Here is a 110,570-nt window from a genome sequence, read left to right as displayed (position 1 = left end):
GTAGGTCATTCTGATAACTACGATAAAGGTAATCCAGACTCCGCCGACGCCTTTGCGCATGCATTGTATCATTATCGGAGCTATTGGAGCGATCTAAACTCCATAATAAACGAGAAATGTGTGCGATAAATGGAACAGCGACCGTTGAAATGCTGACAGAGACGAACAGAAATCTCACCAGCAACTTGCAGACCCTGTGACATGAAGAGAAAGATTGAGATGATTAATAATATATCAGGCACTTATCATAGAGCAAAGCTTGGAACGACAGGATGTAACAAGCCCAACAACAAGACATAGTTTAAAGGGAACCGGAAAATCGAACAGTATTCCTTGTCAAAATCGTGTTTTGGAGGTCGCTTTCACTACCTGTTATTTCAAGGTGAAAACTGAGTGCTTTTGAGAACTAAAAACAATAAAAAAATATTAACGATCTGAAAGACGGTTGCTGGCACAAACGCTTCGGACGTACATTCATGGAAAAAAAAACTATAATACACTGTTCTCCCTAAAGGGGCACAAACACTTCTGTAACCTACGTTCTTTCAGAAAGGGAGCAATTTTCTTTTCGTCCTTGAGAGCAGGGGAGCAAAGCTATACACACAATTTATACACACACACAAACAAAATAAGAGAGATCAGGGCTTCCATTGTTACAAAAACGCTAGCTTCTCTGACCTTTTAGCATGTTCGAGATAAAGGAGATTGAGGACATATTGATCACTATCAACGACCCCAGTGTTGGGGAGTATTTTAAGTACCTTGGACTTAAAGCAGAACTTCAAGTATTGGTTGAGAAAACTTGTACTTTACTTGAAGTACATTCTCCGAGTATGTACTTGCGCTTTACTTGAAGTAAACTCTCCGAGTATGTACTTGTACTTTACTTAAACTGTTTTTTTTTTGTTTTTTTCTGGTACTTTCCGAGAAAAGTACAACTCCCAGTTTCAAAGTACATTCGCCAAATTCGGTCTTGACGGTTTTCATCTCTCTCAAGGAGCACGCGCTTGGGTCTTAATTGGCTTTCTCGGTAGTATACACAAATTCTGAGGTTGAGTATAAAAACTCACCAACCTCTAACAACAAAGGAAAAAAAAAAAAAGTACCGTGTGAAAAACGCGTCGTTGTCTTTCGGGACGTCATCCGGTCATTTCTCTGAATGAAATAATGGCGGCTATAAACCCGATACAAATAAGTGCCTCATAAACAGGGTTCCGTGCTTTCGGAGTTTACTTTATTTAAAATTCTCAGCTTTTTTTAGTTAAATTTTTTTTTTTGAAATTTGGGGTTGATCATAAATTATGTTTGTTAGATTTCGATTTTTTTTAACTCGGTGTTTAATTTTAAGGCGTTCCAGTTTTTCAAAATTCATTATAAAAATAAATGTTCGAACAAACACGTGCCTTAAATTTGTAAAAAAAAAAAAAACTCACGGGTATTAAAGTTATTTCTGCAGCTGCATTTGGCATTGGTGCTCTGGGGCAGTACTCACTGCCCCACGACAAATCTCGCAAACAAATGTTGCTTCAATAAATATCCATACGTACTGCTGGACGTAGTCCTTGGGAAGCATATACGCTTCAGCTTTCCCCGCACCCCCCTCCCCCCTTCCCATGAAACCTACAGGTTAATAACTTTTACTGTTATAAGTACACAATCCCTCCTCTATCTAAGAAGCACGACACTATGGTCTAAACTGGAAACAGGAACGGTGCTTTTGTCATCACTCAGAAGTGCATTGACCAATTCTTAGGATTTGGAGTTTTAGGTTTAAACCGATAAAAACCGATAAAAGTGCGCCGAATTCATTTTCGGAAATTCGGTTTTAACTGAAAAAAAAACCAGTTTGCAGAAGAATCTGGAGTTGGGCAAGTTGGTACATCTTATATTCGAAAATCGCCAGAAAACAAGGACAAGAGAAAGATTAAACGATCATAGATTCGGAAAGCGCCAGAAAACAAGGACAAGAGAAGGAATAGACGATCTCAGATTCTAAAAGCGTCAGAAAACAAGGACAAGAGAAGGAATAGACGATCTTAGATTCGAAAAGCGCCAGAAAACAAGGACAAGCGAAGGAATAGACGATTTCTTAGATTCGAAAAGCACCAGAAAACAAGGACAAGAGAAGGAATAGACGATTCCTTCTCTTGTCCGTCTATTCATCTATTCCTTCTCTTGTCCTTGTTTTCTGGCGCTTTTCGAATCTAAGAAAATCGTCTGTTCCTTCTCTTATCCTTGCTTTCTGGCGCTTTTCGAATCTAAGAAACCGCGTTTAGAAGTTCATGTGGAACAAGTGTTGATTATTTCTGTGAACTGCTTGCCTTGTACCTTGAGTTTACGGTGGTTTCATTTAGCAACGAGTTGTATGTACAAAAACGAGGGATATTTATTGGGTCCCGGGTTGCCCCGGTCTTGTTTGACATATTTGTTGGCGTAGTGTGACAGGGGGATCAGCAGAGAGTTAGTGGAAACAGGGGGCTTTAGAATCTTCAGGTATGTGGACGATTTCTTGGTTTTAGTGAATCGGCCCATGAGTGCAAATGAAGAGTCCATAAAACGCGTGTTAGAAGTGCTCTCAAAAAATGCCAATGGGTTGACTTTCACGCATGAAGAAATGAAAAATGGGCACCTCCAGTTTTTGGATTTAAATTTGAAGTTTGAGGAAAATCATGTCTGCTGGAAATATGAGCCAAGATCAAAAAGAGGTGTGCTTCCCTTCGATTCTGCACACTCGAAGTTCGTAAAGAGAGGAGTGGCAACTTCATTGATGCTCGCAGCGCTAGAAAAATCATGTGAACACGTTGTTGGTTCAAGGTTCCCCACCCAAGTCTGCCGCCTACAAAACTCGGGGTATTCAGAGGGACATCTTGTGGAAATCGCCGAAAGCCTCGTATTAAAGTTGAAAAAAAGAGAAAGTGAATCGGAAGGCATCACGCAGAATAAACATAAAGTGGCGGTTCTGCCGTACATTCACAGATTGTCCCACAATCTTAAAAAGATAGCCGGACGTTTCCGCGTTCCTGTAGTGTTTACAGCCCCGTCGAAGTTATACAGATTATGTCCAAGGGTGAATAACAAGTCACGCAAGGCGGAAGCATACACAAAAAAGCATGCCAACAAATATGTAGAATGCGAAACAGCGGTGGTTTAGGAGATACCAACGTCATGCGGGAGAACGTATACAGGGCAGACGGGGACGTGCGTCAACGAGAGGGCCAGGGAACATGACCTTTCTGTTAGGCGTTCACCCTCGGGAAACTTGGCCGTTCATTGTGATCGTTGCCCATGTTGTCCTGCACTCGATGAAACGCAGATTTTGGGACGATATAAAACAAGAACAGAAAGAGAAATCTTCGAGGCTTTTAAAATCATTGTGAAGGGCGATGCATGTATCAGCACTTCCTCGGTCCTTTTATCAGATAAGGAATTTGAATTCATCTCACGAGAAGTTTGATTACAAGCAATGGGTGCTTGAGTGTGTGTATATATATGCTTGTTTTTCCGAAAAAAAAATTCAGTTGAAAGTAGTGCATCGTTTCGTCTATTCCTTCTCTTGTCCTTGTTTTCCGGCGCTTTTCGAATCTAACCAGTTTGTAGGTTCGGCGTTTTCGGTTTAAACCGATAAAAACCAATAAAGTATGTCTAGTTCGTTTTATGAAATTTGGTTTTAACCGAAAAAGGACAGTTTTTAGGGCCGCGTCAACCTGGGTGGGGGAGGGGGTGGGAGAGAGAGAGAGAGGGCTTTGCAAGGTTCGACATTGCGTGACGTCTTGGCGCTTGCCCCCTTCCAAGTTTTCAACATGCAACAAAAGAGGTCTTGGGTTGGCCTTCGCGGGACACCTGTGTCCTTTCTGTGACCGGGCTGAGTGTGTCAAGTTCTCGGTCCTAACAAAAAAGTTCGGATGTGGGCTAGTATAAGGTTTTTCGCTTCATGCACTGGAGAGGACACCGGGGAGAGCCGTTAATACCTTTTTTAAGAGCCTCACTCAAACTTCCCTGTGGTTAAAAACATAAATACAACTTTTTTTTTGCCATTCCGCTGGTTCTTGTACGGTGATGACCTCAGACGGTCACGTCGTCAGAATGGGAAGGAAAAAGAAGCGCGCTGAAGATTATGCCCGCGAATTCTGCTATTTTGAGGTGTCTCCTGACGGAAGTTGTAGTGAAGACCACGTACGAGTATGTATATGTGCGGTTATTCTTTGAGTAATCACAAATATCACAGCTACAAGGATCATCTGATGCGGTGTCCAATAGTGTTTCTTTCATATTAACCGAAAAAAACCGCTAAACTTTTTTGGGAAGAAATATACACCGAAAAAAAAAAAGAAAATTAAATTTTTAAATAAACACCCAAAAAAAGTACGCCGAATTAAAAAAAAAAAAAACCGAAAACGCGGAACCCTATTCATACTCTAGAGAACGTTGTACTGGCCCCTTGTACTGAACCAACCCTGACGAGACTCCCTTTTGTCAAAAATCTTTGACTAAAAAAAATATATATACTGATGTGGTGTGTTTTCAGGACTATACTAACCATATGCACTGAGAAACTTCGTTCGTAAAATGTCGTGTTTTTTTTTTTTCGTTTTTTTTTTCTTTTTATTTCGCCAATGTGACCTCGAAATTCAGTTTTTCTAATAATTCGAATTGACGATATAAGTTGGATGTGTTAAATAGTTCATCAGATAGATTAAAACAATTACAATGTGAGCACTTGACTTCATCCCATATTTGCTGCTCTTTTCGAAAATAACTGATGCATTACCCCTAAGGCAATGCATACCAGTTCTAAAAAAAAAACTATATAAAGAAATAAAAGAATATATTGAAAAATTATGCTAAAAAGTACTTGCACTTTACTTTGAAGGTACACTGCATTTATAATATCTTACTTCAAGCACGTTGCACCCGGTGTTTACGTCCTACTTTACTTGAAGTACATACGCTCTCATTTCCTTTGTACTTCAAGTGCTTTTAGGTGTACTTTACCCAACGCCGGCTCCTGTCCCCGACGTCACGGCCAAGATTGCTTAAAGCGAGCGACAAGTTCAAAGGTGCTTCATAAGCGCGCCGGAAACCTGCTAATTACGTTCCTAAATCAACACCGTCAGAATTGCGAGTCTGATTTTGATCTTATTTCCGTCGCTGAGAGCAGAACTCGTCCTACTAAAGACGTCACAGGAAGCGTTTCACCATTCGCGGAAAGCCGATGACAGCGACGTTTTGGGTCGCGCACGTCCACAATCGAGTACGGCAAAGGGAAATTTTTATTCACTACGGTTCATGAGGCGAAAACAAGCATAGAGTATCATCGAAAGGTAAAAAATAACTTATGAAATTCTCACGAAATACTACATGTAAAATAATAATAATAATAATAATAATAATAATAATAATAATAATAATAATAATAATAATGATAGACTTGCCAATGTTAATAGAACGGCTGCTCCAATGAGATGCGAAGACTTGGCCATGACTGACGCCTTATGACGAGCGCACTTTTTTCCGCACTGTACCGAAAGGTTCATCGCGATACCCTAAATATGGGACTCTTCTTTTTTTACTCTAATCAGTTATCAAAGGACGTATCGACGAATGAGTCCGTGATCATGTCCGGTGCACTGTCAGCATGTGCTCCGCGGTCGCTGCAGCTATCTGTGCTTTTATCACAGAAATGCTCGCGACTTAACTAAGGATTGTGCTAAGCGACGTTAGTATTTTGCCCAATCTCACGCGCACTGATAACACTGCGGGAAATTACGAATATACGGAGGTAAAGTAAGCGGCTTATTTCGTAGGCGCTATAAATTCGGACGTCTGCATGGCATATAAGGCAGGTAAAACTGTTTTATCTTTCCACTTATCTTCATGAGTAGGCACTCCACTCGCGATGGTAAAAGCAAGGTTGAAAGCTTAGAATTGTAGATATCCTTGTGCGGGAATCAGCACGATGATATAATAATAATGCATTGTTGCGAGTATCTTTCACGGACATCGCACACTCCCGACCTCTACAAAATTATATTTAATTATCAATTGATCTTGTTATATGTTAATATTGAGTCAAGTGAAAGTTGAAACTCAATATAAACTCAACGTCTACTGAGTTTAATCATAAAGAAACTCAATATCTATTCTAATAAATTTACTCGCTAGGAATGCAATTAAGCTTGTTTATTAAGAACTCAATATCCTCTGGAATTCACTCATAAGGAATGCAAAAAAGTTTGGCCATTAAGAGCTTAATGTCCATTTTTTTTAATTTACTCACTAGGTTCGAAAATTACTTGTATCATTAAGATCTCAATATGACTTTTTTAATTTACTCATTGACGATAAATGAGATTTATCGTCAAGAGCTCAATATTCTTAATTTGAGCTCACTCACTAAACACACACTTGAGTTATCTCACTTAAGACAAACATGAACTGTAGACATCAGCTTAATTTCACCCTTTGTAATTGAGGAATTACAGCAAGGGCATAGATGAAAACAAACCACGAGTGCACTTGTGTCACTCACGATAAAACTTTTTTTCCCAGATTCATATGTGAAAAAACTGGTATTATGCCATTTTAATGGCAATATTACAATATAACACGCTATGCCATTTTAATGGCAGTGTGCCATTAAAATTACCCACATTTACGACCAGTTAAAACGAGCAAAACAGTAAAAAGTACGAGCACAACCTGTTTCTCCTTCCATAATTGTGCTGATTTTATCTGACGGTAAAAGTTTTCTGGCTTTCTTTCCTCCACTTTAAAAGTTTACGAGCATGCAGATAAGAGTTTTGAAATCTAGAACAAACATACACTTGCGCCCATACAGGGTAGTTGAATGAATAAGACGAATGATATTTACTGCAAACCGCACTCATTATTGGCTTTACTTTATTTTGATTGTCTACATGTGCTTGCAGGTTGTACTGATCCAGTGTTAGTGCGTAGTTCTTGTCTCTCTTGATTTTCGAGATGCTCTTCACTGTTTTAACACGTTTTATTGCCGGTCTAGACAAAATGAAAAAGCACACAGTAATTGACACTGGTACAATTTGTCTAAGAGCGACTCAGCGTCTTAGCGGCGGGTGCCAGCGCATTAAAATGTTTTAAACACACAAGCTCATCTAGTATTGGCAACCGATCAGGGGGTTTAGAGAAAGGCACGGTATACCTCGCGAATATATGCCACACTTTCAATTAAATTTTCTCTTATTTTTTAGGTATTCACATCAGCATTATTAACACTCATTCTTATCCTCCACAAACTGTGGAGGCCGAGAAGCATGAACATATCGTAGGGGACTCCCTCCTTGTTTTCCAGGGGCAAAAAGCGAATGCCGTGCACAGTTCGAGGTAGATCTTTCTTGAGCGTGCGCTGAAGAATGTCCCAGTGGAACACGGCTTCCCCACAATCAAGAAATACGTGCTCTAGCGTCTCGGATTTCTTGCAGAGGATACAATTCACTGACCACGGTACGAAAATATCTTTCTCTTCTAGTAACGTTTTTACATTGAGTACGTTGCAGTGCAATTTAAAGAAAAAAAAATTCACCAAAGATTTTATTGACAGTTTTTTCCCCATTTTAAACACATCTAGCACTGGACGTTCACAGTACAATGACCTATGGAGAGTTATCGGCGACAGTACATCTATTAAGTCTTTATATACAATCGTCTTCGGATAACTGAACTGAGTTACTCTAAGGAAAAGCGCCCCTTGAGCATTCTGAAAGAAAGCACAACTTCACGCAAATAACCTTGTACACTGGAACGTATTTGATTACTAGCTGCCACCACAAACTCGGGGTGTGCATACTGCAGTCGCACCTGCATAACAGCGCGCAAAAATAAATATTTCTCTTAACGTAAAAACGCAAACCTAGTCGCAATCTGTCGTAGAAATAAATGGGACAATCCTAGATCGCCATTACCAACAGATCGGAACAAGATGGTACGAGGGAGGGGCTCCGGAAGTCTATCTGATGTGTGGGGACGACGTCTGAGGGCTCATGTCGCATCGAGCGGTTCAGCTCTGTCTCTCTCGTTCTCTCTCTCTCTCTATATATATATATATATGTGTGTGTGTGTGGTTTGTCTTTCGCGTCGGATTAGCCTGTGGTGACTCGTCAAAATGCAGTGCAGCTTCAATATGCAACAGCCTCACGGGTGGTGGCCCTGGTGGGAGGGGAGAAGGGGGGGGGTGGAAGGGGGAGGGGGGAGGGGGCGGCGGTCGAAACAGCTTTGAGTGTGGAAGCAAGCCCCCCTGGCTCAGTACATGGGGGTGACTGCCCCCACTGCACCCCCCCCCCCCCCTCCCTGGTTCCAGAGCCCCTGGTACGAGAAGAACGCTCCCAGCTCGAATTTCGGATGAAAACAACAAAAGCTTTGTGTAGTTTCTGCACGCTGAGGCGCGGCAGACACAGCATTTCCAAAATGTACCAAATTTTCGCAGTTAATAAGCTACAAACGGTAGCGCGTGCAAACATGGAAAGGTTCCTACTCCTCCAGCTTTCCGCTATGGTCTTAGCTTTCTCCGTCTTTTCACTCCATAGTTGCTTGCTGTCCAGGTTGTGCTCGACTGGCACCCCGAGGTACTTCGCCCGAAAATCTGTCCACAGAACATTCCCAAAAATATCGGGTGCGGTGGCCCAAATACCGTGCCAGAGACCTACGCTTTTGCCCCAGTTGATAGCCCTACCCGTTTTCCAGAGGTGGCAGTAATGAAATTACTGTAATTGAATTACAGTAATTACTTTTGAAAGTATGTATCTCATTACTTTTAGATACTGGTAATTTAGTAATGTAATGAATTACCCTAGTGGGGGTAATTGTAGTTAAAGTCGTAATTACTTTTGAGATATTTCAGGGATTATTTAATTTGCCCAGAAATGAACAAAAAAGAAGGCAGTTCTTGCATTTGCAAAAACATAAGACTCCTTTACAAAAAAAAAAAAAGAAAACGAAACGACAAATGCGGTTTTCGTTTGTGTCCGCTGGCTCGTGTGACGGTCGGACCGGGTGCCTTTATGTGCACGTTGCTTGAAAATACTCTAGGTCGGACTAGAAGGTCCTGTCTACTAAATCCTGCTGGGTTTGTGTTGCTATGACCAAGAATAGGCTTCCCCAAACATGGTTTTTGTCCCTCTTGAGTATTAACTTGCCCCGAAGTTCGCACAAAGAAAGCACACCCCTCGTAAATAATCAATAGCAAGGCAATCCGAACCAAGACGCATCAGGGGATCGACAGCGTGCGCAGTAGGTATTTCGGCAAAAACGTGAACCCACAACACAGACAGACCCAAGGTCAGTCGCTTCGGTTTGGGAGGGCATGTTGGCTCGCGTTTTCTGTCTTTGCCCACTGGCTTGGTGTGGGGTTGACGGTTGTTAATTTTCAAATGCAGAGCAGAACGCGTTCTTTCTTTTTGCTTAGCTCCACCTTAAAACTATATGAAACTGTAATTTAAAAGTAATTTCATTACTTTTATGCGGTAGTTTGAAATTGTAATTCATTAGTTTCGTGTAGTGATAATTTGTAATGTAATTTCATTACATTTCAATCGACTTTAGAAAAGTAATTAGTAATGTAATTTAATTACAATAAATGAGTAATTTGGCCACCTCTGCCGTTTTCTTACAGGAGGAGGAAGCACAGCTGGGTTACTTCACAAACGATGTCTTGTTCGACACACAAAAACGTTCAGCCTTTCCACTCTCGTGAAGAAGGAAGACCAACGGAGCTGTACTCGATACACTGTGTGCTTCTTCTTCGACGTCGTCTGTTTCTCGCGCCCTGTTTCCTGCGATAAATTCCCACCAACGCGCCCAACTATCCACTCTTCTATTATAGCTGGAAAGGTTGGCGCCATCTACGAGCGACGGCGGAAACCATACTGGTTGTGTGCTTGCCGCCGTCGCTTATAGATGGCGTAGCTGTCCAGGTAGGTTTGTGTCGACATACCGGACACAATCCTGGGGAACCTAGCCCGTAACAACTCTGCTGTAAAAAAAAAAAAAAAAAATTTAAGAACATTTCTGTTAGCAGCGTTGAAGAGTGAGATCACGACCTGCGAGAGGCAGAATTTGTAGCCCTCCGCGAAGAACGCAAAGACATAGGGGGGAGGGGGGTAATGCAAAATGAAGAGTCACTAGCGAGAGCGAGTAAGTGAGGCCGAACGAAAGCTCATTCAGCTATGAGAAGCGGCGACGGCGTCGGGAACGTCGTGAGAGTCCTAACTTTAGGTTGTGCCGGGCTTCTGCTAAATGGCGACACCGAAACTTCCCGTCGCTAATAGCGCGCGTGAGCGGACAATTACAGGTGCTTATATACACCTTTTCCACAAGAGCGCAGCCATCTTAATTGTCGTCACTTCTAGTATGCGGTAGAACATCGTTTTGATCTCTCCACGCCGCTGGAAGGTGTTGACAAAAAATGCGTCATTGTCACACATTCTTGTTTCGCCTGACCCATATTTTCTCGCGTGTACCAGGTTGAGATGTTTTACTATCTTCAAGTTCCGCAAACCAGGTACGGAACCCACGTGACTGAGCACGACAAGAATCAGGAAATATCTATACACCGTTTTAATGTTTATTCAATCAAAACCAGCATATGAGTTTTTAGGGTGCGCTTGTAAGCAGTGTTGTCCCGGTTACCGAAAATAAGCAACGAAATAGCGTTGCTCGTTAGCTTGGAAAAAAGCTAACGCATTACAGAGCTCCGTTACCAATTGGCAAATGTAACAGAACACCGATGCCGTTACTTGCCATGACTAACGGACGTTACTTTTACGTTAGCTTGTCGTTACTTTCTGTGTCACTGATAGTAAATGCAATTTGTTTATAATAAAACACCACCATAAACTTCGGCAAAAATACACTTGTTCAGAGTTATTATTTATTTATTCGCTTGTACTCTGCAGCGCCGGAGCATTACAGCAGAGGAGTGGGGTACAGATCACGTTTATACGTTCAAAACTCACACAAGCAGCACAAGCAGGCATGGATTCTAAAAGATGGTGACGTCTTTTTGGTGACGGTCATCGTTCAATGCTGCGATAACCTTTCGTTAGGTGGGCCAGCTTGTTTGTCTGGCCTCGGCAGGATGTGTAATGTATATCCTCGAACACGTGACGCTTCGAGAGCGCGATTCGCACAACTGTAATGTATATCCTCAAACACGTGACGCTTCGAGAGCGCGATTCGCACAACTGTAATGTATATCCTCAACACGTTTACCTAGGCCCGCTTGTTTCTCTGGCCTCGGCAGAATGTGCAATGTACATACATCCTCGGACACGTGACGCTTCTCGAGCACAATTCGGAGAATTGAGCCTTGCCCATAGCACCTGCCTGGGAAAGAAGAAAACGCTCTGAAAAGAACGACCGGATGCATGCCACGTAACGAGTGCAAAGTAGACCTCTTCGTGCAATCAAAGTTAATCCGGTAAAATAAACGTTATTTTATTCCTTCACAAACCAACGTCGATATTTCCGATTAACGACACGCCAGCACCCGGCCACCGCTCCCACGCTTGTTTTGGTTCAAAGCGTGGAAACGTCTACGCTTCCAAACTTAGAGTTCGCCCTTTCTGTTGTTGACAGAATGATCATTTATTTGTTTTGAAGAGAAGGATGTGACCAGCTGGAGTAGATAGGGACGCTGAGGCAAAATCCTTCGCGCGGCAGCAGACTGTAGCCTTCTGAACGGATGTCGTTTTCAAGCGAGATGGCAGCTCAGGGTACGGCGACGGTGATCTTAGCAGCTTCCATTGGGGAGGACATCGAAAGATGGCGCTGGCTAGCGGCCGTAGTCGGAGCTATTCCATGTCGATAACAATCCCGCCACTAGGATTCGCGCAGCCATGGAGGACGAGGACGCGAGGCCCGCGATAGGTATGTGGATAATATCTCTCTACTCGAAAAGCTTCTGTGTAGAAGTAGCATAGCCCCTGCTTGCCTCACCTTGTGTTAAATGTCGCCGAATTCTCGTTGAAGGCAAAAAGAAACAAAAAAAAACCCATCCTATGTGTAGCCGCTCGCGATCAGCCGCTTCGCTCCGGCTGCGCGCAACAGGTCGTTCATGACTGACGCGATGTGGCGATGTTTGTGCGCTTCCTAGGTCGGAGCAGCCGTGTTCACAAAACACGCGCATCGCTTTTCAGTGTCCCTGTCGCTGGCAACAATCATGACCCACATTGGCGAGAACTGGAGGCGCCTTGTTGACGGCAAGAGCGTACTCCACTGTGATCACGTAATCGAGTGCAGCGTTGCCCCGGAGCCGACGGCTGACAGCGTCCGCATCGTCAGATACGTGCTGCAATCTTCCGCGCTGCACAGCGATCCGCACAGGGTGAATCTGCCTCTCAGCAAAATAAAGATTGTTTCTCTTTGCTGCACGTGCCCTGCAGGGTAAGAATGCATGTTCCAACTGCATGTTGACTCGTCTAAGCAAATAACGACTTTTGCGTTTGCCTGATTTCTCAGAGCTTTTATCTCCTTTTTTATGCGGGAGGAATCAGCTGATAAACTACATGTTTTATTAGACAACATCAGTCCCTTCATAGTTATCTATTAATCTGCAAGGTACCTTTGTCATTAAATGTCGCACTGCCTAGCCATTCCGTAGCAAAGATGAACTGATTTAAGTTAGGAAATCTACCAGGGAGTTGTAGAGGTGATGTGGAATGCAAGAAATATAACAGATGTGTGTTTGTGTCGCCCCCAGAAAGTCTAGCAAATGCAAGCACTGCATTGCAGTCTTACTGAAAACTATCAGAACGCAAGAGCTTCCACAGTTGTCAAGCACAGACTTGCCGCAGGCTTGGGGCCAGCATGCGAAAGATGTTGTCGAGATTGATTATGCACCGAGGTCTCTCGTGGAGACCCCCTTCTGTCCGAAGGTGAGTCCTGCGCACAGCGAATATGCGCATATTTTTTTTTATGTCAGATTATCTTGAAATGTCAGTGAAGATGTATAACATCTGTACTTTCCACGTAGGTAGATAGGTACTTGTTTCAAATCTATAGTAGCCTTCAATAGTGTGTGTCTGCTTGTATAAAACGTGCATTGCTAGTCAGATTGACGGCGCATGAGCGCCGTGCAGAGTCTAGTTACATTTATCCTGGGGCCAGAATGAGCCCAGCCAGCTAGCGGCAGCCCGGACTGGCACTTGGAAAGTACGCCTGAAAGTGGGACTTGGCTGCCATGTTGAGGACTATGCAAACAGCTAGTCGCTGACCTTCCGGGAAAATCGTGAGTTGCAAGAAACAAGTCGCTCACAAGAAAACGGGCCTTCATTCCTACTAAAGGCAAAGAAATTGCCCTGCAGATTGCTTCCCAATGTATTATTGTCCACCTTTATTGCAAAGTTGTGTCGCACGTCAGGGCTAGGCAAAGGAAACATTGCCAGTCAGATTCCGCCTGCAACACCCTGTTATTTCAGCCAGGCCGGTTTTGTCCCAGTCGCATTCAAGTTGAAAGTAGAATGTTGGGTACGGTTACTCGGAGACGCCTCTAGCTACCCTAACAACACAGAGACCTTTTTGGACACCACCGACTTGTCTTCGGAAATGTTGGTGAGGAACTTCCGTTGTCTTGGCAGCCGGCGGCGCCCAGTTCTAGTACGCGCCTCTCTCCAGAGCCTTGTCTTGGCTGCTGGTCTCTCAGTGTTCCATACAAACAAATCACAGATAGCCAGGCACATTGGCACCCAGTGGATAGTCCGTTTTTAATATTTTTTTACAAGTCTTTTAGGGGCGAAGCTCCTTAGGGGCTAGCCATGTCCGTATGTGCGTCCGATGTCCGGCGTCGGGTGCTCGTGCTCACGAGCACGTGAGCACGTGCTCCCGTGCTCGTGTAGGGCAAAAACAAGACAAAAAAAAACGCATCTCTACGTGGTGAATGATGTTGATTGTGGCGATTGGAGCCTACTGGTGCTTGTCTGCGTAGACGGTGAGCCGCAGCATGCCGAGCCTTTCGTTCGTTTTCATCCATGTCAGAAAGAGAATGTGTGGTATGGAACGTTGTTATATACGCATTTGAGCATTTGACCGCAGGTGACATGGATGAAAACGAACGAAAGGTTCGGCATGCTGCGGCTCAGCGTCTACGCAGACAAGCACCACCAGAGCTTCGCCCCAATCAACATCATTCACCACGTGGAGATGCGGTTGTTTTTTTTTTAGACTGGTTCAAATTTTGTGCTGAGTCACGACCGCAGTAAACGAAGCGACACATAGCAAAAATAATTTCCTATAATCCGCATTGCCTGGAGAAGTCTTTTACGGAGTCATCAATTTTACAAAACCAAGCAAACAGGCTCCCTTCCTGACGAAAGATGTCAGCTTGGCGTGGCCTATCGGCAGTACAAAAGTGGCTGGCCAATCGGCTGGCTACATGTGTACCCGTCAACTGTGGCCGTAGGTGGTTGTCGCCTGCTAGCCACTGCGCCGTGCGCCTGCACAGCGTATTACACCATTGAGTGGCAGTCATGTCGATAAAGCGTTCCGATTGTTTTTCCCCCACAAGTTCAGAAAATTATGTATATTTTCCAACCCTCATAGCTAATTTAAAAGAAAAAAGAAAGGTCATAGAATCTAACATTTCCTCTTGTTGTTTTAAAGAAAAGATTCTTTTCACCTACCCATCGCAATCTCTGATACCATCAGCCATACGAGTTTAACATTAACCTGGGTGAGGACGTTTCCGGCTCGACGAATAAAAACATGTGCTTATATTTGGTGGATTACTCCTTGTTCTCTGGATCTCAAAAATCACGAAAGGGAACAACAAAAATTTAAATAAATGTGGCTGAAAACTACTACAGTTCAAGCAACTTGCCCTGCCTGCCATCGAGCCTAGCGTCCTGGACATACTTATGGAAGGCCTTCCGCACATCTTTCCTGTCGATATTCACGACAGAAAGAGAGCGAAAAGGTAAATATCAGCTCTTTTGCAAGGGTTTTTACACTAATATCTTTTGTTGGAACACGCCTAAGCTCATTACAAGGTGTAGCCATGCCTTTTTCCTTGGCGAAACTAGTAAATGTTGTCCCGGTTGTGATCTTATGACTTCAGGCTTTTTCCACAATGGTGCCATGGTAGGCTAATGCCCACCAGTATACTATTAAAACTCCTGTGTCATACATATCTTATGTGTCCTATTTCAGAGACAACTGGATCCGGCACTTCAGCAGTTGTGCCTCGACCCCGAAGCCTACTTCAAGCGCTTGAGGACCTGCCTGAGGAGGAGACCGAAAACCTGCTGGAGCAACTCAAGCGTATTAAGACGCGAGAGGCTAATGTGTAAATTGAGCGCCTGACAAGGGCACAGGCATCATCATCTATTTGGATGCTGTGCAGGAAAAGCATGGCCGCTGCATCCATATGCAGCGGTTTGTCTACCCGTGCTAGGTCACTGAAGACACAACCACGTCAGCACAACCTGAAAGGTCTCCTTGACAAGGCGTTGCAAGTCAGCACATTTCAGTCAGCGTCAATGAAGAGGGGACAGGAGAAGGAGGGAACTGCGAAAAAGAGATACAGCTATCAATGCTGGTTAAGGAAGGACATCGTCCTAGGATGAAGAACAGTTGTTTCATCATATGGGAGCAAATGCCCATTATGTGGGGTTCGCCCGAAGGAAAAGTGGTGTTCGAGTGGGAATACTGCCAGGGAAAGCGGGTGCTTCTAGAAGTCAAATTCCCGGACATCGTCCACAATTCTTTTTGTAAAAAAACTGGAGAACCCCAGTATGTGTACTACACGCAGATGCAGGTTTGCATGGGGATCACTGCAATCACAAGTCGCTACTTTTTTGTTTGCGTTTCAGAAATAAACCACAAGCTGGTGGAGGTAAAGTATAATCATGCTCACTTCGAGGAATGTGTGAATACTGTACAATATACCAGGACTATCTTTTTACTGCGCTAAGGGGTGTATTTAACTGGCTTCCTGTTTTGTTTTTATCCACGGTGTGCTGTGGTACTGTTCACTGTGAGAGTCATGCAAAACGACTGCTGTGTAGCCCTCTCGGTCAAATTAGGCATATAAACTGTGAGACACAATTCAAATGAACTTTTTAGTTTTCTTGTTTTAGCACAGACATTGAATTCGTAGTTTACCTATATGCATTTGTTTTGCATCATAGCAAAAAGGCCGTCATCAAGACTACCCAAGTACCCATCAAGACTACCCACACTGCTGTCCAGTGTAGTTGTCGTGATCTAATTCTTAATAGCTGGAAGCTTCACCAGCTATTTACTCATTTATATAGCATAGGTGCAATCTAGGTGAGGCACTGTCCCATAATTTTCAGCTCTTGATTACAGCGCGCTCCAGAAAGCAGCACCATGATACACCACTGCTTCAAAGCATCCATTTGAATGTTTGACTAAAGTGACACAACAGCACGACACTCAGCGAACAAGCACTTCCTATTTTTTTCTTTCTTCGTATGGAGCGCGTGCCCTCACAAATAGTTGGACACCAGCCGATACCTTCAACTCCAATGCAAGAAAACAGCAATGTCCTGTTTGGGCTAACAATTTCTTACATCCAGAATAAACTCGTTGCAACAGACCTGTTTACTACACATATGAATATACCATACTGAATTGTGCAGTTTGGTTAGTTTTCCTATTTGTACCATTGGTTCAACTTCGTATCCGCGTAGTGCATACACCTTTTACAACAGACCGAAATGGTGGTCAGTATCAAGGCGTGGTATTACGAGTTTAGACTTTCTATTAATGTACCACTATCTCAAAAAAATTCCCAAGCATCCGCGCATAAAACTGGTTTGAAGTTGTATTGATCTCATCCAACATACCGAGTTTTCTGTTATACACTTGATTGGACTAGCAAATTTTCCGCACTAAGCCTTCGGCACATTGCGAGCACTTTTCTCGAGGTTTGAAAATGCATAAACGATAATACAAGCCGCTAATACGCTTATTTACACTATTTACATGTGGTTTCCTTGCAAGAAGAACAAAAACTTATCTTCTGGAAAGATTGGCGGTAAAAGGTTTACAATGCCTGCAAACAGGGGAAGCAGGTGCTTAAGAAAATGATGCTCCAGAATCTTGAACACTTTTAGTCGTTGAATGGCATGTTCCATGTGGACACGTGCACGTGCAATGTCCTGGTTTCTAAGTGCGTCACGTTCAGTCATCTGATGCTTGTTCCTCAAAAATGGAGGCCACACAAGCTTGACAAGAGCCTCGTCACAAAGCCTGTTGATAAGGAAGCCCTTGTCGACCACTACCTGCTCGTAACGTGAGCAGCTCTCCAGAAGTTTAAATTCCTTAATGATAATAAATTCTGAAGTTTTTCCGAGCTCCTTTAGGGTGTAGGTTTTCTTATAATGATTGTACGTCAGTATCCTAGGAGCAAGGTCAAGTGGTCGCTGGATGGGGATCTCAGTGCAGTCCAGAACAAGCTTCGGGTGAGGAAAATTTTTAAAGTAGATTGTGAGGTTATCTTCAATAGACTGGTCGCAGGGAACACACACAGCCGCACCTAGAAGCTTACTGAAAACACTAAAGGGCATATTCACGATCTCGGACGCCTCGTTCTATGTATCCTGAAAAGGAACGCTAGAAAACTGGTGGTTACATCATGATAGAGCTTCATCAATGTCAGGAACACGGTATTACATAAAGAAAGCAGGAAGCTCCTTGAAGTATGCTTTGCTCGCACACTATCGAACTCTGCTATAATGTTTTTCATTAGTTGTAGAATGAGTTAGGTGTAGAGTGTAGCTGTAGAGTGTAGTTAGTGAGGCAAGCTCACTGTCACTCTGAACATTCGCCAAGCGAACATGGGGCCCTAATTTCGCCTGCAACATGCTGTCTACTTCAACGCAGGCATCCAAGAGAGGCAGTTACTTTTGGAAATTCGAAAGGAAGTCGTCGGGCCCTACAAAACAAAATGTAAGAAAAATTTACCACATTTTTAGTATTTCCTCACAGTGTGTGTGCAGTCATGACCCGCATGGACGTGGACATTGGATCACCGACCGCTCCGTACTAGCAGCGCCATGAAGCAGTGGCTATGATGCCCTGCAGCTCAATTCCGCAAGCATCGAAAGGCGAACAAGCTGCCATGGCCAACGCTTCATAATGCATCAGGTACACAGTGACGATCTTGTGTTCACCTTCATATGTATCATAACTGCACAGCGAGCCTACACAAAGTACAGCCGCGTCATATGCTGCCTGCAAGCAGCTTTCTGTGGCCCTTAGTTCAACCAAAGTATTTTCCGCTATCCCGGAAACTATAGAATTTATTTTTTTATAAAGCTCGAACTCTCCCATGCTGCACGTCCTCCTTTACTCCACCTGATCCCTCCTCTCGTCCCCGATCCACTTACTGCTTGGAGTACACTGACAGCCCACACATGCTCAGCAATTTCCCAAGCACCCTCGCATCGCACCATCCTCTTGACGCCTTCAGTCATAATTATCAGCCGCGTTCACTTCAGGAGAGGCTGGCTCTTCCTGACGCCGCTTATGCGGTACCATGTTACTAAGCCCTCATGCCGATATTCACCAGACCTTCCCAGACGCCTAAGCCTTATTTTTTCGCCTGGTCTTCAACATAAGGGCTCTTTATTTTAATCAAGGTTTCCCTTCCTGCCCAAGCGTGAATTTCTCCGCTTGACCAACACTGCTCTGTCATCAAGTTCCGCCAGAATGTTGTGGCGCTAAAGGTGAAACGATTGTAAAGATCAAGGAGGCCTATGGCAACAATTGTTTGACCGTTTCAAAAGTGGCCAACCCTAAAGGTGAGCGTGACCCAGTGGGCCGTCAGCCAGGCCAAAATCCAGATTTAATTCACAATGTGAAATTGGATCTTGAGAGAAGGACGACTTGCTGTCTGAGTGATTGCTCGGAGCATTGGGGTGAGGGATTAATCTTCGAACTAAATTTCGACAGATGATATGGGCATGCGCAGGGTGTCCGTGAAACTTGTGCACAAGTTGCTTTTGTGGGTGCACGAAGAACTGCTCCGACGTCGTGCAGAATGTACACAATATGAATGCAACAACATAGGTGGCAACCATAGCAAAGCACAAATCCTATAAATGTTTAGAGTAATGAAAGCTGGTGGATTGGTGGGTTAAGTGTTCGAATGCACAAGGAGCATACTTAGAAAGAAATTTAAACGTTGGAAACCGAAATATAACCAATTCTTTTTTTCAGGCAGTTGCTGGAAATAAAATTTTTTGTTACGCCGAAATGACAATAAATTGGGGCATCTAATGACCCCAAAACTTACATTGTGTTTCAGTGTCGCTGCAGTGACTGCTGGTCTCTGTGCAGTGCTCGTCACAGGTGACAGTGGCCTCTCTGTCCCCATCACAGGAAACGGTCTTGTCGCTCTAATCTAGGGCTATTTGACAGAAATAGTTACAAAAGTACTACATTACCTCAAACAAATAATCGACCAAATAAACATGCAGGTTGCCATTCTCAGATTCAACCTATTCGAATGGGCGATGTGGCATTTAGTCCGGCTTTCCAACACTTCTGTATTGCACAAGAAAATCCTCTTACATGCGTATCGACAGTAACTCGGTGAGCCGTCATTTAGTGCGAGGTAGTGGCCTAGTAATAAACTCACAGTTGTGTTGCACATTTTCGAAACCGACCAAGAAATGCTGTGTTGACGCTGCAGCACCGACCAAGAAGTGCTGTGTTGACGGGCAGCTCGTGCAGGAAGCTGTCCTGTTACCTGATGAATTTTCACAAAAACATAAGAAAGAGTCATTAGATTACGTTTTCCTTGAAACGCCAAAATACAGAACACACTGGTAAACATTATAATGTAGAATGTGGCTGATTAGACCTCATATTGGCTTTACATGTTATGTTGTCGTTTTCAGGTTAATTTATCGGTTGTGCACTGTTCACGATGAAATAGACCCTTTCCTAAATTCAGTGCCATCTGGTGGCTGAAATGGCGGTTTAACTTTTGCCATACGAATGGCGGCAATGACTTGTAGCCTGCAGTATTTTATCGGGCACCATCACTTTTGCATGTCAACGGCAGACGAGAATAAACTTCGCTATACAGTTTTTCTGGATCATGTCTTCCAGCGTCGATTCCCACAAAGATGCAACCAGTCAGAACGAAGCGCCAACCCAGAGAGACACCTTGATAAAGTTCTATAAGTCAAGGGGTTTTGAAGTCGATTTTGTGCCACTAACAGATTCACTGCAGGCTTGAATTAGGAAAATGAACACTTACGCAGCGCTTGCATTCAACTCCGGTTTCGCAACGTGCTAACGTCTAGAATGTATAGGCCTCGAATCCTTAGCTTAGGAGTATCTTCAACATGTTCCTTCATCAGTAAATAGAAAGCCGCCATTGGTATGGCACATATGCCATTTTTCAGATGATGATGATAGTGATCAAAGTGGCCAGACTGAATTTCGGAAAGGGTCTATATCAATGAGCTCAGCGTTACGAGGCCCTAGTCACATGCACATTTGCATTGCTTGATCAGAATATTAGGAAGCGCAAAATGATTCCCGCAATTGCGTAAATATCAGAATATAATATTGATACTGCTAGATAATATATTCCAGTGCAAAAGCTAGCCTCGAATAAAATAGTGATAAGATGGTAGTAGCACCTCTCGGTGGCTTCCAAAGCCTCACGACCTGGTCGCGTGATTCCTTCGGAAGATTCTCTGACGGAATGGCGTTCCGTTTCAAGAACCACCTCTTGTGCCCTGTTACGAATTAGGGTGGGATATTTTGTTGCCAGCCGGCACAACCCGAAAAAAAAAATGCCGGCAGTTTCAGACGGAAGTGATAATTGTAAAAGAAGAAATAGATGAATATCGCCAAGTGTTTGAAAAAAAAAATAAATAGAATGCCCAATCTTTGGATTGAACCTGGGTTCACTGCATGTGAAGTGGACACCTTTCCACTGAGCTACTCTACGACTTGAAATATTCGTTTTGACAATTCCTGTTATACGAGACCCAGTAGGGGACAACTCCCGGCCATATGTTTCCTTCGGTTGTGCCGGCTGCCGGCAGAATATCTACTACCTATGAAATACGATGAACGGTTTGCATACCTTGTCCATTAGCGTAGTTTTCTTCGAAGGCAGCGCTTGCAAAGTGACCACCTAACACCATGTCGTGCGCAGTCAACTTCTTCCCTACTCTTAACTTACTTATCCACTTTAATATGAGTTTTTTTTTCCGACAGGAAAGCGATTAAAACTGAATACAGGCTCTAAAGCATGGGCTGAACACTGCGGTACGCCAACAAGAGCGTACTATATTAACAAACCTACAGAGAACGCGGAAACAACACGGCATCCAACGGCAGCACACTGGAACGCCGGGGATGTTTTTCACGCGGATGGTATTTGTTTTGGCAAAAGCAGCGCCCCCTATAGTTCGATCTCCTCGTCATACCAAGGACGCTCAGGGGTTCCGCGCAGGGATAATCTGGCGCCTTTTGGGCCCGGTCGTGGGAACGTTAAAAGTGTCTTTCAACTGAGTTTGAAATGACACCACTTATTCATAGCATTGTTGGGGTTTCTTTGCCACTTTAATGTTGTGTACAAAGTAAAAATTAGATTGCTTAAAAAAATCTTGCGGCCCCTTTTAAAGTTTGTTTTAAGACACATCGTGCGGCCCTTTTTAATCAAAAGTCACGAGTAAGCGGTAACGTAATTTGACAGAAGACACCGTAAAATAATAACGACATTACTTCACTCGCTAGTCAATTGGGATTCTAAAGCCTAGTTCACATGCAGCGGTTTTGGCCCTAGAGCGGCGCGATTTCTGCCGTCGCGGCGCTCTGGCCAGCACCAGCAATTCAGTGGCACGAGCGCCGCGACGGCAGAAATCGCGCCGCTTTAGGGCCAAAATCGCTGCATGTGAACTAGGGGCCAAAATCGCTGCATGTGAAACACGCTTTAACGTGTTAAAACGGCAGTTCGCGCGAGTTGGTTGTTCATGACTGACAAGGAAACAGCGCATTCTCAAAACAAGCACTCTAAAGTTTGCATTCACACAAAAGAAAGAGCCACTTACGAGCACGTTAGTACGTTGGTGAAAAAGCTGATGCGTTACCAGTAATAATGCTTGGATATGGGCTAGTTGGTTAGACATTGTAATGGTTTGCTGCGCTGCGTAGATGCAAGAAAAACTCACTTGATAAAATTAAGTTGCCTCAGGACACGGAACGTGCGTAAGCGCGCCATCAATAGCTTTGAAACAAAAAAAAGTAAAGCTACCAATGAAGGTACCGCAGGTTGTCGGAGCTAGGGTGCCTTCATGTGCTCTTTGCTTAGGGTGGTGGCATCTCGCCATTTTGTCCCACGCCTTTATTTTTATTTTTTGTTCAGAAGAGCGTGAAAGAGCGTGTCCCTGCACGCGTTTGTTGCGCTGGCTGTACTATCGCGACATTTTGTTTTCGTCGATTTCTTTGTATTTTCCCCGTGAGCGCGTGCTGTCGGCATCGGGTGCTACAAAGGGTGGCATCACCCTAAACAGAAGGACATTGAGGCACCCTAGTCGGAGCAAACACCATCTCTTAGGTAAACGCCGCGCAGACATGCTCACCATCAAGTTCACCTGTATACAGAAGCTACTGCGAACACCATCGACATTGGAAGCATAAAAATGAGAGGAACCAAATAATGGAGTTTTCTAGCCACAATAATTTTTCAAAATACGGTGTGGGTGGAGAAAGAATAGAAAGAAATTACAGAGTTGTTAGTCAGCGCCATTCCTCTATGTAGTTTTACTTCTATCCTCTCTTTCAGTTTTAATTTCATCAAGTTTTACCGAAAACACGAAACACTAGTTATAACATAAGAAGCCAAGCAAACGAAAGAAAACGTTTATTTGCCTTCACCGGAAGGTTGTGGGGGGAGTCTAAAGTGAAGAACTGTGGGCACCTAGTGAATGGGAACCTCCTTCAAGATGAACGATGAAGATTTCAGGCTTTACGCATCGGCGTCGTACTTGGACACCTTGAGCTTTCCACCTATGGTCTTGACGCCGGTGAAGATACCCTTCACGGTGAACCGTACCGTGATGTCGTTGATCTTTTTAAGATCGGGATCTTGGAGGACAGTGATTTTCGGGAAGTGCACGTATCTGCCGTTGATCTGCTTGTCGAAGCAGACAGCAAACCATCCTTGTATCGTGATGTCCGCACTCCACGGAATCTCCTGTGTGCAAAGAATAAAACACGAACAATGTGCTTCGATCATTCATATCCGCAAGCACTTTTTTTTTCAGATGAACCGGATTACTCTCTGTCAGTTTAGGATTCTCGTAGCATAGGCCGAAAAAACTGAATATACAACTAAAATTGTTTCTCTAACAACTAAAGTTGTTTCTCTAGAGACGTCGGCCTTGCAAGATTTCTTAGTTTTGTATTTAGTAATCCATAAGAAAAGCCTGAGGCAGTTAGCTATTTCTAAGTACTAAATATAAACCGATAAGGCCTACCACTACCACTTGATTGATTGGTACAGGAAATTTCCTTCTGGCAACTCTATTTTGCTGCGGTGAATTCGAATAGGCTAGGTTTCCGAAATGCATACCAGAGTTATTAAAGCCAAAATATGCAATTTCAACTGCACTTTATATTTGTGATCCCTACCAGGTGCAGATAGTCGTATAATTTCATTATTATCATTATGATTATTTTTTTTTCTCTTAATAGACTCGCGAGACGATGCGGAGTAAGTAAACTTGCTTGCCGCCATTATCATGGCCGAACCAACAGGACAAGTCCTAAGAGTGACGTCACACTGGAGGAAAGACGTACCACAGCGGACGCTACGATCCATCCCAGCCAATCCAGAGCTCTGAACGTATCATGTGACCACGTCTCAAGGTCATGTGACACAGACGCGACATTGGGTTGGCTTCGATGGCCCGTAGCGTCCTCTGTGGCTTCGGTAAGTGGCTCTTCAAGAGGCCAGCTATGACCCATGTTCAATATTCGCTGCTTGCGTAAAATATGTATATATATGAATACGTTGGATAGGGTTGGGAATAGTGTTGCAGGTTCACACAGACTGAAAATACTCCGTCCCATAGGGCGTTTGGTGTCGCTCAGCTGTAGATGAGAAATTTAGCCACTGTTAGGCTGGGGCGTAGATAGAGCATTCCGGAAGCACACCGAACGATTACAAAGGAGACAATGGCGGCAGCGTTGCGAGTCGCTTCACTCCCCTGGTGGAGGAAAACTAGCGTGGCGCATGGTCCGTGTCCTTGCCGGGCACGCTGTTCCACGGTCACCCGTTCTTGGTTTTGTCATCGCCCAGAACATTACTGTGGCTCAAGCAGTAGAATTCCTTGCCGATGAATTCACCTCTGTCCCTGTCTCACCCCAATGCTATACACCTTTCCAAAAAACACTCGACCCCAGCGGCAACAAACCGTTTTCGAGCCCAGTCACTGAGTTTGAGGCTAAACTCTTACCGGCGTCCTTCCTAACCCTAACCGAGTGGACTGTGATTTCAATAGGCGCAGCCTGCGTAGGCACAGTTTAAAACGCTGCTGGCGGCTAAATTCTCGTCTTTTCCGGCTATATTTTGTGCTTCATGGTACATATATTTTCTCAAGGACATTGAGAAAGCATTGTGCCACATTTTAAAAAAAACATAAAAGCAACAAAAAACTGTAAAATATTTCTGTTGGGTACGCGTGCGACACAACGAATGCGACTGGAATGTACAGTTCTAATTATTTGTTTTTTTCTTACGATAAGTTTTGACGGCGCCGCGGGATTCGCCGCATGTGAAACAACAAAGCGCTTTGCTGTCAAAAATAAATTACAACAGAAGAGGGCCGAAAGGCATGCATTTTTCACGCTCACAAATAACGTGTTTACCGATCGACAGGACACGGACATACAATTGAGGAAGTGGTAACATTCGAACAATAAATCGTACGTACCACACGATGCAGCGTTATCCGAAAATAATTTATTTGAGAAAGATCTCAAATAACACAATCACAGTCGACGACAGTCACATCTTGACGATCGGACGGAATCCGAGATGACTTCGTTTTGGGGCACGTTTTGGGGAGAGCTTCCTTTTTTCACAACCGCACCAAGGCAAAGGAACGAACGCGACTGACCCGTTTCTCAATTCTCACCCCAACCCGGACAACTATTTTTGGAGATAACTGAGGATTCTACGCGGATTATCTCTGGGACGGGGGAGAACAATGTTCGCAAAATCGCGTCGAGGGTCGTTCGACGTCCTTCACCTCCTTCGTTTTCCGTGAATGTCAAGCAGAAAAGCTTGAATGGCAGGCACTTAATAGCCTTATTTCTCACAATGGAAGATAACACAAGAAGGGTACTCAGCACGCATTAAAAAAATATTAAGTGAAAACTTTCAAGAGGTGTGAGAAAACGTCGAATACAAAACCGCAAAAACGTAGGTAGAGAACCGCGCTGAGCGAGTCTTCACAGTCCCAGAGAGTGGCAGAAAATTTCTAGCTGATAGAGGGCGCGAGAGTCGCACCAGCCGCATCAGCATCAGCAACATGGCGGCGGCCTAGGAGCGGTTTTTGGAAAGGTGCATACCGCGCATAGCACCACACATAGCACTTTACCAACAAAATTTGCCGCGAACGACGTGGACTCTACGCTGAAGGAACTCCAACATGCTCTTCGCCGCTCTGCTCGCAAACGCCCCGCTCCATGGCCAGATGGGATCACCTTTCAGGCCTTGCGTAATTTAGATGCAACGGCCCTTCCGGGCCTTTTGGAATAGCTCGATGACATCTGGCGCTCGGCAGTTCTGCCACGCACATGGCTCACATCTGAAGTAGTTCCCATTCATAAACCAGGGAAGCCATCCGGTGACATCAGCTCCTACAGGCCTATCTCCCTCACCTACTGTCTCGGCAAGGTTCTGGAGCGGATGCTCCTAAGACGCCTTGACTGGCAGCTTGAGACATCTGGCGCTCTACCTCATCAGTTATCAGGCTTCCGGAAACGGCGGTGCACAACAGACGCGATTGGTGACCTTGTGTCAGACATGGAACAGTCAAAGGCAACTCGCCAAGCGACCTCGGCAAGATTCCTTGATATCAAAAAGGCCTTTGACTCTATCCCACACGAAACCACTCTAGCTCAGCTAATCAGGCTTGGTGTTACCGGCCGAGCACTCGCATTCGTTCGTGCATTCCCGACAGGGCGTACAATGTGCGTTCGCTTAGAAGGTGTGCGCAATTCGCAACGGCAAGTAGCCCAGGTGTTCGTCAGGGCAGCGTCATTAGCCCATTTTTGTTCAATGCAGCAATGGCAGCTCTGCCGGAGGCCCTGCAGCCCTTGAACACTCCCTCCCCAGTCATAAATATCGCAATTTACGCCGACGATGTTGCTCTCAGGGCTACTGCCCCAACTAGCTGATACAGTAACATGCAGCAAACACTCCAGCTAGGCCTCGACGCTATAGTTGACGTGATATCTCGGCTTGGTCTTACGTTATCGGCCTCTAAAACAGCTGCTCTTATATACGACCCTACGGCCACGTCTTCGATCAACCCAACTTACACGATCAATGGGACAAATGTTACAAAGGTTCGAACATACTCCTATCTGGGCTTCCTCCTGGATGATCGAGTCTCTTGGCGACCAGCAGTCAAGACAACCATTATCAAATGTCGTCGACACCTCAACGCTATCCGCATGATCATTGGCACCAGATACAGTACAGGCAATGATGATGCATCTCTACAGAGGTCTTATTCTTTCAAGGTTGCTATACGCACTGCCACTGCTGCACCTCGGCAATGCCCAGAGTTCAGCAGTTGAGGCTCTTCAGAGAGTGGCAGTCCGTCTGTGCCTTGGATTACCCAGATATTCACCAAACGTTCCCACACTAGTGGAAGCGAGGGTAAACCTAGTGGAAAATCACGGTAGAGAACTAACACTCCGGCACATAGCGAGGCAAACTGTCTGTCGCTCAACTGCTCCTCTTTTGAATCGCCTTCGCGAACGCCCCCTTTCTTGCCTTGGTTCTCTGGCAACGGAGTTTATGGCCTTTACTGGTGATCCGGACACCGACTACCCGGCACCGCCACCATATGCCCCTCCACTGAACATAAATGAGATTGTTCCAACGCTCAAAAGCAAACGCAAAACAGCACAGGTCGTTGCACGGACAACTACAGAGGATCATATTGAGACACTGTACCAGGGATGAATGCGAATATGCACCGACGGCTCAGTTCTTCATAGCAGCAAGTCATCTACCGCAGCGGTTTACATACCTGAACTGAATGTGTCTCATGCCAGAAAGCTCAGCTTTCACGGCACATCAGCAACCGCTGAGCTGGTGGCCCTTAGACTTGGACTTGACGCCCTGGAGAAACTTCCTTACCGCGGGAAAGCTTTGCTCCTTACCGACTCAAAAATAGCTCTACAACATCTCGGTAATCTTGATGATGCCCCTCAACATGCCCGATACATTGCACACCCTGCAAGAAACCTCCAAGCGAAGGGCAGGGAAATATCATTCCATTGGTTGCCCTCACATGTAGGCATTTTGGGTAATAAGGTGGCCGACCTTCTTGCCGCTGCGGCACACCAGCTTGGTACTCCCATTATCGTGGTGCTGAAGATTCATGAAGCCAAGCTGCTAATTCACCAAGCGATAACCCAGAATCATCCGGACCCACGGGTCGCTGACGGGAGACCACCCCCACGCGTCCCTTCGAAGCTACCACGTGCAAGCGCCTCCGTACTACACCGGCTGCGCACAGGCCGTGCCTATACTGCATCTGCCATCCACCGAATTGACGCAGCGATGAGCCCAAAGTGCTCTGCTTGTGACACTCTTGAGAATGTGGACCATATCTTTTGGGCCTGTCCCAACTACGCAGACGAGACAAAAATCTTCTTCGACAAACTACAGATCGCGGGAGTTGCCCGCTCTACTACGCAAGATATTCTTTCCCCCCCCCCCCCCCCCCCCCCGGCTCCGTTCGTGATGCCGCAAGAACATTCTCTTATCTTGTATTCCTGGAAGATACCTGCCTACTGGACCGCTTGTAAAAGTGCCAACAGTGCTGTGAATAGATATACAGTAGTGGACAAACATAATCAAGTAACTGTGACTTCATCCAAGATGCCTTCTCTCTTCCCTCTTCACCTTTCTAATCTTTTCTTTTGATCCCCTCTTTCCCCATCCCCAACCTGTAACTGGCTTGCCCCCAATCGACGGTGTGGTTAATAAGTTCCAGGCTTCCTTTCTTTTCAACACTTCCCTATCTCTCTCTGCAGCTAAAAAACAAAGTTCGTTAGAAAAACAAAAAAACATTGTCATAAACAAGCGTTTACTTATCGTAAGCCAAATAGGGTTTCAATCAGCGCACTACAGTTGTTACATATGAGTGCTTTGGCACACAGTTTCAGTCACGGTGGTCGGAACAGTGTTAAAGGGTGGTTCCGGCGATACCCGGAGGGGTGGCGCTATCGCGCCCAGAGGCGGGAGAAAAACTCCCACTGCTTCTAAATCGAAAGAGAAGGCCGTAAGGAATGCCGCTGTCTCGCCCGGCCCTGTTCAGGAATAATATTCCAAAGAACAATATCCGTGAGCACGGGTGTACAAAATGATTTCAAGAACCTTGTATAGGAGGCAGAGCAAAGAAAAGGATCTATAATTGTCAACAGAAAGGTCACCCGATTTTTTGCAATGGAACTACAGCAGAACGTTTCCATACGGTAGAAAAAATTCCAGATTCAAGTGACAAGTTAAATATTTGATGCAAGACTTGACAAAGCAAGTAAGCACAACCCATGACCATAAAGCTAGGAATTCCATCCACGCGCGAGGACAACTCTAGACGAAGAATTTGCTTACCCTAACTTCGTCTACGACCATCCACTCTATCATAAAGGATGTGTTAGGCGGCGTTTTGATCTCGTGTTGAATCGACAACGTCTCGGATTCTGTATATTCTCCAGCTACACCGGCTGTCAAGTTCATTTCCGTGTAGTACTTGCTGGAGCCACCCAATCCCATCGGAAGCGTCGCTGACAGAGAGATATCGAAACCAGTGCTGATCGACAGTTGATTGTTCCAAGAGGACTTGCGGTTGTGCTGTTTGCTCTTCCTGAACGTAGTCTTAACGGGTCCATGTGATGCTTCGATCCACTCCGTGTAAAGAACTGTGGACATGTTCCTGGTAGTGGAAACATTGCCGTAGACGACGGGTCCCGTTTTGATGTCTAACCTGAACCTTGAGAAAGTAAAAAAAAAATAAGAAAAAAAAAGCTCGATTAACTGACAGAACTTCTCGTGAAAAACAGCAGCTCTTTACTTCCATCTAAGTGGGACTACTACTGAGTCTAACAAAGCCATATACTTCTAACTATAATTGGACGAAAGCAAACGTAAGGCTTGCCTGGTGTTTTTATTTTGTACGGTTTAAGAATTAAGTTATTGTAGAGTTTAGTTTAGGTTGACCAACATTACAAAAAGTTTACTACAAAACACCAGTTCCGTTAATAAATACCTTTTTTTTTTTTTTTGTATGATGTCCAAACAGTTATCTTCTTTATCGGTACATGTCTTATAGTTCATTGTTCGTTTGTTTGTTTGTTTTTATAAAATATCTTCGAGTTCCGTCGTCGTAGGCCCCATTAAGATAAGCTGGAGCCATAATGATGCGCTCATATTTTAGCGGTGTACACTGGCTGCTTTTCTTGCCTTGTATCTAATTAAGAAATTTGTAGCAGTTGGTTGTGAGCCTCGTAGTAGTGCAGCTACTACAAGTGGCACTGGAAATTAGAAAAGTGCCGAAAATGGCAGAGATCGAGACAAGCCATGCGGTATTGCGCTATGTAAACTTTAGGCGCTTTTCAAGCTTAAACTGAACCAACTGTTTAAATTATAACCACATTACTGCAAGCGAAACTAGCTCTTCTTGTAATTCAATCAAAAAAGAACCTTAATTTGTTGAGGTTACAGTTTTACCAACCTTTCATGTTGCTTGGCTACGATGATACGACCCAAACCTCCACCAAAGCCTGCACCTATACTAAAAGTAAAAAAAAAACAAAAAAAAAACGCTTAATATATAAAGTTATGTCTCGATCATATAGATCAGCCACTTTGGTCAAGGTATTGCTAGCGTTCAATACTCAGTAAAAACCTTAACAGTTCAGCATTACTCGGTGCAAGTGCGTCTTGGTGAACTGGAAGACCGGTCGCGACGCGATAATCTTATTTTTCATGGCATTCCTGACTCACGTGAATCATGGGAACAATCTGAGACAAAAGAAAAGACGCTCTATAGCAGGAGTAATTGACACCTTCCCCGAGAATGCAATCGAGCGAGCTCATCGCTTAGGGCCCTATTTGCCGAATAAGTGTCGCCCTATCATAGTTAAATTGTCTGGCTACAAGATAAGAGACAGGATATTTCCGCGCGTAGAAAACTGAAAGAAAAAAACGTTGCCGTAAGCGAAGATTTCTCGCCCGCCACGCGCAACGCTCGAAAGAAACTTGTCGGCTTCGCTAAAAATCAACCCGGGGCACCTCCCTTTCAGCTAAGATATAACAAACTTGTCTTAAACAAAAAGCAGTACGTCTACGCTGCCGAAATTGATAACGTGGTTAAACTTATGCCCAAATCAACACAAGACAAACCATAGTCCAGATGTTCAACACACACAATGACCTAGCGGGACGCGAGGGGCAGTGGACGTTCCTTATCTCATGCATCGATTCTTTTTTGCAATATTCGGAGTGTTATGAGCAAGCGTGATTCTTTAACTTCGGCCATCGATACATGCAATGCTGATTTCATCGTACTAACCGAGACCTGGCAGCATCCGCAATTTCGTGACCATAACATTTTCCTATCTGCTCGGCATTTCTCAATAGACAGTTTTAGTATAGCGTTGCTGGCTCTTACGTACGCAATACGCAATAGTATAGCGTACGCTAAAAATGACCTGCTCGGACCGAATTTAGTTGTGCGTTACGTTTTCGAGTGAACACCGCGCATGATCCATGGTTATATTTGCTAGAGCTACAGAATTCCGCGTGCTTAAGCGCAACCATGCTCCTGGAGAGAAATATTGAAACTGAAAACGTGTCCAATCATTTTATTTCAAATTAAACCAAGCCGCAGCTGCCTCGTCAAGCGCGCTTTTCTGCGGGGTACAGGGGCTACAAGTGAAGGCCGGTTCAGACACTTGCGTTTGAGTGCGTTTGACTGAGTTGCGTGGAGAACCAAAAGCGAGTCACCGGCACATCTGTGCTTCGTATGAAGCGTGCAATACAATTCAAAGAATCATCTTAGCCCACGATATAAGTAGCAGGGATGTCCTGGTTTCTCGCTGCCGCCACGCAGTCAATTGTCTGAACCAGGCTTAAGAGTGCGTAGCCAAATTCGATCACGGAGCCACCGTCAATCGTCCCGTTGAAACGGCACCTTTTATCAATGCTATCGGGGAATGAAATTCATGACCTACTGATGTCCAGTGCATAGCGAGAACTTCGGCGATTTCTTTTAGAGTCGCTTGTTCGTCGGCGATGAACTGTGCGAATAGGCTTAGCGTTGAGCAGATCGCAGCGTTGACGCACATTCCGAGCGGCGAACATTTTCACTGTGCACTCCTTCAGCTGCACGACGAACTGATTTGACCGCGGTAGGTCCCAGAAAGAATTGCCGAGCTGAACACCACGCAATTTCACGTAACACAGAACTTCGAAAACACCACGTCGCCCTTGCTGCGCCAGTCGAGGTAACCGCCATCTTGAAACTGGCGCTCTCGTTGGGTCCGAGATCTCTTGAGAGCATCCCACAAAGCCCGCTAGCCCGCCTCGCAAAATTCCCAGCGTTGCGTGCGTACGCAATACGCTAGCCCTCCTATTGCGTTCTGCGCAAGCGCACTCACGACCCGCAATTTCCTTGCGTACGCAAAGCTATAGCGTACGGTCCACTAAAACTGTCTAATGTATCGCTGCGACCGCACAACGCGATAAGGTGGTGGTGTTTTGCCGGCCATTTCGAAAAACTTTCAATCCCAGTGTGTTTTCATTCCTTGCGGCCTTGAGATTGTTTGGGCTATCGTTGAAATAAGTAATATGAAAATCATTCTTGGTGTTTCTTATCGACCTTCCAGAGTTTCTTCCAATTTCTTGCAGATGAACTTCATGATGTAATTAACATAGTTTCATCTCGATACCCCACGCTTCCTTTATTTCTGCTTGGTGATTTTAACATTCTGAATATATCATGGAACAGTGAACCGCCCTGTATGCACCCCGTCTCCCCTTTAGCACTGAATTCTTGAACTCGTGCTCTGTATTTTCCTTTACGCAGCTTATTAAGCAACCTACAAGGACAACACAATCTGTCGCGAACACCCTTGATCTTGTTTTGACATCCCAGCCTGGTCTTGTATCCGAGATTGGTCACTTGCCTGGCTTAAGCGATCACTGTTTGATTACTTTCCAGATTTGCCCGATTTTTCTAGATTCCAGAAGAACCTTAAAAAAAATTGAAACTATTCGTAATTATACAAAAGCAAATTTTGAAGCAGTTAATTATGAACTGTCTATTTTTCTTGATAATTTTCTGAATGGTTTTGATAATCGCACCGTACAAACTAATTGGGACATTTTTGAGGCTAAAGTGAATGATTTAACTAATAAATACATTCCCACTTTCACCATCACACCTAATAGTGATGCTCCGTGGTATAGCCGTAGCTTCAAATGTTTATCAAACAAACAAAAGCGCTTCTTTAGATCAGCTAAACTATCTGGTAATGGTGCCCGCTAGGCTGCTTACAAACATGCCTCCGACGAATATGTAGCTGCACTAAAAAATGCCAGGGAATAATTTCATCACAGCACTTTGCCATCAATGTTAATAAACGACATTAAAAAATGTTGGCATGTCATACAGCCAAAAGATGAGGTTACGGACATTTTAGAACTTGACAGCACTGAAAATGCAATTCCTTCTAGCCAGTGTGCATTGGTGCTGAATGAAGTGTTTTCATGCAACTTTTCTGTAACTTCAGGTGTCCCCATACCCGATACTTATGGCTTTGACTCTCTCGTAATGTCTCCCATACTCAATGAAGCTACTGGTGTAGAGAGCCTCATTAGATCACTTAAAGCTTCTTCGTCTCCTGGATGCGATTCAATTAATCCCAAGTTATTGAAAAGTACAAGTGTCTATTCTTCTATTATACTTTCTAAGATTCTTCAGCAGTCGCTCGACAACGGTTATCTTCCTGGTGAATGGAAGGTCGGGATGGTGATTCCACTCCATAAATCAGGTAGCAAGTCTTCTCCTTTTAATCACCGACCTATTTCACTAACCAGCATTCCTTGTGAACTTCTTGAGCACATTCTGTTTTCGCATCTAGTTACACTCCTTTAATCAAACTGCTTTTTCACACCTTTACAGCATGGCTTCCACAAAACTTACTCTTGTGAAACTCAATTGGTATCATTTACGCATAGATACACTAAACCTCATTCTTGACCATTCCCCATTTGCCATATGCATTTTTTTAGACCTCTCTAAGGCATTTGACAAGGTATATGCCACGAACTTTTGCTATATAAACTGCACCAAATTAACCTTGATCACAAACTTCTCGCATGGACTGGATGCTTTCTTCTTAACCGTTCAGTTTGTTTCAGCTAACAACTCTAACTCGCAGCCAACGGGTGTTCACTCCGGTGTACCACAGGGTTCTGTACTTGGTCCTCTCCTTTTTCTTACATAAACGATCTACCTTCTTGTGTTTCTTCTAACATTTTCTTGTTTGCCCGCTGCGTGGTTTTTTCATGAAATAACTTGTGATCGATATAACTAACCTTCAGTCGGACCTTAATGCCATATCTGATTGGTGCAAAGCATGGTATATTGACCTAAACGTTAATAAATGAAAATATATCCGCGAATCTAGAAAAGCAAATAGTTTCCCCACCTACTTTTTAAATCACCGTCCCCTTGATGGAACGCTCACAACTCGTATGTTACTAACAACGCTAACAGAATGCTTGGGTACATCCAAAGTAACTTCTCAAAAGCCCCTTTGTCCTTAAAACTTAAAACAGCGAGATTGTGATACACAAAGTTGTAGTGAACTTCACCAAAACGTGCGAAAAAAAGAAAAATGTGAGTGGCCGAGACCGCACATCTTAGAGTTTTAGAATTGCGTACAGAAGCAAGCGCAAGCGCTGCGAGTTTGCGTTAGCGTTGTGTGGTCCAGGTTGCGCAAGCTCGCCGTCGTCGGGTGCCAATCCAAGCGGTGAACCTCAAAACGTCCCTTTCGCATTTCGCCCTTCCTAGTTTTGCCCCATTCTCGTTTGAACCTACTCGTTTGAACCTTCTTAAAAGATCCAAACCGTTTGTTTTTTTCGCACTAGGCCCTATTCGCATTTGGTCCTGCTCGCACTAGGACCGAATGGCGCGTGGTACGTTTCCAGCCCTGGATTGGCTCCGACGGCTCGTCTATAGCATACGCTGCAGTCCACTTTAAGGAAATGTAGAATAAGGAGAGGGAGGAGGAACCACACCGAGGACACCCCCCCCCCCCCCCCCCCCCCCCCCGCGACCCGGGAAAAGAGACATGTGAAGTCGTGCCTTGACATAAAAGAGCAGTTCGGTGTTTTACTGCCCAACGCCTGCTACCACTTATATACGGACAACCGAGGGAGCTGGTCCTTATCTTCCCTGCATGTTTCAAGAGCAGGGGGGATGTATTCCAGGAACTATTAGCCAAACTGCGGGACTAAGGAACTTGTGCGTGTGTATGTGGGCGCTTCCGTATACACCCTAAGAAATTCCTGCGCGTCTACTTACCCGCAAAACAATCAAAGAGCCAATCTCTGTGATCTATGAAATCAGCTGAACAAATGATCAGGCAGAACATCCGTTTAGACCTAAAAATGATGTCTGCGCTGTGGCATTACGCAATGCAAAGCGTCGTGCTTGCATTGCATAATGCCACAGCGCAAACGGAATTTCGATGTATAAACAGATGTGCCGCCTCATCATTCACTGAGCTGATTTCGTAGATCGCAGAGATTGGCTCTTCAAGTGCTTTGTGTGTAAGTATAGACGCGCAGGCATTTCTTAGAGTATAGGCGAGTTAGGAGGGGGGAGGGGCGGACTTGAAGAAGCTTCTTCAGGGTGTGTGGTGACCCAGCCATAACACTGACACCTTGAAGTCCCCTCCCTCCCCCTTTTTCTTTTTTTTTTCCTTGAAGGATGAAATGCGAAGGATGTGACAAGGACGGATCATATGCGGCGGGCCCAACCGAGAGGGACATATTGAGAATGAATGGGCCCGAATTGTAACATATTGAGAACGAGCCCAAATCGTAACCACCTCAATCCAAGACTCCAGTGCGGGCGCAATAGACCGATCTCACGAGGAGTTGCACGACGCCACCGCTGCCGCGGTGCATTCTGGTACCTGTAGTTCTCCCCAGTTTTCCGGCAGCGTCGGCGCGCAGTGTACGCCCGGCGTTTGGAAATTTTCTAGTTAGCACGAGACTTTTAGCCAGGTGTTGACTCATGGCTTTCAATTGGTGGCTTCACATGTTGTATGCCACGGAGCTATAATAACAGCACCAGGCAAAAAGTCCTCGGATATTATGTCTTCCCGCAAGAAAGGAGCATGGCAAAGAAAGGTCCACAGAGCCAGACAGAGTGGCAGGAAAAATAGCGTTTTACGATTTGTTTCGCGATTTGCTTCGTAATTTATATCCAATTATTGGACGTCAGCTAAAATATGTAAGATTACAGGGCACGAGACATAGAGCGTGCCGAAGTGTTCCATAAGCTGGAATTTCTGTGACCATTTGCTCAGTAGCGGCCCATTCGTTGGTCTATCTCAAATAGGACCTCCGCACTGCTTTGCGGAGGCCGTTTTTAATACACTTCTTACTCGGTGTATTTTGGTGGTTATAACTGGTATTGGGACGACATGTTTCAAGCACAACTGTGCTTCAAAAGATCAGGACAATCACTAAAAAAGAGCAGCGATTCCCGATATGCACCACTTGATATAAAACAACTTTTTCTTCGGAAGCAGCCTTCAGTTTTTTTTTTTTTTTTTTTTTCATACCTACGCGAAAAGATGACATAATGCAATTTTGAAGTGCAACACGTACTTACCACCAAAAATGTAACAAAGGAACGTCATCCATTTTGTGGTGGTCTATTAGGCTAGTGTTACTGATCCATTCTGCATTAGCACCAGTCGAGGCCGTAGAAAAAAGCTTCCCCCGTCGGGCGACTGTTAGCGTTCGGATCTTGCGCAAACTAAATAAAACTGAATAGAAACTGTGCACGAAAAATCATCTCCACCCCAAGCTTTCAGGTCTCTGGCATGGTTGCTTCTTTTTGATAGTAGCCAATTATTACGGCGCGTCAGGCATGGCCTTTCTGTAGATCACTTCTTTGTGTGCAGGCTTCTCCCGCTGATCATCTGTACTCTGTCGCACAGGCTGTCAACCAGAATAAAACAATTTCTAGAAAACTATCACTGACCGAGAAAGTATATTTAGCTCCTCTTACTTAATGGCTGATTAAACGTTATGCCCAAGACTGAGCACCACCAAGCTCAGTTTTTCATCACATTCGATGCTGTTCCGTGGTGCTACACCGAGCCGATTGTCCCTCGAATTTCCTTGTTCTTTGCTATTGCACTAGATGTTCACTTGTTTGCAACGTAATTGAGACGTCCGAGAAGCCGGAATGCTCGAGTAGTGGTGCAGTTGTTCTTTTTTTTTTCTTTTTTTTTCCGCGGCCGCAGTGGGATTACCCCGTGAACGGCAGTGGGCTTACGCGTTCACGAAGACGAAGAAGCAAACGACGATGAAGCAGACGACAAAGCGATTCTAAAGCGATAAGACGACTGAAACTGCTTTTCTGCAATTGCTGAGGAAAGTAAGGCATCACAAACAACACAGTCTTATGAAGTAAAAACATGCAAGAAAATCAAGGTGATACCGCGGCGTGCCAAATGATAATCTATGATGATGTACGTACGCGCAGCCGTATGTAGCCGGGAAGCCGGGAAGGGATGACTACAAGTAGCATGGCGGCGGCACCACTTCCGGAATGCGCGCGCCTGCGCAGTTCGCTTGGTGACATCGGTATGGCGCAGGCTTTTTCTTGTAGGTGATATCCGAGTTGGTTCAAACAGGATGTGGTCGTCGAGGGTGGTCGTTAAGTCTCTCCAGCTATCAAGACGACGTCGCCACATCGATCAGAAAAAAAGATTACTTACAAGGAATACTTCTCTTTGGGATGAAAGAGCTTCTTTCCGTGCGTGTCCCACCATACTAATTTTGTCTTGTAGTATTGGGCCAGCCTCTCGGCGTAGGCCTTGATTTTGTCCTCCAAATTGAAAACCGTTCCTGCAGCTGTCAAGACGCACAGTGGAAAACCGGAAGCCTTAAAAAAAACTATTGTTATCAAATACAAAAACAAAAATCAAAAATTTTAGCGATGCTTATTTCTTTTTGAAAGCATGACATGTTTTCTAGAGGGGCCCTCGAATACTAGAAGTTTTCCTGTCCGTCCATTCGTTCATTTCCCAGCTAAATTTTGCAAAGAAATTGATGTCACGTGATACATCACGTGGCCTATAAATATATTGAGTTTCTCCGCTAAATTTGGCGGGGAAATTAACGCCACGTGACACACGCACCACTTTCGTGTCCCAATGAAATTTAGCGGGAAAATTAACGACACTTGACCAATATGCCAAATGCAAAATTCCTGCCAGCTATCATCATCATGCCATTCGAAGCACATCGTTCATCTGTGGAAGATTTGCACCTGCATTCAAATCGGTTTTCATGATATTGGAATTATATATTTGTACACTCGATGCGTTTCTTCCCTGTTAAAGGGTAACTCCGCTCAATTCCGAAAAATTTAGGTTTATATGTGATTCCATTTCACAAAGCTCTACTAAACAGCTCTACGTCTTCGGATTCGCGAAATGTGGAATATTATTTGTGTAATCCTAATTTAAACATCAGCTGATACTGAAACCGAAACTTCGGTTGCGTCAGGCAACAGTGGTCTTGTGCCGTCAGAGTCATGGCCACGCCACGTCGAACCACGTGGTCTTGTGACGTTCGGGGGGCGAGGGACAGGACACGCGACGGGGCAGGTCGCTTCGCATGGCGTGGACGGTGATGGCGCGGGTGAGAGGGGGAAGGGGAGAAGACGAAAGAGGAGAGGGGGAGCGGAGAAACAGACCGATAAGCGCGCAGGGCAGCGCAAACTAGCGCATCCGCGTTACGGTGATCACGTGGACGCCCGGTCAGCCAACACCGGGAGGAGAAACTCATGACGTCATCGTTCGATTTCGCTCTGAGAAGTAAAAACAAACAAAAAGGTGAGAATGACGTAGTCATGCCTCTGACGTAGTGGCTCAACGTTTGCCGCTCAAACTCCGTCGCATTGAGGCGCTGACGATTGCGCCTCACCTCGCACTCTAGAGTTGGCAGATTTCGGCGACTTGGCTCGCTTGAAGGTTTGCTGGCCAGTTTATTAAATATATAGACGGAATTATATCGTAATATTTGACATGGGGTCTTCCTATATGATACTGAAGAGAGCTACATAGTTTTCTAAATATCAAAAATGAAGCGGAGTTGCCCTTTAAGCGATATGGTGCCGGAGGCGGTGACCGGGGTGACATTGGGCCTCTTCGGGGGCCGGGCATGCCGAATGATGTTGGAACTCCTGCTGCCATGCCCGCCGTTCCAAAGCCCAACGGCCCGTGTCCAGCGGATGAGAACAGAGTGAACCGGAGCAACGAATTGGGCCATCCAGGTAAGTGAACGGTCTTTATTGAAGACGCCGTGTGAAGGGTTCCGACTGGACTGGCGGTACGTGGTCATATTTTTTTTTTTTAAATTTCTGACTCCCACTTTGCCGGGACCATAGTCTCTCGGGCGAAACTATTGGTGGGGATAACCCTCAATACAGCGAAAACTTTTTGACTGATCATAAGCAGACTAAATGGCGCTTTCTTTTGCACATGCTTTATAGACCAATTCAGTACCCCCCCCCCCCCTTCCCACCCAAAACGTAACGGGGAAATTGACATCGCATGACATAAACACCAATTCAGTTTCCCCGCCAAATGTAGCGGTAAAATTTACGTCACGTGGGTTATACCACCAAGCGAATTTATTTCTAAATTTAGTGGGGAAATCGATGTCTCGTGAACTGTACACCAATTCAATTTCCTCCCTATATTTAGCAGGAAAATTGACGCCACTTGATTTGTACCCCAATTCAGTTTTCCTGTAAAGGGATACTGAATCAAAAATTAGGATACACCTCTGACGTTCAGAAATAAACTAAACATGATCAACTCCATCCGCTAACGACAATTGCACACTTGTACTTGGAACGGGTGAGTATATTTTCCATTCCAAGGGACCGACCTTAGCGAGCGCACGAACTTCAGCCATCGGAGAGCGCGATGCATCTTGGGAGACATGACGCCAATTGAACCAGCACGGATACAACTGCTTGGGGGCTGGCGTGGTTACGAGCTCAGCCACTTGGCGTCGGCAACGCGACACAACCAAGCCGTTCGAATAGACGATTTGCAATTTCCCAAGCGCCTCGGCCCGCGCGCGAGGAATGTTGGGGAGACTGTCCCTCGCCTGGCCGCTCTGCATGCCTTCAGGTCGCATTGCCTGGTCGCTTGCCTCCTTTTAATCCTCTGTTTTTCGATTCCATTACCTATTTTATCTATTCCAGTGTATTTTTTATTGCTTATAAGTGTTTCTAGTCTCTTCTGTGCGCGATATTTCTTGTATATATATATACAAGAAATATCGCGCTTCTATATATATAGTATTCGTGTCTTTATTTTGCCGTTTTCGACGGGAATGCCGACGAACAACACGCCGCTTCACCCGCCGTTCCCCGGGTGAATCGTTGCTACCGATTCCTATCGCGCTGTTTGCTGTTCATTCTGGTTCATTTGACCCGCGTGCAGTCGAGAGGAGTCGTTTATAAAAACCCGCGCACATAATGAACAGCTAACAGCGCAATAGGAATCGGTAGCAACGATACTCAACCCGGGGAACGACGCGCGATTAAGCGGTGGGTTGTCCGTCGGCACTCCCGTCGAATAAGGCAAATAAAGACACAAATACTATTAATATACAAGAAATATCGCGCGCAGAAGAAAATAGAAAGACTTAGAAGCAATAAAAATACACTGGAATAGATAAAATAGGTAATGGAATCGAAAAACAGAGGATTAAGAGGAGGCAAGCGACCAGGCAATGGGATCTCAAGGCAAAGCGGCCGGGCGAGGGACAGTCTCTCCCACAATTCCTCGAGCGCGGGCCGGGGCGCTCGGGGGATTTCGCAAAAGGTCTATTGCCCCTCCCCACTCACCGCACGAATTGAATAGGCCGGGAGAGAAGGGAAATCCGGGTCGACAGGGCTCGTGCGCATGTAGCTCCCGCGAACTTCCGCGGAGCGGCGCCACTAACAACATTCCGTTTAAATATTGTTTTGGTGTCTTTGCGAGCAAAATATCGGTGTCTCCGTGGTGTGGCCAGAACGTAGTTGGCATCTCGAGAATAAAATAGGCGCTAAAATTTCGTCGCAATATCCCTGAATTCGAAAAAAAAAAAAAACTCTTAAATTTGCAATTTGCAACAACGTAGAAATCTCAGTTACAAGAGGCAATTGAACTGATATCGCAACGGTCTATCATAAGTATCTCAACGGGGGGCAAATGTTCTCGGATATGCTCTAAGAGAATTGGGAGTTTTAAATACAAAAATGGTCTATGGTCGGCTATAGAAAATCCTTTGTATGGCCGGCTATAGCAAATTGGCCCAATTAGCTATAGCCGTTTCTATGGCTGTCTATAGCTTTCCCTATGGTCTCCCCTATAGTTGTTTATAGCTTTTTCAATGGATATTTCGCTATCGAATTCGGTATGGTTTAGTCTATGGGTCTCTTTAGAAAGGATGCTATAGCCGCCTATGGCTTTTCTTTTGGTTCCTTTAGCCGCCTACAGCATTTTGTATGGTCTGCTATAGAGATCTCTATGGCTTACTCTATGGATCTTTTTAGACACTGTGCTATAGCTGCCTGTGGCTTTTCCTACGGTTTCTTTAGCCGTCTATTGCCCTTTGTATGGTCCGCTATAGCTCATTCTATAGCTCGTCTTATGGTTCTCTATACCCATCGTGCTACAGCTTTCTATAGCATTTCACATGGTCCCTTTAGCCGCCTATAGCATATTGTATGGTTTGCAATAGAGACCTCTATGGCTTACTCTATGGATCTTTTTAGACACCGTGCTATAGCTGCCTATGGCTTTTCCTACGGTTTCTTTATCCGTCTATTGCCTTTTGTATGGTCCGGTATAGCTCATTCTATAGCTCGTCTTATGGTTCTCTATACCCATCGTGCTACAGCTTTCTATAGCATTTCATATGGCCCCTTTAGCCGCCTATAGCATATTGTATGGTTTGCTATGGAGATCTCTATGGCTTACTCTATGGATCTTTTTAGACACCGTGCTATAGCTGCCTAGGGCTTTTCCTATGGTTTCTTTAGCCGCCTATTGCTCTTTGTATGGTTCGCTATAGCTCATTCTAAAGTTCGTCTTATGGTTCTCTATACCCACCGTGCTACAGCTGACTATAGAATTTTCTATGGTTCCTTTAGCCACCTATAGCATCTTGTATGGTGTGCTGTAGAAATCTCTATGCCTTACTCTATGGATCTTTTTAGACACCGTGCAATAGCTGCCTATGGCTTTTTCTATGATTTCTTTAGCTGCCTATTGCTCTCTGTATGGTTTGCTATAGCTTCTTCTATATCTCGTCTTATGAGTCTCTTTACCATCGTGCCATAGCTGCCTGTAGTTTTTCTTTTTACCGCAATCGTATGAAATTTGAAACAAATTATTTGTTGGCACTGAACATCTTTAAAAAAAACCTTGTGAGACGTGCCGAACTTCATAGCCCCATTTAAAACAAAGAGCTAACATTTCAACAAAACAACAAAAAACAAATGCACTCACTCAGGTGTTTGCAAAAGCACAGGTAAACAGACACAAGGTATTGTTTTCAAATCTCCTAGAAGTTTATTACACACAGCCCATTCTGTTGACAAGCACACACGAAGCAATCTCTACTATGTGAAGAGGTACTACTGAGCTGTTATACAACTGAGAATATTGTAAAGCAAACAAGAACCAAAGGCAATTCCTGGGTAGTGTCTAGTCCCCCGGCAGCCGGCCGAATCCCCCCCCCCCCCCCCCCCCTTTCCCACCGAAATTCTAATGCCAGTCGCCACTCATTGGCGCTGCAATCAGTTTATCAAAAGACGTTTCATCGAGATCGTTTCATCAACACGTGACGTTTATAAACAACTCAAAATATGCTTTTTTTTTTGTTTGTTTTTTTGTAATGATTTGCCAAGAAGTGGCGTGAACGGGTGGGCTGAGTCGGTGAGCACGCGCCTCAGGAATACAGGCGCGACGAAATGTCCCTGCAGCGTGCAATTCGCGTAACGAGTGCCGACTAAACGTGTGTCCATGAAGCGTCTATCCACGAAAAGGTGTCCATGAAACGTCTTTTCACAAAACGCACAGAGCATAAGAATGTCAGTATTCTAACTACAATTTTCACATGATTTCAGAGAGCTAATGGCAGGCGACTGCGGTAGAATTACGGGGAAATTATTTTCCCAGCTGTCAGAAGATAGGCACTGCCAGGAGATAGACACTACAGAACGGTCAATTGTCGCCGAGTAGGTTGCAGCGCACTTACGTTCAAAATACCGGACTTGAAAGATGTAATCCGAAATATACGTCGACACGGGCACTGCAGACCAACCACTCAAACACAAAACCGAGAAGGAAGGGATCCGTGAAGATACACCACGGTGTAGCACAAGCTGTCATTTGCCGGACCGAACACTGAACGCATCACAAAAATGTCTTGGGCTTCTTTGAAGAAATCGCTTGTTGCCGACATACGGGTAGGACTTTTCGATCGGGATACCTTTTAACATAGAAGTGAAAACCACAGCAGCCCCGCGGGCCGCACGACACGCGAAACTAGGTCCGCAAGCAGCCTCATTGACGGATGACGTAATAGCCGCTGCCAATTCCGGAATGAGGCCCTCATTCCGGAATTGGCAGCGGCTATTACGTCATCCGTCAAACCACGTGATCACTCTCCTTCCGTTACATGCGCACAGAGAGCGGAGTGACGCGATAGAAAGTATACGGTTGATTGGTCCGCCGAGTCCGCACCTTCTGCAATGCTTTTAGCTTAGGGAGAGAGAGAAAACAGAAAAATTGAAAAGCAGAGCTCCTTCAAGGCCAGAACGGGGGTGCGATCACAAAGACTAATCTTCAGGGGCATACCAACAATGAACACAGCGAGAGAATGTGTCACTTATATCCTGTTGACAGTTCGAGCCAAGGTTGATAGTGCAGTGGATGCTATGTGTGGCCTTGGGCTTAAGGCAGGTGCCGTGTCCAGCGGTATCACCAGCTTCGAGACAGTTGTCACGGGACCCTAACCGGAGACATGATTGGCCTCAAACACGCATAGCGTCTACTCTGCTGTCACTACCGAGTGAACAGGACAGCTCCATGAAGGCCCCCCAGCTTTTGGACTTCTTTCTAAAGCTGCACTTCCCAGAAGTGACCCAAAACGATGCATGTTTGAAGATATCATATGTTACGCCTTTTAGCCCACATTCTAATTCAAAATGAATAATTAATGGCGAATACTTTCTTTTTGCGCAAGATGTCCACAAACAAATAAATAAATAAATATATATATATATGTATATATATATATATATATATATATATATATATATATATATTTTTTTTTTTTTTTTACCAAGCACTTTTGAATTATGTGTACACTGTTAGGTTCGCAGTTTTAAACGTCAATTTTGGGAATCTTTGCATCGTTGTGGCATCTATGATTGTGTGGTTTAAGAAATTTGTGCCGTAGTACGTTTTTCATCCGTGAGTTCAGTCTATATCACTACCATCAATTACAATCTCTGAGCACCATGATGACTCATGGTGGGGATGTGTGCTCCAAGAAGCTCCAATGAGTTTAATGTCTCATAATTTAAAGAAAAAGAAGAAAAATTAGCCACAGCGCTTGCTGATTTGTTGAATTCGCAGAACAGAAAGATAATAGGACGCACCTAGGGTAGCGCGTGCCTAATGATATAAATTTTTTTTTTCGGCTGTTATTTTTGTATATTTGGCCGTTCTCGACATGGGCGTTGACGGACATTGCACCGCTGCTTACGCCCCTGCCGGGGTAAGCTTTTTTGTTGTCACGACACTCTATCGCGCTATAGGCGCGTCGATTTAACGCTCATGAAGTCTCGAGAGAACTGTGAATTGTTTAGTCAGAGCAACGACGCAGCAATCGCGAAATGAGAGACGACTGCGTGGGACTCTCGAGCAGTGTTAACTTGCTGATGATGCAGGGCGCTGCTTTGTCGTTGAGATTCTTTGTCCTGCGAACGCCGGCGAAAACGTTCCAGTGCTCGGCGTACCCTAGGCAGCAGCGCCTGTCAGCGACCGCCCGCGCAGCATCGCAACCTTTCTGGAGCCTACTGGCAGTCTGCGAGCGCCGACGATTTATCGTTGCGACTTGAATGGAAGCATTTTATGAACTCCTGCGGTGAACATGAAACACCGCGAACATGAACTCCCGCGAACATAATCCCCGCGACGGCGAACCGCCGGCGCTCGCAGACGAAGGGTTCCGATGCTGTGCGAACGGTTGTTGGAGGACGCTGCGTAGGGTATACGCCGGGCGCTGGAACGGCTTCGAAGCCATTCGAAGGGCAAAGGATTCGCGACGACCAAGTAGTGTCTTGCATCTTCAGTAAGGTAACGGGGCTCGAGAGTCCCAAGCTTACATTTCCACAGAGCGAGCGCGGCCGGCCAGATCGAGGCGCAGTCAGCACTCGCGTCGCGATTGTTACGTCGTTGCTCTGCCTACACCGATGACATGTGCACCGGCATTCGAAACCGCCCACTCGAGACTTTATACGAGTCCAATAGACGGCTTTATAGCGCGATAAACCGTCGTGACAAGAGTAAAGCTTACCTCTGTAGTGGCGTAAGCAGCGTTCTTGACGCCGCGTCGAGAACGACGAAATATACACAAAAAAAAAAACATTAAATATATTTAACACAGCAGGCAGAAAGAAATACAAACATGGCAGGGACACGGACAACGTAGAAGGCGCGCTACGAAATACATATACTTACAAAATACACTGAAAACGACAGATAATTAGAGCTAAAAAACGGAAGATTGAAATGACGTCAACGCCGAAATAAGGCAATGCGCAGGGAAAGCAGCCGGCAAAACTGCAATAGTCCTATAGGCAGCTAAGGACGCTTTTGTGATCGCGGGCGTATAACCTCGGCGACGTACGCCCCGTTAACCTGGCTGGAGAAAATTCTCGCCCCGATCGAGCGCATGAATGACTCTCTTCCACTTTCGTACATCTGCAGTAAAAAAAAAAAAAAAAAAAAGAGGGTCGCGGGCCTATAGCCTAAGCAAACCAGTGAGCCGACTAAAAAAATTGGATGGTCGCGAGTCTATAGCTCGGGAGATATACATCCCTCTATAGCCGGCTAAAGTACATTGTAAGGTCGGAGGCTATAGCATTGGTGACATAGAACACTTTTGAGTCGGCTAAAGAAAATTCAATGGTCGCGATTCTATAGATTTAGGGACATACACCACTCTATAGTCGGCTAAAGCACATTGAATGGTCGAAGGCCTATAGCTTTGGTGACATAAAACACTATAGAGACGGCTAAAGAAAGTTCGATGGTCGCGAGTCTATAGATTTAAGGACATACACCACTCTATAGCCGGCTAAAGAACATTGAAAGGTCAAAGGCCTATAGCTTTGGTGACATAAAACGCTATAGAGTAGGTTAAAGAAAATTCAATGGTCGCGATTCTATAGATTTAGGGACATACACCGCTCTATAGCCGGCTAAAGCACATTCAATAGTCGCGAATCTATAGCATCAAGGACATACACATTTCTATAGCTCGCTAAAGAATATTGAATAGTCGCGAGTCTATAGCTGCGTAGTCATAAATTATTCTATAGCCAGGTATAGAAATCGGAATGGTCGAGATTCTAAAGCTTTGAAGACATACATATTCCTATAGGTGGCTATAGCGTGTTTTATGGTTTCTAATGGCTGACCATAGAGGGCCATAGAAGGTGATAGCTCTCCATAGGATTTTCTATAGACGTCCATAGATCATTTTTGTATGGGAGAACGCTACGGTTTTCGTCGGCTTTTACGCGGAACGCTGCCGTGAATCAGCCGAAAAGAGCTAGCATAGTTTTTGTAAGGATAAACGCCTCGGTCCACTGTCACCCCCCCCCCCCCCCCCCCCCCCAGACCTGCTAAGCAGCTATCTCAAGAAACGCAGTCAACCGTAGCGAGAGCAGAGTTGTTTAGATGAAAACAAGCAACAAATGAAAGCATAACACGAGCTTAATGAAAACGCGCCGTTGCTTCCTTTTTCTTCCTTTTCTTTTTTTTTTTTTTAAGTCTGGTTCACAGTGACAGACTCTGACGCAAGCTTTTTTTAATGTGTTAACAATAAAACGCTTGTTTTGATGAAAAATCGTCGGTTTCTTTAGTTTGTCAGTTGTCGCGTGCGACGCTCCCATTGGTCCCAAGCGCTCACGTGAGCACGCATCAACCTCTCCCTCTTTCCCCGGCGCTGACAAACTGACAGACACCGCCGGGTTTTCGTCCAAACGAGCCCTTTCGTTTTCGGCAAAGTCCCGCGCACAGCAGGCGCGGAGCCAGAGAGGAGGAGGCGCCGCGCAACACCTCCTGCATAACAAAGCCGTAGCGCTGAATGAGATGGCTTAATCAGAGAAGGCCAACGCTGGACAGAGGTTGGAAACGAGTGCTGCGTCAGAGCTCCGCTTCGAGTCGAGTTTGAGCTGAGCGTTGCTCAAGATCACGCTCAAGTGCGGGAGGCTGATGTCACCACCGAAGCGCCATGTGCAAAAGGTGTACTTCGGACTTCACTTGTGCTCGTTGTGTGCTTCGTGCGATGGGCTGTGAGATGACGGCGTCTACATCTATGGCGGCCTCCACAGGCTAACGTGGCCGCCCACGCAAATACGGTATTTGCGCAAAGTACAAAATTGTTGCGTCGCCCCTTTAAATATAAAATTATTACAAACAAATCGCGCAGCAATTGCTTGCATTGTGTTTAGTTCATTTATCGCTGCGGCTTTATGCAAATACCACACACTATTTGCGTACTCCAGAATAGGCCTGATCAGTGTAGTGTTTGCAGTTCTTTTCATTTCAGTATCAGCAAATTTCAACGTCCGCCTAAGTGTAAAAGGACTTCCCTGGCCCTCTTAACAACGTCATCTATATGCTGGTGCAAGTTAAGTTTTGCTCGTAGTATTCCCACCAAAGTATTTGTAATTGTCGGTATATCTGACGATATTTGAAGCAATAGAATAATTTTATTTTAAAGGATTCTTCCTCCAGGTAATTTTCATTGCAACGGTTTTATCATAGTTAATTTGCTTTTGCCGACCATCGTCAATTACTTAGCTTATTCAAAGCTCAATTAAGTTTTTCCTGATCTTGAAAGTATTTTATTTCGGAGAAAATTGTGCAGTCATCTGCAAACGATTTAACTGCCACTTTAATATATATAGTCATATCATTATTATAAATAAAAAAAAAAAACAGGAGAGTCCCAAGTACTGAGACTTGAGGCACTCCTGAAGTCGCTGAAAGGGGTGTAGAAATATCGTCATTCAAACATACATATTGGCTTCTACTAGACAGGTAAGACTCTATCCAGTTTACCAACTGATCATTTCTAAAAACTGTAGAAAGTTGCAAGAGAAGTTTAGGGTGAGATACGCAATCCAATGCTTTCTGACAGGTCGAGAAAACTTAAATATGACTCCTATTATTGATTGTTCGACAGGTCATGTACCAGCTAAATCAACTGAGTGCTCGTTGATAACTTTCTCCTAAAACCGTGCTGATATTGTGAAACAAATGTTACTGCTTTTAAGGCGAAAGCCTTACTTGCCACATTAGGCAAAAAAAGTGGCGTCTTTGTGCCCGAAAGATGGCCATAAAAATACGTCATCAAGCACGCGCCGCTCACGCTCACGCTGAAGTGCGGGATCGTGACGTCACCGCCGGAGTGCCGTGTGCAAAAGGTACGCGTCAGACTTCATCGCTGCTCATTGTGTGCCTCGTGCGATGGACTGTGAGGCGACCGCGTATACATGTACGGCCTCGACATCGGCAGCAGCGTCTACATCTACGGCGGCGTCCACAGGCTAACGTGGCCGCCCACGCAAATACGCCACAGCCTCCTCATGTGTCCTCCTCTAGGCGTCGTTCTCGATATCGTCCAAGACGTCGTTCTCGACGTCGTTCAAGACGTTGTCCTTAAGGTCTTCCTAGAGATCGTCCCAGAAGTCATCCTAGACGTCGTTCTTGACGTCATCCTCTGGGACGTCATCCTCAACGCCGTTCTTGACGTCGTGTTCGACGTCAAGACGAACTCGACGTCCTTGGGGTCGTCCATGAGGTCGCCCTTAGTGTCATCTTTGACGTCGTCCTCGACGTCATCCTATCCGTCGTCCTAAACTTTAATACGTGTAGAAATATTACTCAAAAACGTTTCACCTGCAGGACTATAATGCTTTCGCCTTCCTACATGTAAGTAGTCTTAGGTGTCCTGTAATTCTTTTTATATTGAATCGTATGCGAAAATATTATATGTTCTATAAGTTTGCAACACACGCTAGTCAGGGACACCGGCCTGTAGTTTGCTGGATTGTTTCTATCTTCATATTTATGAATAAAAACGATTTTTCCAAGTTTCCTTAGTTTTTGTAAAGTTCTGTAACGAAGAGACGCATTGAGAATTATAAGAATATATATAGCTGTCCACTCGGCGATACGTTTCAAAACTCAATATGTAAACATTCATTATCAGGGATATTTATGATGTATATTATTTAACAAATGAAAAAAACTGGAGCTCCAATCCGCGCTGTGAAAGTGGTAGGTCAGCGAAGCTGCGGTATCACCTGCAACGATTGCCTACTGCCCTATACGAAATGCTGCCGCTGGTCGCAGCACGGCGCCGCTGGCCGTATTACCGTTTCTTTTCCCTTTGCCGCTCTAGTATTCGTGCACGCTGCTCCTCGGGAGTCTTAACTCTGCGTGGCCGATTCACCGCGGTGCTGCAGCAACAAGGAAATGAGTTGCTATATTCTGTTTCATCCTACGTTAAAGTGCAGCGGAGGTTACGAGCCATCGGAGCCAATCGGAGGCCGTGCGAGTGTCATGTGACCTTAGAGAGGGGGCACAGCGACGCGCGCAAAGCGTATTACGGGCCACGTCCACAGAACGGGATTGGCTAGGATAGCTCGTAGCATCCGCTGCGTCCGGACGTAAGGTGAAACGGAGTATATGCGGGTTCTTCTGTTATATATAAAGGCTAATGATGTCACTCTCCACGTCGCAAGCTGCCGTCGCCGCGGCAGCTTCGGCGATAGTAACCTTCACCAGGAACGTATGCGGTGAGAGCTACATGTTTCGCATTGTTTTCAGGAGCTCCTTATCATTCATTATATGGTTAGGATACTTCTTTTGTGCTTATTCTTTATTGAAACGAATGCTGTGCTGCATGTTGCACGTCACCGCTCTAGGAATGGAAGTCTTACCGCTCGCTCTCGTTCAGGTGCTCCTCCAAGCATGGCTGCCTGTCTGGTTCTCCTGCCTGCCTGTACCAGCTACAGCTACCGGACTGACTAACGACCCTCAACGGCTTGGCTGGATGATCGACAACAGAACAGCCCTGCCATTTTTTCAACTTGAAACCACCGGAACACCTTTCCCGCCAATCACGGAACTCAGCGCAGACCTTGGCTGGCAACACTGCTCTACTACAACAAGCCCACGACTACTTAAACAACAAGCTCCGGACCGGCACTTAGGGCACGTCACCGCTCTAGGAATGGAAGTCTTACCGCTCGCTCTCGTTCAGGTTGGTGTTATTCACCTTGATTGTTACAAAAACGATGACCTCTTGTTAATAGCGGTGTCGTGCCCGACCCATTGGTATCTGTTCATCCTTGATAGCATTACTTACGCCGGTGGCTGTTGTAACCAATTACTTCTCTTATTATCCGGTGATGTAGAGACTAACCCTGGAATGACTAAGGCTCAAGAAGCCCAATTAGAATCTGTCCTGGCCATTGTACGAAACCTTAAAGAAGGGCAAAATGAAGTTTTAAGCGAACTAAAAAAACTGAGAGAAGATCAGTCTCGTACTGAATCAGCCGTGACTGGCCTGGCTAAAAGAGTAGCGAATGTGGAAGCATGCGTGTCTAGTTTGGACGAGATACGCAAAGATGCAGAAAGCACAAAAATATCTTTAAAAAGCATGACAGAACAAATTCATACTTTGGAATCACGGTGTGAGGACGCGGAGAATAGAATGCGACGTTCAGATCTTGTGTTCTATGGTCACGCTGACAAACAAAATGAAACGTGGGCCCAATCAGAAAAACTGGTTCTTGACATGTGCTCTCGCAACCTGGGTCTTTCGCTACAATCTAATTTCATAGAAAGAGCGCACAGGCTAGGTCGCTTTAACGATAATAAAACACGCCCTATTATTGTAAAGTTTTCTTCTACCAAGCATAAAGATAGTATCTTGAGTGCGTGTTACAAACTAAAAAATACCGGTTTTGCCGTCAGCGAGGATTTTTCATCAGCAGTACGCGAGGCACGGCGAAAACTGATTGAGTTTGCGAAACAACAAGGAAAGCAGTACAAGCTGCGCTCGAACAGATTAGTCATTGATAACAAAACATTTTGCTTCGACTCTGCAAAAAACAGTATATGTGAAGAAAAAAAGCCATAGGAGATGTGTACACGCCGCCGCCCACCCCAGTCTTCCCGAGTACGCAGAAACACCAAGTCATGTTCGGTCGTTTTTACAAATATAAGAAGTGTTTTAACAAATCGCGACGACCTATTATCACTAATTGAATCATGCACTGCCGACCTCGTCATTCTGACAGAAACGTGGCTGAAACCCGAAAGTGCTGACTCAGAAGTGTTCCCCCCCAATATGAATTATACCTTACACAGATGCGACAGACTAACAAAGAGGGGTGGCGGTGTCCTAATCGCTATCCGCAATCATATTAGTGCGTTACAAGTTAATGTTCCAGGTAACCTCGAGATGGTATGGCTTCAACTTCACTCTCAGTGTTCCGATATCTTAATTGGTGTGTGTTACAGAGCACCCGATCATCACGCTAGTTTCATTAGCGAACTTCATGACTCCCTCTCGTCCATCTTTTATACCCTTAAACCAAATGCGTCGGTCATCCTCTTTGGCGACTTTAACTTTCCGAATATCGATTGGAACTCCCTTTCATCAGGTCATCAGTTTGATAATGAGTTCATCGACCTAGCTCTTACGTTTAACCTCTCCCAAATGATAACTAAACCAACAAGAGTTAGCCATCACTCTAGCAACATTCTTGACCTGTGCCTTACTACTGACCCCTCACATGTGAATAACATCACTCATCTTCCCGCTATTAGTGACCACAATGTTATACACTTAAACCTGCAGTTTGACGTCGTCATCAGATCATGCCATTATAAATTTATTAAAGACTACAATAAAGCTGACTATGATACAATTAATAAAAATCTTCAACAGTTTTATGATACTTTTCATATCAACTTTTATCAAAGAACAGTTGAGGAAAATTGGAATCTTTTTAAAAACAAGGTAACAACTCTGACTGACACGTACGTTCCAACCATCAGAATTAAAACAAACAATGCAAAGCCTTGGTACAACAAGAGAATCTCTAAATTAAGTGCTCGAAAGAAACGACATTTCAAGCAAGCTAAAGAAAAGGACAATACTATTGCATGGGATAATTACAACGCGTCTGCTAAAGAATATAAAAGAGAAGTGAAAAATGCAAAGAACAAATTTTTTAACTTCGACCTTCTTAACATTTTAAAGAATAAGCCTAATAAGTTCTGGGAGATCATTCATCCTAAAGAGCATAAATCCATCCACCTGACTAATATGAATGGAACTCCCGCATCTGATTGCGAAAGCGCCTCACTAATAAATACCTACTTTAGCTCAGTATTTACACTAGAAAACAATGACAATATTCCTCTCCTAAATCACCTCCCTCATTCTGCTATGCCTTCTATCGAAATAACATATTTGGGTGTAGTGAAAGCAATAGAAAATCTCAAAAATTCTGCCAGCTCCGGTGATGACCAAATAAATTATAAATTGCTGAAAAACACAAAACATATCTCATCCCAATTTTTAACCCTTATTTTTCAACAGCCACTTGATGTCGGCAAGCTTCCGTTTGATTGGAAAATTGGTAGAGTCATCCCTATTTTTAAAAGTGGGGATCGTAATGTTGTATCGAACTATCGCCCAATATCTCTCACCAGCATCTCATGTAAATTACTAGAGCACGTCATTTTCTCTTCTATCATGAAATATCTGGAAAATTACGATCTGCTTTTTAAAAATCAACATGGTTTTCGTAAGACATATTCGTGTGATACCCAGCTAATACATTTCATTCATGAGCTTCACAGTAACCTTGACAAGAGATTACAGACCGATGTCATTTTCATAGACTTTTCTAAAGCATTCGATAAAGTTCCCCACCAACGTCTGCTACAAAAACTAACCCAACTGCGTATTCATAATTCAGTAATCACTTGGATAAAAAATTTCCTAACCGATCGTACACAATATACTGTTGTAAACGAATCCCGTTCACCTCTTTCTCGTGTAACGTCCGGCGTACCCCAAGGTAGTGTTCTTGGCCCCTTGCTGTTTTTAATATACATTAACGACCTTCCTGCTAACTTAACATCTGAAATTCGCCTCTTTGCTGACGATTGTGCTCTGTGCAGACCGATAAGTAATAGTAATGATCACCTACACTTACAGGCTGACTTACTAATAATAGAAGAATGGTGTCAAACATGGCAAATGACAGTTAATGCAAATAAAACGAAACTAGTGTCTTTCACCAGGTCACAATCCCCATCACTCTTTTCATATCAACTCAACGACACAATAATTAACCCCTGTACATCTTATAAATACCTCGGCGTTCATTTAACCTGTGATCTATTTGGGCAACTCACATTAAGTTTATTTTATCTAAGGCTAATTCATCATTAGGATATCTTCGGCGCAACCTCAAACTGGCCTCACCTGAAATTGAACTATTATCATACATAACATTTGTTAGATCTCGTCTAGAGTATGCGTCTTCTGTGTGGTCCCCATGGCAGCATTACCTAGTTATGAAATTAGAGGCAATTCAAAACCGAGCTTTAAGGTTCATTTTCTCAGACTACTCTCGTTTCACTAGCGTAACAGGCCTAAGAAGCAAAGCTAACCTTCACGCACTCTCATTTAGGCGCATTCTTTCTCGACTAGCCCTGTTTCATAAATTATACTATAACAATGCCTCTATTAGAACATCCCTCTTCCTTCCACCCCACAGCATATCTCTCCGCCATGATAACTCCCGCAAAGTTCGCCCGATTTTTAGTTCAAGTGTATCATTTTATAATTCCTATCTGCCCATGACAATCAAGGACTGGAATAAATTACCCGATAGCGTAGTAACCGAAACTAACTCTGATAGATTTGCCGAAGAACTGATCAATTACCTAGAACTTACAAACATGTCTATCTGCTAATTTTTTTTCTTCCTTTTTATTGTTTACAGTGCATACCGTTAAAATATTAATAATATTGTGTAATGTTGATAACTACTTGTATTTGTTGTTCTTTGATTCATCTGTATTGCTGACTTCCTCTCTGTGAGTGTTAATTTATTTTAATCTATGATTATTAGTGTGTTATTGACCCCCCTTGTATAATGCCCTAACGGGCCCTCAAGGAATAATAAATGAATGAATGAATGAGTATGCGTGGTGTTTGTAATTTTCGCTTCAACCTTCTGAAGACTTTTTTTTCCATGAGAACGCCAACACGAAAATACAAGCGGGGAGAAGGAACGCGTTTCGCATTGTTCGCAGCGCCGTTATCATTCATTATGCGGTGCGCACTTCACACGAGGGCTTCGAATGACGTCAACCCCTTTCGAAGCAGCTGCAAACCTAATCTTTACCGGAACGCGTGGGAGGGTGTTCCTATTGTTCACACGCGCCTTATCATCCATCACCCGGTTTTGATGCTTGTTTTGTGATTTTCTTTATTGAAACGGATACTGAGCTGTATGCTGTATGCCTGATTTCAAAGGAGGTATGCTGTTTTGACTTTAATTGTTCGCCGGGAGTTTTTAGCTTACAACGCCAACGACACGAAAATTTCCTGCGCTGGTAGAGGTATACAGCTTCGCTGTGTTTTGTTGTTTGGACTCAACCAGCATCTGATCTAGTTGGTTACTTAATATGGAAACTCTTTCATCGGAAGCTTCTGATGGACACTTTTGAGTAGATTTTTTCATCCGGGCAATTTTACGCTTTAGGTGAAGTATATCCCTATTTATCCACAATTTTTTAATGTTTCTTTAAGGCACAAATCGCTCAACACAGTTGTTCACAATATCCACAAATGACGCCCACAATTTCTCAACGTTCGCACCACAAGAGTCAGCAAGGAGCATAAACCTATCAAGTGACAATTCCAAATAGTCCAAGACGCTGACATCATCCGCTTGTTTGTCGTTCGGCACACTAATATGTTTAACCTTTTTTGAACTTGACATTCTGGGCGAGAATAACCACCTCCAGCACATTGTGATCCGAAATACCTGATGGATCTTGCAAGTATACATGCCTTGCACGTGACGTTGTATGGCACCGTACCAGCTGCTATTGCTCCGTACTATACTCATTTGCCCGTACCTTCTACAGTATAGGGAGTATTCACTAGACGCCATATTTGTGGGCGCTGTGTAGAGCGCATGCTCAGACCGAGCTCACATCAATAGGCTGCTAAGACCGACACTCTTGATGGTGCGGAATGCATGTTGCAAAAGAACTGTGGAAGCTCGCCATCAGCACGCGCTCAGCATTTGCGCAAACAGCTATGGCCGCCAGTGAATACTTCCTAGGCGGGGATCGGTGGCCGAGTGGTCTAGCGCACACCAGCTCGGAGCACGTGGAGCGAAAGCTCGAGCTGCAGAACCCAGGGATCCTGGGTTCGATCCCCACCCCTCCCCGTTTCGATCTGGATGAGCATCGTACCGGCGTGCGGTCGTGTATCACTACTGCGTGATGCACGTTAAAGACCCCAGGCTAGCGGTTGTACCGCACTGGCTAAATTTCTCATCTACAGCTGGGAGACTCGTCGCCTCTGTGAGGCAGACCAAGTTCTAGGCTATAAAACACACAACCTAATTATTATTATTGAATACTTCCGATACCTTTCATACCATCGAATATGTTTTAGAGCGCAGCTCTTAGGTGCCCGTTTCCGGCTTGAGCGGCGTCGCCGTCGGAGGTCGCCGTCGGCGTAACCGCGAGGTGCATTATGGGTAAATCTTTCTGAAGGAACCCGAGGTCGTCCCAAAGGAAATCGAGGTCCTTCGGGAGGACCTCGGGTCCCTTCGGGAGGACCTCGGGTCCCTTCGGTAGGACCTCGGGAGGACCTCGGGTTCCTTCGGGAGGACCTCGGGTTCCTTCAGGAATTGCATGCAACTGGCATACAACGAGTTGTATGCAACCTGTTGCATGCAATACAGGTTGCATGCAACCTGATGACGTCATCGTCATCCGCATCATCGTCATCATCACTGATGACGTCATCAGTGACGTCACTGATGACGTCATTGGCATCCGCATCGTCATCATCACTGAAGACGTCATCAGTGACGTCACTGATGACGTCATCAAACCGTCATCGTCAAGGTCACGTGACCCCCCGAGGTCAGGTGACCCTCCGAGGTCACGTGACCCCCCTGGAGTCACGTGAACCCCCTGAGGTCACCGTGGCCGCCTGAGGTCATGTGATTCTCCTGAAGTCATGTGACCCTCTGAGGTGGCGTGACCTCCCTCCCCCGAGGTCACGTGACCCCCTTGACGTCACCCGACCTCCCAGGAGGTCACGTGACCTTAAAGAGTCACCTGTCCCTCAGTACGCTTCCATCCTCCTCCTCAAGAGCTGCGCTCCAACCGGAGTTACAGGGAATTGTAAACGGCTTTCATTTTTTTCTCGCCAATCCTTGCCGAGAAGAACAAATTTGATGGTGCCAAAGATGTGCCGCAGAAGGCACGGGCACAAGGCCATTGTACGGAGCAATAGCGACCTATTTGACGTCAATGCAAGCTATGTACACAAAAGGTCACTCAGCTTGAATTTAAAAATACAAGATCAAGTATCAAATTGGAACCAATATTACTTCGCGTAAAACCTTTAACGATTTGGGTGAAATTACGGGCAAACATAAGTGTAAAAGACCTTCCCCCTGCAAGCGATTGACATTACTAGATCAGACCAGTATATGTTTGATAGATAAAGATCTCCATTTAATATGAGGTTCCCATTACAATTTCTGTTCTTGGCAAGACTCTCACAAAAAAGCTATATCAGAATTCGGACGTCTATAACAAACACACGTGACGTCACACGCCCGTAGGTATGTGGTGTCATGAGTACACGCCTATGACGTCGATAGCGTGACAAGCCCTTATTTGTATAGGAGCGCTGGGAGCGCTCAGCTAATTGTTCTGGTTGTTCTTGATACGGCCACGCTTCCCGAATAAACATGTTGCGTTGGTCGCTCTCCCTCCTGCCTCGTCCACGTCGGCTAAAATATAATGGCGACGAGCACGGGTACCTGCCGGGTCGCAAGAAGCCACTATAGCAGGGTGTCCGGAGCCTGCCGCAGCGAAACACCGGGATGGCAACGCTTGGAAGGTACGAGGGCTTCAAGTACTTCGTGGAGAGGTTCGAACCCTTCCTGAAGGCCTTCAAGATGAGCGACGACCTCAAGGTTTCAACGTTTATAATGGCAATAGGAAAGAAGGCCTACAAGACCCTGAAAACTTTGCTCGAACCCAAAAATCCAGAAAGCAAGACCTACGCACAACTGGTGCAAGCATTGCGGGGACATATACTCGCCGAAACCCCTAGTCATAGCGGAGCGGATAAAGCTTTACCGGTGGTTCCAGCAGAGGGGCGAATCTCTGGAAGTTTTGCAGTAGAGCTAAAGCGATTGGCTGCGTCCGTCGGTCGAGTTCGGGGCATTTCTGGACGACGTTCTTCGGGATCGTTTCGTTGCCGGGGTTAGCAACCGAAAAACCCAAGCGCAGTTGCTAAAGAAGAGCACGCTGACGTCTGATAACACGAATAGTACCCAGCTAGCCAGGAGAGAAAGCCAGGAATATCAGCCCAGATGCATCGCCGGGCTCGTGCTGGAGATCGGGAAGAGAAAACCCATGGCAGGCGTTGCGGACGACTTGTCGGGCTCCGCGGAAGGAAAACCAGACAGCTGCTTGTCGTCCCAGGTCGGCTTGCGATCGGGCTCTGAAGCTGGCTTGGCCAGCGGCAGGGAAGCCATGCCAGCGTTGAGTCCGCTCTGGAGACCTTGTAGCGCCTGCAGTTCCGGAAGCCCCTGAAGACCGGGAATGGTTCGAGGCCCCGCTGCTTGGAGTCCAAGGCGCAGTCAGCGCGCTCCGCCATGAGCCAGACCGTGGGAGACGCCCACAGCGACAAGAGAAATCGTCTGCTACGGCTAAATCATCGAGAGCAAGAGCGCCGGAGTCATCGGACTGTTTCCGGTGCTATAAGCGCACGAGGTGTCCACCTGCAAATTTCGCAAGAACCGCTGCCGTTCTTGTAAGCGTTACAGACACTGGGAGAAATGTGCAGGGGCGGGGCCAGACACTGCGAACATTGTAGCGGAGGACGGTGACCGGGACGAAGTTGTGCCGTACAATGTCTATTCTTGTGAAGGGCGTTAAGGACGTTACGTGATTTCTTTGGAGGTAGTCCAGAAGAATGTGCGCATGCAGATAGACGCAGGCGCGTCCGTCTCCGTTATACCGGAAGCATTGTACAAGAAGTACTGGCCCACTCTACCTATAGACCAGTGTCCGAAATCCTAGCCCCCAGCGATAAAAATGGAAAATAATAATCTCGAACACAGGCTCTTGTGAAGAGAGGGGCTGCGCATAAAACATTCTTTTTTTCTTTTTACAACGCTCTTGGCATCGGTGTTGTTCTTGGAGCTTCGTGACTGTGCATTTCTGACGTTTTCGCACTAGAATATCTGCGATGTTTTCTAAAAAAAACGGAGTTTTGCAAAAAGCGCAGCCCCCCTACTTTGTCATGACGTCAGCATAAACAAACATGGCGTCGCCCATGGAGCGGAGCGGACACTGGAGCCATGCCGTCTAAAGTAAAAAACCTACGGCGGAACGCCACTGACAGTGGCGGAGAAGCTGTGTTCCATCGAACATAACGGTCAACAGAAGCAGCTTCTGCTGATTGTCGTGAAGGCACGCGACAATAGGGAGTTTTCGTAAATCGTTCTCGCTATTCCGCAACGCTCTCCACAACCCGCTACGGTAGCAAGGACTCTACAGTCGAGGCCATCGGCGCGCAGGCTCAATAGCGGCTTCTTTCTTCGTTGCGGAAAGCTTAGCCAAGGGGGAAACGCGGTCTACGAAAACTCCCTAATGGCAGCACCGCGTTGCAAGGACGTAACTGACTGGCAGCTAGCTCTAAAGTTGGACTGATCTATGGAGTGTGCCTAGACAAAGCGTCCGTGCTGCTTGAAAAGTACGCTAACGTTCTTGAGCCTAGGCCAAACAAAGAGCAGCCCAGTCAAACGGGTTCTAATAAAGGGTATCACGCCGATATTTTGCAAAGCGCGACAAGTGCCGTTCGCTTAATGGAAGCCGCGTCACTAGAGCTGCAGTCTCTCGTAAAAACAGGAGTTCTTGTTCCTGTACAGCAAAGTGACAGGGTTACACCCCTTGTAGCTGTTCCAAAACCAAACAACCAAGGCCGGGTGTGTTGTGTTTTCAAATTGACGTTAAGTCCGTTCCTACGAACGGATCATCACCCCCTTGCCGCTATGAAATATTTGATCGTAATGATGTCCGGGTGCAAATCCCTTACGGTTATTGACCTCTCTGGTGCCTATGAGGAGCGCGCACTGCACCCAGAGGCCCAGTCAATAGTCGTTGTCAACACGCACCTGGGACTGTTAAAGTGTACTCGCTTACCCTACGGAATCATCAGTGATTTCCATATTTCAGTCAGTGATAGATGGCGTGTTGAATGGGCTGGATCACGTATCATGCTATTTAAATGACGTTCTGATAGCAGGGTCTACTTTTGACGAGTGTTTACATAAAGTGGAAAACTTCCTGTCACGGTTCCAAGAGCGAGGCGTACGAATACGAAGAGAAGGTGCACCGGCTATAAAGCTAGCTGAGCCCGTATACGAGCTAAGCGAAGACGAGCAAATAAACTGACGGAAGCGGCGGCCGGCACATAAGCGTTCTGAAGCGAAGTGTCCTCTTGATTTGTGCCTACTTGGCACGATACACTGGTGGACCGTGGTGCGGGGGGATGTGTTCGGTGCCGGTTGGTCGTGGCTTCGTACGTAGCGGACTCTCCTTTCGTCACTCGCACGTCGATTGAGTCTACTGTTTGTGTGCCATTACGCTAAAATAAGTGCCGTACGGATTACCTATGCATCGTCTGGTGCGTACATTTTATTTCCTGAGTAGGTTACCTTTATCCCCTTTGGTGACAGTAAACATTACAGGTCGACTTAGCGCAGGTACCCTGCCAGCTCCGCGGTAGAGTGTTGGCTACGCAATTGGGCTCCCGACGTCTCTATCGGCTTTCATGGTACGGTGCCAAAAGTTTTCAGCAGTTCACGCGTCTGCCATAGTGGTTACAAAAGTTGCCATCTCGATCTAGCGGGAACGGGTTTCGATCTTCTACGGGCAAAAACTAACAAGGAAGAGAGCGGCGGGCATTGGCACCTCGAATAAATAAACAAACTCTTAACCGAACGAAATAACCGGAGCGAAGCCCGTTTAGGTTACGGGTCAATTCGTTTTGCGGAGAATTCAAGTGACGGACGTGAACATCACATTTCTTCGTTGATTTGTCTGCTTCAACGTTAGGACTACAGCGCCTTCGACGTTTCACCAGCGAAAGAGGACATTTTGTTTCGAAAGCCACCGACGTCACGTCAGCGTTACGTTGTGATTGGTCGCCGCTTCGCGGGGCAAAAACGCGCCACAACCGCTCGATCCCAGCCGCTTTGAGGGTTGAGAACGCGCCGATCTGCTACGCGCAGTTGCGGATCCGCTTCCAGTGTGAACGTGCCGTAAATGCTGTTTCATCTCCTTCGTTTCAAGGTCACGTGTTTCAACCTTTTCTGCACTTCTTAATGCAAAAGCATTAACTGTCCCATGGAACGAACCAACGTCATCGGCTTTTGAGGCCGCACCAAACGGCACCTTCCCCTGTCCCTCAGGGGCGAAGCCTTTCATCTGTAACAAAATTCTGATGGATAGGCTCCACATTGGCCGGCGTGCGTCATAGTTTCGAGAAACGAGGCTTCCATTGGCTCTGGCGTGGCGTATTTTCAAGGAACACCATCAGAGAAGCCCTCTGGTGCTGCGGCCCGGCCGTCGGTAAGAGGAAGCGGCTGGCTGCAGAGTTTGCAGAGCCCGCACGGGCAGACTCTGGAAACGCAGCACGGCCGAGCTCAGCGCGGCGCGGCCACTTCACGAGAGAGCGCGCTCGGCCGTCGGGAGGCCCAAGTAGATCGCGATTCGAAGCGTCTCAGACGGCAAGAGGACGAGGCTCTTCGACAGTGCGAAGCGGAACCAATACGCCGCATGCAGGCGGCATGCTTTCGCATTCACAACTCGTAAGAAGTGCTTAGGTGTCCTCGAACTTTTTTGAAAACCACTCCATCTTTAAATTAAGTGCTTTCAATCTTGCACCTGTTTCGGATATGTGGTTATCTAAGGACTGCTTCATTGAGCTAAGGTCGAGCGACACCTGTTCCTGATTTTCCAAACAACCAGCCAACGGTTCCGTGACCGTGGGACCGCGTGCTAAGTTCCAAGTCACCACTTAGCGGTAATATCAACACACAGAAAGAATCAAAACAACCGGCGACAGAATTGCATGACACTTGAGGGCAAGGCAGCACCACTAAACACACAAAACTGTACTTCTAAGTGACGATGCATTTCTACTTACCTGCACGAGAAAGACGAAACAAATCATTCGCGGCTGCATTGCTTGAGAGCTGCCGTGCCCAAATGTCCGGTTGGCCTGTCCAGAGAGCGCTAGTTATGTGCAGTGTAGGTGAAGGAAATGCCAGACGAAGAGAGAAAGGGCAAACACTTGGAAGGCGGGACGGGAGAGGAACCCCACAGAGAAAAGAAGAGCACTAGGAACGTTAGAGAGGAAAGGACGTTTCTCTTCTCTTCCCCAGCCTTTGTAGTGCTTGCCTTTGTCCCCTCGCCTTGCTCTGCCTTCGCCTGTATTGCAAGCAAGTAGTTACACGGAGCGTAGTGGCGCCACACCCTGGCGCGAAATCGCCCTCCATAGCCAGTATGGGTCCGGTTGCAGTGGTGACGAACACGTTCAAGTTCCACTGCTGCCGCGTTGCAATATTACTGCGGCGTTCTGTCTGGTGAAAAACGGTTATTATTTTTTTAGGGAGGCGGACCTCCGCGAAAAAAGGTTGCCTTTGTGCAAGGTCTCCGAGGTGGAGGAGATAATCTAGGCATAAGAACATTTGTCGAGAGCGAAGTGCGTCTCGCTAGTGCAAGGCGGCGTCGCCTACGACATTCGCCTCAAGATAAATTCTGTTTTTCTTTATGGTTTTGCTCGCTCTTGAAAGTCGGAGCTATTCCGACAAAGATTCGGATGCTATATTGTTTAAGTTGTCTTTTCGCGCACAGCTGCGCTGTCGCACAGATTGTTTGATTTTGGGCAAGTGGTCTTAAGAAGCTGGAGCTACCGATTGCTGGGTCGCTAAACTCGTGGAACACAACGATTATTTGCGTTATGACGTAGCGGGGGGAGTGGCCGAAAGAGCGCCGCAAGGTTTTCTTTTCTCGCAAACCCGGAGATCCGTTTTATCCTCGTGACGTTTTTCACTGAAGGGGCTTTTTTGCCCCTTTAGTGAAAAACGTCACGACTTACCATTCCCGAACAAAAGCGGCAGGAAAAAGAGCACGGAGACGACGATGGTGACATCATGACAAAGATATCAGCTGCGTCCAACATGTTTGATGGCCTCTGAAAAGCACGGAACAGGCTTGGGGTAATCGCATTCTAAAATCAATACCGTCAAATATCGTTCTTATTTTCGGCGATAAAGAAGAATTTACAAAAAAAAAATTACAGGAGGACGATTAAGCTTCGCCTTTAAGGTGCAACTCTACCCTTGGTTACTGTAATTCTGAACCAACAGATGGCGGTTGGATCGCCTTCCAGTCCTGTACATCAGAGCGAGAAATGGTGTGTGGTGGAGCTTCGATACAGTGGGGCCTTTTTCTATATTCTAAAATTGACATCCCTGATCCTGCGTTTTTTTTTTTTTTTTTTTGCGTTGATTTTTTTGGATCCCTGCGCCCGTTCTTGTGCAAGGGGGCCAGTTTCCTAACGCTCCGAGCTCACGTCTCCAGCAAATGTGGTCAGAACAAAACGCGAAAATCGCCTTAAAGGGGCCATGAAACAAATTTTGGGTTGGAATGAATGATTTTAAATTGGGACTTTACTAATCGCATATTGTTTACTTGGCCAAAAGAAAGATGGTAGAAAGTCAAAAGCCAGCTTTCCGGTACGAACATTTGAAAATATAGCGGACAATTTTGTACATTCTTTCCTTCGAAAGCTCTCCGCCTTTTCACTTTTCGCTATGATACATACGCGGTTCCCAAAGCGCATCAGCGGTGCCAACCTGACGTCAGCAGAGCCCAGCTCACGCATTGGACACGAGAACGGCGTCACTCGGACGTATGCGCTCGTTAACAATCAATCCGTCGCCGAATATTCGGATTCGCGTTCGTGGCCAATGAGTGACCTGACGGAACTTATCGTCCCTGGGGAATGCCAAGTTCTATATGGTGTGCATAAAAAGCACGGTGGAAGCTAGGAGTCATCGCACCGGTGCCGAAGAATGTCGCGACGTCGTGATTTCACAATTCGCATTTGAGTTGAGGATTAAAGCTAAGGAGGAAGAAATAGGAAAATCGTTTCATGACCCCTTTAAGTCAAAGGGCCAGACACGTGTGCAATAAAACAACCGACGCGTTGAAAAATATAAAATTGCCTGTGCGCCGTTAGCACCCCGCGGGGATTTCGGAGGCGAATTACACACATTTCAACGTGATCAAATTTATATGATGGCCCGGCCCTTTTGTCGTGCATATGTCTCGCTCTTTGTGGATTTCCAGGAAAACATGACGAAATGATAGACTTGGGTTTCAAAAATTCTTGCTTGAGGAATTAAATGCCTCAGATATCAAAACAAATAAACTATTTCTGGGGAGTCAGGTGTCTCATTCAGGTTGCTTAATGTTTAATTTGGCCCGAACCACGAGACTGGAAAATACAAAAAAAAAAAAAAATGACACTCAGGTTTAGATATTGAGTTTGGTAAACCTAGGTAGGACTTCATGTTGAAAAAACAGCGCGACTAAGACGAGGACACAGAGACGAAGAGAACACAAGACAAAGCGCTAAAAAATGGAAAGACAGTCATGAGAACATACAAAAGAGCCCTTTCCATTTTTCAGCGCTTTGTCTTGTGTTCTCTTCGTCTCTGTGTCCTCGTGTTAGTCGCGCTGTTTTTTCAACATGAACTCTCACCAACTCGCCCAGTTATCTATCCTAGGTAGGACTGGTGCGGGAGTTATAATAAAAGAACAGCAAGGTTAAAAATTAACTCGCAGCAATAAATTATAAGCATTAATTTTAATAGAAGTTCAGTGATAAATGCAGTGACTGGTCATGCAAGGATTCTGAGTCTGTGAATAGCTTTTGGTCAGAGTCGACAACAGCAACCAAGCGTATTCTCGTTGAGTTGAGAGACTGCGTGCGATCGCCAATCAGTGAAAGTGTCCCAAAAGTGGGAAAAGGTAGAACAAAACAAGAAACTAAAACTTTTCCCTGTGTCGGCAATATTAACTCTTGCTGACCTCCCCTGTCTCAAGAAAGGTTAGGTACCGCCAACCAACTAACTAACTAAGTGCGCTCGGCGCGCCGAACATAATGTGGCCGTCGCATCGGACAGAGAGTCATCACCTAAATGTGTTTCTTTTACCGTGGGTACAACAAGAAGCGGTGAGCGAGGGAATGCGGGACCACCTGCATGGGAAAAACAACCGGAGCGGTCGGTTTGGAAGGGACCCGATATTTGGGCGCCGTCTGTCTCTGTGCGAATGAAGTGCTCGGTGCGCCGAACATAATGTGGTCGCCGCGTCGGGCGGACAGTCATCTCCTAAATACAACCAAACCAGCCTTACAGAGAACCAGCCCAGTTCCTCTAGCATACAGTTAGAAAAAATGAGATCAGATGCTAGAACGCTATTTGAGAAAACCAAGAAGGCGGGAAGGTAATTCTTCGAGATTTTATCGCAATAAGTGGTTTACAAAACGACTGTTGGCGTTGCACTTCTAATATTTTTCATGCTGAGTTTCTATGTTTACCAGGAGCATGCCTTTAAATGCCATTGCTACGTTATGATGTGAAACTCAGTTACGACACTTCAAAATCGCATAAGAAATACACTTTTTGAATAAATATTAAAAATTGTGAGTCTATTAATTAAGAAAGAAACGGAAGTTCAGACTCGCACGAGTCTTTCATATATTCGATAAAAAAAATAAGAACGCGAATTGAATGCGTTACAAGTCTAGAAACTTGGAATGCGTAAAGATATGCCATTAAAAATATCAAAACTTGCACCTTTTGTTTTGTTATCGTGCCTTAAGATTTGAAAAATGCGGGTCCCATTCAGTGATGATGAATTGGCCAATTATTTGCAAAAAAAAAAAATACGTTGCGCGCGCACAGACGCGACATTTGCACCACAAACATGAGCACACTGCCATAAGATTATGGTTGTGGCTAGGCGTCGTTCTCGACGTCCTCTAGGTATCATTCGCGACGTCGTCCTAGACGTCGTCCTAGACGTCGTCCCTAAGGTCGTGAGAGAGGTCGTCACGTCGTCCTTGACTGGCCTTCGCTTTTCTACACGTAACCAGTCTTAAGTGTACTCGTGTATTCTCGTTGTCTGCGTTTACAGAGCTCTACATCCCCATCATCATAGCCTCCTATATCATGTACCTTCCTAACTGGCCCTATTTGCCACCTGAGACTTGCCTTTCTTTTTACAAACCCAATAAATACCAGCGATCTCCTCTGAATGAAAGTCTGAAACTGACTCGCAACTGTACTTTGTGAACCCGACAGCAAAGTACCATTATTCGCATGCCTATGCCGGGGTTCCCTTTCGTTTTAGCACACAAAAAATAGATATTGAAAGTATAGGGACTGGACGCACCGACAAGCGAGTCTAGTCTCGGCACTGGAAGAAGAGAAAAAGGCGCGCGCGCTAGCTATACGCTCGCGCGCTCACGCGTTCACGAAGAGCAGTTCCTGACGAGACACCACTGAAATGGAGCGTTGTTTTGGAACGTCCGTCTCCTGCCTGTTTTTTTCACCACATTTGGTGACCTGGACGTGATCGTCAACTAGAACGGGTGAAATGCAGCAAGGAGAGCCTTTGGACCCGCCGCCAGTCACTGTTGCAGCAGTCGCAGTCCGCCTTCCACCATACTGGGTTCGCAATCCGCGAGTTTGGTTCCTGCAAGCGGAATCACAATTCCATCTCGCAGGGGTCACCGCACAAGGTCGGAAGTATCACCATGTCGTTTCGGCTCTTTCACCAGCTGCCGCCGACGAAGTCTACGACGTTCTGGCAAATCCCTTTCCAGCAACACCGTATATGACCAACTGAAGGATGCTCTGCTCCAGCGCACCGAGGTTTCGGAACGCTCCCGCGTGCAGCAGCTTCTCTCGGTGGAAGAGCTCGGTGACCGGCGGCCAAACCAGTTGCTGTGACGCATGACCCAGCTTCTTGGAGAGCGCGCTAACAATCTGGACGGCGTATTCCTCCGCGAGCTGTTCTTGCAAAGGCTACCTTCCAATGTTCAGATGGTTTTGGCAACAGCAACAACGTTGAAACTCACCGGACTTGCCGCGTTGGCCGACGCCGTGATGGAGGTGACCACTCCATCGGTCGCCAGTGTTACAGTGGCTCCATAGCAACCAACAGTCCTGGACACTGAATCGGCCGTTAACAGCCAGCCTCCCCAGGCCTACATCGAGCAGCTCTGCCAACGTTTGGAGAAGATCGTCGTCGCAGCTACACGAGGCCGCGCCCCCCACCCTCGTGAGTCACCTCGCAGGCGTTCGACATCTCGTCGGACACGCGTCGAAAACACGCGATCACCTAGCCCTTCTGGGGTCTGCTACTACCACCGCCGCTTCGGTGCCAACGCCCGGCGTTGCCTCCGCCCCTGTTCATGGCAGGGAAACAAGCCGGCCGACCTCTAGAGGCGACGAGTGGTCAGGGCCTCGACGAAAGTCGCCTTTTCTACGTGTGTGACCGAGCCACCGAGAACCGGTACCTCGTCGACACCGGAGCCGAGATCAGCGCAGTTCCAGCAACGCGTGCCGACCGTTCCTTGACTCCGATCTATTTTCTGCGCGCAGTGAACAACAACGCCATCCCAGTCTACCGAGAACGGTCGATCACCCTTAACCTCGGCCTCCGGCGGGTTTTCCGGTGGATCTTCCTGGTGACCGACGTCAGTCAATGAATTCTCGGCGCGGACTTTCTCAACCACTACAAGCTCCTCGTGGATGTTAGAACCAGGCGACTGATAGACTCCACCACGCGACTTTCCATCCATGGTATCGCAACAGACGACAATGCAGTCTACGCCTCTGCCTGCACGACCCCGGAAGAAGCGTTCAAGACCTCACCGAGTAAGTTTCCGAGCCTTACTCAGTCACCTGATTGGACAAAACCCGTCTCGCACGACGTACAACACCACATCGTGACGACAGGACCACCCGTTTACTGTCGTCCCCGCCGTCCAGCAACAGAGAAGCTCCGCGATGCTCGCCAAGAGTTTGAGCACATGTTAGACCTTAGCATCATCCGACCCTCGTCTAGCAGCTGGGCGTCTCCATTACACATAGTGTCGAAGAAAAATGGAGACTGGCGGCCATGTGGCGATTTTCGTGCCCTGATTAAGAACACTGTACCGGACAGGCACCCTCTACTTAACATCCAGGATTTCACGATGAACCTACAAGGCGCGAAGATCTTCTCGAAGATTGATCTGACGCGGGCCTACCACCAAATTCCCGTGGCCGAAGAAGACATCCCGAAAACTGCGATCATAACGCCGTTTGGACTTCTTGAATTTCTCCGCATGCCCTTCGGCCTCAGAAATGCGGCTCAGTCATTCCAACGGTACATCGACGCTGTCACACGAGGGTTACCTTTTGTCTTTGCGTACGTAGACAATTTGCTCATAGCCAGCGAGTCACCGGAAGAGCACACGACCCGCTTAGACCTCCTCTTCGAACGACTGCGCAGCCACGGCATTGTCATCAACGCCGCGAAACGTGTGTTCGGAGTTCCGGAATTGAAATTTCTTGGTCATCGGCTTGACTCCTCGGGCATCCGTCCATTGCCATCAAAGGTACAAGCCATCAAAGATTTCCCGAGGCCGACTTCGACCACCAAACTTCGCCAGTTTCTCGGTTTGGTAAATCTTTACCGACGTTTCGTTCAGAACTGCGCCAAACTGCTCGAACATCTTGAGGTCCTCCCAACGAAACAAGAGCGAAAAACGTCATCCCTTCATTGGAACGAAGATGCGGAACGCGCTTCCGGCGAGGTAAAGAGCTCACTTGCAGAAGCAACAATTCTAGTACATCCTAAGCATGATGCCCAACCATCGCTGATGGCTGACGCATCTGCCACAGTCGTAGAAGTGGTGCTACAACAAAAAGTCAACGGAGAGTGGCGGCCGATTGGTTTCATTTCTAAGAAGCTCAAGCCAGCCCAAACGCGCTACAGCGTTTTCGGACGTGAGCTATTGGCTGCCTACTTGGCTGTACGACACTTTCGACATTTCGTCGAGGGATGGCCATTTACCATATGGACTGACCACAAGCCCCTAACTTACGCCATCAGCAATTCCGGGTCTCATTACACACCACTTGAGATTCGCCAGCTAGCCTTCTTGGCCGAATTCACAACGGACATTCGGCACGTTAAAGGAGTTGACAACTTCCCCGCTGATGTCCTCAGCCGGATTGACGCCGTGAACACCCCAGCCTGTTCTGCTGTAGACTTGGAGTTGCTGGCCCGTCTATAGACCACCGACGAAGAATGGCATGCCCTGCGCAGTTCATCCACATCATTGCAACTGCGGGATTTAAGCTTTCCAGAAGGCACCACCGTAGTCTGCGACCTGTCAACGGGAACTCCTAGGCCTTTTGTACCACGTGAACTGCGACGACAGCTTTTCGAAGCGATTCACTGCTTGTCGCACCCGGGTGTACGAGCATCCCAGAAGCTCCTGTGCGACTGCTACGTTTGACCCCGGATAATATCCGACGTTCGTGAATTGGTGCGTTCCTGCATCGCATGCCAGTGCGCGAAAGTACAGCGGCATCCGGTACCACCAAGTCGACAATTCCTAAAGCCTGACAGCCGTTTCAACAAGAGACATCTGACCATGGTTGGACCCCTACCGATTTCTCAGGGACAGCACATCCTAACGTGTGTCGACTGATTCACACGATGGCCAGAGGCAACCCCACTGCCCGATATCACCGCCGCCACCGTCGCTGAGGCGCTTATCGTTACGTGGGTATCCCGGCTTGGCTGCCCCTCAGAGATTGTCACCGACAGGGGTCGACAATTTGAATCGGCACTCTTTGCCGAGCTCACTTGATTGCTCGGAACCAACCGCTTGAGAACAGCTGCCTACCACCCACAGTCAAACGGGATGGTAGAACGATTTCATCGACGTTTGAAATCTGCCCTTGCAGCTCAGGGTGGTCCCTCGGATTGGGTTCTCCATCTCCCCCTCGCGCTTCTCTGAATCCGGACGGCTTTGAAGGCGGACATCGAATGCTCCACTGCACTTCACCTGCCATCAGTTTTTTTTTTTTTTTTTAATAGAATTGCTTGAACAACAAAGGCAGTTGGACTATGTAGAAGAGCTGAAGCAAATTTTTATCGATTTGCGACCGGTGCCTACATGGCAAGAAACTTCAAAGTCTCCCTACGTCACCCAGGAGCGATCTAAGACGCCACTCATGTTTTCGTACGACAGTCGCAAAAGAAGCCACTGCGCCCACATCACATCGGACCTTTTCCAGTCGTCGAAAAGAGAAGCGACACGTTTGTCCTGCGTGTCAACGGCAAGAACGACACCGTTGCACTGGAAAGACTAAAGCCGGTACATATTGAGCAAGCGCGTGTGCAGCAAATAGCGCTACGTGACATCGACCACACGACGGAGAAACGCCAACTTCTTTGGCACCCGGATGTTTGTGCTTTGATCGTTCGTCCTACATCCCCTCTAAAGGTGTATCCACACGACGGACCAAATTGCTGTTTTGGTCCGCGGGCCGCGCATCACGTGATCTTACGTCACCGGTTTTCGAGGTCCGCCGGTGGTCCGCGGCCCGCGCTTCTGAGAAATGCCAAGCGACTTTTCTCGCCCGGACCTTGGCGGCGGACCGAGGCGTTTTTAGTATAATTGAAGCGCTAAGTTTGGCAACAAGCTGGCTTTTCTTGTTTGCATTGGAATCCAAATCCAAAGTCGTTTTCCTTTGCCGCCAACTGTTGAAGACGAAGAGACGAACCTTTTGTTGTGCGACAATGCAACTTTTTACTTCATCGCGCTTGTGGAGCAATTCCCCGCTCTGTGGGACAATAGTCGCGACGACTACTCAAATAATCATCTAAAGATGTCCCCATGCCTTTTTCGCTTCACTTAAGTCCTCCTCGTCCTCAATAGTCAACGCCAGGGCCACCGCGGCCAAACGTCTCTTTCGTTCAACCTCCATCTTGGCTGCTTACAAATAGCCTCAAAGCAGCTCGTTGCATGCGTTTGGCGGAGCTGTGAGGTCGAGGGTTAGACCGGCCCGTTCACTCTGTCGTCTGCTCTTTTGGTCCGCCGTGTGGATGCTCATTGCAGCCGGGCGGCCCGCGGGCCGCGCATCACGTGATCAATCGGTCCGCGGCCCGGTCCGTCGTGTGGATACACCTTAACCCCCCATTCACACTGGAAGCGGATCCGCGTTCGCGAAGCGGTTGCGAAAGCGGTTGTATAAAGATCCAGTGCAATTGCACGCGCATTTGATGTCATCGTGTGCGCGTGCAATTGTACTGAATCCTTATACAACCGCGTTCGCAACCGCTTTGCGAACGCGGATCCGCTTCCAGTGTGAATGAGCCCCAAGGGGGAATATCTGTAGGGACTGGACGCACCGACAAGCAAGTCTAGTCTCGGCACTGGAAAAAGAGAAAAAGGCGCGCGCTCTAGCTATACGCTCACGCGCTCACGAAGAGCAGTTCCTGACAAGACACCACAGAAATAGAACGTTGTTTTGGAACGTCCCCGTCTCGCTGCCTGTTCCTTTCAACACAAAAGAAATACCTCCGAGGCCAACCATCCCCGTTCGCTCTTGTGGGAGTGCATTTTTCTGTCGAGTTGCTCCATTGGCAAGTTATCACTATTTGCATACGGTCGATATCACAAGAATAAATTCATTCAAGAACACGCACATAAAATATAGAAAAAGATGGGGCTATAATGAAATCAGTGACGTACAGTAAACAAAACAAAAAAAAAAACAGAATCGAAAAACTTCCAGGCTTTCCCTCCTGCATAAAGTGTATTACTCTCCCTCTTTAAATCAGTCTCTCCTTAGCCCACCCAACTATGTTTCTTCAAGGCTGGACCACACATGCAGGATTGCCCTACCCAAGACAAAATCTACAGCCCACCAGTATTCACTATTGTGGACTGGAATGGCCTTCCCGATAACATCGTCACCATCACAGATAACACCAATTTTCGGCTCGCACTGAACCACAACTCCCCTCTGTAATGCCCCTGAGGGTATTTGTAAATAAATTATTAATTAATTAATTATTAATTAATTTAATTAATTTAGATTCACCTATTTTACCACCCGGCCCCGTGATTTACTGGGGCGAAGCGCAGAAAAAAAAAACTATCAATAATTTGCTCGTGGTAGCTTGTGACATACCCACTGTAGGCTATGCAAGACACATGTCAGAACGTATGAAGGCGGTATTTCAATGCCAGCAAAACGATGCTGTCCAACTATATTTAAAAAGCGGCAATGTAACGCGGACTATGAGACTAATCAGATCGCCCACGAGTCAACGCTGAAATCCCTCGGAGTCTGGCAGAAGTGGAAGCGCGAGCGTCTGAATGCCTCCTCGTCCGTGCCAGCTGCAACCGCGAATGCATTCAGTCATGGGGTTATCAAGAGTCAAAAGAGATCAGACACTCATATTCAAACAGGGTTTCCAAAAACATTCCTGTTGGGATGTAACCTGGTAGGAAACCGCGTGCCGTCTCCAACGCTCGTGGAGACCGGCACCAGCCACAACAGCTGGTTCGGCCCTAAGACTTCGACAATGTTGTCATAGCAGCCAATGTTGAACGAATCGCCGGGATTCTTGAAAATCGGTCCCCGAAGACCTTCCAGCGTGGTTTCGTTCTTACAAACGAGCATCAGATGAAAATAGAGGAACGAGCCAATGAAGATGGGTATCACGACTCCCAGGATCACCAGGATCGTAAGATGAAACGTGACAGCGAACCTGTCCCCAACGTTCAGCCAGGTATGCTTGACGTAACCGATGGTGGTCCCGACCACAAACACCGACGTCACGACGAGGTAGAAGAGCGTCAAGAGGAAGAACTTGTAGGTGCTGAAGCAGACGCAGTTGTTGAACCAGGGGCAGTGGTGGTCCATCTTGGGCACGCACTTGCGGCAGGAGGAGCAGTGGTGGCACCGGTCGGGCTTGACGAGTCGGCAGGCCTCGCAGTAGCGGACGCTCCCGTCCGCAGCTCGGGTCAGGATGCCCCGGTTCTGGCCGAGCACTTCGAGGAAGCCCTTGTGCGCCTCGAAGTCGGCGGTTTGGTTCAGCATGTGGTGTTCCGTGTCGTTCAATTGGAAGTAGCGTGGCACGACCGGGATGGGCGTGATGATTGTCTGCACGTACGCCCACAGGCACATGAAGAGACACATGTGGAAGCCGACGGCGTAGAGGATCCGCTCCAGGTCTGTGCTGACAAGACCGAAGCAGAAGGCAATGACGTAGGCGTAATAAGACCAGGCGAACATGGCGACCCCAAAGAGCACGGGTAGCCAGTTGATGACGTCTGAGCTGAGCTGGAAGCAGTTCCCCATGAAAGGCAGGCGGTGATTGAGAAAACTGGACCGTAGGAGGTGTCGCCGGCCATTCCTGCGCCGGAGCCGGCCACCACTTTATTTCTTTTTTTTTTCTTCTTTTTCTTTTTCGTCTTCTGTTGCTATGTCACTGGACTGACAACTTTAAAAAAAAATTAAATCGACTCATCCCTCTTCATTACATTTCTAAATGATCGATAGCTAGCTCCTGAAGCCAGCCACAGAACTTCCTTTCTGATATAACAGTTAAATGTTTCGTTAAATTTAGTCGGCAGTCTAGTTTGGAAAAAAATATGCTTTGCTATGTGTGTCTCCTCTGCCGTCCTTGTCCTTCTTTGTGCTGTTGCTTCCAGATTCGTATTTTCTTTTTGAAATGCGAACATAGTAAGTGAACTATACTACAGTGAACCAGAACTAAAAGCATAGTGAAAAAAGCAGCGGCAGAGGCAGAGCACCATCGGTCATGTGAAGCCAAGGGTGTTAAAAGCCGCGTGTGACGCTGGTGTCGAAATCCCAATCCCAATGAGCTTTTGCTGCTCGCGCTGTACCCTACCGCCCTTTTCTGCCCGCTAAAGCGAAAAAAAAAATAGAAAGAGCAGTACTGCGTTAACTCACAATACAGTCACTGTAATAGCTGCAGAGACACGTCGCGGCTAAGTCGTTGTGCGTCGGCGGAGTATTCACGCACCGCGGGATACCAAACAAAAGTGTTCGGAACAAAACACACATCTGTTTTGTTCCGAACACTTTTGTTTTGTTCCATTTTGTTCCGATAGCTTTTATTTCTTTTTTTGTCCCGGAGCACATGAGAGCGCCGTCTCTCGTCACGAGCTCTTAGCATTGAAAGTGCTGCAACAGCATTTTGTTATGGGCTATTTTTCTTTTTCCTGGAACCACGTGCAGTGCATTGTTAACGCTGTGGCGTAGCTTAGTGGTAAAGCCTCCGCTTCGCACGCAAGTTCGATTAGCGGGCAGCGGGTGATTTTTACTTGGAATGGAGAGCACGCTGGTAAGGGTAAACTATAAATAATGGACGAACATAAAGGGGTATTCACACGAGGGAGAAATCCCGGGGATTTCTCCCCGGCACGCGCGCATCACGAGATAAAAACGCGAGGCTTTTGCACAACGCAAAGCCTGACGTTTTCGTCGTGGGATGCGCGTGCCGGGGAGAAATCCCCGGGATTTCTCCCTCGTGTGAATACCCCTTAAACGACGAGGACGGACAAGACGTTTCCCAACAGACAGCGAACGTTTATTGACGACTTCGACGGGCCGGGCTCTCCTCTCCTGAGGAAGGGGGAGGATACGAAGGCAACTTAGTCCGTACTATCCGTACCTCAACCTGTGCGTACCTCGACCTGTGCGAAGCTAGTACGGAAGTGGCGTCAAAGTCAGGGGTACACGATGCCCAGGTCGCGACATGTTCGGCTATAGGGTGATGACTCGGGACAGAAGGGTTGAGGGCGGTGCTTTTACTTCAGTGGCATGCTCCCGAACTCTGTCGTTGACACATCGGCCGGACCGGCCAGTGCATTGGGAGCCGCAGCTGAGGGGGATGGATTAAACAGGTTATTTCTTGCACGGTTAGATAGAGTGTGGCGTGCTTTTTGGGGCAGGCTTTCGGGGGGCCGCGAGAATTGACCATTTGGCATATGTAAGATAGCCTGAAGCGGGAAGTAAAGAACACTTTTGTGCCAAACCCAGCAACCAAAGACTTGATGCGGTGTTGTGTTGTGCTGTGGATGTACGGCATGCACGCATCGATGACGCAGGTGAACCCTGCCCTCTTTTGATTCATGTTTGTCGAATTATTATGCGCTTTAGTGTCATTTCCCCGTCATGGGTCATTTCCAGCAGATCCTAGGGGTAACCGGCCTTGATCAAGCGAGAGCTTTGCATAGAGCAACTCTTAGCTACCCAATGGAGGCAGGACTTAGTCCTAGAGGACGTCAAATAGGTCTTTACTATCCTTTTTTTTACGGTTTTGGAGTGGTAGCTAATAAACGGGAGCAGGGGCTTGCACGACCTCTGCTGGAACGACCAGCAAAGACCGGATCCTGTAGGCCGAAGCCGGAAGTCCAGAAATTCGAGTCCCTCGGACGTTGAGTCTTCTTTTGTGAATTTGAGGCCGAACGAGTTGTTCGAGAACGCCTCCTCGATTTTTGTGGAATCCAACGTGTGAAAGATCAGGTAGTCGTTCACATACCGCTAAACTGATGTCCCTGGGACAGGGTCGTGAGCGCCTTTTGAATAGCTTGGTCGACGAAAAATAGGTATATCTCGCTCAGGGCGGGAGCGAGGCAAGAACCTATGCACATGCCTGACTTTTGCTTAAACACTTTTCCATCATGCTCTACAAGCGTGGACCGAAGGTACAGCTCTATTAAGTCAATGAATCCCGACAGGGGAATTCCGGACGAGTTCTGAAATTTTAATACTCCGTGAAGGTGAACTGCCGGCGACCGTCTGCCCACGACCGGCTGGCGTGCTGAATGGAATATGCCCGCGGGACCCTTGTGAACCCTTCCCGTCTTATACTTTGATCGCTGACCTCAATTTTAGATTAAGAGGTCAATCTCTTGCTCTTGTCATCTCCTTGTTTTCCGAGGCAACGGTGACACTCGCCGGGGAAAAAGCGGTGAATCTCCGACAGACGCAGGAAAGGTAAAGCAGCCATCGCTTTGATTAGCAGACGTAAAGCAGACGACGTTAACTGCGCCAACCCGCCGACGCCGTTCAAGAGTGAGGAGTCTCGCCGCACACGAAAGGAGGGAAAAAGTATTTGGGAGGGAACCTGCGGACACTGACACGCTCACTCTCGGTTCTTAGCAAATAAACCTCGGCGCCTCGGGACACCTCGCCAGTGAGTCCTTTGACTTCCTTCCTTAATGCGCGTCTGCTAGTTGTCAGACAAAAACAACGTACCGCTCGAGTTATTTCGTCTGCCCTCTCTGAAAGGCGAAGTCGAGCTCGCTTGACTTCCGAAAGTCGCGGGAAAGGTAAGGCAGACGCAGACGACGTTGCAAGCAGACGACGTTGCAAAGGAGCAGACGACGCTCAGACAGGGGGTCGCGATCAACCAGTCAGGGCTCGGCGTTCCGATGTCACCGCTACTTCCTTTCTCATGCGCAGAAGACGAAAATGACCCACTTGCGAGGCGTATAACTTCCCATTGCGTCGTCTGCTTCCGTAGACCCCATGTCCGCGAGAGGCGCCACTGTCACGTTCGCCGCCGCCCCGTTAGGTTTTCGGAGGAGTTCCGACCATATCGTATTTGGTGCGAAAGAGCAAAAAATTCAGATAAAGGAGCGTGCACGGGGAAGGAGGAGTTCTCCTCCAATCAAGTAACGCCGAAAGTGTAAGGTCACGGTTTCTATCGTCTTTTTTCGAGAATATTCTTCGCGGTTCATCCACTTAAACGCAGAGGGTGTACCGTGACAGTGCTCTTTATAGTCTGTGCATCAGTCGCTATCTTGGAGCAATCCAGGCGGCGCTACCGTCCATGCGCGAATGCGAGAGTACAAAAAAATGAACATAGAAAGTGTGCGCGCGTAAGAGGAGGATGGTGCTGATGTCGCTACCGTCTTTATTCAGGGGCCTTACTGACGACCCGCTGCCGGTGACCTCCGGAGGTAAATTAAATCTTTTTATCTTTTTTTTTTTTTTTTTTTTGCGCGCGCCAGCGTTTTTTAGTTAAGTGTCTTTGTGTCGCATGCCGTGCAAGTCTAGCGCCGTTCACACTTGCAACCGAGGAGGACCGACAGAGACGGGAGCGGTTTTTAAGCCTCTTACGACGGCGTAAGACCTTCTACGCAGCAGCGCATCGCAGGAGGCTTAAAAACCGGTCTTGTCTCTGGGTCTCACTAGGTTGCAAGTCTGTGAACGGCATTTTAGTTTGAACTTTGAAGTTAGGATTCTCGTATGGTGTGCGCACTGTCCTGTTTTCAGCTCCGCAACGTCGGAGTCGCAAGCAGGAACATGTGCGAGGGACGTCCGCTAGCCGAGGTGCTTCGAAGCCAAGTTTTTACTTCGGGAGCGTCTCGGAAATATTAGAAAACATGGCGATAAGGAAAAACGTTAAGTTTATCTTTCGTAATTTTTGTACTTGGGTGAGGTAACGTGACACGCGCTGACTTTGAACATGGTGGCGTTGCGAATGTTCGGGGAGCAGTTTGATGTCGTACAGTCGGGAGCAAAAGTTTGCGGGGCACGGGAGCGCGTGCCGAAATGCATCGCCGCGCCGTGCAACGGCGCTCCACCGCTTTAAAAGCTGCGCTTTGCGCATGCGCGCCCTTCGTGCTGGCAGTCATATCTATTTCGCTCGTTTCTGTCCGACTCACTCCTGATAACCGCAGTCGGCGCCAGGGGCGCAAGTTGACGTTTCGCTGGCTGTCATGCCTCGCGTCCTCTTCAGCTGCCTCAGCAACCGCGCTGGGTGACGGAGCGCCTGGTTACCCCCCCCCCCCCCCCCCCCCTCTTCCCCCTACGCGACCTCCATGACAAAGCGCGGTGGCTGAGGCGGCTGAAGTAGACGCACAGCATGACACCCAGCGAAGCGCTAACTCGCGCCCCTGGCGCCGACTCCTGTTATCAGGAGTGGGTCGAAAAGAAACGAGCGAAAGAGACACGATTGCGAGCACGGAAGCCGCGCATGCGCAAAGCGCGTCTCCTTAATGCAGCGGCGCGCCGTCGGACGGCGCGGCGATGCGTATTGGCACGCGCTCCCGTGCCCCGCAAACTTTTGCTCCCGACTGTACGTAAAACGTAACGCTCGCAAACAGATAGGTCCCCCCCCCCCCCCCTCCCCTATGTTTTTTTATTTATTTTTGCTGCGCGGCGGCGATCCGAGTCGCGCGCGTCGCAACTCCGTGAGTCGGCATTTTCCGCCTGGGGGCTTGAAAGTGTAGAAAAAAAAACAATAAAAAGAAGTTCGCGTTTGAGGTTCATTTTTGCTGATATCGTTAAAGGCAAACGTAATTTATGGCCATTTTTTTTTTTTTTTACTTAGGGTATTCTTTGTTTTGACATCGAGTGATTACGAGCGGTAATAATCTGCTGCCTTTTTTTTTTTTTTTTTTTTTTTTTCATTTGCACGACTCGTTTTATCCAAGCGGTAATAGTGCCAATGCGTTTTTTAAGTTTTATTTTTATTAGGGAGTTTTAGCAGGTCGTTTCCACACGAACGGTTCGCCCTCCAACGCATCCGCGACGCCACTACGCATGCGCGCGCGAGTCGTTCGGGGAGTCGGGAGGCTCTTCTCGTTCGTTTCTCCCATTCCAGCCGCTGGAGTCGTCACCGCAACGCAGCCAGCACCGTTCACGACTCGGGTAATAAAAAAGATGGCGGTCGGTTCGGCGACCGCCTTCGCCGACCCAGCCGAGCGTTAGGCTTAGGACAGCGGGAGGCGATTTGCCGTCCTGTTAGTCTGCTTCATTTGAGAGCTTGAACCAAATCATTTCGAGGACTGCTCACAATGGTAAGCGATCGTGAGTGCTGTAAACTGCGCATGCTAGTAAATTTTTGCGATCTGCGGGCAGACTCTGCAGTGCCGACCGCGAGCAGACGAAATGATTTGGTTCGACGGCACACAATGTGAACGATCGTTCACGTTCACGATGACGAAGACACACCACATACCTTTACGGTCGTTCAGACACTTTTTACTCTATCTAGCTTCGCAGTTCTTGAAATTCCGACCGGCAAATGTTACGTCGGCCGTCTTGTTTACATCAGTCGCACGCCGGAAACACGAGCCGCCACCACGGTGCCCGCCACCGTCAAGGACGGCCACCGTCGCCACAGATTTACAGGTTGCAGAATGTTTCACATGTTTACTAGAAGATGGCGCCACCGTTAAGCCCGATCATCATCATCGTTTACACGGTCGCGCCACTTTCACGATTCGCTAAAGTATGTCAAATTTGACGTACGGTTTCGCGGAACGGACCAGCTGTACCGTTCGTGATTTCGGAACCGTGTGCTTGAAAAACGACTCGCTAAATCTCCCTATTATGTGTGAACGATCTACGGTTAGGCTATTCCCAACGTTTGCTCTTACAGCAACGGGTAGTTCTGGCGTCTACCGAAAGTCTGATGACTGTGGCATTTGGGGTGGCTGCATTCGAAGAGCGTTCCCTTCTCTTTCGCAGCTACAAATCCTTGTTGGTGTGACGGCGAGACCGTCCAATCGTCGGGGTTGTGCGACAAGCCCGCCCATTCCTCGGTGTTGTGCCAGTTACTCGCGGTGTGGTGCCAGCGACTGACTAACTTGCGGTGTTGTGCGAGCCAGTGCCGACTTGCAACGATGACCCTGCAGGAATCTACCTCGGGTGAGCCGAGTGGGCGAGCCAAATCTTGGGCTGAAGTCCCCGACACGACACGGGCGTTGGCCCTATAGTGGAAAACCAAAGAAACTACACAGGACTGGAACTCTAGGGCATGCATAGGCTAAGGTCAGCTCGCGGTCGCGATGTTGGTTCGAGTCCTGCGTACCGGTTCTAAGGTTAGCCGCGAGACTGGGCGCATAGCGGGGCCAACGCTCGCCTTCTCGCAAAAGCAATTGAGGAGTTTCAGCGAATATAGGGGGCGCTCCGATAGATCCAACATGGCGGACAAGAGGGGGATAGAATTGCGACGCCCGTAGACCGGTAGCGTATAAATAGAACAAAGCGTGTCGTTCTCTGTTTGTTGCCGTGTGCGAGACGATCATCATTTCAACCAAGACCTACCGTGATGCTACAGATGAAGTGTTCAAGCCAGTCGAAGGCAAGAAATCTTGCCATAGTCAAGATATGTGTGCAAGTGTTCGACGTGAGCTCTCACGCTGGTGCAGCTGTCATCAAGTTGAACCGAATGTACGCGGGTCCAAAGAAAGGTACATATCAACAATGTTCGCGCGTTCAAACTATGACGCGTACTTTATCTCAAACTAAACTTATCGGTCTGCGGCTACGAACATTTTCGTTGACGTAGCTTAGATGATGTAACCATTCAGGCCTCGCATTAGAAGGTGTTGCGAACTTTTCGGTTGTTCTAGTTAATTGTGCTAAAAAGCGGTTGGATGGAAAGTATGACAACTACAGCATACAAGGGACGATTGAGGTCTTTATCCTGCGTTCTATGTATCGAAACATCGGTATCCTTGGTGTTATATTGCGATCAGCTGGTCGCCGATCGTCCTGTTTTTACGCATAATGTAAACAAGCCCCGGAAGCGCCAATCTCATTTCGATGTGCTTGTGCACAAGCCTCCTTTTGGCTCTTGTGGAAAGCTTTATTGTAATAGCAATAGTCTCATCGGCCGTTCGAGTAGTATGTACTACGGTGATATCTGCTGTGTGCGATCTGCAAAATAAACAAGTCTGTATTAAATTCCAGAAAGAGAACCAAGGTAAAGCTTTTTACTTTTTTTTTCTTTTACAAAAGAGGGCAAAGCTTCTGAAACAAGAGCAACCTTAGCTGATATTTGAGTGTGCTCAAGAATGAATTGCAAAAGGTGCTTATGCCAAGTGGTAGATGTATGCAGTTGATTTTCTGTTTGCTTCTGCATTGTAAATTGGAAGATATGTATCAGCAGAAGACATGTGTCCTTTTCAAAATGTCTTTTATTAGAGCAAATAGGTTTTCATACACAACCGAAGAGTTCGAAACACCATTTAATTTGAGGCCTGAATGGTTACATGATCTAAGCAAAGTCAACGAAAATTTTTGTAGCCACAGACCGATAAATTTAGGTTTAGATAAGTATGCGTCATAGTTTCAGCCTCAAGCACTCAACATTGTTATGTACCTTTCTTGATGACAACTGCACCAACGTGAGAGAGCCCATGTCGTCGAATACTTGCACACATATGTTGACTATGGTATGGCAATATTTCTTGCTTGAAGTGAAGATCATCTTGCTACGACTAGCTACGACCACCCACCGCAGCGATGCAGGCACCGAAGGGGCGCAACGCAGTCAGTCGCCGTCACCGGACGCTGCTCGTTTGGCATTCACGGCTTTCCGCCCAGGTGCTTCGTTTGTACTTGGCACCGAGTGTTATTTTCTGTGCTTGTGTGTGTGCCGAGTGGCTAGATATGGGCCTCAAGAGCAGTTCTTCAGGCTCAATAGCGTTCGCCGAAGAACTTCTGAAGAAAATGCCACCCAGAAAAAAAATCACAAAGACGCAACGCACCAGCTTGGCGGACTATGCACTGGGCGCGGAAATCGGGCCCTGCGGATTATACACCAAATGCAAACTATCTAAACAAAACAAAAACATTTTTAGGCTCAAATTGGCTTCTGCGGACTATACGCCTGGACACTGGTGCCCGTTATTATGCATTGTATATTCACTGCTGTTTGTTGTGGCTTGAGAGTGCCTTCCTGTAATGATGCAGAGGGGTCCACTGAACCTTGAAATAAAGATATTTAAGCACATCTAGATGCAATGTCCCTTTAATTTGCCAACAGCACGCCAATGGTCACGATCAAAACTCACCGAGTCAATGGGCAGTTTTCCACAATATTTATTGCCATGTAATCACCAATTTGGTCCATTAAAAGTCTTGAGCCTGTAGCACATCCATTCTGGATCTGCAAAGCTTATGCTGTAGACGTGCGTCATCACATGAGCATGTTTCTTATCAATATTAAACGTAAAACGCTAGTTATGCAACGACATTCCCATATCACATTTTTAGCAAATTGAATGGTCCCACCTGTCATACTGTTAGCTTTGGAAGTAAACCAATTCAGAATACCACCAGTAGAATACATCGTGCCAAGCATTAGTGCCGCATGTGGCACAAAACATGTCCTAACTAGGGAAGCAAACTTCATCGATCGTGTTGATTAAAGCACTCAAGTACGGGCGAAATCATCAATCAAAGAAGGTCACTCGAAAGGGAAGTTTGCTCGCTGAACGAATATGACTTTTTATTGGGCGTTCCGCAATGTAGGCCGAAGACATTCACTCCGTGATTGGTACAGAAGCATTTTCAATCGGTCGTGCGAGCGCAAAAACAACAACAAAAACAAAGGTGGATTAGAAACGCGATAGATTCGCCTTTGCACGGAGTACTTACACTCAAAATCGTGTCAACATAAAGCGACTATGGCCCACCTTGCTAGCAGCAGTCTTAAATTTTATCCGTGTAGTCGTCGCACCCGTGCACCAACCGAAAGCGTTGCTGCAAGCCCCTCCGCCGTTAACTTTGAGTCGCTGTCGAGTCTGAAGAACTCTGCTCTATGAGGTCCACATCTAGCCACTGAGCACATACAGAAGCACAGGGAATAATACTCGGTTCCAAGTGCAAGCGAAGAACCCGGGACGGAAGGTCCTAAATGCCAAACGACCTGCGTCGGGCGACGGCGACTGACTGCGTAGTACACAGGTTGCGCTCCTTCGACGCCTGCATCGCTGCGGCGGGTGGTCGTAGCTCGTCGTAGCAGTTCGTGTCACCTCTCTTGCTCGTACCGGAACACTAGAGCCGCGTAATATTGTTGCTGCCGAAGTTTATAAGCCTACGTTCGCGGCCAACGCATTTATACAAAGCCAACGCCCAGCGAACCCATCCCCCTCGTTCTCTTTCGGCGACCGGCCGCCAGGGCGGTGACACCGTCGCTGAAACTCCTCAATATGCTCCGCGTCGTAAAATGCAAGTACCAGCGCTCGCGGTTGAAGCGCTTAGTGTTTTTGTTAGGCGGTCTGGCTTTTGGGAGGGGGTTTTTCAGGTCGACGTGACCCTCGGCCTCGATACCCTCGTCGGCATCGTGGCCTTCACCTACGAGAACTTCGCATCAGACTGTTTGTATCCACCGCTTGTCGGCTGGGACATTCGGCTGCAAGTGAGTGGTATTCAGTACTTGTCATGTTGCGCGAATGTCGCTCAAAATCAAATAACGCACTGTCATGCGTTGATTCCGCCTTTAGTTGTAATTTGAAGGACTGCTTACATGCGCTTGAAACAAACCTGCTTTCATCGTTTTTTTTTTCTGTTTTTTTTTCCTTTTTTTGCAATTTGATTTTTTTTTTTTTGCGATCTTTTGTTGCAGATTGCGGAGTTTGCTTTCGCGCTATTTTGTTACAGGTCCCGGCTTTAACTTGCGCGTATTCTTTTTTTGCGTATTTTTTTGTGAAACGTTGTTTAAAGTTGCGTTTTCTTTTTGCGAAATGTTTTCTTCCAGGTTGCAGCCTTTTCTTTTTGTGGGATCTCTCCCTCCCGCAGAAATGTGTACCCGTTTATAATAAAAACTTGGAAAAGCATTCTGTGCTTGTGTTTCGTGCTCCCCTCCCTTCACAAACACGCACGGCTTCCAAGAAACGCGGGCTTGCATATTTAACTGTGTCGTTGCCTTTCAGGAACTTTCTTTTTTCTTTTTCAGTGTGCAATTGTGTCAATGCGCAGCTCTTGAAAATAAGCGACTTTCCCTGTCGCTGTATCGCCTCGTTGTTTTTTGCTTTTGTTTTTTTCAGTTGGCCAATATTCGAGCAAGTGGCATCCCGTCGAATGCGCTTTGCTAGATATCGACTGACTTCTACACTATTCACTGGGGACATAGACGGGGTTGTAATTGTGTTTACTCGTATACTGTCTTGTATTTTCGTTTCTTTTCAGATGTGCTGTGGCTGACCATAGACTCGTGCCTCGTTGCCTTTCAGAATTTTTTTTTTTTCTCAGTGTGAAATTGTGTTAATGCGCAGCTCTTGAAAATAAAGGACTTTCCCTGTCGCTGTATTGCCTAGTTTTTTTTTTTTTTTTTTAGTTAGCCAATATACGAGCAAGCCGTCGAGTGCGAGTTGCTAGATATTGACTGACTTCTACGCTGTCCTCTGGGGACATTGGCGGGTTGCAATTGTGTTTACTGGTATACTGTCTTCTATCTTAGTTTCTTTTCAGATGGGCTGTGGCTGACCATAGACTCTTGCCCCGTTGCCTTTCAGGAACATTTTTTCTCATTTTGAAAAACAGCGCGAATACCACACGGACAAGAAGGAGGAACACACAGGACGAGGCGCTGTCCTGTGTGTTCCTCCTTCTTGTCCGTGTGGTATTCGCGCTGTTTTTCAAAATGAATTCATACCAACTCGCCCAACTTTCCATTCTAGTAAACATTTTTTCTTTTTCTCAGTGTGCAATTGTGTCAGTGCGGAGCTCTTGAAAATAAAGGACTTTCCCTGTCGCTGTATTGCCTAGTTTTTTTTAGCTTTTCAGTTAGCCAATATTCGAGCAAGTAGCATCCCGTCGAATGCGAGTTGCTAGATATCGACTGACTTCTACGCTGTCCTCTGGGGACATTGGCGGGTTGCAATTGTGTTTACTGGTATACTGTCTTGTATTTTAATTTCTTTTCAGATGGGCTGTGGCTGACCATAGACTCCTGCCTCGTTGCCTTTCAGGAACATTTTTTTTATTTTTTTCAGTGTGCGATTGTGTTAATGCGCAAATCTTGAAAATAAAGGACTTTCCCTGTCGCTGTATTGCCTAGTTTTTTTGTTTTGTTTCAGTTAGCCAATATTCGAGCAAGTCGTCGAATGCGAGTTGCTAGATATTGACTGACTTCTACGCTGTCCTCTGGGGACATTGGCGGGTTGCAATTGTGTTTACTGGTATACTATCTTGTATTTTCGTTTCTTTTCAGATGGGCTGTGGCTGACCATAGACTTCTGCCTCGTTGCCTTTCAGGAACATCCTTTTTTTTTTCAGTCTGCAGTTGTGTCAGTGCGGAGCTCTTGAAAATAAAGGACTTTCCCTGTCGCTGTATTGCCTAGTTTTTTTTAGCTTTTCAGTTAGCCAATATTCGAGCAAGTAGCATCCCGTCGAATGCGAGTTGCTAGATATCGACTGACTTCTACGCTGTCCTCTGGGGACATTGGCGGGTTGCAATTGTGTTTACTGGTATACTGTCTTGTATTTTAATTTCTTTTCAGATGGGCTGTGGCTGACCATAGACTCCTGCCTCGTTGCCTTTCAGGAACATTTTTTTTTTTTTTTTTCAGTGTGCGATTGTGTTAATGCGCAAATCTTGAAAATAAAGGACTTTCCCTGTCGCTGTATTGCCTAGTTTTTTTGTTTTGTTTCAGTTAGCCAATATTCGAGCAAGTCGTCGAATGCGAGTTGCTAGATATTGACTGACTTCTACGCTGTCCTCTGGGGACATTGGCGGGTTGCAATTGTGTTTACTGGTATACTATCTTGTATTTTCGTTTCTTTTCAGATGGGCTGTGGCTGACCATAGACTTCTGCCTCGTTGCCTTTCAGGAACATCCTTTTTTTTTCAGTCTGCAGTTGTGTCAGTGCGGAGCTCTTGAAAATAAAGGACTTTCCCTGTCGCGGTGTTGCCTAGTTTATTTTTTAGTTAGCCGATATTCGAGCAAGTGGCATCATGTCGAAAGCGGTTTGCTAGATATCGACTGACTTCTACACTGTCCACTGTCTTGTTTTTTTTTTAGGTTCTCTGTTCCGGGGTTTCCATTGAGCGAGTCTTGCCGGTTTTCTTGGCGTCCCACCCGGGGTTCTGGCCCGATGCTGGAGCTCTCGGTCCTGTGGCTGCGAAAGGACTGCGGCTGCTGAAGGACTGGCTTGCTGGCTGTGCTTATCACGGAGTTGCCGATCTTCACACGACTGCTACCCGAAGTTCCACTGTCGCCAAGCTGCCTCGGAATCTGCAGACTTCGGAGAAATATCCTCGTTGGCATCAGTCGCATCCGAAATTTCGTGGGACGCTGAAACAGCCTCCATGCTTCGTGGTTGCTGCCGTGGACAACTTCAGTGTATGCCCATCCGAAGAGTGCAGAAGATAGTTTGTGGCCTCTGGTGTTGATGCAAGCTGCCTTTTTAGAACTGCTCCTTGAAGTTCAAGTCATCGTCCTGAATGTCTCCCGGCTTAAGCGGTCGACGAGCCCGTGGTCAAGTCCCAGAAGTTCGTGACTGCAGAAGATTGTGCAAAGTGAAGTGACTCCCTCGGTGTGCAAGTTTCTCCCGCGGGACTCAAGTTGTCTAGATTTCCCATAGATGTCAATAAATGCTGATGTCATGTTGCTTTTTTGTTTGTTTGTTGTGCATGCCTACGGTCACGAGGGTCTGAAAGTTAGTCTCGGGGTAGAAATGTGTGCTTGATCATCTTGATCATACGGCGAAACCGAGCGTAGCGGCACAGGAACTCCAGGACATCGCCGCCGTCTGCCATTGGTCAGCGGTGTGGCACTGACCGACCAATCGGCTTGACCGTGTAACTACAAAAAACAGGGGGGAAAAAAGCTGACATAAAAGCCTGCGTTTTTTTTTTTTTTTTAAGTTTTTCGGGAATGAAATGGTTTTGATTGGTATTTTGTGTGAAAGAGGAATACATGAATAGAGAAAGGTAGGATAATGAGCTAAGTAAGCTGGTTTAGGACGTTATAAACTGAAAATGTTGATTTACTTTAAAATTGACATTTATTTGGGTAATTAAACAAAATATAATTGATTCCTCCTCAGGTCAGTGCGCAAGAAGCCGACGAACTTGCCCTCCGTATTGGCAGCCATTTAATATCTATCTGGTCAAACAAGATGCTAATGATGCTAATAGCCAACAAAAGCTACTTGTAGCCGTTCATAAGTGTAAGCAAACAAAAAATCCCATAATTATCAATAATAATCGCTTCTAGTCACGGAGTCATTTCAAGTCGGTTTCATAAAAAAAAAATATATTCCTATTGCTACAATGTACTAGAATACTTGGATAGTGTTGGGACCGGAGGGGCTCGCCTGAAGCGCGTGGTATTGATCGCGACAGGTGTCGACACCGGTGCGTTATCCAGAAGGTGTGCGCATGCGCGGCTGCACGCGCGAAAATATGAATTTATGGTGCTGCTTTGCTGGAGTGCACATAGGATTTCTGATGCAGCTACGACCTGCCAGCGGTCGTACCGCGGCATCAATAACGCTGCATGGGGCACGACCGTTAGCAACATGATGCTTCAATGTATTGTACGGTACAAGCTATATTACCTTTCCTTTACATAAAAACAATTGCGACTTTAAAGAAACGGATTGCAAGTTGTTTCAGCGTAGAATTCAATTCAATTCAATTCATTTATTTACTCCCATTTGTACATATGGGTGACGGAGACAGGGAAAAAAGCTGCAAAATGTGCAGCTTGACAAAGCCCCTGCCCCCTATCGGCAGATCGGCAGACAGCAAACGTTAACAGAAACATTTTAAAGGCAAAAAAACAAAACAGGCAGTAATATGCAGGAGAAAAAAGTTTAAAAGTTAAAAGTGAATATTGTGCGTATTGTTTTCTTATTTAATGCATCAAGACAGACATGGTGGTCTCTTGGAAAGTTCAGTAATGTTGGCAATGTATGCTGTAACATTTGAAGCCCATAATTTGTTCTAGGACGAGGTACTCTCAGGGACCCGGCGCCACGTACTCCGTATACCGTATTTTTAACACTTAGTCTAGAAAACCGCAGTAATGGGTGGTTAAAATACTTAAGGGATGCCGCGTATATACTGTCGCAAGCTTATATTTATAATATTCTTGTATTTTTATTACTTTATGCTTACAGAAAATTGGATCGGTGTGTGCGTAATACGACGCATTGGCTACGACTCGAATTTCTCTCTTCTGCAATAAAAAAAGTTTATTAAGGTTTCTACTGGTCGTGGTTGCCCACACCAGGTTACAGTAGGATATACGAGAATTGAACAATGCATTATAAATTAAGGGTTTAATACTAGATGGTAATGTATGGCGATGCTTATATAGAATTCCTATGATTAGCTGCGACTTTCGGTTTTTCGGATGGTGAGCATTTTAAATGAAATGCCCATTTCCTTGGTCGCAGAGGCCGAACATTACATACTTGAAAGGGATATCTAAAACACGGCAGCAGAGAGAGAGAGAGAAAACTTTATTTGTCAGTCAGATGGTGACCTTCTTCGGTTCCTTCAGCTGCTCCACATGGTCGGCAGTTGAAGTCTGTCGGCGACCTCTTGCGCTCTTGCCAAGGCCCGGGACTGGACGTCCAGGTCCGGGCTGGCCAGCACAGCTTCCCATTGCTCAAGTGAGGGAGATGAAACTAGATCTGTCGGAGGCGGATCCTTCGCGCAGTCCCAGATTATGTGGTCTAAAGTGGCAGGCTCGCCGCATAGTTGGCAGTACGGGTTTACTAGATCGGGAAAGATATTGGCGTATGTCCACGGGTTTGGCTGCGACCGCATTTGCAGCCGCCGCCACGTGGTAGCCTGTTCTCGGCTGAGCGAAACGTGCGGAGGAGGCGGGCTCATTCTAAGCTCCCTGTAATAGTTGGTTATGGCCTGATACGTATCCAGCGCCTCACCTCGTGGGGCCCCGACGTCCAAGTCCCCCCTGCTCGGCTGACAAAACCTCGAGCATATTGGTGAGCGGACTCGTTCCCCGGGACGCCCACGTGGGCCGGGACCCATACCAGATCTACTTCCTTCCTATCGTTTGGCATCGTGCTAAAAATTTTGTATGCTGTGGTGGAGATACGTCCCCTCGAGAAATTGCGAAGGGCCGTTTTGGAATCACTTAGAATGGTGTTGGTGCTCTTTTGAACAATCCCTAGTGCTATTGCGGCCTCTTCGGCCTCTTCCACTCGGCCCGTGATCACCGTGGCCGCTACCCTGCGCGAGATGCTCACCGCACTCACAGCGAAAGCATGTTGGCCTGTAGTAAGGTTGTATTCTGCCGCATCAACGTACACGGCACTATCGTCCCCTTGATACTTTTGCTTAACGTCTTCGCCCTGGCCCTCCTCCGGCCTTCGTGACGACCCGCTTGCATGTTCTTGGGGAGAGGTTTGACACGAATGATTTCGCGCATCTCTACCGGTAAAGTCATCTGGCTTGAAGGATCTCCACTCCTCATGCCTAAGCTTCTCAGGGTGCAGAGCCCCGTCTCAGTCTGCCTGAGCCGCCGCTCTTGCGATGTGAGATGTGCCTCAATGAGCTCTTCAAGAGTGTTGTGAACCCCGAGAGATAGAAGTCTCACGGTGGACGCGTTCCTGGGGAGACCAAGAGCCGCCTTGTACGCCTGCCTTATCAAACAATTCAGCTTTTCACTCTCGGCCTTCTTGAGGTCTAGGTAAGGAGTGGCGTACACGATCCGACTGATTACAAAAGCCTGAACAAGCCGACATGCATCGCGCTCTTTCATGCCCTGTCGCTTAGTCGCCACGCGCTTAATGAGCCGTATAGTTTGCTGGACCGATGTCGTCAACCTGTCCAGCGTTACCTTGTTGCATCTGTTGGATTGTATGTACATCCCAAGCACTCGCATTGTGTCTACTTCCGGAATTTCGTTTCCCTCAATTTTCAACTGTATCCTGTTCGGCTTCGTTTTGAAGGCCCTTCCGTTACTGCGGATAACTAGCAATTCCGACTTTTGTGGGGAGCATTCCAGTCCTGCCCAACGGGCGTGGGCGTCTACGATGTCCGCCGCCTCTTGTAGAGCCGTCTCGATTTGCCCGTCTGATCCCTGACTCGTCCAAATCGTGACGTCATCAGCATATAGGGTGTGTCTAGTACCCTCTATGCCGTTAAGCTTCTTAGGGAGCGTGATCAGCGCGGTGTTGAATAGAAAAGGGGATAACACCGACCCCTGTGGCGTACTCCTATTTCCCAGTGGTATGTGTGCCGACTTCAGATCCCCTATGGTGAGTTGCGCAGTCCTGTTAGACAAAAAATCCCTTATGTAGTCGTATGTATGGCGCCCTACGTTTAGTTCCGAGAGGTTGCAGAGTATCGCCTCATGCGAGACGTTATCAAATGCCTTCTTCAAATCCAACCCCAGGATGGCCCGCGTACCGTGGCCGTTTCCCGGGTCTACGATTTCCTTAGAAAGCTGTAGCATCACGTCCTGCGTGGACAGGTGCGGCCTAAAACCGATCATCGTGTATGGCATGAGGCGATGGGTTTCTACGTGGTTCTGTAAACGCGTGAGAATTACGTGCTCCATGAGCTTACCCAGGCACGACGTGAGGGAGATAGGTCGGAGGTTCTCGATGTCCAACTTCTTGCCAGGCTTTGGTATGAAAGTTACTTTGGCATGTTTCCATGCCGGCGGGATGTTCCCTCCCTTCCAGCACTTATTCATATAGTCTGTTAAAGCCTGGACCGAGTTGTCATCCAGATTTCTAAGGATTTTGTTATTTATTCCGTCCGGCCCCGCAGCCGATGTCGTCCGGAGTCTCTCCATCGCAGCCATCACTTCCGTGCCCTTGATGTCCGCATCTAGTGTCTCATTCTCCATTCCAGTGTACCCGGGGGCTCTAGTCCCATCTTGTGTCGTGTTAATGCATCTACCTTTCAAGTCCTCAAGTAGTTCTTCACCCATCCCATCGTACTGATGTACTATCTGGTTCAGGCGTGTCCGAGCCGCGGATTTGGTCGTAGTCGGGTCTAGGAGGTGCCGCAGCAGAAACCACGATTTCTTATTTCCCAGTTGCCCGTTTATTCCGTCACATATCTGCCACCACTGTTGCCTGTTGAGTTCATTGGCGTGATCTTCAATCTCCGTTTCCAACCTGGAAATGCGGAGTCTGAGCTTCCTATTGTTTTTGCCCGTCTTCCACCTGCCCAGTAGGGACGTGTGAGCCTCCCACATGTGCATGAGGCGTTTGTCTACCGCCGGGTGTTCTTCGGTGGTGTCCACCTCCCCGGTGGCCCGCTCTGCGTCTCGCTTGAGATCGCTTATCCAGGCGTCCAGGTTGGTAATACCGCCGTCTGCCCGCTTCTCCCTCGTGGTGCGGAATTTATCCCAGTCAGTAATTCTTACCGGGGGTGTTCTGCGTTTGTGTTGCGCCGTGTCGAAGGTAATAGAGACTACATAGTGGTCGCTGCCCAATGGCACTCCTGTATTAAGCCACTCTGCCCCCTGAACATTCCTCGTCAACATGAGGTCGGGGCTCGTATCTTTACTAACACTATTGCCTATTCGAGTTGGTTGTTGTGCATCGTTTAAGATTGTTAAGCCCAGGTCTTGAATGATTTCCCAAAGCTTCGCACCCTTTGGATTTCCTTTAAGATATCCCCACGCCGGATGTCGCGCGTTAAAGTCCCCAGCGACGACAAGCTGTGCTCTGCCCGCTAGCTTTACCACTCGCCTGAGGAGGTCCGGGACGACCGAGCTCCTGTCCCTAGGAGAGCTGTATAAATTAAGGATGAAAATGTTTCGTTCCCCCTTTTTACTGGGAATCACTTCTACTAGGGTGTAATCCGCCTTGGATCCTTCTATTTCATGCTGAATCGCTGTGATATTTCTGTGAACTAGGGTTGCGGTGAGCAAATCCCGCTTCTCCACTACGTCTAATTGATGGTGTGTTTTATAGTTAGCTAGAGAAACAAGCCCCCTATTCTCCTGCAGCGCTATAATGTCTGGCTTCGCCTCGACATTTTGGATGTGCAGGTGCAGGTGGCCCTTCTTCTTTCCAAACCCCCTGCAGTTCCATTGCCAAACCCTAATTTGTTGTTCGCGTTGATTGTTGCGCGCCATCCTGAATTTCTAGTCTCTGACAAATAAGCTGCGTGAGCTCATCGAATCTTCCGTTCATGTACACAAATAAGTGCTCCATTTTAGTCTCTAGGGCGGTGATCCTAACGTCTTGAGCGTCCATGCGTTCCTTCCGCTGCGTTAAGAGTTCTGATCTAGCCGTCAAAGTGGGCCTGCCCTCCTCCAAGGGAACTTGCCTCCTCTTCGGCTCGCTCCGCTCAACCTCCTCCTTGTTTTTGGGAGGGGCTTGCCTTTTTAGCGTATTCACCGTTTCGGTGTCCATCGCGTTCTGAGTTCTACCCTTGGCGCCACCCTGCGTCCCCATCGTGGGGGCTGCGGCCTCTATCGCTTTTAGTGCTACCGCTGGCGAGTCTGCCACAAGTTTCTCGCTCGCTTTTTTCTTTTGCGTGTTGTGTACCTTAATCTGGGACTGCAGATCCAGTATGGTATTAGACATCTCCCTCACCTGTTTACGAAGGGCTTCCATTTCCTCGTCTTGTTTCCATCTAACCGACTTGCGTCGGACCGATGGGCTCCTCCCCCGGCTGGAGCTCCTTTTCCTCCAGGGGTCGCCCGTCCCTGCTGAGGACCGTCCATGATCCTCTACCAGGGGTGGGAAGGAGGAAGAACGACTTCTGTACCCGTTCTCTCGCTGGTGCTTGTCCCGGGGTCTAGACCTGCTGTCGATCTCTCGTTCGACCATCCGTCCCTTGCTTCTCTTTATCAAAACTGCTCCCGTACTTGCGCTTGATGAAGCGATACTTGCAATTTCTGTTGCCGGTATTGTGGCCCCCGGTGCATATGATGCACTTGGGGGTGCATGTAGGCTGCGCCTCTTCCGGCATGGGTGGATGCTCACCACCACAACGGCGACATAGATTCCGGCGAGGTAACGGGCACACATCTGTCCGATGCCCCGTCTTCCGGCAGTTATAACATGCCTCCACACGGTCGTGAAAGGGAAAAAGTCGAAGGTCACTCACCAAGTACCGGATCCACCTTGGTAGCTTCCTTTCTGCTATCGTGACGATCATGTGTCTTGACTTGCCCAGCCGGCGCCCGCCGACCACGTTGAGGTTGGGGTTGCGTCTCCGGAACTCGTCAAAAATTTCCGCGTCCGTTTCGTAGCTGTATGCATTGAAGACGATTCCTCTCCTTGAGTCGTCTGGCGGTGGAACGTACGCATTCATCTCGTACGTGTTCTCTCCGACGCTGAGGCTCTTCAGCGCTGCATAGGTTCGGGCTCGCGCCTCGTCCGGCGTGCTTATGGTGAATGTATTGTTCTCCGGGTGGATTCGCAGGTGGTCGTTTTCGATCGCCACCGGTTCCGCAATTTTCTGTACAGTGCAAACCGCGTGCAGTATCTGAGCCACGCCAAAGTCTGTGAGTTTGACTGGGCATCGAGGGCGGTACACAATCTTATACTCCCCGTCCGGCAGCCGTGGAATGGGTCCCTTTCTCGCCTTGGGCGGCGGGCGGGGCTTCGCTTTGCTTGCGTTGATGAATAACGTACTCTTCTTTGTTACGTCAGCCCCCACAATGGCGGCTGGCTGCGTCGCTGGTGGGGAGGAAGGTGGCGGCAATAGCGTCCCTCTCGTAGCTCCTTGGTTATCACTCTTCAGCTTGCGTCCGAATTTCTTCTGCAGGAAAAGCATGTTCCAACTCCCGTCGAGGAGTTCGGCTTCGGTTACGGTGGTTCCCTCGACCGCATAGGCTGCTCTGGGACCGGAGAGATCCATGTCGACCGGCGAGGCGTCGGCTTCAAGCATAGCCATGGGCGGGAAGGCCGGCGGCGGTGCCGGCTGCGCCGTGTCCGCACTGAGGCTGATCAGGCTTAGCTACGACAGCAGCGCGGTGCGGTCAAAAAAGGGCCGTAAAATGCCTAAAATTTGCTTGCCTGAGCCAAAAATGTTATCCGCGGGTACCGCCTGACTTCGCGGATCTGTCGGTGCCAGGTTTAGAATTGTGGCGTAGAAGGAACCGCCGAAATATTCGAAGAACTGCGGAGCTCATCGGGGGCACGTCAGAACATGCCCCCCGCTTCTTCCAACACGGAAGCAATATTTTTTTTCCTCATTTTATTTTATAATGGAACGAAGCGGCACATACTAAAGTCCGAGATTGTTTTAGTATGTTTTTAATAACCCAGGTTAACTTCTCTGTCTTCTTTTCTGCCCGTCTTCTTTTTTTTGACCTTAATCAGCTCGGTTCACTTGTCACTCATCCTTGTGTTCATTTATGCGACGAACCACCGAAGCGACGGTCGCAAAGGGGTGAGAATTATTTATTTCATGGCTGCCACGACCATTCGAGGACCACCCGACGTTCGCTTGTAAGAAATGGCTTATAAGCCGTCACAATTTTTATCACGCGTTTTAACATTAAACTTAAGTCCAGAAACTGAGACAACATGGGCTGAACAAGTAATGCTTTATAAGATTCAAAGAAAACAAGCAACTTTTTCACATCATTTTGAGCAGCAAACATGAGCACATAGATAAGGCAAGGAAAAAGTTGCAATAGTTTACAGCACGGCATTGAAATAATGGTTACAATGTGCAGCGCATACATGGTTACAATATGCAGCGCATTAACCTCTTGAGGGTAAACCATCTGAAACGTATACACGCTCATAACAATACATTTAACCGACAGCTGCTTTCTGACAACCAGGTAGGTCTCGCCTGAGCTGGGTATTCGAAGGGAAAGACCCATGGTTCCACAGGGGGCGTATCTGGTTCACGCAGACATACAGGGTGTTTTTGTTTTATTCTTTACAGACCTTTTCATATTTCACAAAAAAAGGATGTGGCATATATGTGGATGCCGTCTTTCGTTATATCTGTAGGGCTCGGTAAACAATAAATGGGTGAATAACCGTTGCAATGTTTAATAATTAACCAAAATCTGGTAGTTAACTTGTTTATTAACGGCTTAATTGGCCATGGTGCAATTGCAGTTTTAAAAGAATTCATTATTAAAAGCAAACACAATTTTGACAATTCGCGAAAAAGCAACGAGGTTCGCGAAATTAACAGTAAAAGTTTGCCTTTCTTCACTTGATTCAGAAACTGCGTTATTAAAATAATACGTAGAATAGTAACTTAGTCGTCTTGATGTGTGGCGCCGGCGAGTCGACCGAAGAAACGGTGTCGAGTTAGTGACGAGGAGACAGAAACAACTGTCATTCTTCTACGCATCAATATCAGCTCAACCTCATTAGCGCTTTCAGCGAGCGGTTTTTTAATTAAGCGAAGAAAGGCAAAATTTTAGCGATGAATATATCAGGACAGAACGAGCAGGTTGGTAGAGATAATTAAAGGAGCAATGCAACAATTTTTGTACTTTGTACAAATACCGCGTGAAACGGATCCCTAACGTTAATGACCTATGAAACACGCGTTCGTTTTTCACCTCACGCAATAGAAGTCCCAGAAAAAAATTTAAGAAAAACGAGCAGCATTCACCCCCTCAACTCGCAGCCAGAACAAGCGGCCACGTGATCTGGAGCCGATTATATGCCGCCAATGTTGATCATAGCCACGCGCTGGGGTTGGCAAAGCGCAGGACACGCGCTGAGTTCCAGACATTGTTATGGCTCGGCTATTGTCGTCGTTGCAGCGATTGGACACGGGTTACAACCCGAATGCTTCTCGAGATAGCAATTGTCACGAGCCAAAGTCGAGTGCCCACGCAATGCTCGGGTCCAATCTATGAGCCGCATTCAAATATCGTCACTTGGGTGTACTGCGATCCCCGAGTTACGTCATCAAATTTTGCAAAGGAGAGATTGAATGAAAATGATCGCTTTTGGCCTTGAAATTACACCGCAACAAAGGCGTTTCTTGGCCAATGGCGTTGCGTGTGAGTATCCTTGAGTCCCAGGTGTGCCAGTAAGCTCGTGTAGAGAGAAAAACATTCCAATTGAATATCGTTGCACAGCTCCTTTAAGCTTGAGGAAGAAAACGAACGAACAAACACAACAAAAACGAGCGCCTTGTTGCTTTCGCTCAAAGCTCGTTGTTTCGTTGTTTGTTCGCGAACTTTCTAAATTGGGTTGGCCTTTAATAATGGCTCCCTTTAAAGCTGTAATTGCAACATGGGTCATTAAACCGTTCATTAACCCTTTGCCTACTGCAAAAATTAAAAAAAAAAGATTTGAAAATACCTTTTCACCTTGTGTTGTACCGCAGGAAAGGCTACATGCGCGATCTTCTTGCTCTAGGGCACATCTCGGCGGCACAAGCTCTCGTGCACCAAGGGCAGCTGCCAACGCTATCAGCTCGCGCTTCTAGCCTTTGCTGCGGTACAACATAAACTGAAACGGAGTGTATAAAATCGTGGTACCGACACGTGCACCGCTCAAAGTGAAAAAAAAGGCGGGCTGCGCGATTTGTTTTTTTTTGTTTTTTTTTTTTTTTTTTTTTTTTTTGATAACTCGATTACAGCGCCGCCCCGAACTGTCAATACACGCGCCCTCACGAGCTCCGGCTGCCGAGCCGCTACGGTCCCAACACTACCCAAGTATTCTACTACACTGTACCCCGTAAGTGACTACGTAAGTGACCAATTGACCCCGTAAGTGACTACGTCACAACATGGCGTCTTGGTCCAAAGAAATCGTTGCTATGGACTTATGCATGGAGACTCTACATGAGGCCAGATTTTCGCTTACAAGTAAGTAAATAATTTTTTGTAAGCAACCTAACTTCTTGATATCTAATTAGGAAGATGTTCTTCTCGTCTGAGTGTCGTATTGCAACGATAGAAATCATTTCTGAAGTATTGCACTCCGATTTGCTTTGGTAGCGGACGACACGAAAGGTTTGCTGGCCTCTGTTGCAGCGGGCGTCTTCACTGAATTGTGTCGGTAAACGAGCGCCAAAAACAAGTGCATCGCCATGGCCATAGAGGCCTCCGTAATCTGCTTTTTTTTTATTTTTGTGAAGAACCCAGCTTAGTTCGAAGGGGTGAAAATGCCGTAAAATCAAACCATGTCATGCGGATCAGTTACGACGACGACCTGAAGTGCATTACCCGCGCAGTGCACAGCATGATAAACAAATCGTACGCCTTTAAGGCTGCGGTCCCACGGCAGCCATCTTGAACAAGGCGTTAGTTCAACCAATAGATGGCGACACGCACCCGTGGGGTGGCCGAAACATTGGTTCACAGTGGGATGGCTCGAGCACCATCGCGCTCCCCTCGTGGCCTCGCTCGCGCCGCTGGCATCTGTGCTCCAGTATAAAAGGCTCTGCTGTGCTCAGTTGGCTCAACTAGCGTGGCCCATCAAACGGATGTATGCGAGAATGTCAGGCTGGGTATAAATTGTTCTCTGATATAGGGACATGCGGTTCGGCGGTTTTAACAGGCTTTCGCAATAAATCTTACCAAGAAGGAATCAAATGTTGATTGACGTGTCAATATTCTATCAATGAAAATTTCCTCTGCAGGAATGCACGCTCAGTAGACTCAATCTTCCAAGACACCATGTGGAGGCGGACGTCAAGTAAACTGCTTCGCGATTCACGGTACTTACCTCACCATTTTAATGACGACTAAAAAAAGGTCACGAAATATTATGTTTCGCGGGGTCCGGAAGATGTTGTAAAGGTTGTTACATTATAGGTTCCCAGGAAACAAACGCCGTTGCAATATTTTCGGAAGTACCGACACACATAATGTTGTAAGTACAGCTTAGGAGGAATATGATGAAAACCATCAGAAGAAATAGGAAGACGTTTATTTGCAATGAAGACGCTATGAATGAACGGCGTTTAGCGACGGCAAGTTCGGGAATTTATAAGTTCACGTGATTGCTAACTATGGACATGCGGACAATGAAGATCAGTTTTGTCGGGAGATGGTGTTGCGGTCATGACCTGATATCGGACGACTCATGGCAGACGAACAAGCAAGTTTCTTCTCAGCGAACGGTAAGTGTCCAGTGTCAAGCACAACACGAGGCTACCGACGTTGTCGATGTTTCGAACACTTACCGCTTTCGAGAAAAGTCCTGGCACCTGGGCTAACTTTGTGGAAAGACTCGAAGTCTTCCTTGAGTCCAACGCCATCATGAACAATAACTGAAAACGATCCACTATTCAGTCGGTGGGTGGCGAAACGTATCAGCATTTGCGGAGTCATGGGCAATGCGTACTCTAACTGGCTGGAAGTTTACACGATGCCTGCCACGACGTCCAAACACGTCATTGACGTTCTACGGTCTCTTTTACCTACTTTTGCCCTACCGAAAATACTTTTCTCTGATAACGCGCCAAATCTTGCTTCAAATAAAATAAACAAGTTTTTGAAGAAAAAAAACCGGCATCAGGCATCATATTAGTGCACCATAGCATTCTGCAACTAACGGGCTAGCAGAACAGATTCCCAGATTGAGAGTAATTGCAGTTTATTCGGTCGGACAACTCGTCTACGTGAGGAATTTCAGCGGAAGTCGGGCCTTCCATGTAAAACTTGAGTAGAAAAGGCTCTATGTTGATTGACCAGGATGTGTCATCTCTCTCAATACGTTGGATATCAATGCCCTTGAGTGTAAATATAACTAAATCACAAAACTCTCTTTGTGTATTGTTTAACTGCCCTTGTATTTGATAGTAGAAGCTATGGTGGTTATTTGGACTATGGGGGTGATTTGGACCTTTCACACCAGGCTCCTTTTTCTTATTTTTCGCCTCATACTCCTTTGCGGTTTAAGTATGCTTCAAGAATCTTTTGGAACGGGGACACTTTACGTCAACGAGGCCATTTGTTCCAAGTAGTCAATCAGGGAATGCTGCTAGAAATCCGTCCCTCATATTACCAAATAAGCCACACTTCTGCACAGTGCAGTTTTCCTGTTCCACGTACATTTGTAAAGCAGCTTCCTCATCGATTCTACCCTATTCTGTTGCGGGTGAAGAAAGTCTTTGGGTGCACGATACTTGAAACAAGTCTCACACTGTACGTTGTGGTTCGACACCCACTAATGTCGTCGTCCTTATAGAGCCTCATCATTCAATCATTACCTCGCCACCTCATACTGCTCTTCATCAACAGTAAGTGCAATAGGCTACCGCCATATTACAATCCAAGAATTGAAAAATTTAGTCGTTCAGTGCTTCAACAAGTTTCTTATTTATATAATGCTATTACGTTACATTACCTCGAGACGATCGACGTCCATCGTTGATCTTCAAATACTTATACCTGTATATAAATTAGACGCACAAAGGGGGGGGGGGGGGGGGGGGGGGGGTCAGTGGCCGAGTGCATGGTCTAGCGCACACCAGCTCGGAGCACTTGGAGCGAAAGCTCGCGCTGCAGAACCCACCCCGCCCCTGCCCGTTTCGCTCTGGAAGAGCATCGTACCGGCGTGCGGTCGTGTATCACTACTGCGTGGTGCACGTTAAGCAACCCAGGTTTCCGGTTGTACCGCTATGGCTAAATTGCTCATCTGCAGCTGAGACACCAGACGCCCACTAAGGCAGACTAACTTCCGGCTGTATAAACATACACACAACAATTTGGAATTAGACGCATAATAAGAAAGAACACAGCGTGCCGCTTCTTTTCTTTGGGTGCCTTTTTTTTAAAACCAGCGCAAGCTCGTGCGTTCTCTCGTTTTAGACGGTTAGAACGGTCGCACATAAAACCCTGGTTTCACCTACCCGCCCGCTTCCTCCTTTCATTATCTGTATTTGGTTATAACTTAATAAGCTATAATAATGGTGTATTATTCATATTTACTTTAAGTTTCAGTCAGGAAAAAAGGAGTTTCGCGGGAACTAGAGCCAATAAATGAGCTGCGCTTAGAGTATCGGCACTCTCTTCCCCGACAGTGTTGTGAACGCCGCCATTTTGGTGCTTGTGCAGAGCAGGCGCAACTGCCGATCGTCATTATTCAAAAGTGCGACATTCTCAGCATTAGATTCGGTGTTAGGAAGCTCATGTAATGTTGCTTTGCTTTGTCGCAAACTGTTTAAAGTGGAGGACGGAAAAGCGTTTCTTGTGATTTCAGATAAAGCTTCAAATAACTGGCAACCATGATTTTAAGCCACAATAAGGCCAAGTGTCGCTACTCTGAAGCGTAGCTTATTTAATGACACTATTCATGGTCTTGTTCAAGAGGCTTGTAGTACCTGGAGGAGCCATGACGGAAGCCTTTAGACACCTGCCTCTTCATTGTTCCCGCTTGTGCCAGTAAATTAGCTACGGTTCAGAGTAACGACACTTGGCCATATTGGGGCTTAAAATCATGGTTGCCAGTTATATGAAGCTTTATCTAAAATCACAGGAAACGCTTTTCCCTCCCTCACAAATGTTTAAACAACCCGCGACAGAGCATTGCAATATTGCATCAGCTTCCTAGCACCGCATCTAATGCGGTGGAAGTCGTACTTTTAGATCACGATGATCGGCAGTTGCGTTTGCTCTGAGCAAGACCCGAAATGGCGGCGCCCAAAACAATTTTGGGGAACGGATTGCCGATACTTTAAAGCTCATTTAGTGACTCTAGGCATAAAGTGAACTCGGGTGTATTCTTTTCCTCTTCGTCTTCATTGTTTATTGATTTCAATCATATCGAATAATGAACACATTATATCACGCTACGCTTCTGTAAATATTGGTCTTAGATTTATTAGCCTGACCCAGTACTTAAACCATTCAGTTATCGATAGTAAATCTTCCAATATATTTTTTAAATGTGAGGGTAAAAAGACACGGAGATTGATGATGATACAGACGCCAACGCCGCCCTCGGAAATTTTTTGAACATTAGAAATCAGCCGTTTGTCTGCCATCCGCCAGGTAGCGCAACAAAACACCCAAACAGTTTTTAATTGTTTTTAAAATTAGTTAAGCTCTACACCTATTAAGAAACCAAAGCAATATCATTGTGAAAATTTAATACATCGCAATGTATATCTATTCCAAACTATAAATGTTATTAAATGCAATAAATCTGTTTGATGTCCAAAACAGATATGCGTCAAAAACAGGTAAGTTTGAAGGGCTCCTGGAGCGTTATGACTTTGAAAATGAAAAAAAAGCCATCGTCCACCTCTTGGGCAACCATTGTAGCTCTAAATTTTATAAAAGATATTATCATAGTTTAATTATTTCTTCGGCGGCATTTGAACTACCATGACACGAAGCACAAAAAAGTGCTACGTTTGATATAAAATATCTAAACAAAAAAATTTACACAACATTAAATTTTTTTCTGCATATTACCAATTATAAGCCCTACATCTGTAGCCAATTTCATTGCCCTAGCTCTTGTCATTAAAAACATATTTGTGCGGAAAAATGTCAATTTTAGGGCAATATTTGGAGGGATGAAAAAAACAAAGTAGTGCAAATATCAAAAAAGTGTATCGTTAGATTCTGCTCCGACATCATCTTAACAAAACTGCTATATTGGAACCGTGCTATCTTTAATGGATCGTTCATAAAACATGAACTAGCGGAGCAAGTGAGGGTCCGCGCCATCATATTCGCAACGCTACAAATGCGCATGAACAGTAAAAACCACCACATACATAATATCAAATGAAAGAGGATTGCATTGCCTTTCAAATGACATCAATCCCAAAAAGCAGTATTTAAAAGGAGATGAGTAATGGCCTGCCGAAAAGTACCTAAATTGCCACATTCAGTGGGACCGTGGCCTTAAGGTAAGTCGTTGCTTATTTTTATTATTGAGGTTTTCAGGTTATTAAAGGAGCGATGCAACAATTTTTGTACTTTGCGCAAATACCCCTTAAAACGGATCCCTAACGTTAATGACCTATGAAACACGCGTTCGTTTTTCACCCCACGCAATAGAAGTCCCAGAAAAAAAAAATGTAAGAAAAACGAGCAGCGTTCACCCCCTCAACTCGCAGCCAGAACAAGCGGCCACGTGATCTGGAGCCGATTGTATGCCGCCAGTGTTGATCATAGTCACGCGCTGGGGTTGGCATGCAAAGCCAGCAAAGCGCAGGACACGCGCTGAGTTCCAGACATTGTTATGGCTCGGCTGTTGTCGTGGTTGCAGCGATTGGACACGGGTCACTACCCGAATGCTTCTCGAGCTAGCAATTATCACGAGCCCAAGTCGAGTGCCCACGCAATGCTCGGGTACAATCTATGAACCGCATTCAAATATCGTCACTTGGGTGTACTGCGATCCCCACGTTGCGTCATCAAATTTTGCAAAAAAGAGATTGAATGAAAATAGAGAGTTTTAGTAGATCGTTCCGATACCTCCGATAGCCCCGATAACGATACTATGCTTGCTCAAGGGAGGCGGTGGCGGAGTATCGGGTATCGTTATCGGAGTCATGGGAACGATCTACTAAAACTCTCTAATGATCGCTTTTGTCCTTGAAATTACACCGCAACAAAGGAGTTTCTTGGCTAGTGGCGTTGCGTGTGAGTGTCCTTGAGTCCCAGGTGTGCCAGTAAGCTCGTGTCAAGCGAAAAACATTCCAATTGAATATCGTTGCACCGCTCCTTTAAAGAATGGCATGTCTATCGCGATTTCGCAGTAACCATCGCAGTGATGGTTAGAACCAGGTACGAAGCACCCTCCCATAGCGCGAGTTCGCAAACAAGATTTGGGATCTCAACCGATCGCCTGAAGTGCTCGTCTCACGGGTGCAATGCGATCTTTTAGCAGACGATCATCTCGATCGACGTCCGGACTTTCGCTATACCATATTTTGCATCGCACCCCACTATAAATTCTAATAAGTGTCTGAAACTCGTTATATTTCAAACAAATGAAATATCAGAATATTGTCTTTATTAGCACGATTCAAACGAAGGCCGCGCCGGTTTGGCCGGCGGGCGTGTGGCCAACGGCATACTTCTTGCTTTCGTCGTCTGCTGCAGGCATCTTGTGGACCGGAAGTTGCAGTCGTAAATATTTCAGAAACAAGCGATTACCGGCACACTTCTGTCGAAGCATATATGACATTCAAGCATTCTATATCTGTGATTTTTAGAAGTTGAAATCCTACTCCCGATTTTTGAACGGTCGGGCTTTCCTAGCGAAACCTAGCCACATCTATTTGCCCATAACAACGACCCTAGCAACGGTCCTGGCAGTCCTGCTGGCAGGACTGCCAGGCAGTCCTGCTGCTGGAGCCAGACTGAGCGGTCATGTCTTGTCTCGTCTGATACAGCACCCGTGATAAAAGCACTTCAGGCGATCGGTAGAGATCCCAAATTTTGTTTGCGGACTCGCGCTATGAGAGGGTGCTTCGTACCTGGTTGTAACCATCGCGTGGAGAAAGATTCTTGCAGTTTCTTCAGATTTCCGCAAAACCCCAAAACGCGAAAGAACGTTCTGGATAAAAAACATAAGGTGAGTTTATTACAAAATGTACTCTCATCGCGGGTTCGATGGAGATCTTCACCGAAAGAGGACATCCACTAAATTTAATCTATATATAAAAAAATAAAAAAAACGCAATTGTGATAGACATGCAATATCTTAATGACCTGACAACCTCAATGATAATAATAACAAACGACTTACCTCGACGGCGTACGATTTGTTTCTCATGCTGGCCTGCACTACGCCGGTAATGCACTTCAGGTCGTCGTCGTAACTGATCTCCATAACGTGGTTTGATTTTACGGAATTTTCGCCCCTCTGAACTAAGCTGGGTTCTTCACAGCAAAAAACGCACATTGCGGAGGCCTCTGCGGCCATGGCGATATACTTGCTTGTGTTGCTCGTTTACCGACGCATTTCAATGAAGACACCCGCTGCAACAGAGGCCAGCAAATCTATCGTGTCGTCTGCTACCAAAGCAAAGCGGAGTGGAATACTTCAGAAATGGCTTTCATCGCAGCAATACGACGCTGAGATGACAATAACATCCTCATAATTAGATATCAAGAAGTTAGGTTGCTTACAAAAAAAATATTTACTTACTTATAAGCGAAAATCTAGCCTCGTGTGGAGTCTCCATGCATTAGTCCCAGTCTTGGGCAGTAACTAGTTACTAGTAACGCGTTACCGGTAACTAGTTACTTTTTTCGGTAACTTTTAACTGTAACGCGTTACTCTTTAATACTGGTAACTTGTAACTGTAACACTGTTACTTTTTTATTGGGTAACTGTAACTGTTTAGGCCGTTACAGTTACTTTTTACTATAAAATTAAAATTCCTGGCTGACAAAAAAAAAAAAGAAATTGAACAAACAAAAAAAATTGCCTCGTTTTGCCCACGACGGACCATAGACGAGACGGACGAGCGAGCACGAAACCGGGAGATTAAGGAAGCGGCGCCTGCGGTGGTAGGGGAGGCAAACAATGTGTGTTTCACCGACTTTGGCTCAATCTTCTTCTGTGGGGACCGTCTGCGGGTGTCGGTGGTCATGCGACATGTCTCCGAGTATTCCGTCTGGGCTGTGTCTGCCCTTCCCCCTCTCCCTTCCTCTTTGTCAGATATGTCCGCGCTGTACGTCGCTTTTACACCCAGCCGGTCGCCGCTCCCTCTTCGCTATGAGTTTCCAAGGAAGCCGTCCCCATATTAGGCGGAAAGTCGGCGCTTGTTTAACTTATTCTTTCTCTTCGGAACCGCTCGAGTAAATTGCCTTTCCCGCTGACAGCCCCAAGAAATACTCCAATAGACGTTTTGTTGTGGATTCTCTGCAGTGCTCCAGCTGAAGCGATTACCCGGAAAACACGTGTTTTTAAGAGAGAGAAATTGCTGTTTTGAGGCGCGTGTGCGGACTGATCTTCCACAGTTGGCGTTTGAGACAGAGGCGCCGCGGTGGTCGTCGTACACACGTAGAGCACCAGAAGGCCTCACTTTGTCTCCTTTCCCCCTATATTCTTCCAAAGCTGTTTGACCTGCTATATTTAAGCCTGCTTTCGAGTATATCCCATAAGGTAATTATGTGACCATCTGTGTCCTCTTTGGTCAAGCGCGCCGGCTGAACGCCTGTTCAGCAAAGGACGCGATGTGTTCGCCATCAAGAGAGGGAAGCTCTCCGATGACAATTTTGAAAAACAGTTGATATTAAGTTATAACAAATATTGCAAATAAGTTATAATCGTTAAAATTCTGAAACGACGAATGACACAAAAAAGAAGCACCCTTCGGTTTTAATGTTTAATGTGACGTTGCTATGGACTAATTTAGTCCATAGCAACGTCCCTAGCAACGGTTTGTTTGGACCCAGACGCCAAGTTGTGACGTCATCACTTACGGAGTCAATATCACGAGGAGAAAAAAAAGGAACATTTTATAGACTATCAATTTCTCTAGTGAGTCACACCCACTTGATTCATTTCCGGGGAAAGTGGCTAGTTGTCGGGCGAGGCTACATCCACGCGCGGGGACGTAGCCAAGTCGGGAGGAGATAAGGCTCCATCCACGCAAAAGGTCACGTGACTTATAATATAGGGACATTATTTGTTTTTATCTTCATATTATGCTTTCTCATAAGTAAATATAGGATGTAAAAATAAAGAGGTTAAATTTCATTGTCATTTTAAAGTTAATATGTCACGTAACCATACAAAGTTTTAGACAATTCATCAATTGTTTACTGTTTTCTAAGAGAAGTAAGGCGATTTTCATGCATACTAAAAATAGTACCAATATATATCTTTATAGTTAAGTTGTCCAGGAGTCAGACACATGTGTGGGCGGCGTGCGTGCCATCCGTGCGTGCGGGCGGTGCGGGTGCGGCCTCCGGGGCCTTCGCCCATGTGTGCATCGCTGCTGAGGCGAGGCGGAGTGGCTTCGTCGTGTGTGTGGTTGGCTTGGTTCGAAGCGTTCTAATGTGAGCTTATGTGTATCGAAGGGGACAAGTACGTGCCCACCGCTCCCTACGTCCTTGACTTGCGCGCACGCTCGCAATCACTCAAAGATTGTGAGAAAAGGAAAAGCATGCATTAGTTCCATTAATAACAAATATACTGAGAGCATTCAATCGAGAAAATTGGGTAAAAGATTCCAGAAACAGTTTATTCCATCACAAAGAAAACAGTAGCCGATGCACAGATGCCACTCGTCCACGAGACCACCGATAAACACGAAGCCCTTCTTGCAGCAGAACTCCTGCAGGAGCCAGTTCATGTCTCTGTGCTGATCATTCAACACCTAGATCTCGGCACTCTGACTACACTGACACTCCAACGAAGAGGACCTGTTCTCCCGCCTCGGAAGGACGGAAGAAAAGGCGATTCGCATCGTCGATTGCGTTCCAAGATCTGAGCGGCCAGCCGACGATACTTGTCAACGTACGCGCTGGCAAAAACGCTAGTGTTGTTTGTGCCAAAATCGAGCAGGGCGTCAGACACCTTGAAAAACAAAGCCTCGATCCTAATGCCGCTAAACGCCCGCACTTCGACAGCCACCCGGTTATTCGATGGGAAATACTATAGGACAAGTATTTCACCGTCGAATCCCTGGCAACCAAAACTTGAGGCAGATCAGAAGCGCGACCGTGCCAATACTCAAACGGCCAAAACTCCTTGTCCAAAAAAACAGGAAAAAAAAAACGCTTCAGAGAAAGTCAAACCCGCTTGCTGAAGATCAGGCAGGCACAGTAGACAGTAGTCCGCGCACGGCAGGAACGCAAGGTGCAATGGCCGCCGCGCAGATGGAAAAACAATGGGAGGCTAGACCGGAAAATTATCGAAGTGCGCCGGAAGTGACGTATTGCGTGGATGGAGCCTTATCTCCTCCCGTCGTGGCTACATCCCCGCGCGTGGATGTAGACACTCCCCTAGTTGTCTGACCCCGTAAGTGGCTAAGTGAAGTAAGCGAGTAAGTGATTTATTTGCACTTAAATTGGTGCGCACACGGCGGCGTGCTAGGCAAAGTAGATAGGCAAAAACCCTTACGCGTGTGCGTCTGCCAGCCTGCCGCCGTGTGCGTTGGGAGTTATAGCACTACCCAGCTTTAGAAGCGTTAAAATTATGATGGAAGTGATGATAGAGGTGGTGGTGATGACGATGATGATGGCGTCTCGGTTCAAACAAACCGTTGCTACGGACGTTGCTATGGACTAATGCATGGAGTCTCCACATGAGGCTAGATTTTCGCTTACAAGTAAGTAAATAATTCTTTTGTAAGCAACCTAACTTCTTGATATCTAATTATGAAGATGTTCTTGTCGTCTCAGTGTCGTATTGCAACGATGAAAGCCATTTCTGAAGTATTACACTACGCTTTGCTTTGGTAGCAGACGACACGATAGATTTGCTGGCCTCTGTTGCAGCGGGCGTCTTCATTGAATTGCGTCGGTAAACGAGCGACAAAAACAAGTGCATTGCCATGGCCGTAGAGGCCTCACAATGTGCGCTTTTTTTCTGTGAAGAACCCAGCTTAGGTCAGAGGGGTGAAAATGCCGTAATATGAAACCACGTCATGCAGATCAGTTATGACGACGACCTGAAGTGCATTACCGGCGTAATGCAGGCCAGCATGAGAAACCAATCGTACGTCGCCGAGGTAAACCGTTTGTTATTATTGTTATTGAGGTTGTCAGGTTATTAAAGAATTGCATGTTTATCGCGATTTCGCAGTATTTTGCTTGTTTTTCTTCCTTGGTATATATCGAATTCCGTGGACGTACTCTTTTGGTGAAGATCTCCATCCAACCCGCGATGCGAGTATAGAATCTGCAATAAACTCACCTTGTTTTGTGTTTTTTTTTTTTTTCAGTTCTTTCGCGCTTTGGGGTTTTGCGAAAATTTGAAGAAACTGCAACAATTTTTCTCCACGCGATGGTTACAACCGAACCAGGTACGAAGCACCCTCCCATCGCGCGAGTCCGCAAACAAAACTTGGGATCTCAACCAATCGCTTGAAGTGCTTTTCTCGCGGGTGCACTGCGATCTTTTGCAGACGATCATCTCGATCGACGTCCGGACTTTTGATATACCATATTTTGCATCGCACTCCGCTATAAATTCTTATAACTGCCTGAAACTCATCATATTTCAAACATATGCAATATTAGAATATCGTCTTTATTCACACGATTCACACGCCAGCGTCGGCTTGGCCGGCGGGCGTCTGAATCGTGTGAATTACCTTTTCCTCAGGGAAATTTGCTTTTTGCAAATTTTACAAAAAAAAAAAAAGAAAAGCACCATCTGTGGGCACTGCTGCACAAAGTCGTAGCACGATGGGTTAAGAAACCGAATTTTGCGGTCGATTTAAAGAGCCTATCCGCTCCTTGAAACACCTAGTATAATACGCGAAGGGTCCACAAGGGTCGCGCGGGCGCGTATTCCATTAAGCAAGCCAGCAGGTCGTGGGCAGACGGTCTTGGCCAAGGACCGTTGGAGCACCTCCGGCGCTGGTCGGAGCAACGCTGCGCCGAGTCGAAGTGCCTGCTAGGCCTAGATTCTGTCGAGCTCGCTCGGTTGCGTGTTTCCGTTGCCGTTGTAGCTTTTCCCGGGTGTTTATGGATCCCGCGATCGTGTTCGTCGTGGCCGGTTTTAAGTCCTTCCTTCTTTCTTCTTGCTGTTTGAAATCGGGACTCGCGAGAAGAGCACGTAAAAAAATAAATGTCCGTTGGTCGTCGCGACCAGTCGCGACCATGTAACTGAGCGACGTTGTCGGTCATGTTGATTTGATCGTAGAAAGACAGCTCCGGAGCTGTTGTCGTGCGTACATTTTTGGCGTAAGATCGTTTCGTGAATCTGGCCTCTGTTCTTTTTGCGTATAGCACTGCTACATAACACGCCGCCTCCCCCCGCCCCAACACTGGACACAACAACCTGCAACAAGCTCTCCACAAAACGTAATATAATATATATATATATATATATATATATTACGTTTCCGGCAGTAACGTCACGGACGTCACTGCCCCGTATCGACCTCCGAAAAAGGCGTCCCGTACCCGGTGATTATCCCTCCGGCCTCAGGGCGCCGCCATCTTGCTCAGTGGGGTGCGCTCTTGGGCGCGGCCATAATCCGATTACAACGCCTTAGCAAGGCTTCGTAACCGGATTATGACTGGTCCAAGCGCACCCCAGTCGAGCAAGAGGGCAGCCCCCTGAAGCCGGATTTGCAAACGTGTATTCGCTGCAGCGCGAGTGCGGCCACCAGACAACCAACTTGCATGTCAGTTTTTTCTTTTTTCGCTAGCGTTGCAGAGGCCGGCGGCAGCGTGCTAAAGACACGTTTTCTACTCGTTCGTCGTCATTCGCCGAAGACGTTCTTTAAGATCCCGTGTGAGCCGTGATACTTGCCGTCGAGAATGCGTAGAAATTTTTACGAAAGCGCAGTGCCGCGAGAAAAAGGCACAACTCGTCGAAAGCAAGTTTCGACGGTCTGGCGGCGTGTTCAAAGCTTCCTTGGCACGACGAAGTACTGCGTCTCTCTGCCCTCCCACGCTTGGACACCGATCAAGAATCCACGCCGTGTGGATGTGTTTTGCGAGTGCAATGTGCGTGAAGCCGTATGCGCCTCTGGATCAGTGTCTTACTTTACATTGATGACTGTATTTGGAACTTGCGGTACTCGGCGGTTCATGAACGAACTTGATCCAGCGTCCAGTAGCGACGGAAGAGAAAGGAAAGGTACGTAGTTTTTTCATTGTTAGACAATTTACAGAATACCGCGCACAACAGCTCATCACCGATCAGTGCTGGCTCATTATATCCTACCTAATTGCACTTGACCTTTGGGCGCGGCTCGCCTGATTGTGATTGGTCACGAGATTGCACGCGACCATACGGGCCGCGCTTTAAAGATTTTTATTCTCGCCGTCTTGTACTTTTGCCTTCGAAGACCCTCCTTGCTCCACAGCTTTGCTCTATTTGTGCTCCCATGTGATCTATTAGAGCAGATTTGGAACATAGCCATGGTTAATAGTGCTTAAGAGCTAGGGTGACCATATTCCTCAAGGCAGAAAAAGGGACATCCCAGCGGGGCGACGAAGGAGGGGGGTGCGGGACTGGGACTGAACTCGTTCAGAACTAACTTGAATAAAACGCGACAGTGCCAGCGGTCGTGAAACTTCCGGTTGAATCGAATGCGCCAGTTCTTGCACTGCTGAACTAGTTCATCCATAGGGTTATTATAATGTACACTAGTGGTTCAAGTGGCGCTAGTGTGCTGACGCAAATTGAAGCAGACTGTAACCAGTCGAAAATTGACTTCCGGTCATACATTTCTATGGGAAAAAGTGAGGGCATTTTCTCCCTGCGCTCGATCATAAGAGCAAATACGCCGAATAATTCGTACGTACTAGGTAGCTTGAAACATTTCTCGATCAGGCAGACGAAATAATTGATCAGTTACGACGTTTTTCTTTCACATTCATCGCATCAGAAACGGCGCTAACACGGCTTCGCACATGTGTTTTTGTGCACTGCCGGACACTGTTAGCGCGAACACAACGTCGGCACTTTTCAGCATGGGGGATATGCGTGCCAAACAAACGAAGGACATCTGGAAACCAAGAGGGATAGCAAGAACTATGCAGTAACACTGGATGAGTAACTACCCGTTAATATACGATCAAATTAAATTGAAGGCCACGTAATATATTCCGATTCTAAATAAGTAAGTACTGCTCTATTCTTTCTTCTCTTTGCGAAGATGCTTGTTCTACGTTTAAAACCCGCACGCTCGAAATCTTTGAGATTACGTGCCCGATAAAAGCTGCCTGGCAGCGAAAAAAACACAAAGAGAACCTTTCATAGCCCACGTACTGTATTCGTTACATTTTGAATGTTTTTAACCGCTCGTAAAAGTGCAAGACGGAGTCATTTTCATATAGTGACAGAACTGGCATATTAGCAATATATAAGTGTCACCGGAATGCTGGCGAGCCTTGAACACACTCTATATATTCCTTTCTATTGTTATTTTGCTTTGAATCTGAGCTTGTTTTTACACACCTGCTGCGGAGCACACGTTTGGGACCAAAATGCAGTGAAGTTCAACATCGTTCACTCATGAAGAAAATTGTGATAACTAAAGCAAATTACACTTTTGCAATGTTAATCAAGCTACATGCTATTCGGTACGACCCAAATAACCAAAGTGTTCCCTGTTATTTTTCGACGAAGAGAGAAAATGGACGCGCGTTTTCCCTTGGGAATGCGCAGGAGCACCGCAAAAGTAAACCACGGTTGCTGTCTGCTTCAATTAGCGTCATGAAAGTCGCATAGACACTAGCGCCACTTAAGCCTCTAGCGAACATTATAATAACTCTATGGTTCAGCGATTTCAGGCAAATGGAACAGGCCTAGCAACTGTAATATAAAAAAAAAAAGTGGAGCGAAAACCCTAACTGCTCGGTTTCAATGGCTTTGCTCCAAAATTTACTCGATCTTACTCCAGGATAAGGATTTTGTACCTTGGCGTTCCAA

The 110,570-nt window shown here is 46.5% G+C and overlaps 1 protein-coding gene and 2 pseudogenes across 1 annotated transcript; all 3 read right to left on the bottom strand.

The window, feature by feature from the left end:
* Positions 1-19,211: 19,211 nt before the first annotated feature.
* Positions 19,212-21,286, bottom strand: LOC120836095 (annotated as a pseudogene).
* A 1,656-nt stretch (positions 21,287-22,942) lies between these two features.
* LOC115317751 lies at positions 22,943-70,996 on the bottom strand (annotated as a pseudogene).
* Positions 70,997-71,822: 826 nt separating this feature from the next.
* Positions 71,823-72,725, bottom strand: LOC121838191 (palmitoyltransferase ZDHHC15B-like). The gene has a single exon (XM_042294280.1). It carries the CDS (start codon positions 72,723-72,725, stop codon positions 71,823-71,825), a length of 903 nt encoding a protein of 300 aa, XP_042150214.1.
* Positions 72,726-110,570: the final 37,845 nt, after the last annotated feature.

This window comes from Ixodes scapularis, unplaced genomic scaffold, assembly GCF_016920785.2.
Source record: "Ixodes scapularis isolate PalLabHiFi unplaced genomic scaffold, ASM1692078v2 PGA_scaffold5__190_contigs__length_132052651, whole genome shotgun sequence".
In the NCBI taxonomy this organism is placed as follows: domain Eukaryota; kingdom Metazoa; phylum Arthropoda; class Arachnida; order Ixodida; family Ixodidae; genus Ixodes; species Ixodes scapularis.
The sequence above is the reverse complement of the archived record's forward strand: the minus strand, read 5'-3'. Positions and strand labels throughout refer to the sequence as shown.

Bases quoted from the DNA above. Each gene is read 5' to 3' on its own strand.
- LOC121838191 (XM_042294280.1), bottom strand. From the start codon at position 72,725: ATGGGGAACTGCTTCCAGCTCAGCTCAGACGTCATCAACTGGCTACCC.